At 40.6% G+C, this 105,214-nt stretch overlaps 1 protein-coding gene across 1 annotated transcript; it reads left to right on the top strand.

The window, feature by feature from the left end:
• Positions 1 to 9,686: 9,686 nt before the first annotated feature.
• LOC127580779 (troponin I, slow skeletal muscle-like) lies at positions 9,687 to 103,577 on the top strand. The gene is made up of 9 exons (XM_052034648.1): positions 9,687 to 9,722; positions 82,106 to 82,169; positions 87,660 to 87,686; positions 91,074 to 91,115; positions 91,981 to 92,112; positions 96,647 to 96,736; positions 101,297 to 101,473; positions 102,210 to 102,313; positions 103,350 to 103,577. The coding sequence occupies exons 4-9, from the start codon at positions 91,107 to 91,109 to the stop codon at positions 103,351 to 103,353; spliced, it is 516 nt and encodes a 171-aa protein (XP_051890608.1). The 5' UTR covers positions 9,687 to 9,722; positions 82,106 to 82,169; positions 87,660 to 87,686; positions 91,074 to 91,106; the 3' UTR covers positions 103,354 to 103,577.
• The last annotated feature ends 1,637 nt before the right edge of the window (positions 103,578 to 105,214 follow it).

The raw sequence follows: 105,214 nt of genomic DNA, 5'->3' as shown, positions 1-105,214 counted from the left end.
CATTGAGGCATGAACTGATAAGTACAATTCATGCCACTCAAGTGCAAGGCAGTGAAAATTTCCAACAGGTCCGTCTTGATATTCCAAATAAAAAACGAATGTGGAAACATACAGCACGTCAGGCAGGATCAGTAGGAAGATAAACTGTTAAGAATTGTGGTTTAAGACCCTTTATCAGAGAGCGAGGGATAAAGTTTCCAGATATACTGTAGATTAGTGGAGGAGGCACCAAGAACCAGTGGTTATAAAACACCAGTCACCAACCTATTTTCATAATTGAAGTTACACTTAAATGTTAACAATAGAGGTTCTGGTCTTAAATTACGAGATATTTGGCCAAATATAAAGTGATCCATTAAATAGAGATGAGACAACTGAGACTGTTTTGTCAGCTCAACCAGACAGGGTTGAAAGTGTTAGTCAACGTAAGAATGTTAATCCACATCGAAACCTTGAAAGGCTAGAAACATTGATGAGATAAGGGCAGGAAACATTGATGTAATTGGCCAATAAACAAGATGCTGGAGGAATTCAGCAGGTTGGCCAGCATCTGGGGAGGGAAATGGACAGTCGACGCTTTGGGTTGAAACTCTTCATCTGGACTGAAGGATAGCGAGGAGATAGCCAGCATAAAGAGGTGAGGGGAAGGAGTGGAACAAGAGCTAGCAAGCGACAAGTGAATCCAGGTGAGGAGGGCTGATAGGCAGACGGAGGAGGGAAGAGTGGAAACAGCAACAGAGGCTGGGAAGTGATAGGTGGAGGCAACAAAGGGCTGCAGGTGATAGAATCAGATAGGAAGGTGCAGCATGGAACCAAATAAGGGAGGTGGGGTGGGCAGATGGGAAGAGTGTGGGGAGGGGATCCAGTGCGAGGAGTTGATGGAGTGGGTGGAGGAGGGGAAAGAAACAGTATGATGGGGAGCTGGGGTGGGGATGTAGGAGAAACTGGATAGATCAGGAGGAGAGAGGAAAGGGACAGAGGGGGAAGCAGTTTACCTGAAATTGGAGAATTCAAATGTTAATGCCATCGGGTTGTAGACTATGCAGGTGTAATATGAGGTGCCATTCCTCTAGTTTGCCTTGAGCCTCACCCTGGCAGTGGAGGAGACTGAGGAAAGACAAGTCAGAATGGGAATGGGGAGGGCAATTAAAATATCTAGCGACCACGAGCTCCAGAAGGCCATGGCGATTTTGGCATCTACAGTCTCATATCGCCATGATGTAATTGACCAATGGACTGTTAAAAGATCATCAAGCTGTGAACAGAAACCAATTGGGCCCAGAACAGCCATCAAATAATAATCAGACAAACTGTAAATGGGCTAGGTAGTAGAGTCACAAAGCATGTGAGAAATGATCACCATGTTTAAGGATGTGCTTGCATTTGTAGCAGTGCAGAGAAAGTTCATTAGATTGATATTGAGATGGAAGGGTTGATGCATGAAGATTGAGCTGGGTGAATGGTACTCGTTGCAATATATAACATATTGAAACACAGAAGAGTCTGATAGGAAGCAACAGGGTGCCGGCAGAGAGGCTGTTTTCCTTAATGGGGGCATCACTTCAGAATAAGGGGTTGCTAATTTCAGATGGAAATGAGGAAAATTCTCTTCTCTCAGACAGTCATGAAGCTTTGGAATTTTCAACCCCAGAGTGGTGTAGAGGCGGAGTCATTGAATATATTCAAGATGGAGGTGGACAGGCATTTAAACCATAAGTGAGTCATGGGAGATTGGGAGACAGTGCAAAAGTGGTTTCAAGGCCAAGATTGGATCAATCATGAACTTCTTGAATGGTGGGGCAGGCTCAAAGGGTCTACTTGTGTTCCGAATTCTCATATTCCATGTAGGTATCCAGTACCACTGAAATACTGAGCTAACAAGAGGCACCCTGTCTTAAACCTTTGCACATAAAGGGATGTGCCTGTCTACTAGCATGACCATAAACGGTCATGATGTATCCGATGATTGACATTAATTGCCCTCATTTTTAAGCTGTATAAAATAACATATTCCAAAATTTCAGGGAGACCCTCATTAAAAACCACTATGTTTGTATCAGTAGCTGATAAAGGCTTAATACTTCGACAGCTCTGGTCTCTAAGTGACATCAATCCACAACAAGTTGAAATAGTCTACAGGACCAGTGAGTAAACTGAGCAGAAGAGTGAGTACTCTATACTTTACTACCCATAGTTATGCATGTTCTGGTAAATGGTGAATTGTATTTGGGGTATGTCTTGTCTATGTCTCCTATGTCTCTCATACCTTTCCCTGCCCTCTACATGGCTCTTTTCTCCTTCATGCTCTCTAATTCCTCCTTGTATTGGTCCCTCTTTATCTGTAGGTCCACTACCTACGCTTTATGTGCCTCTTGGTACATCTGACAGCCTGCTCTGCTCCATTTATACACGATTCTACATGGTTATTGGAGTATCTTCCTTGTTCTTTGATTCACCTTTCCTCTGCCTCCAATGTTCTTCCAAGTCCCAGGTCTTACCACACCCAACTTTCTCCAAATCTGTTGGATTTTGTCCAGTCAGACCAGGCTGAAAATCTGCTGGCAGTGGTCAGCCCCTTTCAGTGGTAACTTCCATCTATAACCCCCTCCTCAAAAGGGAAGGAATCCTGTCCTAACTATTAGAATTCCACATTGCTGCACACAACTCAGTGAAGGGAGCTCATACAATTTTGCCAAGTATCCCCCACTGTTGTGTGTTTATGCTGCATTAACAGTTCATCATAAACAACAGCAATTTCTACAACTAAGTACAACTTGCATCAATCATGAGAATTGATTGAAGGATGGTGTTTTATAATTAATGGTTCCTAAAGCCTCCAAGTAAACCATATCTACAGACTACAACATTTTGTCCCTACTACCGTGACATTGCCATCACTGAAACTCCAGTATCAACAACTTGGCAATCACAACTGACCCAAAGCTTAACTGGACCTGCCACATAAATACTGTAGCTACAATGACAGATCAGAATATGGGGATCCTGAGCATTAGGAGTTTGATGTAATATTCCCTACTTGTTTGTCTGTGTGCAGTTCCAATAACACACAAAAAAGTCACATCTGTCAGGAGGTCTTGACCCTGGCACTGTTTCTGAAGGGTGTATTGCAGTTATTCAACAAGACTACTTTGACAGCACTTAAACCCACTAAGCAAACTCTGCTACCAAAAAGGGCAACAAGTGTAATGATAAGACCCAAGGGTTCTCCTGCAGGTCACAAAACATCTTGACTTGGAGATGAACTGAACTTCCCCGGACCTTCACTGGGTCAAAATCCTCAAAGTCCCTAGCCAATAACACTGTGCAAGAACTTTCAGCAGAAAGATAGCAGCAACTTAAGAAAGTAGCTCATCACCACCTTAAGGGATGGGCAATAAATACTAGCCTCACCATTGACACCCTCATAAATGAATAAAAGAATGGTGCAGAGAGGTAATTGTAACCACAATATTTTCAAGCTTGGTGTGACACATCCTGAAGGAAAACATTCCACAATGTGTTCTGTTCCAATGACATTGATAACAGCCACATTCCAAAAGCTTAGCATCTATTAGATCAGTACCTTGAAATGATCCTCCAAAAGGGCTAACAGCAAGGAGAAAAATCACAAATAGAAAAAAATACTTTCAAGTCAACCTGATTTGAGAAAAAATATTACATCCTTGGGTATTTAGAAAGAGGTACAGTTAGGGAACAACAAAACCAATACATGCGCAAAACTCCTGTTTCAATAATGTCCATCATCTGATTTCCCAATAACCAAGAATATTTCCTTGCAAAAAAAAATCAAAGGCTCATTCCCAGAAACAGATCAAATCTCTGATTTGAAGCAACAACTGACCTTTTCAATAAAAAAACAAACCAGCTGTTGCAACAATGTAGCTTGGGCAAACACATATATTTCCATCCTGGTAAGTCGTTCTCTCCCCACCTCCCATTGTTCCCAATGACTCATAGAAATGTTCAGCTGTTCTTAATAAACAGTTCATAAGCCATTGACCAGCTGTCCAGTCTGCTTCCTCTGAACACATGTCACAATTTTGGTCCTAATGGAGAAACTATTGATACAAGGGAAAACTGCAGCTGTTTTACTTTTCAAAGATTTCACTAATGAAGTAACTATTACACCATCACCCCCTCAAATAACTGCAATGTCATAATTTCCAAAAATACTTTGGGATATTAATTATCTGACTCTTCATTACCAAAGTGAATTGTTTCGTGTTTTTGAGAAACCTAACTGTAAAAACAAAGCTCTTGGTGCAAGTCTGCTTACGTCTCAACCCTCACGTGCAAGAATTTTGCATTTTCATTTTAGTCACTCTCATTCTTGTCCCTGAGTACAAAGGTAAAAAAAAATGCACCATAAATTTAAAGTAATTGGTGGAAGCATGGAGAGGAGATGAGGAAACCCTTTTTACCCACAGGAAGTAGGAGTCTGGAACTCACTTGTGGAAAAGGTGGTGGACGTGGAAACCTGAAAACTATTTGTGTACTTGAAAAGCTATGACCTGCAGGGCTATGAACAAAGTATTTGAAAGTGGGATTAGGGTTAAGAGCTCTTTTCCCACTGCCAAAAGCATGATGCTCCAAATGGCCTCCTTCTGTGTCATAAATTTTTGATGACTCTGTGATACTATTTGTCAAAGTTTCCAATTGTTAACAACAAGCAAATCCTTCCCAACTCTTAAAATTACTTGATGTAAATTCTGTTGATAGAGTGGCAAAACATATGGGATTTACATTAATGTTAATGTATTCAAGCTGGCAATGCTAAGCCTCTTTCTTCAATATCTCTGCAGTGGGGTTCTGTAAATGGCGGAGCAGTACAATCAGCTGAAGTTTTGATTCCTTGAGATTTCAGTGTTCCTCTTCATTGTTTAAGTGCCGGAAAAACAGTGAAAATGTTTGCTTTTACAGCATGAAAATTCTAAAGGATAGAGCAAATTGGAAAAAATCCAGGTCTGAAAATGTATTCATAACATTGGAGAAAATTAATGGCAAAAATTTTACATGGTGGAGAAGATTTAAAGGCATCTTTAAGTACCATATTAACAGATTGAAAATCAGAGAATTATAGTAATCTGATAATGACAGCCCGTAGATATCAAAGGCTTATTGTCTTAACTCAGAATTTGCAACATTTGAATTTGAATTGACCTGTACGATTGGTATGCAAGACAAGTTTTTCACTGTACCTCAGTACAAGTGACAATAATTAATCAATACCAATACCAATACATGGATATGCTCTGAGATCCCTACAGCCAATGGTGCCAGATTTGATTCTGACATTTAATTAAGAAAATGCATCAATGCACTTTTGAATTTTTTTCCTGCAGAGCCTATAGTAAGTTTAACAAAAACAGGGTTTGTATATTAAAACCACACCTATATTTCCTGTAGTTATTAAAACAGAACAAAATAGCTTGTTGCATTGAATACTCTTTCAACCTATTAAGTATAAAAAGAGTTGTTCTCCAAAAGTACTCACATCCTCCCCTTTTAAATTTCTTGCCTGTTTTCTTTTCCTTCTCACTCAAAGGTGTCAATTCAATGTCAGTTTGTGTATTTTGCAACATATCTATTATGTCAGTTGAGTTTCATTCTTATGTGTAGTGAGGCTGGTTAGATGCATTTGTAAGGAATCCCAGCCAAGAACAATTCTATCCTTACTAAAATACACATGAAAACATGCATACGCCTATCCAGTAATGATCAAGAACCTGGACCAATGTCACTGAAAACAATTGGAACACCAAACTCATTAAAATGAGATCATTCACAGAGTCATGGAGTGTCGAGTAATACAGCACGGAAACAGGTCCTTTGGCCCAACCTGTCCATGCCAACTAAGATGCACATCTAAGCGAGTCCCATCTGCTCGCCTTTGCATTTAAAGCAAAGCATGGATCAATTGTAATATATTTCAACTTTTATGTATGTATATAGTGATTATTTCAGGTAAAAACACGTCTAAACTAACTAGGTTTTAATTCATTTAACTTCTCACAAGATTGTTCTAATACAGTTCTAAATCTAATAACCTTGTATCTCATGCATTAAAACCTATTTAGTTTCGGCATTACATAAATGCTGCCTTAGGTCTTTTGTTCCTTTCCCCATCTGGAAAACTGCTCCATGTGTTGCCTATGTTTTCCTGAAAAAGAATGCTGGAATTGCTCGTTTTTCATGCACTCCATTGACAGAATTTCACTTTTACATAGAACAGTACAGCACTGGACAGGCCATTCGGCCCATGATGTTGTGCCAATCTTGATGCCAATTTACACTAAATGTCCTCCTCCTGTGTATCATATATATCCCCACCATTCCCTTCATATTCATGTGTCTATCTAAGAGCCTCTTCAACTCCAAACTGCCTGCTTCCACTACCACCCCTGGTAACCCATTCCAGATACCCACCATTCTCTGTAAAAAAAACTTGCCTCTTATGTCACCTTTATACTCCACCCACCCCCCAAATTTTAAAAGCATGTCCTCTGGTGTTTGATATTTCTACCCTGGGGAAAAGATTCTGAGTGTCTACTCTATCTATGCAGTACAACGCACAGAGATCCTAACAAAACTTCGCCAGAGGATTGTCTCCCCCAACTTCAACCATGCAACGCTCTTGCACCAATAGCGATAAACTGGCACTCTTGCATTCAGATCAGTCACAGCTAACCAACACTGAATACGGATCCGTGCTCCATACAAAATGTTCTTCAACCCCTGAGTGCAGAAACACCAGCTGTGACACATCTGATGACTAATTTAGAAATTTCAAATAACATTTAGCTCAATAATCATTGGGTTTTGTTAAGAGGCATTTGGGCTGGGGAGAGGGGCAGTGCTATGGGGATCAGTATTATGCTTCTTACTGCAGGAAAAGTAAAAATTGAAAGACTAGGCAATTATCAGTGCCAATATCTGATATTAGTTTAAATGAAAAGCTAAAGGTTGACTGGAATGGCAGTGGTATTAACGTCCAATAATATAAATGAATCATTGTATTTATGTTGTAGTGGCAAACTGTTGTTTCTTTCTGTGATACAAATAATGTATTTTTTATGTTTCTTTCTTCCCTAAATAAATACATCACACTTTTATAATTACACATCAAGACTGCTTAGAGTTGAAATGGTCATATCAAGAACCATTGTCAGTAACTGTTACATGCATAAAACTTAAGTTTCTCTTTTGAACATACTCTACTTTCATCGCCTTATTAAACTGTGAGAACAGAAGGAAGTGATCTGTTTCAACACACTAATCATTGTCCTTTATAATTAGTCATTAGCAGGAGTAGGGCATTCAACAGAGTGCTGTTGCACAGGGACTTTGGCCCAGTGACAATGAAGGAGGCTCCATATATTTATATGACTAGGTGATGGAGGATGCAAGTTTAGGAGGTGGTATGTAAGAAAATTTGGTCAGTTTCTATTGTGGATCATGTATAAAGGAACCACAGCATACCAATGGTGGAACACGTTAATGTTTAACATTGTAGATGGTTTAGTGTTTTTTTTTGTCCTTCATTTGACACTTGCATTTGTGGTGTGGTAACAGTGATTAAGTGAATGAATTAACACTCTGAGGGTTAGTTTAACCAGTGACATGAACTGAATCCCTTACAGCTCCTGGGAAATTTAAATTCAAGTAATTGAAAAAGTAATAAAATAGGAAGCTTATATCAGTTGTGATGATCATGAAATATCAGATTGTTATTTAAAAACTCATCTGATTTACTAATATCCTTCAGAAAAGAAAATTGGTTTCCTTAATTGATCTGGCTTATATGTTCACTCTTTACTACCCCTTGTAGTGTCTATTAAACCACTCAGTTCATAAGCCAGTTAGTGATGGCCTTACCATTGATGCTTGAAGTCCATGAATTATGCAACGACATGAAGAATATTGGGTGTAAAGGCCCTTGGGTAGATTCTCAACATACCTTGCAGGTGTATGGCAACTTTTACTCAATTTCTGGTGTAATGTGTATTTACTTATAGCAAAAGGCAAACATTCTCTGTAAATATTTAGGTGGAAGATAGTATAAATGGCATAAAACTTAATGGAATTCCTTTGAAAAGTTATTCTCTGAAAGTCCAAAAGTCAAATGCCATCAGAAATTTAAGTGTTCCATTTGATTTCCCCTAGCCTGTAAAAGTCTGCTTGTATAAACCAAACTTCTTACTTTAAAGTTGAATTGAACTGAATTGATCTTGTTAACCTTATACACACAGAGTGAAATGTAAAGCCACAAAACATTATTTAATGAAATACTTTTTGAATAAATTCAGATCTGAGTTATGCCCCTTCCCCTGTTTAACCACATCCTCCCTTCCAAGTGTGTTACATTAACAACACAACAATTAGCCTATTCTTCCCAGTGAAGTCATTCCTTCCACAGTTGTGTAAATGTGTTTCATCACTAACACTACTCATCTAAGTAATCTCTTGCAGGAAATTTCGGTAATAATTAAGCCAAACACTATTTTTTTATTATTTGATCTTGCCGAGATTCTTTTCATGTGTCCCATAGCATTAGAACATACAGATCTTTATGTAATATTTGTTTAAATCTATCTATAGTTAATGGAAAATTAAAGTGGTTCCTCACTTTTTAAACAGAATTAATTAATACAGTGAATGATTTCTTCTAAACATCCACCATCCTTAAAACAAATACTTTTCAGCTTAGCCTGCTTGACTTGAATTATAAGATAGATATTTATTTAGTCACATGTACATTGAAACACACAGTGAAATGTGTCTTTTTGCGTTACTGAGAATGTTCTGGGGTCAGCCCGTAAGTGTCACCACTCTTCCGGTGCCAATATAGCATGCCCACAGCTTCTAACCTGTACGTCTTTGGAATGTGGGAGGAAACCAGAGCACCCGGAGGAAACTCACGCAGATACACGGGGAGAACATACAAACCCCTTTCAGACAGCGGCGGGAATTGAACCCGGGTCGCTGGTGCTGTAATAGCATTACGCTAACCGCTACACTACTTTCAACATTTTAAAAAACCTGGTTTGCATTCTAGAAAGATTTCTTGGTTCTGAACTTCCATTACTATTCTTTTGAAATTTGCAATCCATTCTCAGAATGATTGAAGCTTTTCAAGGCCATTTGGAAATGCACTTTACAAACAAAACCGCAGAATATTAGGAACATGTTTGCAAATGGCCTTGCAAAACTACAAAGTATTCAATTCTGGTTTATCTTGGCAAGTGCTAATCGTACATCATAAGTTTCCTATGGAATATTTGGAGCATTATATGCAGTAGAAGGTCAGGAAGTTATTAGTTTCCAAAACATATGAAGGCTTTCTCCTCCATTCTGAGTGCTGTTTTTCTTAGAAGCTTCTCATCAAACAAGACTACCCCAGGGCATTGGATGGCTTTGCCGTTGTTGTTATTTGGTCATTAGTAATAGGCCTCCTATTGCTGGCTGTGCAGTGTTCTGTATTGAATGATAAATCTGGACCTAATAACAATCTCTTCAAGTTACTAAACTGTTCAGTATGATCCTGGGAATAATGATATGTTGCTGCCATTAACAGATTGTTCCCAAGTAAAATTCAGAACTCGGGCATTAGAAGAATTTGTATTTATTTTAATAATAATGTTCAAAGCACAATCTCTCCAGATGTTCCAGTTTCCTCCCACGTAGCAAAGATCTGTGGGTTGGTAAGTTACTTGGCCACTGTAAATCGCTCCTAATGTGTAGTTGTGTGGTAAAATCTGAGCTGGGAGAGGGAGTTGATGGGTATGTGGGGTAAATGAAATGGGATTAGTGTGAATGGGTGCTTGATAGTTGGTATGAGCTGAAGGGTCTGTTTCCATGCTGTATGACTCTGTGATGATATTGCGATTAGTTTTCTATCAAAGATCTGTGGTAAAGTTATTTATGATTTTAAATAGCTCCATAAATTATGAAATAGAAACATAATAGCTTTTTAGAAACTTTTCAAGCTCTTTTTAACTCTCAGCTGACTGCATTGTGTGTAGTTCATTGGAAGAAGACTGATAATACAAAATCTAAAATCAAACATAATTTCCCTCTAGTTTATAACAATCCTTCATATAAATAGTTGACACGTCTGGAATATTATACAGGAGACTTTTTTATTTTATCTCAGACTTACAACATGATAATTAACCAAGGACCATAATGTATCCTGTTTGTCTATAGGACATGTAATAATGGTCCAGAATGTACCAGAATTCTATTATGAAACAGTTTCCTTTACACTACACAATTGCTGATTGAGGCATAATAAGAAATTATATTGCAACACTCTGTGTGTGAGATGCCTTAGAGTCATAAAGCCACAGAACAATACAGGCCTTTCAGCCGAATGAGTCCATACCGACCATGGTGCCCACCCATCCAGTCCCAATTTCCTGCGTTTCACCCATATCTCTCTAAGCTGCACTCCTGCATGTAACTATCCAAGTGCTTCTTAAATGATACTCTTGTACCTGCCTCAACCACTTACTCTGGCAGCTCATTCCATATACTCACCACCCTCTGTTGCCCCTCAAGTCCCTTTTAAATCTTTCCCCTCTCACCCTAATTCTATGTCTTCTGGTTTTGGACTCCCTAACCATAGGGAAAACACTGCTACCATCCACCTTATGTATGCCCCTCATAATTTTATAAACCTCTATAAGATCACCCCTCATTATCCTACGCTCCAAGGAACAAAGACCTAGCCTGGCCAACCTCTCCCTGTTACTCAGGCCCTCCAGTCCTGGCAACATCCTCATAAATCTTTTCTGCACTCTTTCCAGTTTAATCACATCTTTCTGATAACAGGGTGAACAAAACTATACACAGCACTCCAAGTGCGGCCTCACCAACTTGTACAACTGCAACATATTGTCCCAACTCCTTTACTCAGTGCCCTGACAGGTTAAAGCCAGCGTGCTAAATGCCTTTTCCACACCCTGTCTACCTGTGATGCCGCTTTCAATGAACTTTGCAGTTGTACTCCCAGGTCCCTCTGTTCTATTACACTCCTGAATCCCCTACCATTCATAATATAAGTCCTATGCTGGTATGACTTTCCAAAATGTATCACTTCAAACTTGTCTGTATTGAAATCCATTGGCCACTCCTCGGCCCACTTCCCTAAATGATCAAGATCTCCCTGTAATCTATGATAACCTTCACGATCAACAACATCTCCTAATTTCTGATGTATGAAGGAGCAATGTCAATTTCTTTAATTCACATTTGATGTCATTGTTGAGACTCTGAGTGCATATTCTGCTTCAAGAGTTCCCTCTATGATGGCAATCTCTCTTCTAATTTTGTGATTCATGCATGTCATAATATTGCAAGATTGATTAAGGAATTAAAGGCAGATGAGCTTGGGGTCTGATGAGAACATGGAACTACAATACTGTAGCTGTTACAGAAATTGCTTGAGGGAAGGGCAGGACTGGCAGCTCAACATTCCAGAGTACAAGTGTTTTAGATGTGACAGAGAGGAGTGTAAAAGAGGTGGGAGAGTTGCATTACTGATGAGGGAGGGCTCATCCTGTGAAGCCATATGGGTAGAACTGAGAAATAAGACAGGTGCAATCATTATGATGGGGTTATACTAGAGGCCTCCCAATAGCCAATGGGAGCCAGAGGAACAGATATGCAGGCAAGTCATGGAAAAATGTGAAAACAACAGAATTATTGTAGTGGATGATTTTAACTTCCTGAATATTGACCAGTTTTAGAAAACTGAAATCAGACAAAGCCCTTGAGGAATATAAAGAAAGCAAGAAAGAACTTAAATAAGAAATTAGAGGGCCTAAAAGGGGACATTACATGTCCTTGGCAAGTAGAATTAAGGAGAACCCAAAGGCATTTTATGTGTGTATTAGGAGCGAGAGGGTAGCTAGGGAAAGGGCAAGTCCATTTAAGGACAAAGGAGGGAATTTATGCATTGAGCCAGAGGAAGTGGGTGAGGTTTTTTAATGAGTACTTCGCATTGATATTCACCAAGGAGAAGGATATGGATGCTGGTGAGATGAGGGAGGGGTATGTTGATATTTGGGCAGAGAAATGGCAGATGTAGTTTAATCCAAACAAATTATAAGGTGATGCATTTTGAGAGATCAAATGCAAGAGGGTATCCAGTAAATGGGAGGACCATTGTGAGCATTGCTGTGTACAGGGATCTTGGGGTGCAAGTCCATAGCTCCCTAAAAGTGGCAATGCAATTGGATGGGTTGGTAAAGAAGGCATGCAGCATCTTGCCTTCATTGGTCACAGAACTGAGCATAAAAGTCAATAAGTCATGTTGCAGCTGTATAAAACTTTACTTAGGCCAAATTTGGAGCATTGTGCGCAGTTTGGGTTGCCACAGGAAAGATGTGGAGGCTTTGGAGAGGGTGCAGAAGAGGTTCACCAGGATGTTGCCTGAATTGGAGAGTGTTAGCTATAAGAAGAGGTTGGACAAACAAGGAATGTTTTCTCTGTCACACACAAAAAGGTGTCCAGCTTCTGATTTGTCTGTGTAGCAGCAATATTTATGTGACTGGACTTGTTGAGTTTATGGTTAATGGTGACCTCCAGGATGTTGATAGTAGGGACTTGGTGATTGAAATGTCATTGAATGTTAAGGAAATGTGGTTTGGCTCCCTTGATGGAGGTGGACATTGCTTGGTGCTTTTGGGACACAAATGTTATTTGCCACTTAGCAGCTTTTGCCTAAATGTTGCCTAGGACTTGCAAGCATGGACTCCATCATTTGCTGAGAAGTTGCGAATGGTGTTGAATATTCTATCACCAGTGGATGTACCCTGTCTGCCCTAATGATGGAAGGAAGGTCATTTATGAAGATGGTTGGGTGTAGGATATCTTCCTGGGGAACTCCTGCCATGATGTCCTTGGGTTGGGATGATTGACCTCCAACAATCATGACCATCTTCCTTTGTCCAAGGTATGACTACAACCTCTGGGGTACTTTTCCCTTCAAGGACATTGACTTCAGTTTTACTTTGGCTCCTTAATGCCACACAGTTAAATGCTGCCTTGATGTCACTGCCAGATACTTGCACCTTGCCTTTGAAATTCAGCTCTTGGTCCATATTTGGACTAAGGTTGTGATAAGTCTGAAGCAGAATGGTCCAAGTGAAGACCAATCTGAAAACAGGTTGAGGGAACTCGGCCTTTTCTCCTTGGAGTGACAGAGGATGAGGGGGGACCTGATAGAGGTGTATAAGATGATGAGAGACATTGATCGTGTGGATAGTCAGAGGCTTTTTTCCAGGGCTGAAATGGTTGCCACAAGAGGACACAGGTTTAAGGTGCTAGGGAGTAGGTACAGAGGAGATGTCAGGGGCAAGTTTTTTACTCAGAGAGTGGTGAGTGCGTGGAATGGGCTGCCGGCAACAGTGGTGGAGGTGGATACGATAGGGTCTTTTAAGAGACTTTTGGATAGGTACATGGAGCTTAGAAATTACTAGGCTTACCCATAGCCCTCTATTTTGCTAAGGTAGGGACATGTTCGCCATAGCTTTGTGGGCCGAAGGGCCTGAATTTTGCTGTAGGTCTTCTATATTTCTATGTAATCAGAGTATCGATGAAAAGGTAATTGATGACTAAGTGCTACTTGATAGCACTGCTGACAACATTTTCCAGCACTCTGCTGAAACAGATTGATTGACTGTAATTAGCCAGACTGGACCTTTCCTGCTTTTTTATGAACAGAACACACTGGAGCAATTTTCCACATTGTTGGCTAGATGCCAGTATTATACTTGTACTGGAATAGCTTGGTTGAGGTATTGTCTGGTCCCATGACCTTTGCTGTATCCATTGCTCACAGTTGTTCGTTGAATGAATTGAACTGGCTGGAGACTGGCCTTTGTGATGGTGGGGATTTCATGTGTAAGCTGAGGTGAATCATTCACACAGGACTTCTGGCTGAACACGGTGGGGCATGCTTCAGCCTTGTCTCTAGCACTTGTAGGCTGGGTGATGGGGATATTCTTGAAAACTCCTCTTCCTATTAGCTGCTTAATCACCAACAACCATTCACAACTAGATGTAGTAGGATGGCAGATTTTTGGTTATGAATCACTTTTCTCTGTTTATTGCATGCTTGCTCGGCACTCATTTAGCCCTGTGTTGGAGTTTCACTCGGCCAGTGCTTCATACTTTAGGTACAGCTGGTGCTGCTCCAGGCATGTCCTTCTGCCCTGGCTTGGTGGCACTGGTGGAGTAAGGGATAAGCCAAGCCGTGAGGTTACAGATTGTTGTGGTGTACGTCACTGTGGCCCAGCGTCGAGCTGCTGGTTGTGTTCTGAGTCTATGCCATTTATCACAATTGCCGTGCCACACAAACATTGGCAGGTGTCCCTGTTGTCAAGATAGGACTTTATCTCCGCAAGGACTGTGCAATGGTCACTTCCACTAATCATTGCCAGATGCACCTGCCACAAGTAGATTGATGATATCACGTAGGTTTATCTCTCGTGTTTGTTCACTGTCTACAGATTGCAGACCCAGTCTGTCAGCTACGTTCTACATAACTTGTCCAACTCAGACAGTACTTGTGTTACCAAACCACACGTGGTGATGGACAATGAAGTTTCCCAGCCAGAGTACATACTTTTCCCTACCTACTCTCAGTGTTTCTTCCAAATGTTGTTCAACGTGGACAACCACTGAATTATTCGTGAAGGAGCATGGTAGATGATAATGAGAATGATGTTTTTTTGCCCATACTTGACCTGATATCAGGAGACTTCATGTGGTCTGAAAGCAATGTTGAAAATTCCAAGGGCTACCTACTCCCACTGTGCCACCACTTCAGGTGTGTCTGTCCTGCATGTGGGGCAGATATATCAAGGATTGTGATGAAAGAATCTGCACATTGTTGATAAGGTACGATTTTGTGAATAGATCTTCGAATTAAGGCAGCACTCCCCATATATTTGTAAGGAGGGCTTTATAATATGTCTATGCTGGGAGTGACTTTGCGGTGCCCGAATTCAGTTTCTGGAGGGCAGGCAGTCTGTCTGATTTTATTCTTTCAGTGTTTGAATGTTGTGGTCATGATACAACTTAAGTGGCTTGCCTGGCCACTTCAGAGGACACTTTGGAGTTAACCACAAGGGATCATACACAGGCTAGACCAAGTAAGGCTGGTAGATTTCCTCCCCCGAAAGGTATTGGCGAATCAAATAAGCTTTTGCAGCAACTTGGTAGCTTTTGAGCTCCTCATTATGAATACTAGTTGTTATTGATTTTTGAAGTTCCAGATAATGAATTGTAATTAAATTCTACAGCTGCTATGGTAGGCTTGGGTCTCAGGTCTCTGGCTTGTTTATCCATGCATCTACATTACCAGTCCAGTAACCTAAGCACTGTGCCTCTGCTTTACTTGCTACCCTGCAGTGAAGTAAGCAGGTCCATAACTCTTGTTGGCTTGCATCCAAAGAGCCTCTGGGTTTTGAAAAATGTTCTCAGTATTCTTTTAATGTCCTGAAAGATGTTTTCTTCACTTTCATCTTCCAACTCTCAGCGTGACCCGACTTCTGGGAATATCACCTTTCCATACACCACTGTGTGATCCAACACTCAGCTCTCCATCACTCCATCTTGTTCCAACTCTTTTGTCAGCAGCCATTATGTGCATTGCTCCAACTTGTAGCTTGCTTCCTCCCAGGAAAGTCTGACATTTTGCTGCTTAGCTTGCTTTTTAACACTCCTCACACTCCTCTCTACTCAAGTGGGCTCTCTGATAGTTCTGGTGCATCACTAGCTATGATTTGATCACCACATCTGCCCCCATGGAGATACCCAGCTGTCTTCCCTTCCAAAGTGATACTTTCTCAGCTCTTGGGACATTAACTATTGTTTTTTCATCATCCATGATAACTCTGTTGCAGCTGTAGCTAGCATATGTGGGATCTTGACTTCTGAGAGCCTCTCCAGTCTACCTGACCAGTGGTCTCTTCGGTTGGGGACAACTTGAGTGGCTGCTGGATCACTATGCTCCCCAACACTGTGATTTTCTGAAAAACACGGTCCCCAAACCCAGTGAATCAACACAACCAATGCCCACAATTGTTGGTGTACATGTCTGGCTTATAACCACTATAGGCAAGTAGAACTTCTTCTTCCACTGGCAACCCAATGGTTTATCTCTCCCATAACCTGGACACTCCCCCTGCATGGGTGTCTAACACCACTTTGCTCTTCCTTAATAGAATGTGATTAGGTATTTTCAGTACACATCTTGGTCTATAACAGGCTGACTGCAGATTCATTGTGCATAATAGTTTGCTTATCCTTCTGGTAACTTTGGAGGATTTTGTAGAGCCAGCATGGAGGAGAATTTCTTTGGCCTGCTGAATTTGAGGAGAGTGCACAACAGTTCCTCCTGGTTGATGAAGTCAAAGGGTTTGGTGATGTCAAGAAAAGCCATGTATAGTGGTTGTTGTTGCTCCCTGTATTTCTCTTGAACATGTTGAAGATTACACTCACTGTGCCTGTACATGAACAAAGTCCACACAGTAATTCAGGGAGCAGTTCTCTTGCCATTAGGAGGAGGGCCCAGGAAATGATTTTCCCTTTGATAATCAGCAAGGAGAACCCTCTGTAATTACCACAGTCAGACTTGTCTCCTTTCTTGAAGATGGTCACCATGATATCATCTCTGAGATCCCTGGTATATACTGGTCTTCCAAAATGTGGACTTTGTGGATTTATGATGAAAACTCTTCACCACTGAGTGTTAGAAATTCAGTGGGAACACCATCCATTCCCAAGACATTGTTGCTTTTTAATTGGGATTCAAGCTCTATAACTTCTCATTGGTCAGGAGCAGAGCCAAGGTTTGACTGCATAGGCTGCCGTGGGATGGAGTCAGGACATTCACGTAAAGGACAGAGGTATGGTTGAGGAGCTCTTTGACATGTTCTGTCCAGCGGGCTTTGACTGCCTCTATATGCTTGATAAATTCATCTCAGTTCTTGGCTTTCAGTGGGGTGGCCCCATGGTGTTTGGGCCACAGTGCTGAAGGATCCATGCATCATGGCAGTCAGACAATGGCTGAGTCTGATGTGCTCTTTCACCCACCATTTGTCCTGTAGATCACAGGTTTCTATGCCCTTGAGGAATGGTGAAATTTCCAATCCAGGAATGCCTCATACTTGCTCCTCTATCTCCTGGTCATTTTCACTAAGACAGTCCTTGTTCTTCTCAGCAGAGATATCATGAGTGTCTTCACAGGTATAAGTTATGGTGGACTTCCGAGCAGCCCTTACACTGTAGATGCTCTGTAGCTTTTGCTGGCTGGAAGTCGACAGGTTGTCTGTGACACAACCTCTGAGGAGAGCTAAATTTTGGGGGCCCTTGAGAGGTTCAGCTTTGATCTTGTGCCATGGTTTCTACTGATGTTGATGTTTCGGAGGTAACAGAGCCAATTATTTAGTGATCAGAACAGAAGTTATCACTGCCTGTGGTCATTCAATTGAACAATGATATAATCTAACAGGGTGCCAATGCTTGGACTGGGGCTGTTTCCATGAGGACTTGTGCTTGCCCTCAGATGAAATAAGGTGTTAGTTATGATAAGGTTGACCTTCAGGCATTTTGTCAGGAGAAGGACTACACTGGATTTAGCCTTCTCTACTCCTTCCTTACCAATCACAACTTGCCAGATGTTTGTGTGTTTTCTCACCCTGAAGCAGAAGTCACTCAGGAGGATCAGTTTGTCTTCCTCTGGAATGGAGACCAGGACTTTTCAAAGGATGGAGTAGAAGTCCTCTTTGGCCTGATCTGAAATCACCAGGATTGAAGACCATAACGTGTCGGTACTGTGATGGAATGAGTCAAGGGTGATGAGGCATTCACTAACGTCACAGGGGTGGGCACTGAGATACCAGATTAGTTCTCTCTTGCCAGCAAAGCTCACTCCATAAACATAGCATTTCTCTTCCAGTTGCCACTCAAGATGACAGTACATCCAGCACCTCATTCTTTGAACTGGCCATCTCCTGCCCACCATATCTCACTCAGACAGCAAGGTCAATATCAAAGCATCTGAGTTCCCAAGATATGGGAGCAGAATCGTGTTCAGGTTTATCACTGTTGGGATTGACCATGGAAGTCCTGACTTCCAGATCTTGAACTTAATATTGAGGAGTTGAAGTTGTCTGTACATAGATTTTTTTCTTTAACATGGGGTAACCATTACACACCAGCTACCACATGGACTTGTTGACAGAGTAAGACCATGATCCATTGGTGACAGGAGCCAAGCTAATGGTTATTGTTTATACAGCAGCGGCAGGTAGACTTGTGTGTCAAAAGTTATGCAACTTAGTTTTTAAAGGAATATACACAATCAATATATGCAACCACCTTCCACCAAATCCCTCACCTGATTCTCAACAGCTAATTATGACTCCCTTACCCTTCTCTTATGACTCTACCTGACGCCCAATATCCTGACCTCCCCTGAATGATGTTGCCTCAGCTTATACACATAACAATAAAGGAGAACTTTTAGCCCTTTCAGCCCACGCGGGCTCTCAGAGGAACAATGTCATTAGTCCCATTCCTCATCTCCTTATTTCCCTGCAGCAACACCCAGGAACCTTGCTACTTGGGCCCAGACAGCAACTTGCCTGTCTCCCTTTGCATGCTCTGCAAGGAAGGGCCTCTGGCCTTGCATGCTTCAGAGTTTGGCAGCAACAAGCTTTCGAATAAAACATTCAGTGACCCCATTGCCAGCGTCCTGTTAATGTGCCTTTACATGCACCATGCGATTTCTTGGCGCATGATTCCAACACAAATTTTCCAAAACTTTTCATTTTCTTCCCTCAGTATTTTATAGTTCATTCTAAATGTTTGCATGTTCTGGCAGGCCCTGCTTATGGGATGTTATTCACAGTAATATTTGTATTTCAAATGGTTCTGTTGTATGAAACATTTCATATACTAAGTTTTGGTCTGTGCTGTTTTAAGACTGGTGTAACTATGTAAAGCTGGCATCATTTGCAGTTGACACATCACTAAAACGTAAGTATCGCTATTATTTTGCAAACACCTTGGTCCGAGTACCACCTTGATCCAGGAAAATAGCAGGGAGAACTTGAGAAACTTTTCTCAGTAGTCAGCATAATCCAGCTCCACTGACCAGACAGATGGAAAAATGAATGCTTTTCTTTCAGAAGTGTTTGAGTAATAACATCCTGTTGTTACATGCCTGCTTGCATAAGCTTTGCTGTAGTGATATGACCTCTGCCTCTGGTCAGATTAATGCTTGGTGCCAGAAATTGTTCCAGTGTCTGGAGGTTTGGGATGTTTTACTATGTTGAAGGCACCATATCAAACTATTTCCCCAAGTCTCCTGTAGACTGAGAGCTTCCAGTTGTTGGCTGGTGTATGGAATTGCAAATGGGAACAACATTTTTTTCCATAAATTCGCCTGTGTCTTTGGCAACATGTTCTTTCTTGTGTTTATATAAGAAATTTATGAAGTGACTAATGCCTGGGGCTCAACCAATTCAGAATTTATTACTTTGTTCTTTTTATTTGAGATTTTCCAAATGAAGGATATTTCTTCCAGATAAAGTATAATGTGGAGTATTAGTGTGGTGCACAAGGGTTGCATTGATCACTATACAAAGAACTCGGGATTTTAGCTGCTTAATTTTTCCCACAGTTTAAATGATTTCCAATTATCAAATTATTCTTGACGTTCTGTGGTTAAATTTTTGCTACATTAAAAAATCATATATAATAATTTATTTCACTTAATAACAGCCCCGATTGTATTATTGACCCATTGTGAGAAATATCTGAAAAATGGGACCCAACAGGCCTCAGAAACATGGAGGACTGTACTTTTATATCTGAAATATCAAATCTCACCAGATATTAATTTCTGCAACACAACTCTTCACCCACTCTGTCCTTTATGTTAGGTTATTGTGTTCTAAATCAGATTAACATCAGTATGATACATTGTTTTCTAGACCAGTTTATGAAGCAACTGCTTATAAGTTATTAACCTTGTAGGGATACTTGTTGTTTATTTTTCTATTTTTCCTTCATGCAACCACATCAAAGCAATAGTCTGTGGTTTTTTTGGCATGTATTAATATCAATCTGCAGAAAACCCATGCAAGTTGGCAAGAAAAGCTGAAAAGAGGCTGACTGTTTCCATTGTGGTTACATTTGTCACTGATGTTGGAACAAAGCTAGAAGGGTAGCATCATGTAGCTCCGAGCTAAACCATCAAATATCTCAACGTATCTTATTTGGAGAGAACATTGGTGAAATCAGTTTGAACAATTTACTGGCCTTTCAAATCATCTTTTTAAACTCTCGGTGAAAGATTCAATCAGAAGTAACTTGCTGTTAAGAATCACGTTCCTTCATTTATTGAGTATTTTATGAAGCATTAAATGAAAGTTGCATTAAATGAAAGTTGCACTTCTTGTACTTGGAATACAAAGCACAGTGAAAGCTTGGTTATCTGGCACAAGCTGGACTTGACAGGTAACTGATTAATTAAATAGGGTAACCTGATGTCTGCCCAAGTGGTCCTTGCAATGTTGCCCCAGTGTCAACCTGAGTGCTCCCCTTGAAGTGCTGGTAACCAAATGAATAACAGATACTTTAATGTAAAGTGATTCCACTCAGGCTATTTGTTCACCTGTATTTTCTGTTTTCTGTCCCCTAACCAATTTTACAACTCTTTTAATTCCATTAGTTCTATTATTTTAGGCAGGCACGGTAGTGTAGCGGTTAGCGTAATGTTATTACAGCGTCAGCGACCCAGATTCAATTCCGGCCACTGTCTGTAAGGAGTTTGTACATTCTCCCCATGTCTGCGTGGGTTTCCTCCAGGTGCTCCGGTTTCCTCCCACATTCCAAAGACGTACGGGTTAGGAAGTTGTGGGCATGCTATATTGGCACTGGAAGTGTGGTGACATCTGCCGGCTGCCCCCAGAACGCTCTACGCAAAAGATACATTTCACTGTGTGTTTCGATGCACATGTGACTAATAAAGATCTTATTTTATCTTATCTTATCTTATCTTATCTTATCTAATTTTGATGGTGCCAATTTTATCAAATGGATTTCATTGGGTTATGTAAAGATTGCTTTCTAATGAATGATTCAATGGAAAAAGTCTATCGGCTAATGTCTTGGAAGTGATTGCCTGTTGACACTGAATTAGTATTATGAATTCAGTTACATTACTAATAGGGTCACCTATTAGTCCATTCAATCTGTGGAATAAGGATTAAAGTGACCATAATCCCAGACCCAATCACATTCCAGTAGTCAGCTCAAAGACTGGGTGGGTTCTTTTATTCAGCTGACTGGTTGCCATTCATCTGGGAAGAATGGCCACCTGAGTGTTTATAGAGAAGTACTCCAGCATGAATTGGAGCACAAAAAGAGGAAGGGAGAGAGATAAAACTTGTGAACTTAAGTGGGCAGGTAACTAAGATCAATGTGCATAAATACAAAACATGTGAAATGCCTGCTCCTACAAAACTAACACTTCTATTTAAAGTTTAGTGATATTCCCACACTTCATGAGCATCTGTTTGCATTCTGTTCCTCCGTTTATTAAAATACTTATGTCAATGAAACAGTAGCAGACACTATGTGTCTCTCATCATGAACATTGTGGTGTTCATAATAGTTTATGAATTGAGGACGTGGGATTGGAAAATTAGAAGCAAGGCTTGAAATTACGTCTAACATTAAAATTTTGACCACAGAAGATATTTTTTTGCTTTAGATCATACAATCATGTCCTACATAAAAGTGTAAATGAAAAGTTTTTACTCTGTATACTCTGCCAAATATTTTGAATCAAAAGCATCTGTCAGCAGAAAAATCCGACCAGTAACATCATACATTGCATTGCCAGAGGTGTCTAATTCCACTCCCTCTAGATTAGAGGCACAGGCAACAATCCTCCTCCCATTGTTGCTGCTGAGGGATCTTTAGAACAATTCAGCTGGATAAAGTAACGAATGTTGTACCAGGTGTTCAAAGCTTCACAATCTTTTGTCAAGGAAAAACAACATTAAAAAAAACTGCAATTATTATTTGTCATGGCAGCAATGTAAGAAATGTTCCAACCAAGTTTGCATGCAGTAACCCCAAGAAACAGTGAGGTGATAATGACCAGATCCAGATGTGATGTTTACTGGGTTATGTGGCGGTTTTGCAGGAAACTATATTTGGAAGTTCAGCATGAATGCATAAATCCTGAACTTAAAGGCAAACTCTGCTGGTGATTTTCTGGCATGGAGTTCAACGATGGAGCAGGAGCCTGCTAGAATTCTGTAATACTTTTGCTGGGGAATTTGTTCACAGATTTTGTGTGAGGTTAGACCTGATGCAAGATTTAGGGACCCAATGAGTTCAATTGCAATTGTAAGATCATGAGGAATAAAAGCAGGTGTAACAAACAATTCTCTGGAGGAACTCAGTGGGTCGAGCAGCATCCATGGGAGGAAAGAAATTGTTGACATTTCGGATGGAAACTCTGCATCTGGACCAAAATGATCCAAAATGTTGACATTTCCTTTCCTCCCACAGATATTGCCTGACCCACTGAGTTCCTCCACCAAATTGGTTGTTGCTTCAGATTCCAGTCTCTTGTATCTCAAAAGCAGATATAAGTTACACTTCTTACATTGTTTGTATTTGCCTCCTCAGTATTGCTCTGGAAGACTAGAGCAGATTTTATGTTCAAGTCTCACAGGTAGACAGGTAGGTGAAGAAGGCTTTTGGCATGCTGGCCTTCATCAGTCAGGGCACTAAGGACAGAAGTTAGGATGTTATGTTGCAGTTGTATAAGATGTTAATGAGGCCACATTTGGATATATTATGTTCAATTTTGGTCACACTGCTATAGGAAAGGTGCCATTAAGCTGGAAAGAGTGCAGAGAAGAGTTACGAGGATGTTTCTGGGACTCAAGGGACTGTGTTATGGAAAATGGTTGAGCAAGTTAGGACTTATTTCACTGGAGCATAGGAGAATGAGGGGTGATCTTAGAGAGGTGTATAAAATTATGAGGGGCATAGGTAAGGTGAATACGCACAGTCTTTTTTCCAGGGTTGGGGAATCAAGAACTAGGGGGCAGAGACTTAAGGTGAGAGGGGAGAAATTTAATAGGAACCTGAGGGCCAACTTTTCACCCAGAGGTTGGTCAGTATGTGGAATGAACTGCCAGAGGAAGTGGTTGAGGCAAGTACATTAACATCATTTAAAAGGTACTTGGACAACTACATAGTTAGGAAAGGATTAGAGAGATATGGGCCAAACACAGGTAAATGGGACAAGATAAAATGGGAATCTTGGTTGGTATGGACCAGTTTGGCCGAAGGACCTGTTTCCATGTTATTGACTTGTGAGGCAACCCAATACTAATGTTCATTGTCCTAAAAGAGCCATTGATAAATCCAGCCAGGAATTCAGGAGAAACTTCTTCATCCAAAGAACAGTACCCAGAGGTTAGGACCATGGATTAAGAGACACTAGTTTAAATCAACACAGTGGCAGGAAGTGATGTTAAAAAGGCACAAGGGTGAGAAAATGAAAGTGTGTAACATGCCATCTGGTTCACTACTGTTCTTCATAGAAAGAAATCTGCTACCCCAACCCAGTGTGGGTCACCTCCCCTCCCCACCAAAATAGATGACTTCGTCCTCAGTTTGGAGAAATTAGGAATGGACAATAAGTGCCAATCACAAAATACTTGAGGCAAGTAACACAGGTTCTTTTAAGGGGAAGTTTGATTGGTACCTGAGGGAAAAAGGGTTAGAAAGTATTGGTGATGTGTTTGGAATAAATAAGGCAGCTGGGGGAATGCTAATGTGGAGTATATGTGTTGGTATAAATTATTTGGGAAGAGAGGTTTGATTTTGTGTTGTACACTCGGAACTTCCTGACTGCAAAATGCTTGAATTTTAGCAACTTAAAATGTATTAAATAATATACTTAGCAAAATACATTATAAGAGAATACATACTTCCAAGTTAAAATTTTTGGCAAAAGCTGATGAATAATTTCTATTTGCCTTGCCCATGGAGATAAATGATGAATTTGTATTTATAAAAAGTCTAAAATATATCTCATAAGCACTTGTGAAGCACTTGATTATTATGGACAAAATTTGCAGGCAGAAGAATGTATGATTATGTTTGCTCTCAAATAAATTAGGAGTTGTTAATGAAAAGGGATTTAGTAACAAACAAGACCTTGACCATAGGAGTTAGTGTACGAATCCAAAGCATACATTTATTCAATACTTCTCTCCCTTCAGAGACATCAATTCTTAACAACTTGCTCCTTGACTGAAAACATGTTCAGAAAACCTGTTTGCAAGCTTTCTTATATTAAGTTTAGAATAATGAAATAGTTTTTTTGAACTGTTAAAATTAACTTGTGCTCTGACTTATATTTTACTGTAATAGAACCATAAAACCATAATATCTCATCTATATTAATAACTTCACCTAAAACAACAAAAAACCTAATTCTGTGGAGATTTGGTTTATAAAATGCATTTATACATTGATGAAATGTAATGAATAGAGCTTCAACAACATGACGAGCTCAACATCATTCAGGACAAAACAATTTTCTTGATTGTCATCCATCCACCTTAACATTCACTCCCTCCATTCCTGGCACAGTTGGCTGCAGTGTATGCCATCTACAAAATGCAATGTGCTCTTCAATAGCACCCCCTCAACCTGGCAGAACAAAAGCAGCAGGTGCTTAGAAATGTCACCATCTGCGAGTAACACCCAAGTTGGACACCATCCTGATTTGGAAATGTGTTGCTCGGCCTGAACTCCCCACCCACAGTACTGTGGGAATACTTTCACTGAATGAACTGTAGTAGTTCAAAAGGATAGCTCATCACTACTTTCTCAAGGACAATTAGAGATGAGCAGTAAATGCTGGCTTTGAAACAGCACATAGTTGGACTTAAAAAATATATACTGATGCTCCAAGTCACAATGCATTCCTCACTAATGTTTTTGTTTTTCTGGCCCTCCTTGTACCAAAAAGCCTTTTCAATTCACTGTGATGAATCATAGAGTTAGTGAACCAAGTAATAGTCTTCAAATAGTAGAGAGTCTTCCTGCACACTTAATGGGTGCACTCAAGCCTCCAGACAATAGATGCAATTAATTGTCACCATCACATTTACAAGGAGAATGCCTATCGCAATTTAAAAGGAGAAAACATTTATCATATCTATGGGTAGGATTTTTTATGTCTACAGTACTATGTTCAAGACTTCTTTCCTCCTCCACATATATTTTTGACCTCCTGTAACTAGTCTGTAACAAAATAATCTGCAGTATATATTTTAAAAAGACAGCAAACAGTAATGCTCATGGGATTTTAATAACTCCAATGTGGGCAGTTGAATGTGTTTTTTTTCCCCTTATTGAGCAGATGTTTGCAAAGTAATACTTGGAGGCACAGGATTAGTTCCAGTGAAGCTGGTAATTAGTGTGGTGGTAACGTGGTTAAACAACAGTTGCATTTAATCCCTTCATGGTCCATCTCTTCTGGCAAATTTCACACAAAGTCAAGGCCTGGGCAATCAAATAAAGATAGTGTTTTAATCAAAAGAGGAAGGAATGTTTCCAATAATAATGGTCAAGGTTATTACAATGTTTAAGAGTCTGAATGTATTCTGAGGACTGGAAAAGGAACAGTCATTTTTAGATATAAGCAGAGAAATTCTGAGGGGACATAAGTGACTGCAGATGTTGGAATCTGGAGCAACAAATGAAATGCTGGAGGAACTTGAAGGGTCAGGCAGCAGCTGTGGAGGGAAATGGACAGTCAACATTTTAGTTCGAGGCCCTTCATCTGGATCAGAAATTCTGTGGGGAATGGGCCAGCACATTAACAGTCAGAGAGGGTTGTGTGGCCAGATCAGGAGGGAGTAGAGAGAGAAGATATGTGATCAGGCCATGATTTTGGTGTTAGGGGCAGGGAGCAGATGGGTGAGGGTTCGGAGGACAGGTTGCCAGTCAGGCAGTGCTGAATGGGCTGACAGATTGGTAATCAGTAAGGTCTTGGGGGGAGAAGGACTGCCCAGTAGATGGTCAGGTGAGAGGCACTCTCTGTATTGAGAGGGGCTTGATCAAAAGGAGAGGTGTGTAGCTGGGTGTCTAAGGAGAGACTATTGCAAGGAGTAAATATATTCCTTAAAGGGGAAACACCTGGTATGGGTTCCAATTGCTGGATTTCAAAGATTTAAATCTCCTTTAAACACTGCAAAGGGCTTACAAACAGGCCTCAGGAGGAGGTGTCATCCAGGCATTCATTGGATGGATTTGTGCCTGTCCAGCTTTCTCTGTGGATAAGCATGTAAAGTGCACAATGGAAGTAGTAGGATTTTTACTGAGTGTGCAATTTGCGTCAAGCCCCTGACTTTTCCTTGATTGATTTTATATTGAAATTGATGAGCAAATCATGGGCACTGTGTTTCAGGATTATGTATTGTGGGGTTGTTACCTTGACAACTGAAAACCTTCAATATGAAAATATTATTGATTTGAATGACTTGCTAGGGCATGGAAGGGGGATAGTTACACAAATCCCAAAAGCGAAAATACAGGTTAAGAAGTTTACATGACACAAACAAAGTATTGCAGCTCATTTCATGAGGGAGAGAAATGAAGAGCATGGAAATTACTTTAAACTTGTATGAAAGGATTGTGAAGAATTTTGTTCTGCATAACATGAAAAAATAGATGGTTGCACTGAGAAAATGCAACAATGATTTATCAAAACAACACAAGGACTGACAGGATGTAACAGTCGGGGAGGGTTGAACAGGCTGGTGTTTCCTTCTCTATAAAAGGGAAGAATGAGCGGTTAACTGATAGGAGTCTTCAAGATAATTAAAGAATTTTCTCCATGTAGGGAAGTGTTTCCTCCATTGAAAAAATCTGAACTCGGGGCCATGAATATAAAACAGTCCCTTGTAGCGAATCACTGTCCAAGCAAGCAAACCGGCTCGGCGGTTGGGTCGCGTGTTGTTGGAGCGGCGAGGCCCAAGGTGGCGTTGGGCCTTCGTCTTCCCCGAGCGACGGGGAGAACCCGTGCGTGGGAAAAGTTTGATGACGCCATTTCCGTTTTCGGTGGGTGGGAACTGTTCCTCTTAAAAGGCCCATGCAAAGCGGGAAAATAAATCAGTTTTTGTTCTGCAGCCCACCGACTAGTGTCTTGCTTTCACATCACGGTAGCAGCCGCTACATTGGTGACCCCGACAGTCCAAACAGATTTTGGACCCTCACAATGGACAACAACGCAGCAGCCAGTGCAGTGGCACTCAAACTGCCCACCTTTTGGACGCTTCGGCCCAGCGTCTGGTTCAACCAGGCTGAAGCACAATTCCAACTTCGGCAGATCACCTCCGACTCCACAAAGTACTACCACGTGGTCAGCTCTCTGGACCAGGAGACAGCCGCCCAGGTCGGAGATTTCATCCAGTCTCCTCCAGAGGAGGATAAGTACCCGGCTTTCAAAAGACCTTCTTATTTGGACCTTTGGCCTCTCCTGTCGCGAGTGCGCCACCCGCCTGCTTCATCTTGACGGCCTGGGGGACAGATCCCCATCGGCCCTAATGAACAAGATACTGGCCTTGGCTGAGGGACACAAGCTTTGCCTAATGTTCGAACAGGCCTTCCTCAAACAACTACCCGATGACATTCACCTGCTGTTGGCTGATGCCGATTTCAGCAACCCACGTGAGGTAGCTGCCCAGGCAGATGTCCTGTGGAAGGCCAAACGCGAGAGCCGGTCGTCCGTCGGCCAAATCGCCAGGCCGCGAACCCAACGCCTATCTAAACCAGTCCCTGCAACCGAGCGACCACACCCCAGAAACACAGACACTGGCGACCATCTGTGTTTCTACCATCAGAGGTGGGGCGCGAAGGCCCTTCGATGCCGCCCACCCTGCAAGTTTCAGGGAAACGCCAGGGCCAGCCGCCACTGATGGCTACGACGGCTGGCTGCCAACACAGCCTCCTATACGTTCGGGACAAACAGTCCGGGCGTTGTTTCCTTGTCGATACTGGAGCAGAGGTCAGTATTTTGCCCCCGACTGGCCGCAACACTCGTAACAGGCAACAAGGTCCTGTACTCAATGCCGCAAACGGCACAACGATACGGACTTTTGGTACCCGTACAGTTCAATTACAATTCGGCGACAGCCGTTTTACCTGGAACTTTACCCTTGCCGCTGTCACCTGGCCACTCCTGGGAGCCGACTTCCTTTGGGCTCACAGCCTGTTATTTGACCTGCGAGGGAAGCGTCTAGTGCACTCCAGAACTTTCCAAACCTACCCCCTGGGAGAAACCAGACTATCAGCCCCGCGCCTGGACTCCGTTTCCCTGTCTGGCAACGAGTTCACCAAGCTCCTAGCTGAGTTCCCATCGGTTTTGGCACCTCAGTTTACAAATTCGATGCCCAAACACGAGGTGCGGCACCACATCATTACCACATGGCCACCCCTTCATGTCCGAGCACGACGACTACCTCCACACAAGCTCCACCTGGCAAAGGAAGAGTTCCGCCGCATGGAGGAGCTGGGGATCGTTTGCAGGTCAGACAGCCCCTGGGCCTCCCCCCTGCACAAAGCCACCGGTGGGTGGAGGCCCTGCGGCAACTACCGCAGTCTGAATGACGCCACCACCCCAGACCGCTACCCCATCCTTCACATCCAGAACTTCGCGGCGAACCTACACGGGGCCCACATCTTCTCCAAGGTGGACCTCGTCCGGGGATACCACCAAATCCCGGTCCATCCTGAAGACGTCCCCAAAACTGCACTTATCACTCCATTCGGCCTCTTCGAATTCCTTTGAATGCCGTTCGGCCTTAAGAACGCCGCACAGACCTTCCAGCGGCTGATGGATGCGGTAGGCCGAGACCTGGACTTTGTGTTCATTTACTTAGATGACATACAAATCATCAGCTGTGACCGCCAAGAACACCTTTCCCACCTCCGCCAACTGTACTCCCATCTCCGTGATTTCGGCCTCACTATCAACCCGGCCAAGTGCCAATTTGGACTTGAATCTATCGATTTCCTTGGCCACAGAATCACCAGTGAAGCAGCAGCACCCCTACCCACCAAGGTAGACGCCATCCGCCATTTTGCCCGTCCCAACACGGTCAAAGGCCTGCAGGAATTCCTGGGGATGGTCAACTTTTACCATCGGTTCATCCCTGCAGCAGCCCGTATCATGCGCCCTTTGTTCTCGCTGATGTCTGGCAAGGGCAAGGATATCGCCTGGAACAACGAGGCTGCGGCTGCCTTCGTTAAGGCCAAGGATGCCCTGGCAGACGCCGCGATGCTGGTACACCCTAGGACAGATGTCCCAACTGCCCTCACGGTGGACGCATCCAACACCGCGGTTGGTGGGGTACTGGAACAACTAATCGAAGGCCGTGGCAACCCTTGGCATTTTTTCAGCAGGCACCTTAGATCACCCGAACTGAAATACAGTGCTCTTGATCGGGAACTTCTAGCGCTGTACCTGGTGGTCCGGCATTTCCGGTACTTTTTAGAAGGCAGGCCTTTCACAGCTTTCACTGACCATAAGCCTTTGCCCTTCGCCTTCTCCGAGGTCTCCGATCCCTGGTCAGCTCGTCAGCAGCGACATTTGTCCTACATTTCCGAATTCACAACAGATATCCAATATGTCTCCGGAAAGGACAATGTCGTTACTGACGCGCTTTCCAGACCGACCATCCACAGCCTGTCCCTGGGTGTTGACTACACGGCCCTGGCTGATGCACAGCCAGCTGACGACGAGCTGCCCAGCTACAGAACAACAGTCTCGGGCCTGCAGCTCCAAGATTTCTTAGTTGGCCCAGGTCAGCAGACCCTCCCTTGCGACATCGCAACAGGTCAATCCTGCCCTATAGTTCCTGCAGCCTGGCGGAAACACGTTTTCGACTCGGTACAGGGGTTGGCGCACCCGTCCATCAGATCAACTGTTCGACTGGTCGCCAGCAAGTTCGTCTGGCGTGGCCTGCGCAAACAGGTCAGTGAGTGGGCTAGGACTTGTCCGCACTGCCAGACATCAAAAATCCAACTACACACCAAGGTCCCGCCACAGCAGTTCGAACCTACCCGTAGAAGGTTTGACCACATTCATGTTGACCTCGTTGGTCCTTTGCCAGTTTCAAGAGGAGCCCGGTACCTCCTTACCATCGTGGACCGGTTCACGAGGTGGCCAGAGGCAACTCCTCTATCCGACATCATGACTGATCCCTGCGCCTGGGCGCTGCTCACAACTTGGATTTCACGTTTTGGTGTTCTGGCCCACATCACTTCAGACAGGGGCACCCAGTTTACCTCCAGCCTCTGGTCTGCATTAGCGAACATGCTAGGGACGCAGCTGCACACCACCACGGCCTACCACCCTCAATCAAACGGGTTGGTGGAACCTTTCCACCGCCATCTGAAATCAGCCCTGATGGCCCGCCTGAAAGGTCCTAAATGGGTCGACGAACTGCCTTGGGTCCTGCTCGGCATATGCACTGCCCCCAAGGAAGATCTCCACGCCTTGTCAGCTGAATTCATGTACGGTGCCCCCCTGGTCGTCCCAGGGGATTTCATACCCACCTTTTGGGGCCAAGAGGAACAATGCACGGCAGTCCTGGAAAGACTGCGCGAGAAGCTCGGCAGCTTGGCACCGATTCCCACTTCATGGCATGGTCAAGCCCCATCCTGTGAGCCCAAGGAACTACGAGACTGTAAGTTCATTTTCGTTCGCAGGGGCACACCCCAGGCACTGTTGCAACGACCATACGAGGGGCCGTTCCGGGTCGTCAGGAATAATGAGTCCACCTCTATTTTGGACATTGGGGGCAAGGAAGAGGTCTTCACGACGGACTGCCTCAAACCGGCCCACTTAGATCTACAACAACCAGTCGAGGTCCCAACACTGCGACGCAGAGGCTGACCTCCTAAGCAACGGCTAGCACAGCCCGCAAACCTTGGGGACTGTATCGCCAGTTCTGGGGGGGGGGGGGGGGGGGGGGAGGGTTGTGTAGCGACTCACTGTCCGAGCAAGCGAACCGGCTCGGCAGTCGGGTCACGCGTCGTCGGAGTGGTGAGGCCCAAGATGGCGTTGGGCCTTTGTCTTCCCCGAGCGATGGGGAGAACCTGCACACGGGAAAAGTTTGATGACGTAGAGCATACGTCATTTCCGTTTTCGGTGAGCGGGAACTGTTCCTCTTAAAAGGCCCGTGCAAGGCCGGAAAATAAATCAGTTTTTGTTCTGCAGCCCACCGACTCGTGTCTTGCTTTCACATCGCGGTAGCAGCCGCTACACCCTCATAAATTCAGTGGGGGGATGTAGGGGTAGCTTACTTACTCAGAGCATAGGCAGGCTGCTGAATGCACAAACAAAAGCTGACAAGTGTAGGGGAGTTTAAGACAAAGTTAGGTAAACACACAAGGGAGAAAGGAATTGAAGGACATTTTGACCTGTGCCCCTGCCACAGACCTGACTCCCCTTCCTCCCCACCCCACCCTGCCCCATCAAATTTCATCCCTGACACCTTAATGTGGCTGACCAATCTCCCAGCTCTGGCCTTGGTTGTGCCCCTGACTCTGATTCCCGCACTATCACTCAGAACCCAATCCCAGACTGCATCTGAATTCTTGCCCCATCATCCACTAGCCTCTGTCTCTAAAGTCTCTCTCCTCCTCCCCATCATCCCCCACCTCACCTGGCTTGACCTATCACCTAACAGCCCCCGTCTCACCCTTCCCTCTCACGTCTTTATATTGACTATCTTCCCTCTACACTCTCAATCCTGATGCAGGATTACAACCTGAAACGTCAACCATCCCTTTGCTTCCACAGATGCTGCTCGACAGGCTGAGTTCCTCCAGCAGTTTGTTTCTTGTTGCAGAGGAAACTGATCTCCAATATTGGTAGGAATCATTCTCAGATACCAGTGGTAGTCACTACTGTGTTGCTGCAATTGCTTTTTTGAAGATGGTCATAATTGCTGCAAAAATTAAGTCAGTATGTTGGATGAAATGAGTGCTTTTGGCATTGGTGTCCATCTAGATATCTTTATTCTTTATTAGTCACATGTACATCGAAACACACAGTGAAACACATCTTTTTGCGTAGAGTGTTCTGGGGGCAGCCTGCAAGTGTCGCCATGCTTCCAACGCCAACATAGCATGCCCACAACTTCCTAACCCGTACATCTTTAGAATGTGGGATGAACCTGGAGCACCGGGAGGAAACCCACACAGACACGGGGAGAACGTACAAACTCCTTACAGATAGTGGTCAGAATTAAACCAGGGTCGCTGGCACTGTAAAGCGTTATGCTAACTGCTACACTACCGTGCACTACACTACTCCAATGAATGATGAAGTACAGGGACATGTACAGTAAGTGGTTGTGTGCTAAGGGATGTTGATGAACAGAGAGATCGAGGGGTTCAAGTCCGTAGTTCCCTGAAAGTGGCAACATGAGTAGATGGGATGTTGAAGAAGCCATATGGCACAGATTGGAGCACAAATTATGAAAGTTGGGATATTATGTTTACATAATGTCATTTAGACTGTACTTAGAGGATTGTGTGCACTTCTGGCTGCGACACCATAGGAAGGATATTGTTGTGCTAGAGGAGACTCAGAGAGGAAGTTGCGTGAATTTGAGGAATTTATTATTGGGAGAGATTGAACAGGCTGTGTTTGTTTTTCCTGGAGTGAATGAGACTGAAGGGTCTGTTCCATTTAGTTTTCATCATTGAGTCACCTGATAGAACTATATAAAATTATAACAGGCACAGATAGGGTTGATAGAAACTTTTTCCCATGGTAGGGGTATCAAAACCAAGAGGGCATAAGTTTAAGGTGAGAGGAAGGAATTTTAAAGGGGAACTGAGGAAAATGTTTTTGCACAGAGAGTGGCTGATATCTGGAACTCGCTGCCAGAGGAAGTGGCAGAATCAGATAGAATCACTCCACTTAAGAGACTGAGATAGGCACTTGAAAAGGTAAGGCATAGAAAAATCTGGAGTAAGGGGATTATTGTAGTTGGGCAAATAAGTTGACATGGACATGTTGGGCTGCAGAGCCTGTTTCTGTGCTGTACAACTCTATGACAATTAAATTTCACCCTTCCTCTTCTCCGTTTATGAACTATGGAGGATGATTTCAGTTTCTCCCCTTTTTTTTTGTTTGGATTCTTTTCTCCTGCAATAAGGCAAGAAACCCAATCACTGGTGACCTTACTTGTTCGTTTTTACCTGACAGTGGAATACATTCAGTGAGACCAATTATCGAGGGGAGGCATCAAGTGTCAAGAGAGTGAATTGCAATGGTGGGGGGATATATGGAGATGTGAGACAGTTCATCAGAAAAGAAGAAGTGATGTGAAGGAGTAAGCTTAATTAATCAATGATGTGGTTTCTGAGGCCCTCTTCTCTTCTGCTATATGAGGAAACCTGATGTGGCTCCAAAGCAGACCTGACAGGAGATGGGACCAGTAAGTCAACAGCACAAGCATTGTCCCGCAGAGCTGGATGCCGTGCAGGAATTGCCCAACAACAGGAAAGATAAGCACAGTTGCACATTAACTCTATGATTTTTGCATCCATTATCTTCCACTATTCACTACTACAATCTCATCAAGCGGGACAGGCTGGATTCACTTTGCTCAAGGACTGGCTCTTTGAACAATTTAACAAAAAATATTAAACATCCTGCTTCAATTCATTATTCAATAAAACGTTAAAATCCACCAAGTTAAATGCCTTCAGGCTAATCTAATCTGAAAATAACAACATGAAAGACTTTTTAAAATGCAAAGTAACTCTATTGACTTCAAACATTGATAATTATGCACCAGAGGGTTTAACCTGAAAAATCCCTGCTATTAATTTCAATCCTTTATAACTCCATTCCCACACCTCACAGTTTTTTGAGAGATTAATTAAAAAATAGATCATAGAAACATAAGAATCCAGGAACAGAAGTAGGCCAGTTGGTTCTTTGACCTTTGTACCATTTAATGAGATCATGGCTGATCTGTGACATTGCATGCCTTGTCCCCATATCTCTAAGCACATTTGGTTTAAAAAAAGACTACTAATCTCAGATGTAAAGTGAGCAATTAACCTATGATAATTTGTGGAAGATATCCATTTTTCTAACACTAAATGCAGCCTAACCAGAGGTCCATAGAGATGCATCATCTGTGTATAAAATTATGGGGGGCATAGATAGGGTGGACAAGCAATATCTCTCTCCAATTATTGAGCGATTCAATACCAGAGGGCATGCATTTAAGGTGGGAGGAGGTAGGTTCAGAACAGACCTGAGGGGTACATTTTTTAGTGAGAGACTGGTGGATGCTTGGAATGCGTTGCCTGATAGGGTGGTGGAGGCATATTCACTGGGGGCTTTTAAGAGGGGCTAGGATGGGCACATGAATGAGAGGAAAATAGAGGGATATGGGCATTCTGTAGGTAGGAAGGATTAGCTATGTCGGCACAACATTGTGGGCTGAGGGGCCTGTTCTGTGCTGTCCTGTTCTATGTAAACACAAATTCTTATCATGATTGCAAACTAGCTCTAAAAAGATTTTTTTTGTTATTATCTTTGATTAATTTCTTCCTGTAATTGTAGTAGGTGTGTAAATAATATCTCCTAAACAGCCAGTGTAATTTAGATATGCTTGTGCAATCCAGCTGTGTATCTTGATGTCAACACTCAAATGCCCATTTCCTAAGAGGGAGAGAGGGTATGTGCCTCCCACTGAAAGAGAAGAAGCTGTTATCATAATGATGTTAACCCATTTGATGTCATCCATGTAAATTACAGTTGCTGAACACTTTCTGTAAATTACACACCTATTAAAACACATCATCTTGCCCACATTCTGGACAGTTCATGTCACTTGCGTAGGAGTACTTGTGAACAGTAGGTGGCTGAACAACAAAGAAATACCTTTTATCAAAACAGATTTGAAATGATTTTCAATAGAAACAGTGTTTAAGAATATCTTTAAATGTTCTAGGTAGGTAGTATTTCTAATATCATGCCCCTGAATAAATCTACTCCAATGTTCAAACAAAGCTTTAAACCAGAAATTGATGGATATAAGGTGAAAAACAAGGACTGACAGAGAGAAAAAATGAGAGGAGACAGACAGAGAGAGAGAACTGGGGGGAGGGGTGGGGGAGGAGGGGAAGAGAGAGAGAGAGATACAAAGAAAAAGAGAGAAAAAAATTGAGATTGGAATGGGTGTTTTCCAACTTGCAATGATGTAAAGTCAGCTGCATATTTCATGTTGCTCTTATTTTACATTTTTGGGAAAGGTGTAGAGAAGGCTGCCACCTTGTTTTCATGTTTAAAACGATCACACAAAATTAGATCAATAAGACAAAGAAAGAGACTGAGAGAGGATGGTGCATATTCTCTTTTCCTTCCTGTGGAGATGGAAAAGAAGGCTACTGGGACTGGGTTGAGGATCACTAGTCTGAAGCAAATGCAGGGGAAGTATCCCAACTTTCTTGCCAAAGTATGTGCCCCTTGTCAAATTTCTGCACTTCTATGTCCTTCAATAGTCCCAGGTCGGGGAAAAGCAAAATGTGAGCTAAAATTAGCTTTTCAATTTTAGAGATTTTTTCCAAGGCAGTCATTTTCCAGATTCTCTTTTTACTCTGCATCTCTCTGGTTGGAGAGTGGTACTCTTCTCCCTTGCTTGGTAGCAAGTCCCTGACTGGAATATAGCCTCAGGATTCAGTGCTGTGTATCAATGGAGAAAGGATGTCTCACCAATTCTCACAGGACCAACCGGCTCAAAACCTGCAATTTGTAAATATTGTTGTTTGGAAAAATCTAGTCACTGTAATTATGTGAGTGACAATTATATGAATACCAATTTGGTTTATGTGCTCTGATTATAATGCCTGGCGTTGTCTCTTGTGTTCTCTTCTGTCCTTCATATCATTCTTACTTACTCATGGACAAATATTGCTATTGACAGGCAAACTGATATCTTGTCCTCATCAATAATCAATGTTCTTGGAAGTTTAAAATGATTGGATCAGGACGCTGAAAAAATTATGACCAAGGTACTTTTCTGCAAAAATATTTAATGCAATATACTTGTGCTGCAGAGTACCCATGTCTGTTTGTCTTGGTCTTGCCACAAAGTGAGTTTCTTTTCTCTTTCTCATGTCAGTGTTTGAATGCAATTAAAGCACACGGTGCTTTGATTTCTCTATTGCTACATATTATGTGCTTGTTATCCCATCTATACCACACACTTGCAAACCTGATCCTGGGGTTATTGACATCAAAACTCCAGCTCACAAAGGGCAACTGATCATGAAAGCACATCACTTCTGGAATTTGTTCTTTAGTTTTGAATATGCATAGCTGTAATGGATCTTTCACACAGATGGTATCATGTTACCTGGGGAATCATTAGTCAGACTGTATGTTTTTTTCAAAGCTATCACAGGATTGATAGTAAATTCATTTCAATGAGAATTCTTGGTTAGGGAGGCAAAGGAGAATATAAGTTATTTAAAATATTATTTTACTTATGTTTTAAATTTATTTTAGAATCATCTTTATTTTTTAAATTACTTACATAATTGTCAGAGGCTGTATAAAAGGCTTGTCACAAGCTGTATAAAAGCCTCACAGTTTCGGTAAATTGGCGGGCACAGTAGTGTAGCGATTAGCGTAACGCTTTACAGCACTGGCGACCCAGGTTCAATTCTGGCCACTGTCTGTAAGGAGTTTGTACGTTCTCCCCGTGTCTGCGTGGATTTCCTCTGGGTGCTCCAGGTTCATCCCACATTCCAAAGACATACGGGTTAGGAAGTTTTGGGCATGCTATGTTGGTGCTGGAAGTATGGCGACTCTTGCAGGCTGCCCCCAGAACATTCTCAGTAACGCAAAAAGATGCACTTCACTGTGTGTTTCGGTGTACGTGTGACTAATAAATAAATATCTTATCTTATCTTAAACCTGTCTCAGATTTGCCTTCTAGAAAAGCCTGCCAGTAGTGTTCCAGCAGCAGGGACTGTGGAATAAATTGCCCGAGACTGTTCACCACTATATTTTGCTATCTCAGACCATGGAGAGTTGGTGAGATCAGGACTCCCGCTCCAGACCAGGTCAATGCAGGCATGAAAGGACCATTAAGGATGATTCCTGGTGGCAGGCTGAGCCCAGGAAGACCTGGACCTTGCCACAGAGTCCTGTCCAAATAAATGGATGAAGACATTTGCTCTCACCACTTGTTACCAATCTACTTTGAAAGATTCTTAATTAAGAATGACCACATATTTAATGTAGATTGAATACTGGAGACGGAAGAAGGTGAAGGTACAGCCTACTTTAAAAAAAATATATATATTCATTCACTAAGTGTGGATGTCATTGTGACATTCAGCATTTATCACCCATTCCTAACTGCTGTTGAACTGTGATGCTGACTAAATCAATTGTGTCTCCCCCACTAGTGGTCTGCTTCTGACTCCAGTTTAAGATCCATTGCAGCTATGCGTATTCTAAACTAAAGAACAAGTTCTAGAAGTATGTGCTTTCATGATCAGTACCCCTTTATGAGCTGGTGTTGTGATGGAGTTCTAACCCCCCACCCCCCACTGTTCCCACCTGCCTTCCCACCTCCCTCACTGGATTCCATGCTTCACCTTCCTTTCTTATCAGATTCTATCATCTTCAACCCTTTGTTGCCTCCACCTATCACCTCTCAGCTCCTGTTGCTTTTTTCACTCTCTCCTCCTCCATCTGCCCGTCACCCCTCCTCACCAGGATCCATGTATCACCTGTCAGCTCTTGTTCGACCCCTTCCCTCCACCTTTTCATACTGGCTATCTCCTCACTATCTCTCAGTCCAGATGAAGGGTCACAACCCGAAACATTCCCTCCATAGGTGCTGCCTGACCCGCTGAGTTCCTCCAGCATCTTGAAGTGTTACTCCAATTGTGTCTACTGTTTATTTGGGCACAGCGTGGGTACTGTGTACAGTTCAGGTCATCACATTATAAGAAAGATATGACTGCAATGGAGAAGGCTGTGGGGAGATTAACAAAAATATTGCCAGGACTGGAATGGTTTGGCTAAATAAAAAGGAAACAGCGAAGGCTGAGGAGGCACTTGACTGAGGTATTTAAAATTATAAGGGGACTTGGTGGAATAAGTAGGAAGGACCTCACTTCCTTTGCCAGGGGGCATTAAATTAATGTAATTGGTCAAAGGATTAGTGAGAGAGGGATGAGGGGGAAAAATGTCAGGCAGAGGATGGTCGCAGTATGAAGTCACTGCCTGAAACGGTGGTAAAGGCAGCAAGCCTCAACATATTTAAACAGTGCCCGGATATGTACTTGATCTGCAGTCTGTGGATTATGTGTTGGAAGATGGGATTAGGTTATGGAGTTCTTTTTCGTCCTGTTCCATAGACTGAATTGTCTCATTCTGTGCTGTAAATAATCCATAATTTGAAACTTTTTGATTTTTAGGGGACAATTAAGAACTATTAAGAATCTATCATATTGGTGAAGTTACATGTTTTCAGACCTGGTAAAAGCAGATTTCCTTCCCCTATGGGTTTCCATGATAATCTAATCGTTTCAAGGTTATCATTATTAATATTATCTCTTCATCTATAATTTATTTAAGCAACTGAACTTAAGTTCCCCAGCAACCATGGTGGGATTTGAATCCTAGCTTCCAGATCAGGAATTCAAGCACCTCCCATGTTGAATGACTATGGTGAATATTGCATTTGATTCACATTGTGGTAGGTTACATTATTCAATCTGTGTTTCTAGTTCTCTTGATAACCTGGGAGATCATAAGCCACAGTTAATTCAAGCATGCCGGACATGCTACACAGTTTCCCATGACATTCTGACATTCTGTTCCATTTAATTAACTTGCATTCCTTCCTGTAGTTAAACAAATTACCAAAGTAAAACCCAATAGATTACTTAAAAAAACACTTTTTTTAACAGCAGATATGCCTGACAGTTAAAAGGATGAAATATTACTGGGGATAAAGGGAGATGACTCCAGTTTTGGCCCTTGGTTTTGCAAAACAAAAAGCTCTTTATTTTGCTCAATATATATCAATCAGAAGGAATAACAAGAGGAAAGTCCAAATAATCTCAGATGCAGGAGCAACCTTTTAAAGTATTCATTAAAGAAAATATAGCAGCAGCATTGAAATAAGATTAGAAATTATGTAAAGTCATTGCCTAGAAAATGGATTGTATGGCTTTGAAACAATCCATTACTGGAGTAAATTGCATCAGCAAGCATTTTCGGTTGAAGTCATGGGTCACATCATATTCATATGCTAAAATTCAATTTTTCTCATCAGTTCTTTCCTTGGCATCAGATGCAAACCTAATAAAGTCAGAAATCATGCAATCCCTGTCTGCATCCATACTAATATTAATTCACACAACAGCCACCCTGCAACTGCCCTCCTTGGAGTACATAGTGCTCAGTTCATGCCTTTCTTGATATTGAAAGGGACACTTTACTGACACTGAGGGACCTGACTGGGTAGCTTCAGAGTTGACAGCAGACTGCTCAGCTTTGACAAGTAATATTTATATCCACCTGGCATACCATCAAAATCAAGCCAGAAGATGGAACCAGGCTCAATTAGGAGTGCAGAAAGGCTTCCCTGGGAGCAGCACCAAGCAGACCTAACAATGAGCTGCTGACCTGCTGATGCTGTATCATAAAACTACTTGTGTGTCAAACAGAATAAGCAGCAAGCGATAGACAGAATTCTGCAATCCCACAAATAATGGATCAGAGGAAAGCTCTGTAATCCTGCTACATTTAATCATGAATAACAATGGGCAATTCAACAACTAAGGAAAGGCCAAGAACACTCCCCAATCTCACTGATGGGGGTCTCAACATGCGTGTGTCAATGGCAAGGCTGAAAAGCTTACATTCACATTTTGCCAGAATTGCTGAGTGGATGATCCATCACAGCTACCACCTGGAATCTGCACCAGCACAGTCTTCAGTCATTTTCATTTACTCCATATGATATCATAAAATGGCTAAGGCCATTAGGTACAGCTATGGACTAGACAACATTCCAGCCATAGAATGAAGACTTGCACTCCAGAGCTTGGCCTATCTTCTGCTAAGTTGTTCCAGTACAGTTACAACACTGGCATTTATCTGGAGAAGTGCCCAGGTGAGTCCTGTTCATGAAAAGCAGTTACTTCACCATTCACAAAATACTTTGCAGTTGGTAGTTGGTTTATTATTGTCACATCTGCCAAGATACAGTGAAAAGCTTTTGTTTGCATGCCACTCAGACAGATCATTCCATACATAAGTACTTTGAGGTAGTACAAAAGGAAAAAAAAAACAGAATGCAGAATATAGTGTGACAGTTACAGAGAAAGTGCAGTGTAGGTAGACAAATAAGGTGTAAGGCCCATGACAAGGTCCAATCAAGAGTCTTATAACAGTGGGATAGAAGCTGTCCTTGAGCCTGGTGGTTCATGTTCTCAAGCTTTTGTATCTTCTGCCCAAAGAGAGGGGGGAGAAGAGAGAATGACCAGGATGGGAGGGGTCCTCAATTATGTGTTGACTGCTTTGCTGAGGCAGCAGGAGCGTAGACAAAGTCAATGGAGGGGAGGCTGGTTTGTGTGGTGGACTGGGCTGCATTCACAACTCTGTAAGTTCTTGCGGTCTTGGGCAGAGCAGTTGCCATACCAAGCTGTGATGCAACCCTATAGGGTGCATTCTGTGGTGCATCTGCAACAATTGGTGAGAGTCATCGAGCACATGCCAAATTTCTGTAGCCTTCTGATGAAGTAAAGGCGCTAGTGTGCTTTCTCGGTCATAGTGTCCATGTGGCTGGACCAGAACAAATTGTAAGTCATATTTGCACCTAGGAACTTGAAGTTCACCTTAGCTACTCCAAAAGCATCTCTGAAACCCATGACTTCTATTACCAAGAAGAACAAGAGCTGCAGACACATGGGAACATCAACTCCTGCAGGTTTCTCTACAATTCACACACCACCCTAACTTGGAAGTACATTGTTGTACTCTCATCATTATTGGGTTTAAACACTACCTAATAAGATTATGGAAGAACATTCACCAGTAGAGCTAAGGAGGATTAAGATAGTGTATCACCACCACCTTCTCAAGGGAAATCATGGTTCGACAATGAATACTTGCCTTGACAGCAATGTCCACATCCTATAAAAATAAATATCATTACAGTGCAGAGTTCCAGGTCCCATTTCAACAATCCCTTGGGAAAATGCTTATATGAGGATATCAAATGAAGACAGGGTCAGGCTAAACTGTGATACATGGTACAGTTAAATAGTCTGGCTGTATTCACACATGACGATTTGCCAGTGGTTCATGTCCCTTTGAAGAATGCCAGATAGGGTCAATGTTTTAAATGGGGAAGAAATGCGTGATCTGCATAACTAATCCACTATGTTCTATCCAAAATCTTTAAATCAGCAGGGAGACATGAGCTAATTATAAAGGAAAGTTTTTTGATAATCTCTTATCTTGTTCAATTCCATTAGTAGTTATTTACTAATAAAAGGGAACGCTGGATCATGTCAGCATTTGAAATGCTGAGGAAGCCAACGGGAAATGACAAATATCAGACCCAGTGTTTTTCAAAAAATATTTGTCATTCATAAGAAAGAATGTTTAACAAATCCACCTACACAAGAATGTTCCATCAACCCAATGTTGCCCAAAGGATTTCAAAAGGCTTTTGCTCTGACTTTACTGGGAATTACACGTCATACGGCAATTTTACAAAAGCAAGCGCGATTGGTGGTCCTTCAAAATGTTTGGAACTTTTAACCTCTGGAGCCCAGATTCTGACCCAACCCAAACCTGGGCTATATTTACACTGTGAGCTTTGTAGAAATGCTGAGTTTAAACTGTAAATTCCAAGTCAGGATCCAGCTTGATCACACAATAGAAAGACACTCTCTGAAGGCCATGATATCCGATCCCTTCAGTTTGATAACACACAAGGTGTACATCCTGCAAATGCAGTGTCAGGTCCACCTTAAAAAATACTTAAAGGGGCTGAACACCAATTTCTCACAATGTTAAAGTTAACACCAATAGTTGTGGCTACTTTCCTCTATGTCTGAAATTTGTTAGTTCAAGCTCAGCTCCAGAACTTTGAACAAAACATACATGCTGAGAACCCAACACAATTGCTGTACCTTGGAGCTGCCAGCTTTTGAATGAAATTCTAAAGAAGCCCCTATATCCCCTCAGGTATGGACATAAGGGATTCCACGGTGCGACTTCAAAGAAGACCATTGAAGATATCACTGGTGTCTTGGCCTATCTCTCAATGGGCATCACTGAAACAGATTGTGACCTTTGTTGTTTCAGAGCCCTTGCTGTGTATAGATTGGCTGCTACCTTTCCATTATAACAACTAGTACAATTCCAAAATTACTGCCATAAATCACAAAACACCTTGAGATATCCAAAGATTGTGAAGGTCTTGATAACTATGCAATTTTTTCTTTTTCTATGTTATTTCAATTTTTTCCTTTCCTCTTTCAAAAATCTAAAATATGTTTCTGATTGAGAGGAAACTCTGGATGCCCCAAAATCATTCACCACTCTTTTATAGTTTTGTTACTCTTGTAATGCAGGAAACAGAGCAGCCAATTTGCATGCAACAATCTTCCACAAACAAGAATGTGATAATGGATAGACAATTTGTTTTTGTTGAGTGGTATTGGTGGAAGGATAAATATTGACACCTCCTCTTCTGCAAAATGCTGCCTTGAAGTCTGTTGCATCCATTGGAGAGACCAAATAAGGTTTTTGGTTAATTTTCCATTCAATGATCAGTACCTCAGATAATGGGGCACTCTTACAAGAGCGTATTGGAGTCTAACCCTAGATTTTTGTGTTCAAACTTCTGGAAAGATGCTTGAACCCATAATTTCCAACTCAAAGCTGCGACTGCAAGCAAATGGATGATGATCTAATAAACATACATCTAGGTCATGCATGTTCTCACACCAATAACAGTCAATATTTGCAGTATCATCAATGTAGTTGTCATATAAGTAAACAATGCAGAGACTTGACATGTGGCAAATTCCATAATGAATAAAGCATTGAAGGAGCAGTTAACCTTTTGTTAAGTGAGAGATGAATGTTGGTCAGAAAGGAGACCTCTTCTTCAAAAATGCAATTGGTTTCTTAAATCCACTGGAAATGGAATTCAGTTCATTTAGGAGTGGGTGGATGACTAGCTTAGATGCATTTAAGAGGAGGGTAGATAAACACAAAAGGGAGTAGAGAATAGAGGATTTTTCTGATGGAGCTGGATGGTGAGGAACAGAGGTGACTTTTGTGGAGCAAAAATAACTTCATAAACTGATTAGGCTAAATGATCTGCTTTTACACTGTATAATTCAATGTAATAAAGGAGAATGCTGAAAGAAATTTGAAAGAATCACATACTATTTAAGAAATTAAAGGAAACTATCTTCTAATCCCTTTGTAAGGGACAAGGATGGAAGGAATTCTTTATTTACGCAATGTGCTTCCACTGCCTATTCAGAGAGAATTTCTTCCTTGCAGTTCTTCTGCCGTATTACCTGAAAAGCCTGGAATGTATGGTAAATTGTCCCTTGATGCCAGATGTTTTCTGAATGAGCTTATGTTTGCTAACAACCATAATTGTGTTGAGATGTAAACAAAACATTAGCCTGTCCTGCATACCAGTCACAACTGTTTATAGATGGCTTACTCAGCATGGAGCTGTTGGGAGAAATTGACCCCCTAAAGTTATGGAGCAATACAGCACAGATACAGGCCCTTCACTCCAATGAGTCCATGCTGACATGGTGCCCACCCATCTAGTTTTAATTTCCCGTGCTCGAAGCCCCGCCCTTCCATGTACCTATCCTTCCACTGGCAGCTCATTCCATATACTCACTACCCTCTGCATGAAAAAGTTGTCCCTCAGGTCCCTTTTAAATCTTTCCCCTCTCACCCTAAATTTATGCCCCCTACCCTGGGGAAAATTCTGTTACTGTCCACCTTATCTGTGCGTCTCATAATTTTAAACATTTCTATAAGGTCGCCCCTCATTTTCCTACGTTCCAAGGAATAAAGACCTAGCCTGTCCAACCTCTCCCTATAACTCAGGCCCTCTAGTCCTGGCAACATCCTCGTAAATCTTTTCTGCATTCTTTCCAGTTTAACCGCGTTTTTCCTATAACAGGGTGACCACAGCTGTACACAGCTCTCCAAGTGTGGCCTCACCAATGACTTACACAACTGCATCATAATGTCCCAACTCCTATACTCAGTGTCCTGACTGACATGCTAAATGCCTTTTTCACCCTTCTGTCTACCTGTGACACTACTTTCAGCAAACTATACACTTGTACTCCTAGGTCTCTCTGTTCCATTACACTCCCTAATGTTCTAACATTCATAGTATAAGTCCTACGCTGGTTTGACTTTCCAAAATGCATCACCTCACACTTATCTGTATTGAATTCCATTTGCCACACCTCTGCCCACATCCTTAACTGATCAAGATCCCTCTGTAATCTACAATAACCTTCCTCACTATCAACAACACCTCCTAATTTTGTGTCATCTGCAAATTTACTAATCAATCCTTGTGCATTCACATCCAAATCATCTATATGAATAATGAATTACAAGGGTCCCAACACCAGCCCCCTGCAGCATGCTGCTAGTCACTGGTCTCCATCCCGAGAAACAAGTTGTCTTCTTCCCCAAACTCATTAAAAATGCATATGTTCAATTTGTTTGGTAGCTGTAGAATCACAAATTGCAGCACAGATATACAACCCTGACAAGTAAATTTATTCTGAAGATCAGGAATAACAAAAGAACACATCAGATAAAAATGGATTGTTCACACGTTAAAGAACAGTAGGGTGTTCTTTATTTTCAAGCTTCATGACTAATTTAATTTATCCAAGAACATTGTGCAAAAATATATATAGTTAAAAAATGTCACTGTACCTATTTAAAACATTGCAAACTCAGATGACAATTCCATTCTATTGTTATTAAGCTTGTGTGATGAATGTACTTAGCAAGAAATATAATTGGTAGAATGAAAATGAGATGGCATTTGCAGAACATCACAGGAGAGCAAATGCTTTTAGGCTTCAGTTCTACTGTGACAGCTTAAAAATCATAAAAGTATTGGGATGCGTCCAGTAATCTCAATTTATGGGAGTAATATTCCCATCACAATTTCACATGGATTTGATACAGACCACATTAAGTTGCACAGCTACAGCTATGTAATGTAGGTCAACACTGTGTTGCCTTTATGCACACTCTAGTCAAACATTTCCTGTTCCTGGAATGAATTATCCTTTTGTGTAGACCATGTAAACATTTATTTATAGAGGCTTTCTGATAAAGACAGGAAACGCAGCATAATAGGAAACAGTGTGAGTTACTCTTTTACTAATTTCTTCTGTAGAAGAGAACTCTGGACTTTGAAAGGCTTAGTGGAGGTGAAACATTAGTTTTCCTTCTGGAACAGCTGAGGCAGTGGGTAACTGCTAGCATAGGAGAGTCAGTTCAGCAGTGGTGATGCACTCACCCTTACAGACTTGGGCTAGCAGGCACACAGCCAACCATTTGTTGGAGCATCAAGTTGGCGAAGTGCACAGTGATCTTGAAGTTTCACAATGTTGTTGTAACCTTTGTGTTTAGATGATTCTCCAATGCCAAACACTGCTTGTTACTCCTTTAATGCTTCCTGCTATCGTAACAGATGCAATTAAGATGTCTCATTCTGGACTCTGCAATTCCTCAGTTCATTTGTTGCTTCTGGTATTAGCACGGCAGGGCTCAATTTACAAATACCTTTCAATGCACCATCGTTGCTAACTCCTGCTTCTTTATCTTGGTATTCAGTGAAGGATTTGGAGGAAGAGAGAATTCATGCAGAGGGAAGAAAGATGGGCGTGACTGCACGCCATGCACCAGGTGCTTATTCAGCCTTGTTTCAAGAGCTATACTTTCAGATTCAGGTCATGTATGTGGGGATGGTTTACCATGCAAGCTTTATTTTAATTTCCTCTGGCTTCAAGTATTTATTTTGAAAAAGATGCATTGATCTCATTCTCATATAATGCTCATCCATTGCTCTGCATTAAAAACAAATCCTCGAACCTTTCTCCTCATTCCTAATGGTAACATTAATGATAATCACCTTATCGTATTCCTTGCCAATTCACCTACTGCTATCTCATCAGATAACAGGGATCAGGTTCCTTATGCATAAGTCTAAAATGCCTGTATATACAAAGAATAAACCTGGACCCAACCCTGACACCTCCAACTATTCTTTAGTCTGAACACCACTTATTTAACTCTTTATTTCTTAACCATCAATTTTCTGTCTATACTGTTACATCTCCTCTTGTATCATGCACTTGAATTTTCTCATGCATTTGTGACCTTATTGTGCATTTTCTAAAAGCTGATACATAAATAACATTTACCAATTCAATTCAAGGTCAAATGTGTTGAAATGTTGCAATGAATCCGTATGTGTTCTCCAGGTATTTTTTAGATAAATAACATCTTGTTCACTTCTAAATACTCATCAATTGTCAATTCCAAGTTTGCACAACTGGATTTAATCTCCCCTCATTCTTGATCATGAGGATGATTTAATACCAGGCTCAGGCCACAATTTGTATATTTAAAGAGGATTAAAAAATTGTGGATGATGCCTGTGTTAATTTTCTGATTTCTCTCAGAAGACAATATTAAAATGAAACAGACAGCCTGTGGCCTTTCCACCCTGTGTTCTCACAACACTTTCAGAACAAATCATTTTATTATTTTTGGGATTGGGGTATACCTGGTAAGGCCAGCATTTATTGCCCATCTCAAATTGTCCTTCTTGAGCTACTTTGGGTCCAAGTTCCTTAATTTAGATCCAATGACAATGAAGCAGTGGCAGTACATTCCAAGATATTGGTGAGAGTCCTGTGTTTTTTGGAATGTCACTCATTCAGGGAAATGAAGGGTATTTCAGTGACTTCTGATATCCCTTGCAAATGGTGGAAAGGCTTTGGAGAGCCATGAGGTGAGTCACTCATCATGGGATATCCAGTCACTGGTCTTGCAGTTGCATCTTTTATGTGACTGGTAAGCATCTGGTCAATGATGACTCTCAATAATTTCACCAACAAGGACAAGGCCATACTCTTGATTGGCATTTACTCCACAACCCTGAACTTTCCCTCCTTCTAGTCAATGTACTATCTGTAAAATGCACTGCAGTCCATCTATTTCAACACAACTTCTTAAACTCATGACTAGCACCACGAGGAAGAACAGAAGCAGCATTATTGCCTGCAGATTTCTCTCCAGATCACATACTATCGTGACATGGAAACGTATTGCCATTCATTCATTATCATTGGGTCTAAATTATGAAACTTAGACGCAACAGAGCTGTGGGAGTACTGGAATGGCTCAAGAAGGACAGATTGGGAATGGGCAATTAATGCTGGCCTTGCCAGAAATGCCCAACCTATAAATAAATGCAATGGTAATAGCATTGAATATTAGGGGGTCTTGTGTGGAAGATTGTCATTGCCTGGCACATGCGTGGCATAAATGTTACTTGATTTGCTATGAGCTTATTGCCATCAGCTCTTCCATAACATTTTATAGTGCACTGATGTTCTCAATCTCACTGTGATTTAAAAAAAATGGATGATATATGTTCGGCACTGGACTTCTTATTTACTGGCTTTGTAGAAATACCTTTGTCACAACACTGTAATAATTCAAAGAGAATGCCTACCACTACCTGCTATAGGCAAGAAGGAATGGACAACCCATTTAAATATCTTTGTCCTCCATTAATAGAATTCTTTCATCATCCTATGGTGACACCACCCTAACCATTCTGTTAATTACATACTTATATAAGCCCACAATGTTTCAATTTACGTCACCAGCTTGACTTTTGGTTGTTCTGATCCTCTCTCTATTCCTCAAGGGGAGAATATTTAAACATTTTACTTGTTTATTCTTTTTGTAACCTTTTCTTAATCATTCCAATAATAGATTGTTACACTTTGATTCAGTACTTTTCCAGAATAAATTTATTCTGTGCTTTATGCATCCATAATTACATTTCTTCACATTATTGACCTCTTTACTAACATTTTTGTCTAGTCAATTCAGACCATATTCTCTTGTATCTCACACAACTTTGTCCTTTTCCTGTTCACCTCCCTTATGTTTACTGATTTTCACTGGCAAGGTTAAACCATTGTTATTCTATGAAACAATGAGCTCACGATGCCAGGGATTGTTGGTGTGAATCTGTATTCTATCACAATGCAGCAAAGTTTATTCATTTAAAAATAAATTTTCAGGATATAGGCACCAATGACAATGTTGGTATTTACTGGTTTGAAGGGCTGAATGACCCATTCCTGTACCGATTTTCCTCAGATATGTTTTACTAAATGGTGATGGGTCATGATTTGCAGTACTCTGCATGAGGGAGGTTCTGTCATAAAGATAGCAGGACTTCAGGTTCTTGACCAGGGAGCAATGAGGAACTCTGATCCAAGATATTTGAAAATGCTGGTGCATTATGTCTCTGCTTCTAAATCAAGTAGAACAGGACAATGTGAAATGCGCTGCTTCAGGCTGATGGAGACAGTGACTTGGGATCAACCAATAGATGGCAGACTTGTGCAGGACAGGACAATAGGGAAAGTGTTCAGCTTTCTTCCACAAAACTGCACTGTTCCCTCTAATGGTCTGCTGGAAGTGAGAGATGCTCATTCACTGTAGGGAAATGAGATTCCATAAGTTTGAAATTTGATCTGACAGACCTTTGAATGTGAATTTAGTTCTCAGAATTACTTTTCCAGGAAGCCATGTTGAAATCCTATTATCCAAGAGAGGCCCAAAATATAAGTATCCTTAGTAAGCTACATGATCGCCATCTTCTGGTAATTAATTTAATTTCAGCAATAATTACTTACATGGCAGAATGAATCATGCAGATAGAAAGCAATTAGTTAAAGATAGTATTAGATTCAAAGAAAATGCTTACAATGTGGCTACTAAAGGCATAAGGCCAAAGAAAATTGACAAGGAAAGGAAAAGTAGTATATGAGAGCAATTTAGTAAGAAACATAAAAGCAGATTATATGAGACTCTAAAGTTAGGTATAAAAGAAAAGATTAACAAAATTTAATGTGGATACCTTATAGGTTGAGACTGTAGAAAATATATTGGCAAATAACGAGATGACAGAGAAATTTAATAAAAATTTTGTTTCTGTCTTCATGGAAAAAGACACAAAAAGTCTTTCAGAAATAGTGGAGAACAACATGTTTGGAGTGAAAGAGGAGCTGAAAGAAATTAATATTAGTAAAAAAAATTTGGAGAAATTAATGAGACTGCAGGATAATCAATCTCCCAGACCTGACGATCTGCACTGGGTGGCTAAGGATGCAATTGTTGGCATCTTCCAAAATCCTATGGATTCTACAACAGTTCACACAAATTGGAAGGGAGCAAATGTAAACCAGCTATTTCAGAAAGGTGAGAGAGAATAAACAGAACTACAGACCAGTTAGCTGAACATCAGTATTGGAAAAATTCTGGAATCCATGATTATAGAAGTGTAAAGGGGTCATTTAGAAAATAATGATTGGATTGAGCAGAATCAACATGGATTTGTGAAAAGCAAATTATTTTACTAAAGCTGTTATAGTTTTTTTCTTGAAGCTATAACTAGCTGAATGGATAAGGGGAGTGAGTGGATGTCATATATTTGAACTCTTGGAGGCCTTCTATAAGGTAGCACATGAGAGTGTATTTTTAAATTTTATTTTTGGGATCTCGGCACTGTTAGCAAGACCAGCATTTATTGCCCATTCCAACTTGTTCCTGAGAAGATGGTGATGAGCCTCTTTCTTGATATGCCTTCTTGTGAAGGTACTTGCACAGTGCTGCAGGATAGGGAGTTTCGGGATTTAGACCCAATGACAATGAAGAACTGATAAAATGTTTCCAAGTCAAGATGGTGTTTGACTTGAGCGGAAACCAGCAGGTGATGATGTTCCTCTGTGCCTACTGCTCGTCTTCGTAATGATAAATGTTGTGGAATTGGTAAGTGCCGTTGGAGTAGCCTGGGGAGTAAATACAATACATTTTGTAGCTACAATTTGCTGGTGGTGGGGAAAGTGAATACTTAGCATGGTTTATGGGCATAAACCAAGTGGGTTGCTTTGCCCTGGATGGTGTGAAGCTTCTTAATAGTTGTTGCACTCATTCAAACAAGTGGAGAGTATTCAAACATGCACTGCAGTTTCACAATGCTGGCACCTCATCATTTTTATGTATCCCTGGTGCTGCACCTGGTTAGCCCTTCTGTACTCATCAAACCAGGGCTGATTGTTTGGCTTGATAGTAATAGTAGAATGAAGAATATGTCCAGCCATAGGTTACAAAGTGGTATACATTTGTGTTGCTTCTGATGTTTTATTTTTGAGTAGCCAGATGTGTGCAGTGTCTACATTGAACAGAAATTAAAGGATATGGAATTGGACTAATATACTGACATGGATTTGGGATTTGTTAAAGGACAAAAAAATAAAGGAGAATGAATAAAAGAGTCACTTTGGGGTTAGATAACTAAAGGGGTGCTGCAGGAGTTCATACTGGAGTCCTAGAAATTCATAATCCGCATCAAGGATTTGGATGAGAGGACTAGGTGTAATATATCCAAGTTTGCTGATAACACAAAGTTGGATGCTGGTGCGTGCTATGAGGAAATTTCAGAGAGGCTTCAGAGGGACACAGACAGGCTAAATGAATGAGTAAGGAGATGGCAGCTGGAAAATAATGTAGAAAATTGTTTTGTCATCCACTTTGGTTAAAAAAAGGAAACTCAGCATACTTGTGTTAAAGGGTGAAATAGTAAGAGGTTTGGTGTTCAGATGGACCTGGTATTCTTGTACCGAGTCATTGAAATTTAATGTACGGTTAAAAAACAATCAAGGCAAATGTTATGTTGGTCTTTATTGCAAGAGGATGCATGTATGAGAGTAAAAACATCTTAATGGATTTATATAGGGCTCTGAGGAGATTGGATCTGCAATACTGTGATGGGATCTGATCTCCCAACCAGAGGAAGGATATATATGTGATAGAGGGAGTGCAATGAAGCCTCATATTGATTTCTGGGATGGCAGGTTGATCTCATGTAGAGGAATTAAGAGGATTGAGCATATATGCTCCAGAGTTTGGAAAATGAGAGGTGATTTCATTGAAATATGCAAAATTTTTTACAGGTCTTGACAGAGTGGATGCAGGGATGATGCTTCTCTCCCCTGCTGTGGTCTCTAGAACTGAGGATCAGTCTTAAAGTTAGGAGTCAACCATTTACCACTAAGATGAAAGGAGGCATCTCCACTTAGGGTAGTTGGTGTTTGGAATTCCCTAGCCAAGAGGGCACTGGAAGATCAGTCATGGAGTTTGTTTAGAACATGCACTGACATGAACTGTGATTAATTCAGGAAAATGGATTGTCCAGGGTATGGTGGTGATCCAGTGACATGGAGTAACAACTTGAGTTCAAAATCTACATGGAAACTATGGAATTTAAGTTCAAATTGGAGTCATACATCGGACTGACTGTGTAAGGACAACAGATTTCCTCCCTTGAAGAACATCAGCAAAACCAGAAGGGTTTTTTTTTAAACCAAAACTCCAGCAATATGTGGCCATCATCATTAATACTAGTGAGGATGAGCACATCATACCGAAACCACAGTCAGAAGGTAGTGGTGACTCAACAGACATCACACCACAGATTGCACATGGTCATATTGGAAGAACAGGCATGGTCTCAGAAAGGCCATGGAAGTGGATTGACAAAATCAAAGATGGAGAACATTAACATTTCTACACTAACCCTGCAGAGTGAGAGAACTGCAGCTTGCTAACAGGTCTGGGGGAAATGCTACCAATTAGATCCAGATCTGGAAGGACAGTCTATTGAGTGAGAAGCCTATGCTAAAGTAAAACACACTGAAGCCCAAGAGGCTGCAGATGCTGTAACCTGGAGTGAAAAAACAAACTGCTGTATAAACTCAGCAGGTCAGGCAACATCTATCGAGGCTGAGGGATGGTCAACATTTCAGGTTGAGACTCTGTATCAGTTCTGGACCTGATCATCCCTCTGCCTCCATAGATGCTGCCTGACATGCCGAGTTCCACCAGCAGTTTGTTTTTTGCTTAAAACATACTGAGACTGGGCAGTCACTTTGGATGGATTTTTTCCCTTTTATTTTATTATTAGAGGAGGGAAATAACACATTTAATATTGGTTGTAACCACTTTAGGAATTGTGGAACATAACCAATTGCTCTCTTTGTATTTCAGCGTAGAAGCTTCCATAAGTTGGAGACTCGACCTGCTGAGTTCCTCCAGCAGCAGCTTACATACGTTGTCTGTATCTGTAGAGAAAGTCAATGTAACAAATGCTGCTTTGCACAATTTAAGTTCTTTTATAAAGTACTTTTATTTGTCGGTTTAAATTACTGGCTATCCCCAAATTTCTTAGAGAATGGATTAGAGAGGATAAATATGTGAGTGTAACACTGTCGTTATTTTCTCTTATTTACAATGGCCTTTGCAAATGCCATAGCACTGAATACTGGAGTGGAGGCTATAATCCTGTTCTCACTTATGTAGTGACCTTCAGTCACACCTTTTTGCGTTGCCAGTAGACTTCTTCTCATCAGTGAGAATTCTCTAAGTCTTGGGCAGCCTTGGTTTGACTATTGTCCATTTTCTTTGCATTGTGAACTCAACTCCAGGATCGTCAAATGTTACACTTGCAAGGCTCCTTTAAATAACAAAGCTGAAATTGTGTTAAGTGTGCTGACACCTTGCCTCTTAGCCTAGTTGGTCTGGAAAAAGGGTTAGCACGGCAGCCAGTTGAAGAGCATTGGGCAAATGTGCTGCAGTCTGTTGCCTGTTGACGCTTCCTCTGTGCTGGCCCCAATCTCCACTGCCACCACTTCCAGTACAGTAAAAATCAGCCTTTGGGTGCAGTAATGCACAACTTTGTTGGAGTGGAGTGTCAGCAGAAAAAGAACTGTCAAGAAATGAGTTCAGAAAAAAAACAATAAATCTAAAAATGGAAGTTGTTGTTGTCTATATACAGCTCCCACTGTAGCTTCTTACGGATCAATTATCATGATAATATGCTGTTGTGATCTACAATTACCAGTGTGCCCTTACAAGCAGACAGAACAATGCAAGGGATTATGGTAAAGCTACTTTCCATTGCAGCTGTCTGTATGTGCCCTTGAAATCTCAAGACTGTATATAGTTCAAGCATTGCTTTTGTTTTACTATCTGTTGGTGGTGACAAATTGGCCCAGTTTCAAAAGAACACCACTGGAGATATATCCTTTCACTTGAATAGTGAAGTCCAAGATGCATTGAATATTGGGCTCAAACTCCACCCCTACCAGCTAAATACTAAATACACAACAATATGAGAAATAAGAGCAGAAGGGCATGTGTCTTCTCAAGCTTGCTCAGCCATTAAACAAGAATATGTCTGGTCTGATTATTGACCTCAACTCCAATTGCCTGCCTGATCCCCAGAAGCTTTAATTCTCCCATATGCTAAAAATCTGTCCATCTGTCTTGAATATATCCAGTGACTCTGGAATAGAGAATTATAAAGATTCCAATCTCTCAAGGAAAAGAAATTCCTTCTTATTTGAGTGTTAAATGGTGACCCTCTATCTTGACACTATTCCCTTCAGATGACCAACCAGGTGAAACATCCTCATTGCACCTACCACATCAAGCTCTTTCAGATTTTTATTTATTTCAATAAGATCATTTCTCTTTCTTCTATACCATAAGCTACATCTACTTAATCTTGCAGCAAAAGAGAATTTCTTTATCCAAGTTAATCCAGCGGCACATTCAAATAAATGCACCTCAAAACCTTATCTTCTTGGTTGCAGTTCAATATCAGTGACAGCTGTTTGAGGTTATGCCAGTCTTCTTCTGAGGTCTCAGAGGTTAGGCTACTTGTGTCTAAGATGTGGACGTTGACAATTTTTGTGTCTTATTCATATCAGAAGTTAAGCAATTGATGGGTGCTGTGCACCAGAATCTTTGGGTCATTATTCACACATTATTCTACTTCTCTGGCTCACCAAGATTTAGTAGTCTTAACAATGAGAGTATTGCTTTTGAAGTTTAAATTAAGGATTCACAATTATTCTGTTTGACAAATACATGAAACAATCCCATGTTCTCATTTTACTGACTGAAACATCTAAGACACTGAAACTAAACTATCACTATGAGTCAGCCAGAAAAGATGTATTAAGCCTCACACAGAGCTGGTTATGTTTTAGTGAAAGACTATCTGCCATATGATTATTTGACCTTAAGTCTGTCTGCACAATGAATCTTAAAGTATCATCTGTCATACATTGAAGCCAACTTCCACTAAAATAGGATTCCATTTCTTGGATGTTGAAGTAATAGCAAAGTGTTTTGCTATTAATTTCTTTTTTTATTTATACATATCACTAGCAAGGCCACATTTAATATCCATTTCTCACTGTCCTTGAGAAGGGACATGATAAAGGTGCTCCCACAGTACTATGGGCCAGCAAGTTCCAGGATTTAGACCCAGCAACAATGAAGGAACAATGATATAGGTCTGTTGGGATGGTTTACGACTTTGAGGTGATCTTAAATTTGGGTGGCACTCATGTCTTACAATGTGGTAGAGGCTGAGAATTTGGGGGCACTGTTGAAAAAGCTGGTGGAATGAATACAGATAATACACACTGATGGTATGGTATTCTAGTATGAGGGGAACACAGGATAAAATTGGAGGATGATTTACGAATCAAGTGGGCTCCTTTGTTCTGGATGCTGTAGAGCTTCATGGGTGTTCCTGCGAATGGACTCATCCAGGCAAGTGGAAATTCTTCCACTGCATTGCTTTGAGGTCAGGAGGTTCCATTAACTATATTTAAATTCCCTGATGCCATGGTGAACTCTCTTCTCCAGGACTAGCTTAAAAATTCAGTAACATATCCACTTAAAGATCTGGAAAAAACTGCTTTCTTACTGACATTTCCTCTATCAATAGAATTCTCCTTTATTCATTGCCGATAGAGAGAAGCCACCCTAATCCTTAGCTCTTTATAACTTGTGTAGTAAATAGCATCTTTTAGGGAACTAGACAATCTGTGCCCACAAAACACCAGGGACAACATTGATAACTAATTCATGACCCCTTGCCTAAATGGCTGCCAGAGATATTAAGATCTTTTATTTTGAATAAGATATTGACATCATTTAGAAACATTAAAACAAACTTGTACAAAGACAAATAAAAATTACTTGCCTTTGTTCCATGCAACTGTTCTTCATTGAAAATCAATGGACAGGAATTTCCTGCCCTTGGTCTAACCTAGCTCTCAGTTTGTGCAGATTCCCCAGCCCCATGCTGGGAACATGAGGAGTCCAGTGTCAGAGGACGGTTGAAAAAATACTAGTGATCTGTTGTAACCAAGTTCGATACTTCCATGTTTGTGCATACATGAAAGAAATCTGAAACTTGGCCACACTTACGAGGAAATGTTGCCAGTTAAGGATGGAGCTGCCAACATTTCTCTTTAAAATTTGAGACATTGCTGCTCATTGTACTACATTTTTGAGAATAAATTTGAAATCCAGCACATTAACTCTTATCATTGATCTGCTTTATAATAGTGAGATGACCTCAGGTGCTGACTTATCAGTTCTGATGCTTAAGCAGTTGATCCAGATTATTTCTAATCTTTGTGTCCTATTTGATCCAAAGATGAACTTCCAACTACATGACTGCATCATCCTCCACATTCCAGCATCCTCTGAATTTTTTTCTTTATTGTAGCTCATCCATGGATGAATCCTCCACACTACTGTTGTAACCTCCAGGTATGACCATTCAATGCTGGCAGGCACGGTAGTGTAGCAGTTAGTGTCACACTGCTACAGCGCTAGCAACCCAGATTGAATTCCAGCTGCTGTCTGTAAGGACATTCTCCCCGTGACAGTGTGGGTTTCCTCTGGATGCTCCAGTTTCCTCCCACATTCCAAAGGAGTACAGGTTAGGAAGTTGTGGGCATGGTATGTTGGTGCCGGAAGCATGGTGACATTTGCGGGCTACCCCCAGAACACTACGCAAAAAGATGTATTTCACTGTGTTTTGATGTACATGTGACTAATAAAGATATCTTAGCTTATTTTTCCTATTTTCCACTCTGGAAACTCTACATCACCCAAACTTTCAATGCACCAGACTGAAAGAGATTAGTTGGTCTTCATCTCACTGCTGTCTTTTGGAAATAAAAATAGATACTGGAAACACTCAGCAAGTTCAGCAGCATCTGTTGACAGAGAAACAGAGGTATTGTTTCAGGTCAATGATCTTTCATCAGAACTGTGAACAGAGGTGAGGAGGGAGAGAAAAGAATGGAAGATCAGTAATAAATTGGAAGGAGAGATTAAATGATAAAAGTAATAGTGCAAAGTTACACAAATCTGGAAGATTGTAAATGATCTGCTATACTTCTTACATTGTAACAGCAAATGCACTTCAAAAGCAGTTTTTGGTTGTTAGTCCCTTTAAAAATCTCCTGAGGTTTTGAAAGGTCTGTATTAAATGCAAGCTCTTTCATTAAGTCTCAGTAGTAGACAATGGATTATGAGTTGCAACAGTTATAATAGCAAATAGCATTGGTGATTGACATTAGTCACAAATAAGGCAGCAGCAGCTGTGTTTTAGAAGCAAATGCTTCCCCCATAATGTAAGTGGTGAGTGTAGTACGGGCTAATGGTCAGAGTTCATTTGTGCCAATTCAAATGCCAATTGCAGCTGGTTTGGCTTTTCTAGATTTGTTACGTACATACTTGTGAGTGAAGTCATTACTGAGAAAGCCAACTCTGAATGCAACCAGATTCAAACCTCATACTTCAGTGAACAGAATGGGAAATACTTTCATACCAATCAATGCAACAAGTAACATATGCCTCAGAATAAATAAAAATAGTTTTTCTGAGCATTTGATTCTTCGGTTTTCAAAATAGTTTACCTTGGAAACTGGCTGTATGGACAATGGTAAACCTGAGCTTTTGCCCAAACTGAATAATTTTCTGAATAAGTCTGGCAGTAGACACTGGGAGATTTTATAGGGTCCACTTCACGTGGACTGAGTTAACCTGGCATTCAATCCAGCATTTCTAGTTGAGTGTGATTATTATAATTAGGATCTTTAGTTCATGAGACCAGGTGTTGTTCACCCACTCATAATAAACTAAGGATTGAACCCAGAGAATTTCAGCTCTGGAGGTCTATACCATAGTGGTGCATTTCCTTATTGAGTTGTTGATGCAACTTTTACCATATGAAATTCTGAAACCTGAGGGGGAAAGGAAATACAAGACAGGAGGAAGAAAATAATTTTGCTACAGGACAAGCTTAGGGAATATTTTAGGAAGAAGTGAGTCTTCAGAGTGAACTATGACAAAAAGGTTTCCTGATCAAAATTTGCTCCAACTCTCCCATCTTCTAATTAATCTTAATGAGAGTCTCAGGTAGAAGACAACAATAATGCAATACTTAAATTCATGATAAGAGCAAGTCTACATAGCTTCATAATATAAAATTAGATTAATGATGATTCATTTGGGATCTATTCATCACATATTTCACTTTTCCTTGGAGAGTTTAGAATGTAATAAACTATGCAAAATCAAGACAGTTTTATTGGTTTATATGACTACATTTTTAAAAACAAAACTTGAATTATTTGTATTACAATCATTGGCCCAGAAATTCTTCACACATTGAAGAGGCACCTTATGTAGGGCCTTGCCAGCTTCATACAAGTTCCCAGTGTATTGAGGACCCTGAACCATGCCACGAGTGCCTTGAGTTATTGTCCTTTTCTTCATTTGCTGCTTCTGTACTGTCTCCTCTAATTTAGACTCTAAGTCTTTATTAAGAGACTTGTCCAGGCTAACACATCCATGTGAACGAAGTATATTCACAGACCAGCTTTAATAATGCTTCCTTTTGAGTTCCTGAGCAATGTCAGTGGTTGTAACAATCCTTGCTAGAAGTTGCAGTTTGAGAATTGAGCTTTCACTTATCTATCAGATGATTTGTGTAATGGTTTAGACAGAGCAACAGCAATCATTTTGCTTTATGAAAAATATTAAATCATATTATAATACTGTGAAAGCAAAACTGCCCACTTGTGCATCCTGAAAGTTGCCATTGTTGGAACTGATGCTTTCAGACCCAGAAAAGTCAATATATTCTGCAAGGAGAACAAAAGGTCTCCCAATGTGAACTGATGAAATTTCTTGGTTTTGTAGATAATTGGCAGTGCTTCCTTCTCAATTAGCATGTAGTTGTCTTGGCTTTTATGATGAATGCTATACTTGAAGCAAATGCTTTTGGCACATAAAGTGGCTAAGAGTAGCTGCACTAGCTAGGAAAACTGCATGCTATTTTTAGGGTTCCCATCATACCATAGTTAACCAGTCAGGATTTACCACGCACAGTGTTTACATTTATCAAACACTTTGTTGTACATTAGTTCAATACCATTTCTTATTCTTCTTAAACTGGTGCATCTGTGTCAGTGCCATTGTTACACCAGGCAAGAACAGTATTGAATCATGCCCAGAGAAGAGAAAACCCCCATGACATTCTCAGAATGGTCTGCTTTCATGAAAACATCAATATTGCCTTTGACAGATTTCATTCCTTCAGCATTCATCTTCAGATTGAAATACAACAGCTCTGTTTGTACAAAGGTGCATCAAGTCACTTTGACATTGGAGGGGCTTTTGTACTTCCTCCAAAATATTTAAAGTTATCCTTTGCATCAGCTCCAGCAATAAGATCATTCTGATTGCAGAGTTAATTGTCAGTGCCCTGTATCATTTGGTCTGTTGTGGCCTGGAAGATCCGATTCCATATGCTGTTAGTATACGAGTACAGACTTTTATAAATATGTTGATTATGAAGTACTTTAACTGTCCACTCTTAGCAGCCTGGATCCCACCAATAGTACACACTGTCCAAAGAATTTGGTCAAGTGTATTATTCATTGTTAAATATCTGATTTAAAGTTGTCATTTAGTCACTACACAATCTCACTGCTTTATCCACCTTGAGTACACTTATTGGAGCTGTCCAATTGCTCTCATTGATCTTGATCAAAACTACAATTGTTTGTAATTTATCAAGTCCTTCCATTTGGATCTTCAAGAAATAACAAAATGGGCTGTGTTTGCAACTGAATGATTTAACACTATATTTGGTCTGGGTTTAGTCCATGTAAGAGCTTTCTAAAATGATTCCTGTGTAGACATCTTTAAAGATGTCTTTGACAGTATCTGTTGAACACTGAATATGTCCTTGAGTTACATTTTCACAAGCCATTCCTTGTCCAATACAGTCAGATACTTGATACAGCTATCAGAATTATTGGTAACTTGAGACTCATTTATAGCACACAATGCATTACGTTCCATACAAAAATCTCCTAAATTTCTCCAAAGTAATTCTTGAGTTGACTGTGCCTTTTCCTAAGGGTAGTTGATTGGATTGCTTGACATAGATATCATTCCTCAACTGCAGATGCATCACTAATGTCTTGTCATCAATTGTGACCTTTATGTCTTGTCTTATATTGTGGTTGCTTCCAGCATTTATGCTGCACAGAATGAATTCTTTGTGATGTGCAGGGATTATTAAATTGTGCAGATACCTTTTGACTTCTTATGTGGGAACAATTGTCTCCACTCTAGTACTGTATGTGAAAAAGCACCCTTACCTTTTGTTTTGGCTTTTAATTAGCAGGCTGTATCAATATGCCCATTTTTTCCTAATATTAGTACTTGGACTCATTAGAAGATTACATCCATAACACTGACTTGTGGTCACATGATGCTATGCCAGTTCCTGGACATTGCTGTAGGATTTGGCCTTTGAAGGAAGGCAATGGTTCATTTGTGGCTGATGAAGGATGGAATTCCCTGACATTTTTGGTTGCCATCTCCATGGAGGTTGCATTGACTTTTCTAAAGCTGTTTGTTTTATAAATAAGTTTGACCGTAGTTGCATAGTAGGCACTTCCATTTTTAGGGCAGTGCAAAACCATTGCATTGATTAAAGATTATTATAAGAATTTTTATTTTATGCTGAAAGTGGCAGGAGTGTGGAACTTTCTACTGTATGGTATAATTGAGGCAAGTTTCAGTGTTAATTTTCCCCAGGAGCTCCAGTTTCTGTTGCCAATGAAGGAAACATGTGCCACACAACATTTGCCAACATTAGCTGTGCAACTGATGCCAGGCAACTATCAGCTGCACTGAGAGGAAATTGTGATCAGAAGTACCTGGACCACTTTTCCACTCAATCACTAATCCATATGCTCACATGAACTTATATGCACAAGTGGTTCTTATGCATTAATTGTACATAAAAATTACACAAAATTGTTCAATTTCTAGGCAAATATGTTTACTCTACTTATTTTTGGTAAATGATTTTACAACTATCTGTTTCAAGGACAGCTCTTATGCAATATTTAGTAAACTTGCTCACGAATTTGTGGAATTTTTTGATCATTTGATATTTTTTGTTAAAGCAGACTTCCAACCAGTGGATATCCAACTGAGCCATAGGGTCAGAGGTATAAGGTAGGCTCCAGACTGAAGCAAAAAATTATAAATCTGAAACAAAAATAGAAAATGCTAGAAATGCTCAGCACGTCAGGTAACATATGTGGAGAGAACAATAAAAGTGTCAACATTCCAAGACTAATGAAGGTTTACTGACCTGAAGTATTGACTGTTTCTCTCTCCATCCTGACCTAATGAGTGCTTCTGACATTTTCTATTTTGCTTTAGGCCTCAGGCTGACCTCTGCTCTCTGGTGAATTAGCTTATCTGAGTCAGCAGTGAGATACCAGCATCTTGTTGTATTAGGATAAATGACAGCCAGGATTCCTGCACTTAACTGCTACCCAACCACTTCTGCTGCAAAATGCAATTACAAAAGGCATTTTGGGTGCAGTGGATTTTCCCCTGTTGAATTACACTGCTCACATTCAGGATCTGGCTTCAGTCTTGAATAGTCACTTCAATGAGGTACTTCAGAATAGTTGGCAACCACAGTCATGGTGTAAATCACAAGACAGTGGTTAAAGTTGGGGGAAACATGACAAGGACTGTAGATGCTTGAGTCTAGATGAAAAACACGATGATGCTGGAGGAACTCAGCAGGCCAGGCAGCATCTGTGGAGAAAAGCAGGTGGTCCTGAAGAAGGGTCCTGACCTGAAACATTGGGGTGCCTGATTTTCTCCATGGATGCTGCCTGGCCTGCTGAGTTCCTCCAGCATCATCATGTGTTTCATCCAGCATCTGTAGTCTGTTTCTCCTATAACTCATGAAGGTGAGTTTGAAATGTATCTAGATGTTTCAGTAACAGCTGCATTAAGTGCATCAAATCAATTTGTCAGTGTAGAGAGTAAGGTTATATCAGAAATGAGTTTACAAAGCATCTAGAGTTCTTATTTTCACCACCTGTTGTAATGCATGTCTGATTTCTGTTTCATTGGCTCATATTTCAAATTTGACTTTCTACCAGGTTCTACTTTCAACCAGCACACCCACATTAACATGTTGTCGTAAGAGTAGTATCTTCTCTTATTAATATGCTATTTTTTTTAATTTCATTGTTTATTGTGACCTAATCTCAGCAAAGCAGTAGACTAAAATCCAGTGCTTACTCTCCCTTACTTATTCTGATTTCATAGCATATGGTAGTCCCGTTGGAGACAATAAGGGAATCTTTAGCAAAAGTAGGTCATTTGATTCCTCAAACTTATTCAATGAGACCACAGTTGATCCAATGCCTTGTGTCTTTTCCTGCTCAGTCTCCAATATCTTTCAATTCCATTGGTTTCTAAAATTATCAATTACAGCCTTGAGCACACTCAGTGATTAAGCATTCATAGCCTTTTGCAATACAAAATTTACAGCCTTGTCCATAAACACTTTCTCCCCATATAAATTCTAAATGGCTGAATATTCACTTGGAAACAGAACACTACAGCACAGTACAGGCCTTTCAGCCCACAATGTTGTGCCGACATTTCATCCTGCTCTGAGATGTATCTAACCCTTCACTCCCATAGTCCCCCCATCTCTATCATTCATGTGTCTAAGAATCTCTTAAATGTCCCTAATGTATCTGCCCCCACAACCTCTGCCGGCAGTGCGTTCCACGCACCCACCACTAAAAAACTTACCCCTGACATCCCCCTTATATCTTCCTCCAATCACCTTAAAATTAGGTCCCCTCATGTTAGCTATTGTCACCCTGGGAAAAAGCCTGACTGTCCACTCAATCTATGCCTTTTATCATCTTGTGCACCTCTATCAAGTCACCTCTTATCCTCCTTCTCTGCAAAGACAAAAGCCCTAGCTTGCTCAACCTATCCTCATAAGACATGTTCTCCAATCCAGGCAAATCTCCTCTGCACCCTCTCTAAAGCTTCCACATCCTTTCTATGAGGGGACCAGAACTGAACACAATACTCCAAGTATGGTCTGACTAGAGTTCTAGAGCTGCAACATCACCTCATGGTTCTTGAACTCAATACCCCACCTAATGAAGGCCAACACTCCATACACCTTCTTAACAACCCTATCGACCTGTGTGGCAACCTTGAGGGATCTATAGATGTGGACCCCAAGATCCCTCTGTTCCTCCATACTGCTAAAAGTCCTGCCATTAACCTTGTACTCTACCTTTAAATTCGATCTCCTGAAGTGTCCCCTCACACTGATTCGGGTTGAACTCCATCTGCCACTTCTTAGCCCAGCTCTGCATTCTATCAGTATCCTGTTGTAATCTACAGCAAACTTCTACACTATCCACACCACCACCAACTTTTATATCAGCAAACTTACATCCTTGCACTTCAAGTCATTTATAAAAATCACAAAGAGCAGGGGTCCCAGAACAGATCCCTGCAGAACACCACTGGTCACCAACCTCCAGGCAGAATATGATTCATCTACAACCACCCTCTCTTCTATGGGCGTGTCAATTCTGAATCCACATAACCAAGAGTCCCTGGATCCCATGCCTCCTGAATTTCTGAATAAGCCTACCATGAGGAACCTTATCAAATGCCTTACTAAAATCCATGTACACCACATCCACTGCTCTACCTTCAATGTGCTTTGTCACATCCTCAAAGAATTTAATCAGGCTGGTGAGACATGACTTGCCCCTCACAAAGCCATGCTGACTGTCTCTAATCAGCCTATGCTTCTCTAAATGCCTATAAATCCTGTCTCTAAGAATCTTCTCCAGTAATTTGCCCAACACTGAAGTAAGACTCACTGGTCTATAATTCCCAGGGTTATCCCTACTTCCTTTCTTAAACAAAGGAACAACATTTGCCACCCTCCAATCATCTGGCACTACTCCTGTGGCCAGTGAGGGCACAAAGATCATTGCCAAAGGTGCAGCAATCTCTTCCCTAGCTTCCCGTAATAACCTTGGCTATATCCTGTTCGGCCCCAGTGACTTATCTATCCCATTGCTTTTCAATAGTTCTAGCACATCTTTTCCTCACATCGACATGCCCTAGCATATCATTCTGTCGTACGCCATCCTCACAAACGTCAAGGTCTCGCTGGTGAATACCAAAGCCAAGTATTCATTAAGGACCTCCCCTACCTCTTTTGACTCCAGGCACATGTTTCCTCTTTTATCCCTGATCAGTCCTATCCTCACTCTAGTCATCCTCTTATTCTTCACGTGTAGAATGCCTTGGGGTTTTCCTTGACCCTACTCACCAAGGACTTCTCATGCCCCTTTCTAGCTCTCCTAAGTCCATTCTTAAGCTCTTAATGCCCTTAAAACTGGCCCTTAATTTTTAGTTCTCCCGCTAGAGGAAACAGATCTGTCAGCACCTTAATGAGATCTCTTCTCATTTTGAGAAGCTGCACCTGGAATCAGACATTATATTATGCAAGCCTCGCTCTGTCAGCTTCTTTCCCACTCACTTAACCTTTCCCTAACCCTTTACAGAATCTTTGCCACCTAACTAAATCTGAATCATCAGTGACAAACAGTAAATGCTGGAAATACTCAGAGGTCAGGCTGCCCCTGTGATCTTGGCTGATCCAATGCTTTGTCTCTAATATTCTCCAATTCCATTGGTGTTCAAAAATCATCAGTCACAGCCTTGAGTACACTCCATGACTCAGCATCCATAACCTCCTTCAGTCTTGCATATACTACACTGTTGTTTCATCCAAGTTAAAATTATAAAATTTAAGTAGCTAAGGACTCAATATTGATTAGTGTGGCACTCCATTTGTAACAGACTGTCAATTTGAAAGTGGCCTGTTTAATCCTAATTTCTGTTTTTTGTCAGTTAACCCATCTTCTGTCCTCACTGGTAAAACCAAAGGTGGCATATTTCACATCTTAGAGGACAATTTAAGATGAAAGGATCATATTTCAGCAATTTGATGTCCAGCTTTAAGGTGAGAAAGATTATTATGGGTCCACCATGTTTGCTACCAATCTCACATGTCATCAAGACATCTTTTCTCAGCATGAACTGTGTTCTTACCAGAAAAGAACAAATGAAAAATTCATTGGTCCAAACTAACTGACATACTAATGGTGTAACAAGTTTGCATTGCCTTGAATTCATGAGTCATGTACTGCATAGAAACAGGTTCTTCAGCCCTCCCCGTCTATACCAACCATCATGTTTATCAATATTAATCCCACATGCCTGCATTAATTACACATCCTCTATGCCCTGCTCATTCAAGTACCTGTCTGGATGCTTCTTAAGTGTTGTTACTGTTCCTGCCTCCTCCACCTCCTCCTCCTCCTCCTCCGGCAATTCATTCCAGATACCAACTACTGTGTGATAAATTTACCCCTCAGATCCCTTTTATTAACCTCCTCCCTCAGCTTAAATCTTATGTCCTCTAGTTTTAGACACCCCTACCATTGAAATAGACTCTGGGTTTCTACCCCATCGATGCCTCTCATCTGTCATGTCACCTCTCAACCTCCTTTGCTCTAGGGACGACAAATCCAGCTCATCCAATCTCTTAAAACAGAAGGTCTCCAATTTATGATATGGCTTATGGATGTTCCTCAGCAAAAGCTTTGAATAAACTGAAAGATAAAGATCTCAATTTTAGTTTTATTGGATGCAGAGCAAAGTGATCTTCCACACACAACATCATACAGGTTGGATTGATTTTAATGGCTGGGCCTCATTAGCATACTTGCTTATCTTTCACCGGAAAGTGGCTGCCTGACTGTTGACATCAGGTGACCAGAAGCTGTTGCCACAGATCCAGAACAATTTACATGGATAGGCATGGCTTGGTGTCTGGGGCCAAGAGTTTCAGAATAACAGAATGCCTGTGGCAGGGGAGCTCCTAATGTTCCTGTGGGGCCTAAGGGAACACACTTGGCCCTCAGTGGAGAAAATGAAAATTTTAAAGCTCATCTTTTTGGGTATCTCCTGGTCATGACTGCAAGTGGTCTTGGGCTGGTGGTAAGGCCATTGCAGATCTCCCTCTCATATTTCTGATTAACAGAAGATTTGGTCACCATGACTTTTAATCTGTGATACAAAATTCATTAACTGTCTGAGAAGTCTCAATTTATTCATCTTAGATTTTTCCATGGCTTCTGTTGTATGTAGACACTTGCTGCCTTGAAAAGCTTTTGCTCCATTTAAATGGGATCAGCATGGTACTAATGGGATTGGCAAAGTGAATAATGGAACTTGGAACTTCAGAATTTGCAAACAGAAAATTGGATACAAGGTTTTGACCCGAAATGCCGACACTTCCTTTCCTCCCACAGATGCTGCTCTATCCATTGAATTCTTCCAGCAGATTATTTGTTGCTTCAGATTCCAGCATCTGCAGTTTTTTTGTGTCTCCAAAGAAACTGGAAGTAGTTTTGCCAATCTTTTTGGACTCTGTTGGAATCTCCAATTAAAATCTCCTACTGCACACATTAAAACAGATTGTTTTGGGGAAAACATTCTGCTTAACCTGATGGGACCAATGGATGAAAAGACAATGGACACAAAGTCCAAGAATACATCTGACTAGAGTTATTAATCCAGCAGAAACTGGTAGTGCACAATAACAGAGCGTACAGTATTGTCTCTGATTAAATCCACTGCCATTAGTCTCAGTAAAGTTATCTGATTATTATCCGTACAACTTGTGACACTTTCAACTCTGCTATCCTTTCAACATAACAAACATTCAACATTATTCAATTGGAGACACAAGAGACTGCAGATGCTGGAATCTGGAGCAACGCACAAGAAATGCTGGAGGAGTTCAGCAGGTTAGGCAGGAGATGAGCAGTTGACATTTTGGGCCAAGACACTTCATCAGGACTGGAAAGAAGGGGACAAAAGCCAGAATAAAAGGGTTGGGGTGGGGGAGGGGGGTGGGGGGAAGAGAGAGAGAAGAGAAAGAGCACAAGCTGGCAGGTACTAGGTGAATCCAAGTGAGGGGGGGGGGGGGGGTAGGTTGGTAGGTGGGGGAGGGAGAGAATGGGAATGATGTGAGAAACTGGGAGGTAATAGGTGGAAGAGGCAAAGGGCTGAAGAAGATGGAATCTGATAAGAGAGGACAGTGAACCATGGAATAAAGGGAAGGAGGTAATGAAATGAAGGGAGGAAGGGGTGGGTGATGGGCAGGGAGGGGAGAAAGAATGGGTAATGGGGCCAGAGGGATAAGGGAAAACAAACAGGGGGGTGAGGGGTGTTGTGCGAAACAGTTCTTTTGGAATCTTAAAGGTAGAGGAACTCTGGGCACAGTCTTTGAAATTTAAATATGGTTTATTAACAAAGACAAATGCAGGGACAGAATGAATGGGAACAGATGCACACTCACACGCAGGAGACCACAAACATGAAGGGCAATCACAATGAGGATGAGATACACACACACTCACCCACACAAACACACAATAAACAAGGTACAGCTTATCGAAGGATAAACACTTCAATGCCTGAATACCTTGACTCAAACAAGCATTGGCCCTAACACTCCCTGGAATCTGACTAAGATGCTCCCAAACCACACGGTAGTGCAGACTCTTACCAGTGGTCTCTGTAGTGTTGTCTCACTATTCCTGGAGCAGTCAGAAGAGAGAGACCAGGGGATTGCAACACTCTTTATAGTGCTGGAAGGCCCGGCCAGGTAATTTAGACAGGCCAATGGCTTGGCGGTCAAGGACAAAGGTGCCTGCCAGAGCCAATGATCAGACAGGTTCAGGAACAAAGATTCTCTCCCAGGCCAATCCCTATGCCCACACCTCATGGGTGGGGTGGAGCCAAACCTCGATTGACAGTAGTGTGACTTCTGACCTAATGAGCAATGCTGTCATCCGACCAGAGGGGTTACTGTTGTCACTGTCACATGACAGCCATGTGCTTTCATACTACGGGGAGGCAGGGTGTGGAGACAGAGGGGAGTGGTTACCAGAAATTAGAGAAATTGATGTTGATGATGTCAGGTTGGAGACTACTAAGACAAAATGTGATATTCCTCTAATTTGTGTCTAGCCTCAACTTGCCATTCCCACACATGTCAGTGTGGGAATGCAAAGTAGAATTAAAATGGTTGGCCACCGGGAGATCCTGGCTGTTCTGGCAGACAGAAGGTGCTTGATGAAGCGATCCCCACTGCATTGGGTCTTACCGATGTGGAGGAGGACTCACCAGAAGCACTGGATGCAATAAATGACACCAATGGATTTACATATAAAGGACTGGCCACCTGGAATGACTGTTTTGGGCTCTGAATAGTGGTGAGGGAGGAGGTGTAAGGACATGCAGACAAGGGAGTCATGGAGAGGCCGATCCCTGCGGAAGGCAGAGAGGAGAGGAGAAGATGTGCCTGGTTGGGGGGGATCCCAATGGAGATGGCGGATGCTGGATCCGGAGGCTCGTGGGTTGGTAGGTGAGGACAAGGGGAACCCGATCCCTGTTACCCTGTTATGTTGGGGGGGGGGGTGGTGGGGATGGGGTGAGGGCAGACGTGCACTCTGTTACAAAGGAAAACCTAAGAGGAACACTGCCTGATCTTATCAGGTTAACGAGGAATTAACAGATGGAACAAATGCATGGTACATGGCCCAAAATAACTGTTAACTGGAGGTTTCTCATATCAGGCTCTGAAGTGGTATTAATGTAATGACATTAATAGAAGCAGAAGTTCAGCTGTCATTTTTCCATATGTGCCACTGACATGCATTTTCTCTTTTGAAGGGGAATAATCACTAGGGTTATTCAATCCCAGGGGTGTCTCCAGTAAAGAGAAATTTCTGTTTTAATTTTTAAGAGATATTTTGGACCAAACAAATTCCAGTTTGTTTGTCAACAGTTGTTTATTCACTGTGTATTCTGAACCGATTGGTAAATGCCCAACTACATTTAATAGTTTACAAATCATGTTTGCTGAGGTACTCCCCACAACATTGGCAATGCAAGGCCCAAGCAAACACTATGCAGCCATACCTACAGGGAGAGTGTTGTTAACTTTACCTACATTACTGAGGCTAGGCAACTGTACTGTAAAGGCAGTTTGTGATCCACATATCCAGAAAATAGTGAAGACTTAATACCACGTATGGCATGAGAAAACCAAGGGCTATACAGATGTACAAGCTGTGAGTAAAAAATAGGGCTGACGTGTATTAGTTTAGATTAACCATCATTTTGCTTCTCTGGCCCCCAAAGTATTTTGACTATCCATAAAAATGATGAAATTCACAAGGCAGTAATAACCAGGGCTTCAAAAAGTATGGATTCATCTCCAAAGTTTTTGCAAAAGTTAAATGGTTAAATAGCTGTTGAGCTAAAGCTATTAAAACAGAAATTCAAAATGGAATTAACCAGACTTAATTCAGAGTTACCTCTGCTCTGTCTTGAGGACTGGTTTGTTTACAGAATGTTATTTCTTCAGTAACAATAGTACAGTTGACTCAGGTTATCAAATGAAGTAAGGATAGTGTAATTGAAAGAAGGGGGAAGGATGGGAAGTCTTAGAATTTGTATTTTCACACTTGAAATATGACTCCATTAGAATTTGAGTTTTCCCACTTGAAGCATAACCCCATGGTAACCATACAACTCCATTGCAATTGTGTTTTCTTCCCAGATGAAGTGCACTGCTATTGTGACTTTGGAATAAATTAAAGTTACATCAAAGGGCTTTCACAGAAACCAGACATAAAAGGATGGGTGGGGAGAAATTGGGGTGGTGGGGGGAGGGAGATGGTTGGGCTGTCTTTCTGTTTACTCAGGCCAAGGCAGAGAGGAATACAAACTTAATTTAAGATCAAAAGCAAAATTTTGCCTTTAATTCAACACTGACCATGATTGGAAGCAACAAACAATCTGCTGGAGGAACTCAGCGGGTCAAGCAGCATCTGTGAGCAGAAAGGAATCATTGTGATGCAGGGTTTCGAGCTGTAATATCGACAGTTCCTTTCCCCCCCACAGATGCTGCTTGGCCTACTGAGTTCCTCCAGCAGATTGTTTGTTGCTCCAGATTGCAGTGCACCTGCCGTCTCTTGTGTCTCCATCAATTGAAACTCAGTTTTTCTGGAACTAAAATCACCAACTCTGACATCAGAGATACCCTTCCTAGTAAGTTTCTTTATTTTCTTACATGAAAATCGTTCATCTTTCAGTTCGTAAACACTTCCACAATAACCACACTTAAATATTTATCAACATTCTGCATAATCACTGACACTATACTCTTGCTGATGGTATTGTAGATGAATCTACTTGACATATCCCATCATATTTGATTTTTAAACACTGCAATTTACTAAATCCATCCCATTAGACTGGATTATTAACTTTGAAATAATCTAAATTTTATCCTATGATTAAAAAACATAATTGTTTTATATTTTCCTAAAATGTGTATACTTTTTCAATTAAAAGAAGTCTGCTCTTTCAGGTATCAGGTTAATTGCACTTTGTCAAATGTTTTGCAGCTGTTTCTAGAGTTGTGTAGGTTATTTGATTATTCCAAGTTTAGAAGACACAATTTAGAGAAATAATTTTACTGGGTTGAAGCTTTTCAACAGCTTGCAACCATTTATTGCTGGATCACAAATATATTAATTATATTGGCAATTGTACACTCCTGGAGAACTGCTATGTACCTTTCTGTCAGTTCACATTGCTCAGTAGTTTAACAACTGATGACATATATCCTAAAATAAGTGTAATTATCTATTTGTGGAATGAATATGTAACTGAAATATATACTTATCAGTAAGGCAGGATCATTAGTTATTGTCACAGTATGTGAAGGTTTTGAAACACAAGGGTCTTGGTTTCACAAGTGCTCTGATACCTCATCCAATTAGTTTGCTTTCATGGGCAACCCTAAACACAAAGCTGAACAGTATCACAGCTGAATCAACCTAACTCAGTAACCACACCAATACACTTTTGATGAGGGTTCACTGGATTCAGATTAGGAAAGGCAGCTGGCTGCTTTCCACTTCTGTAGCTCATGGTCAGTACTGTCCATGCCTTCACCTTTCTTGAAGTCATCATCATGATCAGATTAGGTGGCTCAGTCATTTTAGTGGTGCCTACATTCACTTAATAAAATAAGCTTAATTTCAGGATATTGTGGAATATGCCACTCTGAAAATCAATGTTAGACCAGAGATAATAATTTGTTTGGAATAAACCCTGGAGATGTCTGAAAATTAATGTTTATTATGTAATATTCTAGAATGAGTCTCTAGCAAATCACCAGATGTACTCCCACATTTTTAGACACTCTGCTAATCATATTATCTCAGAATAGACTTACATTTTTACTTTATTTGGTTGTTAAACAAATTGTGAATATTGAAGTAAAAATCAAAGCAAAATTTACAAACTTGGTAATTTTTTTTACAGAAAAGTCAAATTGAAAATCAAACTCATGATGCTTATTTTAAGCTTGTTGTTAAGGTGAATGCTTTTTGTCCAAATTAGATACTTGCTCATATTTAGAGCTGGTCAGAAAAAATTTTGTATGGCTAGTGTTATCTAAAATTTCTATCATTATGGAGTAAATCATGCAGAAAAGAATTCAATACACTTTTAACTATAAAACAAATTGATCAAATGGAAGTTGTGGGGATATTTTACTTTAAATTCCTGCAATGTTAGTAATATTATAGTCACATGATTAACACCTATCGTTTAAGTGTGCTCACATTTAACTACACTGCTGATACAGTCTGCTCAATTATAATCAAATAACGTGATTGAACGTTTACATATTCCATCTACTCAATTTACATCCTTCACAAAGATTCTGTGTAAACTCAGCTCTCAGGGAATGTGGTTAAGAAGGAAATCTCAGTCTTTCCTCCCTGGGAAAGTAAGTAACAGGAAGTATTTCATGGCAACTGTAAAGGGCCACACTTAATAGTCTCGGTTTTATGTTATCATAGCACACTTTTTTCTCTTTGTTTTCTACTAACATCTACAAGATTGGTTTATTAGAGCAGTAGCGGAGGATTTAAATTTATTCCTAGCGCTGAGAAGAATGTATCTGAGTCAATTTTATTTAAATGAATGTTAATATAACTACTTTAGTGCAAAGTATTTACACTGGAGGACAATATGAGTCTCTCTGAAGAACAGCATTCTTTTGGATCTTCTGGTTTATGTTTTTTAATCAACTTGCTTTGAAACCATAAGCTAGGAGACAATCTACTCACATTGCTACTGAAATATTTTAATTTTAGCCACCAAGAAGGTCCATTAACATGTTGAACCAAAAAAAGCTCCACTTTCCAGATGACACATTAAGCTGTCAGATAGATTTGGAAAAAATCTATAGTTATAATTGAAGAAGTGTGATTAGATTGCTTGATGTTAAGTCCAATATCCACCTTTTAATTGAAACCAACAAAACATTAACTGGGCATTATTTTTTAATTTCAGTTTGTGAGACCTTATTCATACTGCAATGGAGTAATCTGAAAATGTGGACGGCAATATGAAAATGACATGCTTTCTTTTATGGAGGCATTCTTGAACTGGAAATTTGTCATTCAAATTAGGCAATAGCATTGTAAAGCCATGTCACCTTCAGTGCAATTATTTCACAATACTGCTTACCAAATGGGTGTAATCATCACAGACTGAGGCATGCAGCTTATATACTTACAGGTGAACTCGCAGGTTGATGCAACAGTAAATGAAAATTGTAATAAATTGGAAGATGCTGGAAATCTGAAGTAAAATCAGAAAATACTGGAAACACTCAGCTGATCATACAGCAGAAACAGAGTTAATGTCTCAAGTCAAAGGCCCTTTATTCAGAATGGTTCTAGTGAAAGATCTCCAACCTGAAACATTATTTACGTTCCCACAGATGCTGCCTAGCCTGATGAGCCTTCTCAGCATTTTCTGTTTTTGTTGTGATACTGCATTACCCAAGCAGAATTGTCATCTTTATGGTTTCAGGCTGATACATTTGGTACACTGCAATATGGTTTCAGACTCAGTTGCTGATCCTGTTGTGGAAGGGATATCCTGCACTTAAACAGGGAATTTTCAACCTGTGTGGTATCAGTGATGGAATCACCTTTCCTTGATTTAGTTTACTAACTCAATTGACTGAAGGCTGTGCTTTGAAGGCAATGGAGTATTTCATTGTCGCATTTGTCAAGTGGTCTTCTGAGATATGGAAAGTAGTCCATATTTTTGAAGGTCAAGGTGGAGGAGAAACATTCGAGATATTACTAAGAATATTAGGTCTAAACGTCAGGAGCTCACAGAGGCACTATGTATGCAGTAGAAGGAGTGAATGACCTCACAAAATTCCCAGCTCCCCTCCTCATTAGCCACCATCTACCCCATCTGCGGAACAATCTGCGGTTCCACATTGCCTCCTTTAGCCACCTCAGAACCTACAAAACAAGAATGGAAGTAAGTCATCCTAAAACCCAAGGGACTGCGGAAGAAGAAGAACACTACATGCATTTCTGGGCCGCACCCCATAGGAAGGATGTGATAGTGCTGGAGAGGGTGCAGAGGAGATTACCAGGATGTTCCCTGGAATACAGCATTTTAGTTATGAGGAGAGATTAGAGAGGCTAGGTCTGTTTTTCCTGAAGCGGAGGAGACTAAGAGGGGACATGATTGAGGTATATAAAGTTATGAAGATATAGGTAGGGTAGATTACACGAATTGTTTCCCCTTATTAAAGATGAATAAAACTAAAGAACATAGATTTTGGGTAAGGGATAAAAGATTTAGAGGGGATATGAGGGGGAGGTTTTTCAACCACAGAGCAGTAAGTACATGGGATGCACTGCTGGAGACAGTGGTGGAAGCAGAGTCACTGACATCATTTAAGATATGTCTGGATGAGCACTTGAAGGCTCCAGGCTATGTGATAGAAGATGGGACTAATACCTGCTAGACATGATGGCCCGAATGGCCTGTTTCCATACTGTATGACTTTATGACTCAATGAAGAAGATTGTCCCGGAGTCACACAACAGTGGCACTGTTGGCACATCACCAACCTCCAATGTAAACTGAAACTAACCTTGGAGCGTTTTAGAATGTTGGATGTTGAGTGTTCCAAATGATATATAATAAAGTCACCTACAACAAGCCTCACTCACTCCCTCATTCTTAAATGATTTATCAGTATTATGTAATATATATTTTCTGGGGGGACACATGATCATTTCTGGATTACTTTGAGTGACTTGGAAAATTCAGTTTGTGATTTCCTGTACTGAGTCACCCATGACCCTACATCAGGACAAACGTGCTGATACCTTTCCCTGTTGGGCACTTCTAGAATAACTTGAGGTTCACATTAGAGTTCCAAACTAAACAGTAAGTGAACTACCTACTTACAGCCTTGGGCCTTACCCCCAGTGTTGATATGAACCCCATTTATTAATCCTGATCTCCAGCTGCCACTTCTGACCTTTTCGATTTGTGGCACCCAAACCCTTTGATTGCCCCAGTCACATGATTCCAGCCCCTTTACTTGCCACAGGTCCTAATTTCCTCACCTTGAACTCCAGTCCCCTGATCCTCCAACATTCTGTGATCTTTATCTTCCCCACTCTTCCAACAATCTGTCAACCTAGCTCAAGATAACTGGCAATTTCAACTTACAACTTAGGGGCTATATTAAATAAAACAGAAAGCTCACAGTGTCAAGACAACATTCTTTACCATGGCTTTCATCACAGAGGGAGACAGCTGCTGGTAAGTTCTGCACTAAGCAATTTTGCAACACAGAAAGCATTCAGTAACATAACAGCCTTCAAACAAAAAAAAATCCAAAATAACCATCCAGTGTCTTTGAGCTTTACATTCACGTCAAGTCTTCCTGACACTCAAGTCAGTGGAGTATCCTACCAAATCTTGTCTCCTGGGTCCTGTAGTCGACCTGTGGTGTGCAAGCTCAACAGTATTAGTAGCGCATCCTCTGCTATAACCATATCTGTTTCTATTAAACAAACTTCTTCAGTGGTCTTCCCAAGAGAGTGCCTGCTCCTTCTGATATAAATTGCTTCTTCCATCAAAACCTTGTAAGATCCGGGGAATTGCATCTGTCAAGTCAACACTGCCTTCTGCCCAATTTGGTGCTGGTTTGAGCTTCATCCTCACTGTGTCTCTGACTCTTACTGGTGACAGGTCTTTACTTCCTCTACTGTAGTGCTGTGCATCTTTTGGCTGTCCTTGACATCTTTTATACTTATTTGCACTTCTAGTCTGAGCAACCTTTGTTGTTGGAAGTAGAATTCTAGTGCATCTATACATGAGTCTCTATACCTCTACACAGCACTTTTTTAATGTTTATTTTTCATGATCTGGAATTCACTGGTAAGTCCAACAATTTATATCCTTCCCTAATTTTCCTTTCCAGAGGGGTATTTAAGCATCAACCACATTGGGTGGTCTAGAGTCACAAATAGCTTGCTTTGGGAGGATGACATATGTTGCTTCTGAGTCAAGTTGAAATGTTATTGGTTGTCCTTGCACTAACATCTTGGTTAAATACGTCTAATGGGTGTTTCTTCCACAGAATTGACATTGTTTGGCCCAGGTACCAGGTTCAGTGGTACTCTGTTTCGATCCTCTTTCTGTCCCTGCCGAGCTCATCTTGTCCACTCCATAGGCTCTGGACATTGACTTCATTGTGCATCGTTTGTAGAAATGATTTTCTATCCCACATTGCACACAGTTCTTCCCATTTGCAGGGCATTTCTTTCCCAGGTGCTCGCTTTACTATTCCAAATGCGTCTGAGCAAGCTTGGCAGTACATTTCTGCTACACTACATATGTTTCCCACTGTTGGCCCATCCAACATTTCTTGTCTGGCTTTGGACTGCTCTGGAGATTTGTAGGTCTGTATGTACTTTTCTACAGTTAACTTTGCCTCATGTAACAGGCATTCCCCCAGGGTGATTTCCAAGATTCCACAAATAATCCAGTCTCTAGTAAGCATTTCTGAAATTTGCAAAATTGCAATTATCTGCTGACAGCTATAGATCATGAAGAAAGACTCAGAGCACTCTTCCTGTTCCTGGTTGTGTGTAGAGAATAGTAATGGTCAACTTGTTCATTTGCAGATGGGTTACAATGTGTTTGTAATATATCTAATGCTCTTCCAGGGCCTCACTGAGTGCCTTATGGTTGGGTGCAGTTCTGCCCCCTTGTGATGAATGAGCATCTATATGTTTGCTCCTGTTTATCTGCCACAGTCAGTTCAATAAACAGGACAACCTCTGCTTCAGACAAATTACTTGTCTGGAAATCATATCACTCAGGCACCTTATTTGTTCCATCATGTATCCTCAGTTGAATCACGTATCCTGCAGTCTCTTGGTGCACTGCCATGCGTTATCTCCATTAGGAGGGAAGATTTCTGGTGTTCAGTGTTCTGACTTGGGTATCCTGTCTAAATTTCATAATTACATCAACCAATACTTCTGACACCATGTCTCAACATCTCTATCCACAGAGGTAGACATCTTCTGGCAGGTTCCACACAGAACCATGTTGTAGTACAGAGACCTTTCAGTCGCATAACATGGTCCTTAATTGCATAGCCTTGAAAATAATGTAAACAATCATTGACATATAAAAATATTACCTTACTCATAAAATTTGCAATTATAAAATACGATGCACTCATATGGCACCAGTCTCTGTACATAATATTTACCTTGCATAAATTTTCCTTTATATCCATTCCTTGAGCAAACAGCCTGAGGGGTTTGTACATGGTTCACTGTTCCTCAGTGTGCAATTGTGACAGGGCCTTAAACGAGAATCCAATCGATGTCTGCACCTAGCGTCAGTGTTCTTCTCAGCACATAGTCCTGGACCTTGGAATGTGCCATTTCTCAACACTCACTTGTGAATAGCTCCTTGCACTGAAAGACTAGCAAGTTTCAGGCAGTGCAGAGGGTGTATTTCACCAAGTTGGAAATCTTCCAGCAGCAGATGGTGTTTGTCTGTGTGTGTGTCCTTGGGAATAGCCCACAGAGCAGAGAGTCTTGTGTTACTCAGCTGTTCAAGATGAACTTTGACAAAGATCATTGTACCTCTTTCCAGACCTGCTTGGCAATGATTATTAATAATGGACACATATGGTACACCCAAGAGCACTGCCAGTCTCCACTTCCCAAGCTTCCCCAATATTCCATCAACAACAATAAAAAGAAGGGTGTGATTTTATTGCAGAGGGTACAAAGGAGATTTACGAGGATGTTGTCAGATCTGGAAAATTTTAGGTGTAGAAAGATTGTATAAACTGGGATTATTTTCCTTGGAACTGGGGAGGCTGATGAGAAAATTAATAGAAGTGTATAAAATTATGGGAGGCCCAGATACCGTTCATAGGAAAGACCTATCTCCCTTAGCACAGGGGTCATAAACTAATGCAAATGGAATAAAGATTAGAGGAGAAAGGAAGAAAATATATTCACTCAGAAAATGGTAGGGGTTGTCAAATCTGGTTATTTTTGAATCTGCAGGTTCTTTCAGGAATCCAACAAATGAGTTGAAAACAACTTGCTGCTTCACAACATTTTATTGGAAAAGTTTAAAACAAAAAAACAAGCGCTGAGCACATGGCACTAGCTTTACTACTAGGAGATGAGCCGAGACAAAGGAACTAAAATGAGCTGGGGGAGAGGGGGAGAGGGGGAGAGGGGGAGAGGGGGAGAGTGAGAGAGAGGGAGAGAGGGAGAGAGGGAGAAAATAGGACAGCGATTAACAAAAATGACACCTTTTATAACTGAGATAAGAGGTACTTCTTAGATAACAATAGTCCAATCAGAAAACCTATTAGATACCTGTGGCAAAATCAACCAATGAGAAAACAATGGACGAACCAATAAGCTAAGAAGTGGTTATACCTTGTACAGCTGCTTGAGGTGTATTTCAACACTGTACATGTAAAAATTACCTAAAAGAAAAGATATATATTAAATAGTCGAATCCAACAGGGTCTTGACTTCATTGTTTGATAGAACGGCAGGATCAGAAACCTTCATCTCATTTAGTAAATACCTAGATGTTCACTTGAAGACTCATGACCTGCAGGGATACAGACCTAATGCTTGAAGGTGAGACTAAAATGGACAGTTATTCTTTGACTGAGACAGACACAATGGGCTGAAAGGCCTTCTTCTCAGTCATAACTATTCTATAATCCTATTTTACGCTAATTTCCAATTCCCTTGCACCCCCTACACTTTGGCAACCTCCATCTCCCCTGATCCTCCAACTTTCTGACATACCCTCCCTCATACATGCCTTCAGCTTCCCCACTTCTCCAAAAGTGTGCTGTTCTGTTCCTCCCTCAGCACTAACCACCAACCACCCTCCAACCACCATCCTACCTCCCAACACCCAAATGGTGAGGCTCAATGCCTCCCTGCCTCCCCAGGCCCATAGACAACAAGTGCCTGAACCCAGTCTTACAAAAGCCTGTATAATTTTGGCTATAAAAGTGGACCCTTGTGGAACTGAAGTCTCACGTGGTGGGACTGTGAGCCAAGCAGTTACTAGAGCCTGTGTCTGCATCATTCTAGACAAGGGCAATTTTCTACAAATTTATCAAGACTTTATTTAGCTGATAAATAATTGGTCATCAGTAATTGTATATTAGTAGAATGGTCAGCTGTGGAGTTGTTTGACTTCAATGGTGTGTTATCTCTTTTATTGCACTGAAACCAGCTTCAGTGCTCATTTAAATATAAGGGCTGGTGTCACCAGTGATCGGATTTCTATGTAAGCAGAGTAGTGCTCTTGTCAACACAAGCCCCAGGCAGCAAATGGTTGTCAGATCTGCCTCCAAAATAACATGACTGATGTTTCTCAACAGGCATCCTTGACCGGTCAAATGAGTTAAAAATTTTACATTTTTCTTATTGGTTGTTGGGTAGGCTGAGTGAAAATGTAGAGGAGCTATTTTTATTGACCAGTTGAGTGCAGCTCTGAGAGCTGTTGAGGATTAAAAACTCTTGTCCTCTTCTACTCTTCTCTGATTCTCCTCTTGCACCCAGCAGTAAAGTCCATTTGCAGTCTGAGGTAAGAAGTTTCTTCCATAACTTGGAAATGGCAAGCATAGCGAATATCAAATTAATAACAATATTAAACTGGAGATTTCAGTTCTGAATATATTTTGTGGCTAAACCTGTTAATAATAAATACAAGCTAAATTACTGCTGAGCTGCATACTTTTATTTCTTAATATGTGTGCATACACATCAACTTCCAAGCCAGGTTATATTATTGTTTTCATATTATTCGGTTTTGGTGATAATGTTAATAATATTAGTATTCATATTATTATTTCAAATTATTATTTATTTCCAATAATGAAAAAAAACAACATATTTCTTATTTTTACACTTGTTACTTAATAGGTTGTAGCTAATGAAATATTTTGAGTGATAAACCATGAAATAGTAGAACATCCTAACAATTTGGAGAGCATATTTTGGACCTGTCCATGATAGGTATGGTAGGGATGTTGGGTGTTTGATAGTGGTTCCTAGGAAATCAGGAAACCAGTAGTTTGGATGGTGGCAGGGGTGGGGATGAGGGGATGGGTGGGTGTAGGAATGGGAAGACCACCTTTTGGGACAATTATGATGGGGGGTGAGAGAATAGTAAAATAGGCATTTTGTATGTGGAGTAATCAATGGTTCAGCGGTTTTGATTTTAGTAAATGCTTGGGTTGGTGCAGCATGGCAAATTGGGTGTTTGGGGACTGAGACTTGGGTGATCTTGAAGCTTGTGGTTTGGGAGTGAGATCAAAGGACGTGGGGGTAGAGCAGGGGGTGGTTGAGTTGGTCGATGCAAAGGATACAAGGTAAGTAATGGAGCTACCAATCCAGTCCTATTGTAGTAAAACTGGTTGCCTTACAGTGACTAAGGATGGTTGTACTCAGGACAACATGGTTCAAGTTCCCCTGCAATACTCTGAAAAGAAATCACATCAGGGATTCAACTGTGACTTATGTCCAGAAGTATTGAATTAAATTTCTCCATTGAAAGGCATTATCCAATGTCAAGGCACCACTGCTGACAGACTTTTGGGGTGTACAAAGGCCAGTCTCAGGCTGAGATAGCATGGCAATCCTTACTGGTGCCAATTGACCCCTGTGGTCAGATTTTTCCAACGTTGATATTCCTGGGGACACGTGAGTTGAAAAAAAGTTCCAGACATGACTGCCATCCTTTTGGACCTGACCCTCACTTCTAAAACATTCCCCTGCCCAATCTCTGACCAAGAGTTTTTCTTCACAATTCACAGAGCCAGATGCATAGTAGGGTTTTGTTTTGATACACTGCCCACATTGTGTGATGATGGTGCATAATCATGTCTCCCCATTGCTGGGAAAGTAGAAATCAAAGCTTGTTTTTTTAATAGAATAATGACAATGTAGGAGACTGAAGGGTGATCTTAGTGTGGTGTACAAGATCATGAGAGGCATAGGTAGGGTGAATGCAGTCAGTCTTTTTCCCAGGGAAGGGAAATCAAAAACTAAAGGGCATAGGTTTAAGATGAGAGGGGAAAGATTTGAAAGGGACCTGAGGGATAACTTCTTCACGCAGAGGGTGGTGCGTATATGGAATGAGCTGCCAAAGGAAGTGGTTGAGGCAGGTACAATGAGAACATTTTTAAAAGACATTTGGACAGGTACATGGATAGGAAAGGTTTAGAGGGATATGGGCCAAATGCGGGCAAATAGAACTAGCTTAGATAGACATCTTAGTCAACATGGAGAGTTGGGCTGAAGGGCCTGTTTCCATGCTGTATTACTCTCTGACTCTCATAATGACAACTTACATAACACCTTTAATGTGTCAAAAAAAATCCCATGGCACATTGCACCAGCTTTAGCAAGTAATATAACTGCCACTAAGCCATATCAGAAGATAAAGCAAATGACCACTAGGTTGCTGAAAGAGAGAAGTTTTAAGGGGTGTCTAAGACATTGTATAGTTATATGACTGTGGTGTCACCTTAAGTCCAAGCTTTCCCTTAATACAATACAAAAGACCCTTACAAATTGTATATGAAGAAAATATTGCGTCATTTTGATGAAAAGGTAGAAATATATTGGTTAATTTCAGATGCAGTCTTTGTTCTTCAGGTGGAGACTTTCTTCATGCAGAATGGGTAAATATCTGTTCAACTGAAGGGAAATCCAAAAATGCTGGAAGTGCTCAACAAGTCAGGCTGCATCTGTGGAGAGGGAGAAACAGAGATAACATCTCAGGTCAATGATATTTTGTACAACTGACTGCGGAGGGAAATTTATCCTGTACTTCCTCTTCCTTTATACAGCCTCTCTGTGCAATATCTCTTTTTTCACTATTCAAGAGCAGCAAAACAGTAAAGTTGCATGAAAACCTTTCTTCTAAAGTGGCTCAAATGCAAAAAGAAACAGCAGGTAAAACCATTGAAATTGGGCAGGATGAGTCAGCCTGTTTTGCAAAATAGCATGATTTCTTCATAAACACCATCGTGAAAACATATTTGAAATGACTTTGGTTATTTCCGCAACTGGCCATTAATATTGAGGTTACAAGATAAACAAATTAGATGGTGTGTGATTAAAACTGGTATATCTTCTCCTATACACGCTATTTTTCAACAGTAAATGTTTCCACACACCATCACACTTGAAAACAACTTGCAAGTGGGGGACGTGTTACTGAATAGGTGTTTGTCATTGCTCTTAAATCATGTCTCCTCTTGTATATTTCCTCTGCAAGAGCATGTGGCCTGGTTTAACTTCTCCACCTGGGTAAGGACTAGGCAGCAATTCTGCCTGTTGCCCGAACTTGCCGTGATCCTGGTGCATTTTTCAGTGTGGGGTCATTACTGTGTAAATGGAGCTTCCAGTAGAATCCTAACACCAAGAAAAATAGAGGCTGAATGTTAACTGTCCACCTATCAGGAATAAAGTGTGTGTGTGTGTGTGTGTGTGTGTGTGTGTGTGTGTGTGTGTGTGTGTGTGTGTGTGTGTGTGTGTGGTGGGGGGGGCACGGGTGGAGGGTTGGTGGTGGTGGTGGTGAGGAACAGAGGGGTGTGTTATAGTAGGTGGGAAGACTGGTGATAGAGGAGGCCTAACATTTCCTACAATGCTTTTGACAAAGTTTCATTAACCCAGTCATAGAATTAACATATTTTTCTGGATTTCCCAATTATAGTGAGTAGATGTGATGATGACAAACTCAACTTCAGCTTCACAATTTAAAGGCATATAGCAAGCAGGTAATGTGATGAATTCTGCATTGAGTGCATGACGTAAGGTGGTCAGAAAATAGACTCCTGACAAACTCAAATTTAGTGGCTCCCTGCAGGATATTATATTATGAGCTACAAGGATTCACAGTAGAATCATATTCTCATCTGACAGAAAGAAGAAGCTAACTGGTGACACGAAGAAGTCAACTAGTGTCACAGAGTGAGCATCAGAAAATGATTCCTCTATTCCTGGATTCAGTGAAGTAGCAGTTTATTGACAACAAAGAAATCACATTCACCTGCATGTTACTCCAACCCCCAACCTACTTTTTGAAGTTTACATCACTCCTCACAACAACACACTTTGCAGATAAGTGTCATTAACAAATGTCCTTCATTTACTCACATATAGGTTTCTCCATTCCTTCTGGCAAGGAAAAGGGGGTGCCAAACACAAGGGAGGGACAGAGAACCAGAGGCTGCCGTCCACAGATACTTGTCCTGGAGTTACTGAGTAAAGAGTCAAACAACAGGGAAACAGGCCCTTCAGCCCACTGAGCCTGTACCAACCATCAGGCACACACTTACACTGATCCTATACTAATCCCACTTTATTCTCACCACATTTCCATCAGATCTCCCCAGATTCTACTACTCACCTATGCACTTGGGGCAATTTACAGTGGCCAATTAACCCAATAATCAACACATTTTTTGGGATGTGCTAGGAAACTAAGGTTGAAAAGTCAGGTCATGGGTTGTATATTTTACACCAATTTCAGTCATTAATAAAGAAATGAGCATTGCATGTGTTGATAATGTCACCATATGCACAAATGATGCCTGAAAAATGACACCCAAGCAAAAATCAATTTTACCTATACATGTCCAGTGTAACCAGAAATAGGCACAATCACATTAAAGTTAGCACAGACAATGTTTCTGCAACTTTTATGTGCAAATGGGACTGATTTCTAGGCATTCATCTCCTGCACCTGTAGACAAAATGGAACTGGAGATAACCTCGGAATGCAGATGAAAGGATGGGGTCCCCACAGCCAACTGGGGGCAGAATTCAATTTTATGCAACCCTCTTGCATGCAACCTCACTCATGGGGAGATGTAGGGAACATCAAGAGAAAAATCAATGTGCAAAATATGAAAACTTGATAATTTTTACCTTGTCACTTCGAATTCCTGTACTTAATCTCATGATATGTGCAGTAATGTGATGAGAACGACTCGCGATGGGAGGGGACACTGTCATAGAACTCAGACCTGTCAGGCATCAGCTCAGATATGCTCGCTTCTGATGTTATATTGCAAGCCTTGTGTTATTAGGAAAACTATTAAATGGCCTCTTGGATTCTGCAGGGCACAAGGAAACTGGAACCCATTTATTACCAAGGGACAGCCTTTTAACAGTTTTGTAAATAGTTGGCAAGATTGCTCCTGGTCTAGCTTACTGCTTGCATTTACTAATCATACTACTCCTATCGCAGCAATTATTTTTTGCGACCATGTCCATCCCGTGAGCTAAAACAGCAACAAACCCTCAGGCAGTGAAGCCTGAAACTGTGTCCCAGAATGCCCACGCTGGCTTTTTGAAAACTACTGTCAAAGGCCTCTGAATTGCTTTTTCCAGGTATTTGATGACCAGCCACATTTAAATCCAGTTTAAAAAAAAATTAAGTAATTAAAAAAATTGCTAAAAAAATAAATAATATATTTATTTTAAAACACCTTTAAGCACCAGAAGTTAATCAAAAACTTTAAGATTAAATCAAATGGTGAGAAAAAAACACTTTGTTGCACTTTTCAATCAAGATCATTGACTCCATTGAACAAACGGAGTTGTACTACAAGTTTTAGTAGCTCTGTTTTTTACTTAGTTTGCCTGGAATAAGTTGACTTTATTGAAGTGTGCAGTGTAAAAGCAATTTACCTTTTAATATTTCACAAGATTTAAAAGATATATTTAAAGAAATCAGTTAATGCAAGGAAAAGATTAGGAAAGCACAATATATACATGATCTCTTGCTCAGGAAGTTGAGAATTCCATCATGGTGAGAATTTTAAATATAATTGCCTCTGGTCCTGAAGGATTAATATCATAAAGCAAATGGACAATATTTGATGTTTAAATTCTTAATAGTAATAAATCTAATCTCAACCTGTATTGTTGTTAGCCTTGTCAATTATAAACTAATGGTTTTTGTCCAACATAGACAAAGATTTTGACATTTTGGCCCTGGGCATTTTCTACTTTACTTGGATACATGGATTCACACTAAGCCTGATCTCAAACCGCCTTGTGCCCGAAACAATAACTCAGTTTCTCTTTCTACAGGTGTGACCTGACCGGTTGAGTGTTTCTAACATCTTCAATTTTTGTTTTTGATTTCCAGTATCTGCAGTTCATTTTTTGATTTCCAGGTGGTGTGTTGAATTTGATTGGATATTGTAAGCCTTAAAAAGATAAACATTTACTAAAATTTGAGATGAGTTGCAGACTGAAATCTAAAATAGTGTCAATCTGACTGATTTTAATTTTTAATGAATAATTTGTGTCTGGATATGCCTGTTCGTGTATCAAAAATGACATTGTATATTCACAAATGTAGAACTTATTAGTTCTCATTCAGTTTATACAAACATTCCATCATAAATTATATACCTTCCAAACATTTATGGGTCAAACTGAAACTGAAGTTGAAGGATTCTTTATTTATTAACAGTATGCAGAATCATAAGCATCTCATTCCTAATTTTTCTTAGAATTGGTGAGACACTTTGGAATTGCTATTGTCTTTGTGTTGATGGGATTTGCACAATGCTGTTAGATATGGAGCCTCAGAATTCAAACAGTGGTATGTTTTCAAGCCAGCGTAGTGTGGCTGGAAGGGAAATTTGAAGATGATAGCGCTCTTATACAGTTGCTAAACTTGTTATAGGTGATTGAGATCAAAAACTTGGGAAATGTTGTTGAAGAAACCTTGATGAGTTGTTGCAGTTGCTTTTAGTTTCAGAAATGAAATTTGTCAGCTCTGGTTTCCTGTGTCAGTCTTCTGATTGGTTTTCTCTCATACCATTTGACTTTCCCAAATGTTCAGTATTCAATTGTGCCTTTGACGATTCCTGGAATTGGTCAAACTTCAATTGTAATTTTTTTTTCTACAATTGAAAGATAACTGACTTTCTGTTTATAAAAAATAATTGGCATATTGTGAGGACAACTTCTTTTAACTGGTAAAGCTGGCAGAATAACTTGGTCCTACTGGTTCTGCATCATTCCAGTGATGACACACTGGTCTCTTGCCGACACCTGTACTATATTGGTGCCAAGAATTTGAATTTGAGAACCAAACTGACCTGAATACCCACACCTTCAGAACAGAAGCAATCATTTTCTCTCCAGTGTCACCATCAATGTCTCCCACAGAGCATAGCTACGAATTGTTCTCAGCCAGCTTAAGTTGTGTACATTAAGTTATGTTCTAATGTTAAGCTGTAACATCTCTATAACTCTAATTTTGCTTGCATTGTCCCATTTTGTACATATATAATGCAACGTATTTCCATCTGAGAAATCAGTGATTTAAATATTTAGTGTTTTCAAAGAATTATCTTCAGCAATTCTGTCAGAATCAGGATCAGAATCAGAATTTATTATCACCATCTTATGACAAGAAATTTTGTTGTTTTGCAGCAGCAGTACAGTACAAAGACATAAAAATCACTATAAATTACAGTTTTACTATAAATTATAGTACAAAATAAAAGGAATAATGAAGTAGTGTTCCTGGGTTCATGGACCTTTCAGAATTCTGATGGCAGAGGAGAAAAAGGTGTTTCTGAAATGTTGAGTGTGGGTCTTTAGGCTCCTATACCTCCTCCCTGAAGGTAGTAATGAGAAGAGGGCATGTCCCGGATGGCGAGGATCTTTAGTGATGGATTCTACCTTCTTGAGGCACCGCCTCCTGAAGATGTCCTCGATGATGGGGAGGGTTGTGCCTGTGATGGAGCTGGCTAACTCTACAACCCTCTGCAGCCTCTTACAATACTGTGCGTTGGGGCCTCCGTACCAGGCAGTGATGCAACCAGTCAGAATGCTCTCCACTGTACATCTATAGAAATTTGCAAGAGTCTTTGTTGACAGACCAAATCTCCTCAAACTCCTAATGAAGTAGAGCCACTGGCGTGCCTTCTTCATGATTGCATCAATGTGTTGGGCCCAGGACAGATCATCAGAAATGTTGACACCCAGGAACATAAAGCTTCTCACCCTTTCCACTACTGACCCCTCAATGAGGACTGGTGCATGCTCTCCCGACTTCCCCTTCCTGAAGTCCTCAATCAGTTCCTTGGTCTTGCTGACGTTGAGTGCAAGGTTGTTGTTGTGACACCACTCAACCAGCTGATCTACCTCACTCCTGTACTCCTTGTCGCCATCTGAGATTTTACCAACAACAGTTGTGTCATCTGCGAATCTATGGATGGCGTTTGAGCTGTGCTTAGCCACACAGTCATGAGTGTAGAGCAGTGGGCTAAACACGCATCCTTGAGCTGCGCCTGTGTTGATTGTCAGCGAGAACGAGACGTTATCACCGATCCGTCCTGACTGTGGTCTCCCGATGAGGAAGCTGAGGATCAATAGTAATGCCTTCTAAATCTGTTGGGTAGGCAAAGAGTTATTATTCATGGATGGATCTCCTTTGAAGTTACAAATGGCAAAGCAGAAACTCAGATATGTCTCTAATCTAACCCTGCCCTCTTTTTGTACTTTCTGTTGTTTACCATTCCTTGTCTGTTATCATATTTATTTCTCCCATTCTCTTCTCATTTCTTTGATATGATTACTTTCTCTTATTATCCTTTGTCTCACTACTTTACTCATTCTTGCCCACTTTAAGAGGATAGCTACAAAAATAGGCCCTCCACTCCCTTGAGACTGCTCCATTATTAAATGGGATCACAGCTTGCACCAGTCTATAAACAGTTTGTTCTGTGACTTATTGGGAACTGTACTAAATCAAATTGTTGAATGACATAACACCAATATATTTGGCTGGAAATGTTTTAGTTGATTCTGTTACTTGTTGAATTTTAAGTATTGCAGTAAGGGATTTAATTGTGATCCAGCCAAAATCCAGAATTCTCTTTCAAAAGGTTCATCTCATGATAATTGCTTAGATTTGAAATTTTCTGCATCTCTACAGTCTACTATTTATTGGAATTGTTTAGTAATGATCATGCTAAATTCTAGCTGCTAATTCTATTGAAAGTCTGTGAGATAATAAAGAACTTATGTACCTCAATCTGCTTTAGGTGTTGGTGTGCAGACACTTCAGTGACATTTACTCCTTATCTAAAATGTAAGGTTCCAAACCATATAAAGTCATCACAGATTTGCGTCTGTTTTAGCTGAGTGCCTTTTATCAGCTTTTATTTGAACATGTGCATCACGCAATTACCAGCAACCTGACAAGGTCTTAAATCCTTCTTTCTTTATTCCAGCCCCTCCATCAAAATGCCTGAAAATGTGTAAGTATAATTAAGGTGACAATAATAACTGATAAAAATTCTGATCTTTGTTACTTACAATAACACTTGTGTCTTTTCTTCATTATTATTTATACAGTGGAGAGGTAAGGCTACTTGCTTCTTTTGAAACTTTGCATTCATTTAATCCTTTCCCCTCCCCTGCATTTTGCTGTTTCACACACCTTACAATTTGGTACTGATCTGTTGTGTGTAATTCAGAAGATTAAACCTTTCTAATGAACATTAACAAAAACAAATCAATGGACTATTATTTGCTGTATAATATGTTGAATTTCTGATTATTGTGTAGAAAAAATATAACAATAAAAAGGAAGAGGATTTGCACATTATATTATGACAATGTGCATGTTAGTTATAGCCAACCTGTCACCTAATTTATATATTCTAATGAGAGAATTTTTTTAAATTTTAAGATGGGTTTGTTTTACAGTGATTACAACACTTGTCAGGATTATTAATTTTTCATCTGCACAGACGCATGTGACAAATTTGTTTATGATAACACAAATATTGGAAGAAAGATTTATTTGTTCTTTTTGTATGACGTTCTGATCAGTAATCATTGACCTATCCTTAGTACTAGTACTTACATACATACACATTAGAAATAGGAGTAAGCCATTTTGCTCCTCAAACCTGCCCTGCCATTTAATAAGATCATTGCTAATCAGACTGTAATCTCAAACCTGCATTGCCATCAACCTACATAAACCTTGCACCCAATTCCTTATCACATATTTATCTACTACTGCTTTAAAAATATTTAAAGACTCTGCTTCCACAATCCTTTGAGGAAGTTCCAAACACTCATGACCCTGTGAAAGGAAAAATCTCATTCTTAAACACTAGTCCTTTATTCTATGTTTAATAGCAAAATGAATCATTCACTCAACATCCATCCATTCAAGATCTTAAGTGTTTCAAACAAGTCACCTCTCACTCCAGCAGTAACAAGCTTCACCTGTACAATATTTCCTTATAAGATAACTCATCCATTCCAGGTACTGGTCAAATAAACATTCTCTGAGTCGTTAAGATCTTTCCTTAAATAAGGACTCCAGATGTGGCCTCACAAATGACCCACATAAAAGAAGCATGCACTAGGATAACTTGACTACTCTGCACTTCACAGCTTTGCAATCTGTCACCATTTAAATAATATATTTTTTGTGTTATTTTTCATGCCAAAATGAACAATTTCACATCTTTCCACATTGTACTCCATTTGCCAGACCTTTCTCCCTTTCCCCACTCACTTTAACCATTTACCTAATTTTGTCATCTCCTTGTGCCCTCTTTCTTTCTTGCCTATCTTTGCATCATCAGCAACTAAACCTTCAATCCCTTCATCTAGATCTTTCATATGAATTGTAAAAAGTTGAAGTCTCAGCACTGATCCCTATGGCACATCATTTGTTCCATCTTGCCAACCAGAAAAAGACCTATTTATGTCCACTCTCTGTTTCCCATTAATCAGCCTTTCTTCTTTCCGCGGTATTTTGTTACCACCTACACTTTCCGCAATAACCTCTGATGTCACACCTTATCAAATGTATCGCCCTTTATCCACAGCACATGTTACTTCATGGGGCAATACCTTCCTGACTAAAGTATCAATTTTATTACAACCAGACTGAATGTAGAGTAGATTTTTTTATCCATTAATGATCATCCATTCAGGAAAAGAAGGTATACTGAAACATTTTTTCTTTCAGTTGTGACTTAAACCATCATCTGCTTGATCTATTATCTACTTGTAAAGATGACGCATAATTCCTGATGTTGCAAAAATCGGTGAGGTATCAATTATATGTCAGATATATTCAGAGATGGCTGGAAATGAAAGCGAGTGTGTGCCACTTGCACCAGAATTAACAAACACTTATTCCAATTACAAAATTAAACTGTGTTGACAAATATTTTGAAAGACAATAAATGAACTGAGGTCTACAGTGAGCTATGGATTGATACAAAGACTAAAACAATTAGAAAACTCAATATTGAAATAAAAAGTGTTTCATTTTAAATGTATTTCTTACTCTTGAAAATATGAAAAGCAAAAGCTGACAGAAATTTGATTGGATTTGGAGTTGGAATTGGTTTATTATTGTCATATGTACTGAGGTACAGTGAAAAACTTGCCTTGCATGCCATCCATACAGATCAATTCATTACACAGTTCATTGAAGTAGTACAAGGTAAAACAATAACAGAATGTAGAATAAAGTGTAACAGCTACAGAGAAAGTGTAGTGCAGGTAAACGATAAGGTGCAAGGTCATAACAAGGTAGATTGTGAATTCAAGTCCATCTTATTGTACTAGGGAACCATTCAATAGTCTTATAACAGCGGGGTAGAAGCTGTCCTTGAGCCTGGTGGTACATGTTTTCAGGCATTTGTATCTTCTGCCCGATGGGAGAGGGGAGAAGAGAGAATGTCTGGGATTGGTGGGGTCTTTGATTGTGCTGGCTACTTTGCTGAGGCAGCGGCAAGTATAGACAGAGTCCATGGACGGGAGGCTGGTTTCCATGATATGCTGTTCAAGACAGTATTTCCAGAAGTCTTGCATTCTGTTTGATCATCATCCTCATTCATAAATATCCTAATGTGGGACAATATTTTAGAACCATAAAGTTTACAGGCTGTACAAAGTGTAATTCCTCATTCCAAAATTTGAGGCCAATTTCGGCATCAGGAAAATGCATGCCTATAGATAATTTGGTGAATGATTCAGCTTAATATCAACCAAGTTATAGTTCAGGTTCCAGGGGATTCTACCACTTTCTGCACTGTTATGCTAGCAGCAAACCCAAGAGACTGCAGCTCTGCTGGAATAAGAGTCAAATGTAGCACTGAAAGCACTGGGAGTTTATTACTCAAGCCAGCCTCTCTGTATGCAAATTAAACCTGTGTCAGTTAAAAAACAGCTCAATTTTTCAATGTCAACACCATCTGGAGGTGCAAGACGGTTACAAATACCAGCTCACTGCTCTTTTAAATTTGACTACACCATTAACTTTTTACTGGAATGTTACTCTGGGACCTAACATTCAAAAGACATACAAGCTACCTCTCTCCATCTTAAAAGATATTGCCATTAAATGTTCATCTGACAATTGATGGAAGAAAGCAACAAATCAAAGAAAGGATGGAATATTATAAGGCAATTAGTGAGAAAGAAAAATAACATAGAAAGTTATATGAAAAAAATCAGAAATTAAAGAGGAAAGTAAATAAATGTTAGTTATATACAGAAATTATAAGGGAACACAATGAAAGGGCTTCAGTAAATCTGATAAGAATACGGAAAGAGTGTTGAGCAGTGAATTGACCAAGAAATTAACCCTCCTTTCAATACCTCCATAGAGAAAATCAAAGATTTCAGCTTCTCGCAAGCTCATGCTTAAGGTAAGCTTCTGCAGATTTGACCTTTTCATTTGATTTATCCACAGCTGTACTTCAGCAATTTTCACACATGGCTGCTTGTCTTCATTCAAGCTTCATTCAGTGAGGTGACTGTTATAGTGCAAAAAATAAGATTCTTTACAATTCATCTTGTCTCGCTAAAGGATAGCCAAAAGTTGAAGAACTTGCACCACTGCCATTTCCTCTCTTTTCAGCTGATGTTTGGTCTTCATTAGTAAGGGCATGTTCTGGGTAAAGGCGGGATGACACCCGGTAGTAAAAAGATTTTCCTGGCTATAGTTTTGAGAAACTTGAAAACTGGTTTCTCAAAACCTTCCTTTGTTCCATGTTTCAGATTGCAACTCATTTCACCTGAAGCTAACTTTTTTGATAACATTTCTGAACACTTTAAAATCTCTGTTTCAGCCAATTATGAATTACCAAGCTGTTCAGATAACTTTATCATGATGTCCTGCAGGCTTAATTTAAGTCAGCTGTAAATAATGAAATCTCTGATAGCAGCTATGACTTTTAATGTCCTTGACATTTGCATAAGTACCCACTTTAACAGTGACATGTACTGTACTAGCAGCTAATCTATCAGAATTTTCCATATGTTTTAGAACGAGTATAACTCTGGGGTTTTTGACTTACACACCGAGTTTCAGTCCTTTACACTAGAATTGCACTACATTTTCATCAATAAAAATAATACAGCATTTTAAATGTGTGCTTTCTCTCAGAGAATACAGTAATTTTCCTTTCAGCGGTCAATCTTTGTTTATTTTTCAATGTGGCTTATAATTAAAATAAGAATTTAATGTTCAAGGCATGGCAGGAAATGAGCAAACTTGCATTTGCCCTCTAGAGCTTGTTGCTGGCAAAAGCGAAAGAAGAATTAGAGCAAGAAATGATGGAAAGAAGTGAAGAAAAAGAAAGATTTCTTGGAGAACGGGTCCCACCTGTAAAGATGGCAGGCCTGTCCTTTAGTCAACTGCAGGTACATTTATTCTTTTATTTTGAAATATAATGATTTCTATTGCTTATTATGATTTTTGTATAAACTAACAAAACTGAAACTGTGAGGATTCTATCAATGGGTGCAGACAGCAGTTTGTGGATTCAGTTTTAATTTGGTTTCAACAGGCTGGACAAAGGCCTCTATGAGAAAGGGAAACCTGAGTTCCTCTTATTCCAGCTTAATTCACTTTCCCAGATTTCTTTGTCTCATCGTTGTTGGTTCAGCCTTCATCAAATAACAATGCACTTCCTTCTCTAAGCTTTTCCATCTTTCTCCTCCTTTTCATCACATCTTAAGATTTCACCTTCTGATATCACAAGATCACAAGATCACAAGATCACAAGATAAGGGAGCAGAAGCAGGCCATTCGGCCCATCGAGTCTGCTCCAAGGAAAAGGGAAAAAGAAATGGGGTGGGAAAAAAGAGAGAGAAAAAAAAACTATTCTAATCCCATTTGCCAGCCTTATCCCCATATGCCTTGATACCCTGACTATTTAGATATCTGTCTATCTCCTCCTTGAATACCCCCACTGATCTGGCCTCCACTGCTGTGCGTGGCAAGGAGTTCCACAATTTCACCACCCTCTGGGTAAAGAAACTTCTCCTCATCTCTGTCTTGAAACTGTACCCTCTAATTCTAAGATTGTGCCCTCTGGTCCTGGACACGCCCACCAAGGGAAACAGCCTAGCCACATCTACTCTATCCTTACCTGTCAACATTTTAAATGTCGCTACGAGGTCCCCTCTCATCCTTCTGTACTCCAGCGAGTACAGTCCAAGAGCCGACAAACGCTCATCATACTTAAGCCCTTTCATTCCTGGAATCATTCTCGTAAATCTCCTCTGAACCCTCTCCAACGTCAGCACATCCTTCCTAAGATGCGGGGCCCAAAACTGCGCACAGTATTCCAAATGAGGCCTCACTAGCGCCCCGTAGAGCCTCATCAACACTTCCTTACTTTTATACACTATACCTCTCGAGATGAATGCCAACATAGCATTCGCTTTCTTAACCACCGATCCAACCTGGTGGTTAACTTTTAAGGTATCTTGTACGAGTACCCCCAAGTCCCTTTGTACTACCGCACTATCAATCTTCTCTCCTTCTAGATAATAATCTACCCGCTTATTTCTACTTCCAAAGTGTACAACTGCACATTTCTCAACATTGAATCTCATCTGCCATTTCCTTGCCCATTCTCCTAAACTGTCTAGGTCCCTCTGCATTCTTTCTATTTCCTCTATGCTCCCTACTCCTCCACTTATCTTGGTGTCATCCGCAAACTTAGCCACACAACCATTTATTCCATCATCCAAATCATTGATGTACAAGGTAACAATGTCAAAGATGAACGCATCCTGGTCCAAAACATTTGGCTGTAACAATTTGGTTAAAAAGACCTACCATGAGACCTGCTGAGAAAACAGTGATCAATACCAGTTCACTGTCGACCAAGTAATATATACTAACCTTACGGGTATCTACAGAAGCAAACACTTTTCCAAGGGGATTGTGGTAACTGGTCCCATGAGCAGCATAAGCAAATTCTTCTAACCATATAGGAACTTCTTGTTGGGCATCAGAAAGGACTTTCTTTAGTCACTCTTCCTAATATCTCCTTTTTCAGCTTAGTGTCAACATTGACGATCCTGGAACACTTCATTATGTTAAGATGTAAAATAACTGCAAATCATTGAGTTCGTAAGTCAAAATCAAACTCCATTTTAAACCACAGATGAGGTCCTGTACAAATAACATTCATGTGATAAAGATGACACTTTCTAGTTACATGATTTTATGCATTTAAATGATAAAAGGACAGTGGTTTGAAAGTTGTTTTAAATGTTGTTTTAAAATCGGAACATCGTATAACCATATCACCAGAAGCTTTTGATTGTTGCACCACTTACTGAGATGAATATTACCGAACCAATCCACCCCCCCCCCCCCCTGCCCCACCGCCTGGTATTGCTCCCCACTCACCTGCGTTTACCTGGGCTGGATGTTGGGGACAGACCTGGATGGCACTCTATACCTTGGCAATGGCCAGAACTAGTCTAGAGGAGTTGGTCTCAGGTGGTGCACAGCTGACACCAGCTCATTGGAAAACCCGAGCACTCTTTGGCTGTGAATAAAGCTCAGGGCCAGTGTTTTGTCTTTTGTTGAAAGCCTATAAGGTTTTTCATAGTTTTTACATGTCGCTGATATTTAAAACTGTTTGGTGGCATAAGTAACCCTGAAAAAGAAAAAGTTAACTAAAAACACGCTAAAGCAAGAACAATTTAATGAAAATATTAAACCTGAGCAAAATAATTAAAAGTATATACTCACCTTCCCCAATTTTGAGACTCAGAAGCCTCATTGAAATGAATGACACTCTAATCTTGCCACTTGGTTTGCTTGTGGAGGATTGGAGAGGCGGACTGGGGAGTGCCAGCAAGGCTGGTCATTACCATTGGACTCCATGAGGCAATGGAGACAAGCAATGTGTGGATTGACAGATACAGCAGTGTCCATCACTCAGTCAGTCCCAAAATTCTCACAGTCTTCCCCCAAATGCAAACTGAAGCTGCAAATTACTTGCTTTCCCCATCATACCTCTTAATGGTTTATTGCCTTTTGGTGTGTTAATCATGCAAGTCTTGTTCAATTGCTCACACTTGTGCAGAATGGAATTTTGTAGCAATGGATGTCCCAAACATCACACATTTAATATGTTATTCCAGGCACCAAAGAATTCCTTGCCTCCCTTCAAACAGAATATTTGCAGCAAGGTATTCTGCTTCTTCCAAGAAAACCTACTGACAAAAACACAGATAATTTGATTATTATCTCACAGTTGGATGTCACAGTGCCAATTAGCTGCTGCATTTACCATTGTTACAGCAAAGGCTACAGTTCAATGGTAAATAATAGGCAGTTTAGCACTTTTGGATACTCCAAGTTCATTATGGCTGCCATTAAAGTACAAAATGTTTTTTTTAGTCTTTGATTAAAACTAGAATTACAGCACCATTTCAGCAATAAATATTGGAAGCCATTTTTTGCATGACAGAATATTCCTTGTTAGCAAGCTGTTAGTATCAACAGAATGGCATCACTGTGTGTTGTCACCTTGAACAGCCATTACTTAATCTGAATTCAGTAATTATGACAGTTGACCTTACTGATCTTTATTGGAAAATGAGGTAAATGTAGTTTTTCATCAGAACAGGATATTGTTTCCTTCTTCATTATTGAAGGAATAGCATGGGCTATCTTCACGACTTAACATTCAATGCAGGGGATATATAAAGACTTCTCACCAATCTATAGCATTGAATGTAAAACAGGTGGTAGTTTTTTAAATTGTGTAGAAGTTTTAGATCATTAGTATGGCTAAGTGCCCTTTTCTGCATTCAAGTAATGCTGAATCCTTAGCCTGTTAGAACATCAGAATCAGCATTCAAGAACTTCAGGTCAAATTTAGGCAGAATTTGATGTAAGATGATCTATTTTTGTCTATTCACCAATTATGAGAAACTGCAAATGATTCTTAGATGGGAGGCCTGGTATGCAGAGGGAATGGTGATAATACTGCAAAGATTTATTTGGTAAGATCATATCATATCCTGCATATTGTAAATGATCAAAATATGTGGTGCTAATTTGAGATGTATTAAGAACCTTGAGTCTGTGTATCAGGAGCACCCAGAGGCCCTGTATAAGAGGCAGAAAGAGCAGATGACCTCACAACTACCCACATGTACCCCTTCAGCCACCACCACTCCCATCTGTGGTTTCCACATGGGTTTCATTAACCACCTGAGAATCCACAAAACCAGAGTGGAAGTAAATCATCGCTGATCCTGAGAGACTGCCCAGGCAGTAATATCAGGGCTTTCATGATGCCCGTTGTTTGTCTCAAAGTGAGGCTATCTATCAGGAGAATAAATGGTCCACCTGGAAAGTCAAAAAACAAAAAACTCTGAGATACTGGAAATCTGAAATAAAAACAGAAAATGCTGGGAACAAGCAGCAGTTTCCACAACATCTATGAAGAGAGAAACAGCCCGACTTGCTGAGCATTTCCATCATTTTCTATTTTTAGTCCATTTCATTGGAAGTTTATCAGTGTTATTTGTTGAGAGCATCCAAATGGTGAACTTAGTGAGGTTATGAGATTACCTTCACAAGCCACTGTATTAACTGGTAAATTATTAGATACTACATACCAGCAGATACACATGATGGAAAAATATTAAGAACACACCAAAATTGGAGCTGCTTTCATGTTGTTTTGAATTTCCAATTCTCCTGGGAAAAGAACCTAGACATTCTTTTCCCTTTTATACTTGACAAGTCACAGATTGAATCCAATATGCTCATACTGTGAAAAATATTCACATATAAATTAGAGGTTCTTATAAATGAAAGCATAAACCTATCATTGAAATGGAAAACAGATTAATAATTTTACATTTATTTTTATATTTTGCTTCAAAACTAATGTTGACAACATCAATATCTCAGGAACTGTGCCGTGAACTTCATGAGAAAATACATGTAGTGGACGAAGAACGATATGATATTGAAGCCAAAGTGTTACATAACAAGAGAGAGGTATGTAATCAGAGGTGGGTTTGCTTCTCCTGCCCTCAAACAGAATGTGCTGCTGCAGTTTCCTCTTTAGAGACAACTGAGAACCTGTGAAGAAGTCATTGAACTGAACAGAAATGAACAGAATCGCTATTTCAAGCTCCCATTGGAGTCTACTTTTCTGGCGTACAAGTTTAAGGCTGTACTCATATGGTTACTGATGCCTTATTGAAGAGTATTTCAAAGTTTTGTTTATTGATTCATGTTTTTGGATGCAGATATTACTGAAAAGACCAACTTTTATTGCCCTCTCTTGAGAAGGTAAGCTACCTTCTTTAACCACTGCAAGTCCTTCTGGTGAAGGTTCTCCCAGTAATAATGAAGAAATGACAATACATTTCCAAGTCAAAATGCTGAATGACTTGGAAGAGAACATGCAGATGGTGGCGACCCCATGCACTTACTTTCCTTGTCTTTCTTGGTAGTAGAGGTTGCAAATTTAGGAGCTGCTGTCAGAGTAGCACAGGTGAGTAACCACAGTACATTTTGTGGATGGTAAACAAGGTAGCTACTCTCTATTTGTGGTAGGAGGAATGAACGTTTAGGTTTGTTAATGGGGTCCAATCAAGTGGGCTGCTTTGTCTCAGATAGCATTGAGCTTCTTGTGTGTTCAACCAGGTAAGTGGACAGGAGTCCATCATGACTTGTACCCTTAGAAGAAGGAAAGATTTTGGGGTGTCAGGAGATGAGTTACTCACAGAAGGGCATCCAGCTTATGACCTGCTCCTCTTTTAGCCCAAGTGAGTTACTGCATAAAGATGTTGATAGTGGGGGATTTGGAGATCATAATGACATTGCATATCAAGAATAACTGGTAAGAATATCCCTTGTAGGAGTTGGTCATTGCTTGGCACTTTGTGGCACCAACTTACCTGCCACTTATCAACCCATGCTTGAATATTGTCTCGATCTTTCTGCAAGCAGGAATGGATTGTTTCATTTGCTCTGGAATCACAGAGTAGAACATTATGCAGTCACGTGCATAAGTATCACCAGTTCTATCCATGGGACTTCAGCAAGATCATTGATAAAGCAGCAGAAGATGGTTGCGATTAGGACCCTGCCTTAATGTTCTGGGGTAGGGATGATCACAACTATCTTCTTTGTGCAAGGAATGATTCCAGTCATTAGAGAGTTTACCTTGAAACCCATTGACCAAGGCTCCTTGATGACACATTTGGTCAAATGCTGCCTTGATGATAATGATAGCCACTCCCACTGCACCTCTGGAATTTGATTTAGGTCCAAAAATGTATGCCACTCAGGAGTCAATGTGTGGCCAAATTTGGGTTGTTGGGCTGGGTAGCTGTGATGAGCAGAGGAGTGACTATGTGTTGGGTGGGGGTGGGGAGTAGAAGTTCTGAACCTCTACTCCCCACCCCCACCCAACACAAGAGCAAGTTGTCCCAGGAATGACCAACCATCATTGCTTTTGGAACAATATGGTGTGGGTTTCACTCATAGAACAAAACCAGCATTACATGTGGAATGACATTATCCCCTGCGTTCTCATGCAACATTTGGATCCTAGGTATTTTTCTGGAGTATTGTGAGGTGTTGCATTTTGGGAAGTCAAACCAGGGTTGGACATTCACAGTGAATGGTAGGGCCCTAGGGATTGCTGTAGAATAGAGGGATCTAGGAGCCAGATACATTGTTCCCTGAAAGTCAAGATAGACAAGGTGGTGAAGAAAGCATTTGGCATGCTGGCCTTCATCAGTCAGGGCACTGAGTACAGGAGTTGGGACACCATGTTGTAGTTGTACAGGACGTTGTTGAGGCTGCACCTGGGGTATTGTGTCAGTTTTGGTCACCCTGTTATAGGAAATACATCATTAAGCTGGAAAGAGTGCAAAGAACATTTTTGAGATTGTTTCCAGGACTCAATGGCCTGAGCTATAGGGAGATGTTGGCAGGCTAACACTTTATTCCTTGGAGCATAGGAGACTGAGGGATGATCTTATAGAGGTGTATAAAATCATGATGGGCATAGATAAGGTGAATGCACTCAGTCTTTTTCCCAAGAAAAGGGAATCAAAAACTAGAGGGCATAGGTTTCAGCTAAGAGGGGAAAGATTTGAAAGGGACTTGAGGGGTAACTTTTTCATGCAGAGTGTGGTGCATATATGGAACAAGCCACCAGCGAAAGTGAGTGTGGCAGGTACAATAATGACATTTAAAAGACAATTGGACAGGTGCACTGATAAGAAAGGTTTCGAGGGACAAAAGCCAAACATGGGCAAATGAGACTAGCTTAGATGGGCATCTTAGTCAGTGAGGTCATGTTGGGCCCAGGGGCATGTTTCCTTGCTGTATTACTCAATGACAATATGGATTCAGAAATGGACATTCTCTCATTTATCTCCAAAAAAAAGAATACAAATACATACAAGAAAATAGAAGCAGGTGCAGGCTGCCTCACCCCTCAAGCCTGCCCTGCCATTCACTGCTGAACTGCCTTAACCCTTCTATGCCAGATCCCCATGTCCCTCAACTCCTTGATCATTCAAAAATTTATCTACTTCTTCTTTGAATGCCTCCAGATGCTCTACAGAGAGAATTCCAGAGATTCTCCACCCTTTGTGAGAAGAAATTCCGACACACCTCAGTTTAAAATGACTTGTAATCCCTAATCTTGTAACTATGTCCCCTCAATTTGAGATTTGCCTACTCGTGGAAATGTCTCAACATCTACCCTGTCATGCACCCTTTAGGATCATATATGTTTTAATAGCATCACCCCTCATTCTTTTAAACTACAATAGATACAGGTCAAATTTTTTTTTGCACTGCATATTGCCGGAAAAAAATCGGTTACTAGATTGAACTTTTAGGTGGTCATTTAGAAGAGTGTGAAATGTACTTAGAATTGATGATAACAGGTGACTGTGGCTTTAAGGTTACCACATGCTTAAGCACAATGTCTTGTGATTAGTTGCTCTCTGGGCTATAGCAATTGCCAGAGAAGCTTGTTGAACCAGTTTGGAGAGTCCCCTGGAGTAAACAATTACACTGTGCCTGCAGTCCTGTGAATTTATTCAGTTCCTCACCAAAAGGTTGGGTAAAGAAGCTGAAGGCAACAGAGTGTGAAATAAAGATCAGAACATATACACCACTTATGATAAAAGGTGAAATCTCTTAAATACTACAGGATGTAGATGAATTTACAATGTTACTTGCATCTTGTTACCCAGTTAGGCCACTAATTCACATGATCAACTGGATACAGGTACAAGGTACAGTATTTCTCTTTACTTCCTTCTCAGTGACCTTTGATATGACCTTTTTGTTGATTGCAGCAAGTTGCTTCCTTTTGTTACTGAGGAAGATGACCTGCTTTCTGTTCATTGGCATATCTCTCCAGTTATGGTTAAGTGAGGTGTCAATGAAAAGTTTCAGTGTCTTTTTATGCTCCCACTCACTCTATACCACATCTTCAAATTGGTTCTTTTGAAAAGTCAAGTGGGATTATGTCATACAGATGCATGATCATGCACACCGGAGGTGCAAAACCAAGAAATGAAATGATTACAAGCATCCACATTGGAATCAGACATTTTGATGTACCAATATGAACCCCGCCCCCCCCCCCCCCCCCCCCATTATGACTACTCTGGATTACAGAGGCACAAGAGACTGCAGATGTTGGAATCTGGAGCAAAAACATCGACTGTCTATTTCCCTTTCAGATGTTGCCTGACCCACTGAGATTTTTGCCAGCAACTCCTTCTTTATTCTGGATTATTATTGGGTCCATCAATTCAGATAGTCAAACTTAAGTCCTGATGGGTAACAAGCTTTAACAAATGCAAAGCATTTATTTTGTGACCATAGTGGTATTGGTATTGGTTTATTATTGTCACATGTACTGAGATACGGTGAAAAACTTAGTTTTGTAAGCCATCCATTAAGATCATTTCAAAACATACTCTAAGTACCTTGAGGTAGTACAAGGAAAAAACAATAACTGAATGCAGAGTATAATGTTACAGTTACAGTTACAGAGAAGGTGCAGTGCAGATAGACAACAAGATGCAAAGGCCATGATGAGATAGATTATGAGGTCAAGAGTTCAGCTTCAATGTACAAGAAGTCTGTTCAAGATTCTTATAACAACAGGATGGACACTGTCCTTGAGCTTGGTAATGCGTGCTTTCAAGCTTTTGTATCTTCTGCCCGATGGAAGGGGGGAGAAGAGAGGATGTCCAGGGTGGGAGGGGTCTTTGATTATGTTGTCTGCCTTTCCAAGGCAGCAAGAAATGTAGACAGAGACTATGGTGGGGAGGTTGGTTTTCATGATGGAGACACAAGAGACTGCAGATGCTAGAATATGGAGCAGCAAACAAAATGCTGGAGGGACTCGGAGATGAAGGGTCTCAATCCAAAATGTTGACTCATTTCCCTCTGCAAATACTGCCTGACCCACTGAATTGTTTGTTATTATGTGACCAACTAGTGCAGTGACTAATGTGGCATTCATTTTTGACTGATTTAACTGTCTGACTTCTCTTTCTAACCTTTAAGATTCAGGACCTGACTCTGAAAGTTTTGGATCTCAGAGGGAAGTTTAAGCGCCCCACCCTTCGCCGGGTTCGTGTCTCTGCTGATGCTATGTTGAGGGCCTTGCTGGGATCCAAGCACAAAGTATCCATGGATCTCAGAGCCAACCTGAAGTCAGTCAAAAAGGAAGATTCAGAAAAGGTATGAGAGCAAATGACAACCAGCGAAGATTCTCTCTGTGAATTCAGTGCAGGGAGTTATGTGGCCATTTCAAAAGCAGTTTAGCAGTTTATAGGTAACTGGCACACATCTATCCTTTCATTACCTTCCATGATTGAATGCTCTGCATTGGTAACTATTATTAATACCCTGCTCCAAACTGAGAAACCCATTTCGAGGGGAATTGAAGAGTCAATACTAGGACTTAAATTCAAATTCTTTGTTATTGTTACATGTAATGCTTGGTACACTGGTAAATATAGGTGATACATTTTGAAAACCAAATAATTACATGTGACAATTAAAGAAAATCACCATTGTAATATCAATATTTATATTTATCACTAAAATCAGTTCATTAATTTGTGCCTTAATTAAGCTTAAGAGCATGATCAAACCCAGCTTATAATATTAATGAATCTCAGAGCTAACCTGTATTCAAAAAAGTTCAATGCATTTACCCCTCAGGAGCCAAACTTCAGAATGACTTCATTGGTTGTAAAGTGCTTTTGGATGACCTGAGTTGTGAAAGGTGCTATATGATTGCAGGTTTTTCTCTTTTACGGCCATATTTTTCGGCCTTTAATCCCGAGGTCATATAAAATCAGTGGTACCTCACTGGGTACAATGGGCAAGTTAAGAAGGAAGTAATTCATTTTATATGTTTACTTAATGATTAAAGAGACTGCTGTTGACAGGTGTTGTATCCCACTCTTAGGAACGTCCAGTTGGAGTCAGTGATTGGCGTAAGAATGTGGAAGCAATGTCTGGAATGGAAGGCAGAAAGAAAATGTTTGATGCTGCTAAAACTCCAACTGGACAGTAAGTATGGAAAGGACATTATTCTTCTTTCACACATACCTTTTCTATCCAGTACCGTGAATATCAGAATTGTATGCAACATGCACTTAGCCTGGAACTTCTCTTTTGATGTTTGCCTCAGTGCCCATGTGTATTGTGCAACCCAGTTTTGGATGGGAGATTGCAGTTGTTGTAAAAGTGCACCAATCATGATCTTTTTTTGAAGCACAGATCACAAGGGGGAGATCAGGATCCCTTGCTGTGTACAATTTGAGAAGAGTGCAAAGAATTGCATTGTGTATCTTTATTTTCTCTTTTATGCTTTTGTTTCCAAAAATAAACATCAGTAAAACTACAAATCTTGTTGACGTAGTTTGTTTTTGACCATCAAAAGAAAAGTAGAATAAAATGGGAATAATGTGCCATGAACTGAAATGCAGGACATATTATCACGAAGTCATACAAACTTACTGGAACCTGATGCATTAAATTGCCTTCTTACATTTGGCACACATTACATACATTTCAGCCACAGCTGACATGCAAAATCTACCAGTTTAGCTCTAAGTACATACAACAATGGGTCCCCCCTGCTGTATTCAATGGAAAGAACTCTATGATAAATTGGTTACCAATGAGTAGGGCAGGAGTTGGCCTTGCTTCATTAAGAAGTCTTCAGCTGCTCCTGTGGTACCAATTACAAATGTTTAAATTTTTTTTTAAAGAAGAAACTTTTCTTGGTGTCAAGAAGCAGATTGTTCTCTCCCACCTCCGACTCCATCACCTTAGTGATCAAAACACCTGCATTACCCCAGCCTGGGATAGTTCCAGCATGGGGACTGGACAAAGGAAGTTTCCCTGTCAGAGTGATCTGACAATGGAGATCCATAGACCACAGCCTATGAGAGTCCTGAAGCTTTTGGTTTCCTGCAGAGTGACACTTGACATTAGTTTAGGTCAAAATCTAGTATAATTGACCTTGTAATCAATAATGATCATTAGAAATTGCATAATAACTTTTCTCTTCTGATGCACTTTAATTATGTATACCTTTCAGATGATTTTGCTTCACGAGGTTCAAGTCAATGGTATCTCCATTCCCATTATCTCCAGCTTTACATGCTTGTATTTCCCTGCTTTTGAAGAGATCCAGAATTGCTTGAAGAAAACATTGGTTACACAGGAGGAAAGACAATGAAGAATACTATTTTCAGACAATTAATGTAAAATGAGTTAATTGACAAACTACTACGGTTTTCTGCATCAACTGTAAATTCAAATGAAATAAAACTAAACTCATTGCCTGGGTGAAGAAGTTAATATCAACCTCTCAATTCATCTTGGTTGATTTGTTTAGCTGGCTGTCATTTAGCGAGAAGGTAAATACATTGACAATATTTGATTGTACTTGTGGCAATGTTTAGCTAATGTGGTAACATTGAGATATTTGGGTCCTCTGGTTCCTACCTGCTTCAAACCAACAGAATTTGGGGAGGGATTATCCTGAGTTCCTTGAAGAAGTAGGTAGAGAGTAGGGAGGTAAAAAGGTTTGGGTTGTGGCAGCTGAAAATAAGGCATTAATGAAACAATTAAATTCAAGGGTGTTCAGGTATTCAGAAATGGAGGAGACAGATTTGGAGAGTTAGAACATGTTATTATCAGAAAGTGCTCAAGGTTTCAGAAGCTAATATTAGGTTCATCACTCCATCCCATTCTGATCTATCAGTCTGTGGCCTCCTACACAGTTCCAATGAAGCCCAAGATAAACTTGAGGATTAGCACCTCATCTTTCTGGGTATGTTGCAGCCTTTGGAACTCAATATCCAATTCAATAATTTCAGATAACTCACTTTTCCTATTTGTATCAGAATAGACCAGCCCCTGCTCTGGGTTATCCATTTCCAATATTAATTCAGTTTTTCTCTTTCCACAGATACTGCCTGACCTAATGGACATTTCCAGCATTGTCCTTTTAATTTTAGGTTTCAGCAACAGCTCTGACCTGCACTTCAGTTTTAACATGTCACTTTCTTTGCTCTCTGTCCAGCTCCTTCATCAATCTGTCAACCAGACAGCTCTGTAAACATTGGGATCACCATTATCTTTGCAATCTAGAGGATCCTAGAAAAGTGAACAGTTTTGACATTGAGAGCAGGGCTTGGTCATGCAGCCAGACTTGACAATGAGGGGCAAGACCAGGTGTCTTCCATACCCTTACAAGTCTGTATTCCTTAGACTTAAGGGAACAGAGTAAAGACTGTATGAGGTGGTGGGTTGCAGGATGGGGGGGGGGGGGGGTGAGTAAAGTGTAGGGTGTTGGTGGCTATGGGGAGAGATAGCGATTGTTTTAATGAGGTCCCAGGGTTCCTCAAAAATTGGAGGATGGTTGAACATCCGGAGCAGCAGAAATAGCAGTGGGTAGAGAATCAAAGGTTAGACATCTGATATTTCATAGAGTAATAGTCACAGTGTCAGAGAGTGATGGGTTTGTAGAGCACAGAAACAAGTCCTTTGGCTCACACATCCATGCAAAACTTTTTGTCCATCTGCACTAATTACATTTGCCCACATTAGGACCGTATCGCTATGTTGGAAGTACAGGTGTAAGGGAATGGGAAGGATCTTCGGGAGTGGACACACAAGGAAATTAGCCATAGGAGAGAAGGTAGGTATAGGAGGAGAGTGAGATGAATTGCATGGTTATGATTCTCAGTGATGAAGAGGTCATGAGCTCTTTTCACCTGCGATTGGAGTTGAAGATGGGGGAAGTGATTGAAATGAAGGGAACGACCAGCTGGTAGCGAAGTTGAACAGGTGACTGAGGAAGTGTGTTGAGAAGTGGTTATGGTAGGAAAGGTTAAGGAAAGATAAGAGGGGAAAGCAAATTGAGGTGTTTTGAAATGATCAAAGGTGAAATGTTGT

This window comes from Pristis pectinata, chromosome 20 (genome assembly GCF_009764475.1).
Source record: "Pristis pectinata isolate sPriPec2 chromosome 20, sPriPec2.1.pri, whole genome shotgun sequence".
Lineage (NCBI taxonomy): Eukaryota > Metazoa > Chordata > Chondrichthyes > Rhinopristiformes > Pristidae > Pristis > Pristis pectinata.
This window is presented reverse-complemented; position numbering and strand designations above follow the sequence as displayed.

Coding starts and splice junctions, on each gene's coding strand:
- LOC127580779 (XM_052034648.1), top strand. Junction 92,113..96,646: donor TGTCCTTTAGTCAACTGCAG/GTACATTTATTC, acceptor TCAATATCTCAG/GAACTGTGCCGTGAACTTCA. Junction 96,737..101,296: donor TGTTACATAACAAGAGAGAG/GTATGTAATCAG, acceptor CTAACCTTTAAG/ATTCAGGACCTGACTCTGAA.